We start from the raw sequence: 121,896 nt of genomic DNA, 5'->3' as shown, positions 1-121,896 counted from the left end.
AAACCCTTGGATATCTGCACGAACCCTAGGTTCCATAATGAATCAGCAATATACAAATTGGCTTAATTATTTATTTACTAACTAAATAATCACAGAAATGCATATTGGTTACTAACGATGATAGAAAAGTCCCTAGTGGGCTAAGCCGATATGACGGCTTGGTAGACAAAGGAAAGGGGTGGGGACTGAGAGAGAGCGGGAAAGACAAAATGGATTCACTACATACAGTGGATAATTATAATAATTGAAATGCTAATCCTTTGCACATGAACGGCCGCTCATTCGAGAATAATTGCAATGTATATATTTATGTCCGTATGTCATTGTTGTCTTCTCTGTGGGAATCTGGTCCGTCTGCTGGAGAGTCAATCACAAAGTCTCTGGTTGTGTTCATAATGGATACGTCAAGTGTACCCATGGTTGTCGCATAGAATAGATGTTTCGGCAGTTGTCGGTATTCTCATTCTAGACTTAGGTCATTTCTAACTGCTAGTAATTATATGTCTAACATTTGCTCTTATTCTGTAGTGATCGATAGTCTCAGTTTAACCATTTCCAGCCGTGTAGCCAAAACTACAGCTGTATTGTCTACGTGGCCTATAGATTTGTAGCCATTCCAACCCCGGCGTTCTCTGACTTAATGTAGATTTTGTAGGAAGTGGGTTTTATACTCTGTGGAAAAAGGGGCGATTCTATGACGCCTAATGTGATGTCTGGGCTCACGGGGTTGTGGCCACTGACTAGTTAATCTTTATATGAAAATCCATACTTTCATTTTGAAGGTTAACATCACACTACATCTTTTCACAAATAGTTTAATGTTTAATCACATACGTTTCACAATATTTAGATTACAGCCTGACATTTGGGAAATGTACACTTTAAGAGATACAGTTTGGTGTTTCCTGTCCTTCATGAGATCACCAAATGAAACATACTCGTCATGACGGTCCCTTAAGTGTTCACGGACCATTCCCACATTCTCAAATTTAGAAATATTGTTTAATTCTCCCATTTTGGGGATTAGGAGTTTGGCCAAGTCTCTGTGTCCCACCTTCACACATTCCAATCTCTATACTACATACCCAGAAGCAGAGTATTTACGACTGTCATAAACTGTGGAGAGAGAGAGGGGGACTATGATCCTCCCCCAGGGCACGTCATGACACCACCCAACCAAACTGAGCAATCGGGGAGAAGTGCTTTGGTCAGGGAGGTGACCAAGAATCCGATGGTCTCTCTGACAAAGCTCCTCTGTGGAGATGGGAGAACCTTCCAGAAGGACAACCATCTCTGCAGCACTCCACCAAACAGGCCTTTATGGTAGTGTAGCCAGACGGAAGCTACCCCTCAGCATTTAACCCAACTCCCTCTGAATCAGAGAGGTGCGAGGGGCTGCCTTAATCGACGTCCATGTCATCAGCGCCCAGGGAGCAGTTGTTGTTGTGGGTTAACTACTTAGCTCAAGGGCAGAATGGCAGATTTTTCTATTTTGCCAGCTCAGGGATTTGAACCAGCGACCTTTCGGTTACTGGCCCAATGCTCTTAACCGCTAGGACCAAAGAGAGGGGTGGGCTCAAGGAAGGGAAAAAGAGTGTGATGTATCAGTGTATGGGGAGGGTAGGGTTTGGGTTAGGATACGAACCCAGTTTAGGGTTAGGAGTAGGGTAAGGGATTGGGTTAGGTGGTGCTCTGTATGTTGAAGAGAGTAGTGTCTGGTGGAAGGGCTTTGTCGGTCAGAAGGAAGATTTTGTAATCAACAAATTGGAAGATAGGGAGCCAGTGGAGTTCAAGGAAGACAGTGGTGATGTGCTTCGAGAACTTCATGTCGGTGAAGAGTCGTGCTGCAGAGTTTTGAGCCATACAGGAGCTTATGAAGGGAGCTTGAGTTGATGCCGGAGAGTAGTTGCAGTAGTCAAGATGGGAGGAGATGAATGCATGTATGAGGATTTCAGCAGAAGGTTGGGAGAGGGAGGACCTGACTTTGGCAATGTTACAGAGGTGGAAGAACAAGGTTTGACAGTCTGTCTTATGTGATGGTCAAAGGAGAGGGTGGAGTCCAGGATGACGCCAAGGTTACGAGCATGGAGGGAGGAAGAAACAGTGGTGTCGTCAATGGTGATGTTGACAGTTATGGTGAAGGTAGATTTGGTGCAAATGAGGAGTTTTATTTTATCACATTTGAGCTTGAGGAAATTTTGCTGCATCGATGTTGTTATTCCAGAGAGGCAGGATTCGATGTGGGTTGAGGAGGGATTTGGTGCTGAGGTAGATCTGGGTGTCATCGGCATAGCAGTGGAAGTCGAGGTTGAAGTGACGGAGGATCTGACCAACGGAGAGGATGTAGATGATGAAGAGTAAGGGACCCAGAAAAGAGCCCTGGGGGACACCCTGTCCAACTGCAGCTGAGTCTGATGTGTGGCCATTTAGGGAGATGTAGTGAGTCCGGTTTGTGAGGTATGATTGTAGCCAGGAGTGTGGTACCCTCACCACCCAGAACCTCAAGCCTGGTGAGGCGGATCTGATGGCTCACTGTGTCAAAGTGGCACTGAGGTCAATGAGAATCAGGATGAGGAGGTCAATGACAACTTTGAGGAGTGCAGATTCAGTACTGTGAAGGAGGCGGAAACCAGACTGAAGGTGCTCGAACAGGTTGTTGATTAGCAGGTGGGTTTGTTATTGGGAGGCAACAGTATGTTCCAGAGTCTTGGCAAGGAAGGTTGTAGATGGGGTGGTAGTTGAGGATGGCGGTATCCAGTCCGGGCTTCTTTAAGATGGGGGTGACTGCAGCTGTTTTGTAGTTGGAGGTGACAGTTTCGTGAGGAAGGGAGAGGTTGATGATGCGTGTCATATATGGACAGAGAGCAGGCAGGCACGCTTTGACGAGAACAGTGGGGAGAGGATCCACAGAGCAAGTCTTGAATGAGTTTTGAGATATAGGGAGAGTCAGTGGGGGCGATTTTTGGAGAGCCGGGTTTCAGGGGTGACGGTTGGGAGGTTGACAGGGCTAGGGGGATTAATCAGTCAGTGATGAGTTAATTTTGTTGGTCTTGTCCTTGAAAAACCGAGTTCAGTGGAGGGAGTAAAGAAGTTGTCACGGGGCTAAAGCAGTTTTCTGACAGTGAAGAACATAGTCCAGGAGTTCTTATTGGAGCTGTTAATGATGTTGGAGAAGTAGGTGGACCTGGCAGCACTGAGGCCATCTCTGTAGGTAAGGTGGACTTTGTAGGCCTCCACATGGACAGTGAGCCCAGACTTCCTGCTCAGGCGCTCCAGGTGGTGGTCAGTTTGCTTCGGGGCACGGAGCTCAGGGGTAAACCAGGGGAGGTGGAGGTGTAGACAGGTTCCATTTGGAAGGGGTTCAGCGAGTTGAGGGAGACAGAGCAGTATTGAATTGGGCAGCTAGATCATCAGGTGAGTTGGGGGCGTGGTCAAGGGACAGGGCAGAGCAGATGGTATCGGAGAGTTGGAGGGAGTCAACAGCTTTGATGTTGTGGAAAGAGATGAGGCGTTTGTCCGTGTTGTGGGGAGTATGAGGGAAGAGAGAAATCTCTTCCCTCATACAGGATCTTGTGGTCAGACAGTGGGAACAGGGAATGGGAAATATGAGTTAGGTAGACGCCAACAGAGCAGACGAGATCATATATATTTTTCCCTTGACGTGAGTGGGAAAATGGACATGTTGGGTAATATTGAAACAGTCCAGAACAGGAAAGAAATCTGAGGCAAGTTTTGAGTTTAATCCATCTACGTGAATATTCATATCGCCAAGCAAAAGTAAGTTAGAGTTAATGCTGCTACCAGCAGTATAGTTGACAGACCAGTTTCGACATGAGCCACCATGCCCGATGAGCAGCCAGGGGTAAGGACATCAGAGGAGAGACGATTATTTATTATTCAGGTGGCCAAGATCAAGTTGGGAGTATTTGGTAGGAGGAAAAACAGGGAGGGACAAACCATAGTAATCCAGGACAGAGCGCTAACAGGAGGAACGGAGAGGAGGCAGTGGGCAGGTGCCTGACAGCGATTTAGATCCAATAAAATGTCAGATAAATTCACACAAACGGTTAAAAAAAGCAGCATGCCAGAGCTCAACTAGCCACCTCTAACCCCGCTAGCAATAGAACCCACAGTCAAAAACACATGTGAAACACAACCCTCACCAGCTGAGCAAAAGCAAAGAATACCCATTCCATTCCATTTCTTTAGTAGACCTTTCCGCCACATTGTATCATATGCTTTTTCAATGTCAAAATATACTATTAACATCACTTCCATCATTGTCAAAGCTTTGGTCACCTCAGTACTAACTTTAACTAATTAATCAAGGGTAGTCCTTCCTTTTCTGAATCCACTCTGGTATGGACTTAATAGAACCCTAGGTTCCAGATAATACATCAATCTGCCTACAAACAACTTTCCATTAGTTTACAGAGATTTGATGTAAGTGCAATAGGTCTACAACTAGTAGGAATGGATGGATCTTTCTAGAAGAAAAAGAAACGCACACCTATTTAGGCTAGGTGCTGGCTAGAGGTGCTGGCTAGAGGTGCTGGCTAGAGGTGCTGGCTGGCGGTGCTGGCTAGAGGTGCTGGCTAGAGGTGCTGGCTAGAGGTGCTGACTAGAGGTGCTGGCTAGAGGTGCTGACTAGAGGTGCTGGCTAGAGGTGCTGGCTAGAGGTGCTGGCTAGAGGTGCTGGCTAGAGGTGCTGGCTGGAGGTGCTGGCTAGAGGTGCTGACTAGAGGTGCTGGCTAGAGGTGCTGGCTAGAGGTGCTGACTAGAGGTGCTGGCTAGAGGTGCTGACTAGAGGTGCTGGCTAGAGGTGCTGGCTAGAGGTGCTGGCTAGAGGTGTTGGCTGGCGGTGCTGGCTAGAGGTGCTGGCTAGCGGAGTAGAAAACTTGAAAATATAAGAGAGCCGCACACTCTAGGCGCTCAGATGCAAAAATGTAATTACCAACGTTTCGACAGCCAAGCTGTCTTCATCAGGGTATAATCACAAACACTGCGGAATGACTTGTTTACATAGTGTCAAAAGACACACAGGTGTCCTAATATCATTGTAATATCATGATCATCCCATAGAAGAACAGCATTTTATGTCCTACACCTTCTTTGATAAATGTAGCGCACCCACCACCCAAACCCTCCATTCTATCACTTCTCACAGAGATAAACCCAGGTATAATATAATCCAACTGAGGTTTAAGCCATGTCTCTTGTATACACACCACATCCGGTAAAACAACAAAATCATGTATAAACTTCTTATTCTTGTCCTTGGCTATCAAACTCCTAGTGTTCCATTGAACAAGGAACACCATAATACTATTTATTATCCTGATCATCATTTCAATTTTGATTCAGCATCTGATTTATAATATTTATCGTAACTTCAGAAATACCCAGAAATCTTTGGCTGCCTTCACTACTTATTTTATTTGTGCAGTCCTGCTCGTATGTGGAGCAGTCATATTGATTGCCCTACAGATGAAGGCCAAGAAGTCTATTACCACAATCTACCGCCATGGTTTTATCTATAATCAAGTATTTATGCTCACATATCACATTAACAATTGGAGAGGTTCTACCTGCCTCCTTGGAGCGGCCACTATCTGCCGATATGTTGCATCTGGAGTATTTTCAATGCTAGGTTTGTTATTCATTTTCCGAACAGCCTTAGCATTGGATACATTGTTTGTAATTTTGTACCTCTGCGCTTCCATGGTTTTCTGTTGTACTTCACATTCTCACTATGTTCTCTGTCACAGTTACAAGAGCAACTTTAGCATCAGGCCCACATTTCCCATGCTCGTGATCCCCGCTATACTTTGCACATCTCATTTTACCTTTGCACACATTAGCAACATGCCCCATCCATGCACACTTAAAGCACCGAAGTGTAGGTGACACATACTCTCTAACATGATAACTGAGTTATCCTAGCTGCACCCTACCCTACTTTTTGCTTTTCATCCTTTTTGCTCAATAACTTTTCCTCTTTTCAGGGAAGCCTTAACTTAAGGGCCTCCCGAGTGGTGCAGCGGTCTAAAGCACTGCATCTCAGTGCTAGAGGCGTCACTACAGACCCGGATCTATCCCGGGCTGTATCACAACCGGCTGTGCTCGGGAGTCCCATAGGGCAGCACACAATTGGTCCAGCATCGTCCGGGTTAGGAGAGTGTTTAGCCTAGACCGTCATTGTAAATAACAATTTGTTCTTAAATGACTTGCCTAGTTAAATAAAGGTTAAATAAAAAATAAAAAACTTATTCCATAGTAATTTCCAATGGCATCCCAGCAATTACTCCTTTCAGTTTAGACATAGCACCTGGAATGTGCCATTTCACCCAACCCCCATTTAGTGAGTCACATTTCAAAACGTTCTGCTGCTCAATTTGACCATTTAAATTACCAGGACCTTCCCATAACCCAGCGTTTTGGCATCATTAATCACCCCACTCTCTTTCCTAATTGCTTTTGTCAAACGCAAAGGATGGAAGTATTTACTAGCTGGTTCTGGGCACACTACCATAACTTTCTAACGTTCTACTCCAACCTCTTTCTCTAGAGTGGTCCTGCACTTTACAGGTCTACTCGCCGGTATTCATCCCTCCATCACCCTAATTATGATTTCTCTTACTCCTGTTCCTCATATTTATAACATGTGTAATTAGCTGATCATCACTGGTTTTATCACCGTTATCAATTGCCCTAACGCTACCATCTGAACTATCCACTTGTACAGCTGTGCCAAAAAACAAAAATCTTGTCCCATAACCAAAAATGAGTTGCGCCTGTTGTCATAGAGGACTCATCATGGATGTAACCTATATTAGCATGGACATTGTCAATGAGGGCTTCCACCATTTTAAAATAGTAAACTGGGTGGGGATTCCTATGAGTTGGGAGCAATCAGCCAATGAAAAATAAAAATTGACTACTTTAAAAAGGAGATGGAAAGATGAGCCCTCTATTTATCTCAATGGCCTGTTGTTCACACGCGTATCTATCCTCTCATTGGCTAGAATGGTCGACTCCCACCTGATCTCGCCTGCCTTCCATCTTTGAGGACATGTATTACCATTGTTAGAGTGGTCACTTGAATATCTTGTCAACATAAAGGACAATCTTCGTTGTGAATTAAATGTACAAATATGGCGGAGGTGAGTAAGAAAACCGGGCAGAAGCATTTTAGCTATTTGAAAGATGTATTTTTCAGATAGATTGTGTTAAGTCAACGGTGTCACTATCGACAGTGGTCTTTAAGGTTTTAATCTGAATTGCCGATTTTCAGTATTGTCATTTAGCATTAAAAAAAAAATCAGATGTATTTATAACTAACCCTCCTATCTGTGGTTGTAGCCTAGCTAGCTAACAGTTCGCTAACGTTAGGTCCATGGCAGGGGTTCGCATCGGGCATACTTTGCAAGCTAGCTACGTTACCTGGACAGCTAGAATGTTTCGTACCGATAAATCCAGAGAAATTCGATTTTTCTACAATATCAACTGAGATTATTCAAACGTTTTTTCGGTAACTGTGCTCAGTGGCATTGCATTTCGTTACATTAAGTGGCTACATTAAGTGGCTTTAACGTTAACGCGTTAGCTCTCGAGAATCCAGCGTTGGGCCATAGTTTTCCTTAACACACAAGCTATCGATATCTGGGAGCATAACACGAGCTAACTAGCTACAAGATTGTGGTTACTGCTGAAGGCACATAGATTAAGATTTCATGCAATTTACTGGGGGGGAATCTATTATTTTTTGCTCTGGAGAGGGTTGTGTTATTTTTATTTATTTATTAGGCACAGGGGAGGGTAGTGCCCCCCTCACGGTTTACATTCGGTATTCGAAGGTCTTACTTTATAATTTCTTCCATGCTAGTCACATTTCCTTATCAAATTTTTGAAGGTGTTTTGGTACATCCCTTATGCACGGTTAACTTTCGCTATATCACAGGTCACTATGGTCTGACGGTCGATCCTGCACTCTGTCCACCGTTAAGTGACAATAGTGGTAGGGGGATAATTTGTCCAGATCCGCAATAGGCTAACTCGCGATCATACCACACACAATAAAAACATTCAAAGCTGCATCAATTGTAATAGAAATCCACAACAACAAAAAATAGGAATAGCTGATAGGCAGCGGAAAGGCCAGGTGCATCATTGAGCATGACAGAACAGTGAAGACATGACACACAGCTCACAAAGTTCCCCTATTGATCTTTAGGGGCAATGCAATTATCCTACCTAGACTAGCCTACAACAATGCAACGAAAAATTGCATTGTTTTTTTCAAGCGAGTACAAAATTTTACTCAAGGTTGCAGTGAAAATGTAATTTGAGTAACTGCACAAAAGCCCTGTGATTTGAATGTTTCAATCGATTTGGCTCAGTTGTGGGTCTACTCTCGACAGTTTATAAGGTCTAGAAAGAGTAGCAGGCCAGTCTGGCTATATTTTTGCTTCTGATACTGTATACGCTCTGTTGCAGATCATCATTCTCCCATATCATCCTATAATAATGTGGCCACACATGCTCCTGGCAGGCCCAGTTATTCAGGAAAGCTTAGTAGTACACACTCTGCATCCTCTCCGAGAGGCTGTTCTTTGCACACCTAGGACCTACACTTCAATATAACCTAAATATTTTACTTTTAATATGTATTACCTTTTTATGTGGCCAGGGCCTAAAATTGAACACTTGCCAAATGCGGATAGATTTTGGCATTGGCGGGTAAAATGTGTATTTCACCAGCCACTTTGGTGGGTGGTCAGTGCTCCACAGTGAGCAGGTAACTCAGATTTGTGAACATACTTTCTATTCACTTTTATAGTAAAATAAATGCTGCAGTAGTTTTCAAACTATTTTTGCCATTTTGTTTCATAGTTGGTAAATGAATTGCACAAAGTCCACTATGAATCCATTACAGCCTATTCCACCTGGTGCTGCAACACTGCCTGGCTGGGGACTGCGCATGTGAAGTGCTGAGTGATAGATACATTTTTAGAAGTGCTGCACACAGGCTTAAAAGTTGGTCTAATTTCCTTGAAACAAAAGTCTACTGAAGTGAGACATTGTCATTGTTCCTTGTCAATTTACATTGTTTTGTTCACACACTAGGTTGTTTTTCTATGTCAAATCAAATTTATTTATATAGCCCTTCGTACATCAGCTGATATCTCAAAGTGCTGTACAGAAACCCAGCCTAAAACTCCAAACAGCAAGCAATGCAGGTGTAGAAGCACGGTGGCTAGGAAAAACTCCCTAGAAAGGCCAAAACCTAGGAAGAAACCTAGAGAGGAACCAGGCTATGTGGGGTGGCCAGTCCTCTTCTGGCTGTGCCGGGTGGAGATTATAACAGAACACGGCCAAGATGTTCAAATGTTCATAAATGATCAGCATGTTCGAATAATAAGAAGGCAGAACAGTTGAAACTGGAGCAGCAGCACGGCCAAGTGGACTGGGGACCCATCCGAGGACACCCCCGGACAGGGCCAAACAGGAAGGAAATAACCCCACCCACTTTGCCAAAGCACAGCCCCCACACCACTAGAGGGATATCTTCTACCACCAACTTACCATCCTGAGACAGGGCCGAGTATAGCCCACAAAGATCTCCGCCATGGCACAACCCAAGGGGGGCGCCAACCCAGACAGGATGACCACATCAGTGAATCAACCCACTCAGGTGACGCACTCAGGTGACGCACCCCTTCCAGTGACGGCATGAGAGAGCCCCAGTAAGCCAGTGACTCAGCCCCTGTAATAGGGTTAGAGGCAGAGAATCCCAGTGGAAAGAGGGGAACCGGCCAGGCAGAGACAGCAAGGGCGGTTCGTTGCTCCAGAGCCTTTCCGTTCACCTTCCCACTCCTGGGCCAGACTACACTCAATCATATGACCCACTGAAGAGATGAGTCTTCAGTAAAGACTTAAAGGTTGAGACCGAGTTTGCGTCTCTGACATGGGTAGGCAGACCGTTCCATAAAAATGGAGCTCTATAGGAGAAAGCCCTGCCTCCAGCTGTTTGCTTAGAAATTCTAGGGACAATTAGGAGGCCTGCGTCTTGTGACCGTAGCGTACGTGTGGGTATGTACGGCAGGACCAAATCAGAGAGATAGGTAGGAGCAAGCCCATGTAATGCTTTGTAGGTTAGCAGTAAAACCTTGAAATCAGCCCTTGCTTTGACAGGAAGCCAGTGTAGAGGCTAGCACTGGAGTAATATGATCAAATTTTTTGGTTCTAGTCAGGATTCTAGCAGCCGTATTTAGCACTAACTGAAGTTTATTTAGTGCATTACCTGGAAAGTAGAGCATTGCAGTAGTCTAACCTAGAAGTGACAAAAGCATGGATTAATTTTTCTGCATCATTTTTGGACAGAAAGTTTCTGATTTTTGCAATGTTACGTAGAGGGAAAAAAGCTGTCCTTGAAATGGTCTTGATATGTTCTTCAAAAGAGATCAGGGTCCAGAGTAATGCCGAGGTCCTTCACAGTTTTATTTGAGATGACTGTACAACCATTAAGATTAATTGTCAGATTCAACAGAAGATCTCTTTGTTTCTTGGGACCTAGAACAAGCATCTCTGTTTTGTCCGAGTTTAAAAGTAGAAAGTTTGCAGCCATCCACTTCCTTATGTCTGAAACACATGCTTCTAAGCAAGGGCAATATGTTTGTGTTTCAACTGCTAGAGAAGAGAAGACAATGCGTCTACTAGTCAGTCTCAATCTCACAGGCACTAACATGACTTGTGTTAACAATAAATGTGAACAATTTACTACATTACTTCTTACTAGTAATACATTTGTTTTTAGGAACATTACAAAGCATGCTCATATATTTTTTTTGTGTTTTGTTGGTGAAAAAAATATTTTGTCTGGTAAAAAATCTGAGTGGATGGTAGATTTTTAAATCTATCTGCCACATTGGCTGGTGGACCAAAAAGTACATTTTTATATTTACCCTGTATGTGGCATCAACACAACCAGTCACAATGTTTTAATCTGATTAGGCTACTTCAAAAATCTCTTGAAGGCCTGCTCACATTCATAGGAAATATAATTTCAGCATCCTCAAAGTGACTTGACATTAAACAGGTTTCCATCCAACCTTTTTATACAACCAAACTATTAAAAGGTAACGACATTGTCACTGGTTGTGGGCTCCCCAGTGGCGCAGCGGTCTAAAGCACTGCATCTCAGTGCAAGAGGCGACACTACAGTCCCTGGTTCGAATCCATCTGGCTGTGATTCGGAGTCCAATAGTGTTGTCTGGGTTTGTAAATAAGAGTTTGTTCTTAACTGACTTGCCAAGTTCAATAAAGGTAAAACATACATTTATATATATAACACATCCTAGATCTGAATGAATGAAATATTCTTATTAAATACTTTTTTCTTTACATAGTTGAATGTGCTGACAACAAAATCACATAAATTATCAATGGAAATCAAATGTATCAACCCATGGAGGTCTGGATTTGGAGTGACACTCAAAATTAAAGTGGAAAACCACACTACAGGCTGATCCAACTTTGACGTAATGTCCTTAAAACAAGTCAAAATGAGGCTCAGTAGTGTGTGTGGCCTCCACGTGCCTGTATGACCTCCCTACAACGCCTGGGCATGCTCCTGATGAGGTGGCGGATGGTCTCCTGAGGGATCTCCTCCCATACCTGGACTAAAGCATCCGCCAACTCCTGGACAGTCTGTGGTGCAACATGGCGTTGGTGGATGGAGCGAGACATGATATCCCAGATGTGCTCAATTGGATTCAGGTCTAGGGAACTGGCGGGCCAGTCCATAGCATCAATGCCTTCTTCTTGGAGGAACTGCTGACACACTCCAGCCACATGAGGTCTAGCATCGTCTTGCATTAGGAGGAACCCAGGGCCAACCGCACCAGCATATGGTCTCACAAGGGGTCTGAGGATCTCATCTCATTACCTAATGGCAGTCAGGCTACCTCTGGCGAGCACATGGAGGGCTGTGCGGCTCCCCAAAGAAATGCCACCCCACACCATGACTGACCCACCGCCAAACCAGTCATGCTGGAGGATGTTGCAGGCAGCAGAACGTTCTCCACGGCGTCTCCAGACTGTCACGTCTGTCACGTGTTCAGTGTGAAACTGCTTTCATCTGTGAAGAGCACAGGGCACCAGTGGCGAATTTGCCAATCTTGGTGTTCTCTGGCGAATGCCAAACATCCTGCACGGTGTTGGGCTGTAAGCACAACCCCCACCTGTGGACGTCGGGCCCTCATACCACCCTCATGGAGTCTGTTTCTGACCGTTTGAGCAGACACATGCACATTTGTGGCCTGCTGGAGGTCATTTTGCAGGCTCTGGCAGTGCTCCTCCTGCTCCTCCTTGCACAAAGGCGGAGGTTGCGGTCCTGCTGATGGGTTGTTGCCCTCCTACGGCCTCCTCCACGTCTGATGTACTGGCCTGTCTCCTGGTAGCGCCTCCATGCTCTGGACACTACGCTGACAGACACAGCAAACCTTCTTGCCACAGCTCGCATTGTTGTGCCATCCTGGATGAGCTGCACTACCTGAGCCACTTGTGTGAGTTGTAAGACTCCGTCTCATGCTACCACTAGAGTGAAAGCACCGCCAGCATTCAAAAGTGACCAAAACATCAGCCAGGAAGCATAGGAACTGAAGTGGTCTGTGTTCACCACCTGCAGTACCACTCCTTTATTGGGGGAGTCTTGCTAATTGCCTATAATTTCCACCTGTTGTCTACTCCATTTGCACAACAGCATGTGAAATGTATTGTCAATCAGTGTTGCTTCCTAAGTGGACAGTTTGATTTCACAGAAGTGTGATTGACTTGGAGTTACATTGTGTTGTTTAAGTGTTTCCTTTTTTTTGAGCAGTGTGTGTGTGTGTGTGTGTGTGTGTGTGTGTGTGTGTGTGTGTTTTATATATATATACACACACAGTTGGGGTTGGAAGTTTACATACACTTAGGTTGGAGTCATTTAAAACTCATTTTTCAACCACTCCACAAATTTCTTGTTGGTCTTCTGTAGATTAGGACATCTACATTGTGCATGACACAAGTCATTTCCAATAATTGTTTACAGGAAGATTATTAAACTTAACTCACTGTATCACAATTCCAAATGGTCAGAACTTTACATACACTAAGTTGACTGTGCCTTTAAACAGCTTGCAAAATTCCAGAAAATGATGTCATGGCTTTAGAAGCTTCTGATAGGCTAATTGACATAATTTTAGTCAATTGGAGGTGTACCTCTGGATGTATTTCAAGGCCTACCTTCAAACTTAGTGCCTCTTTGCTTGACATTATGTGAAAATCAAAAGAAATTAGCCAAGACCTCGGAAAAATAATTGTAGACCTCCACAAGTCTGGTTAATCTTGGGAGCAATTTCCAAACGCGTGAAGGTACCACATTCATCTGTACAAACAATAGTATGCAAGTAATAACACTGTGGGACCATGCATCTCATCCCGCTCAGGAAGAAAACGCGTTCGGTCTCCTAGAGATGAACGAACTTTGGTGCGAAAAGTGCAAATCAATCCCAGAACAACAGAAAAGGACCTTGTGAAGATGCTGGAGGAAACGGGTACAGAAGTATCTTTATCCACAGTAAAATGAGTCCTATATCGACAACCTGAAAGGCCGCTCCGCAAGGAAGAAGCCACTGCTTCGGCATATGGGGACAAAGATCATACTTTTTGGAGAAATGTCCTCTGGTCTGATGAAACAAAAATAGAACTGTTTGGCCATAATGACCATCGTTATGTTTGGAGTAAAAAGGGGGAGGCTTGCAAGCTGAAGAACACCATCCCAACCGTGAAGCACGGGGGTGGCAGCATCATATTGTGGGAGGGACTGGTGCACTTCACAACTAGATGGCGTCATGAGGGTGGAAAATTCTGTGGATTTATTGAAGCAACATCTCAAGACATCAGTCAGGAAGTTAAAGCTTGTTCGCAAATGGGTCTTCCAAATGGACAATGACCCCAAGCATACTTCCAAAGTTGTGGCAAAATGGCTTAAGGACAACAAAGTCAAGGTATTGGAGTGGCCATCACAAAGCCCTGACCTCAATCCTATAGCAATTGTGTGGGCAGAACTGAAAAAGCGTGTGCGAGCAAGGAGGCCTATAATCCTGACTCAGTTACACCAGCTCTGTCAGTAGGAATGGGCTAAAATTCGGCCAATTTATTGTTGGAAGCTTGTGGAAGGCTACCCGACACGCTTGACTCAAGTTAAACCATTTAAAGGCAATGCTACCAAATACTAATTGAGTGTATGTAAACTTCTGACCCACTGGGAATGTGATGAAAGAGATACAAGCTGAAAGATCATTCTCCCTACTATTATTCTGACATTTCACATTCTTAAAATAAAGCAGTGATCCTAACTGACCTAAGACAGGGAATTTTTATTAGGATTAAATGTCAGGAATTGTGAAACAGAGTTTAAATCTATTTGGTTAAGGTGTATGTAAACTTCCGAAACAACTGTGTGTGTGTGTGTGTGTGTGTGTGTGTACATACATACATGAATGAATAGTTTAAGTTAGGCTGTTGATTACAAACTTAAGTTGGGGTTTTGTTTTCTCGCATTTCTTAGCCAATTAAGGCAAGCACTGTTTTCTATTCTCACTCTGCTGCTGCCTTCGCCACATTGTTCTCAACACCAATATGCTGGTTAACTTTGCTGTTTTGCACATCAACATGGTCGAGGAAAAGGTGCCATTTCAGAATTGCAGACAGCGACTGCTATCCAACGCGGGTGAAATCGCATTGGTCATAAAATATAATTTTTATTAGTGTTGCACCTGGTTGGAGGATTCTGGATTTCCTGTTTTATTCTATAATGATTCCAGCACACCTCCAACTGGAATTTCTGGAAAACCAGGGAATTTATAGGAAGTTGCAGGGATTTTGCAACTAGGGTTGCATTTGCTACCATTGTTCTTACATAATATAATCATATACATTTCAGTAGCACATGTCTTAGTGATGGACTGTACCATCCCCACAGCCTCCGCAATGGATTAGTCCACTGAGACTGGCGCAAATCAGATATTTGCGGTGACTCATCTGTCTACCAAGATGGGGCTAGCTCTAATAGGGGGGATGTCTTTTCTGTTTGTCGAGATTGACATGGTCTACTATTGCGGTGTTGAACACGCAAACCATGTTATTGAAGTGCCTGAAGTCTGTATGCTTTGTTAATTGATTATGCGGTGCATTGTTACAGCACTGATGAATGCATAAGGCTGACATGTATGCTTTGTTAATTGATTATGCGGTGCATTGTTACAGCACTGATGAATGCATAAGGCTGACATGTATGCTTTGTTAATTGATTATGCGGTGCATTGTTACAGCACTGATGAATGCATAAGGCTGACATGTATGCTTTGTTCCTTTTTTTAAAAACTTTTTTTTTTTTGCATTGCAGCACTGATGAATGCATAAGGCACATTTCTTTGTTAATTGATTAAAAAATAATTATTCTTTCAAGTATGGATTACTTTGTTTTGAACTCATTGTTACAGCACTGAGATATCTTGTCTTTGTTAATTGATTTCCATGCAGCACTGATGAATGCATAAGGCTGACATGTATGCTTTGTTAATTGATTATGCGGTGCATTGTTACAGCACATTCTAGCCTGATTACGGTGCATTGTTAAACCCTCATACTTTGGCTTTTTTTTAAAAACTTTTTTTTAGCACCTTGCACTTTCAAAAAAAATAATTATTCTTTCAGAAGCCTGTTGCCTTTCATTCTAGTGGAAAATTGACACAGAAGCCTGTTGGTGGAAAATTCGTTGCATATATTTTATTTAATTATAAATATTGCATCAAAATGTAGAAAATCTGATTTCCCCCTAGCCGATCATAGTGTAATGAAACAGGCAGGAAGAGTTCGGTGGTCGGTGAACCCTCAGCCTTCTAGCCTGTAGCCCTGCTTGATAGACTGACACACAAGCATGCTGAAGTGACAAAGTTGATATCAGTATTTAATAAACAGTTATTTGTGCCTCCCCCCCAGTACATTTTGATCTGTCCCTTAACGAACAACGCCTGAATTGACTCAACTAAGTACCTTGCTATCAGTACCTTGCTATTTAAGAGCTCAGCAAATGGTGTAATGGTAATACCAATGACTGTATATGGTGATGTAAACTAGACGGGGGATTATCTTTTATGTTAACTCAATTGGGTTATAGTTTCATATATAACTTACTGTCATTGCGTTGATTTTGCCTGTTTACTAGATGTAGCCTAGCTAGCTAACATTATTCCAAATCTCACCCCCTACTATCTCTTATTTTTAATTTGTTTAGGCTTCCTTTGGAAGTACAAGCCCAGGTAAGTTTTCTACATGTTTTACTTTTTGTTGTATTAATGCAGGTGGAACCATGAATTTGTTGTGCAGTACCTGTCAAAAGTTTGGACACACCTACTCATTCCAGGGTTTGTCTGTATTTTTACTATTTTCTACATTGTAGTATAATAGTGATGACATCAAAACTATGGAATCATGTAGTAACCAAAAAAGTGTTAAACAAATCTAAATATATTTGAGATTCTTCAAAGTTGCCACCTTTTTCCTTGATGACAGCTTTGCACACTCTTGGCATACTCTCAACCAGCTTCATGAGATAGTCACCTGGACTGCATTTCAATTAACAGGTGTGCCTTGTTAAAGGTTCATTTGTGGATGTTTGAACCAATGAGTTGTGTTGTGTGAAGGTAGGGGTGGTATACAGAAGATAGCCCTATTTTGTAAAATACAAAGTCCATATTATGGCAAGTACAGCTCAAATAAGCAAAGACAAACGACAGTCTCATTACTTTAAGACAAGAACGTCAGTCGATGCAGAAAATTTCAAGAACTTTGAAAGTTTCTTCAAGCGCAGGCGCAAAAACCATCAAGTGCTATGAAGAAACTGGTTCTCATGAGGACCGTCCGTATCTTACGGCAAAAAAAGAGCTTCTGGACATTAAAAAAGAGCAGTTTTTTCTGGACATTAGGACAAGCGATCATTCACCTTGGACTTTAGAAACTTAAATCAGTTTTTTACCATGTTAAACCACAGACAGATGCTGGTATTTGGTAAATCCGACCACCACTCGTTCCTCCTGATTCCTGCTTACAAGCAAAAATTAAAGCAGGAAGCATCATTGACTTGATCTGACCACTTTTCTTTTTATAGATGAAGCAGATACTAAGCTAAAGAACTGTTTTGCTAGCACATACTGGAACATGTTCCGGGATTCTTCCAATGACATTGAGGAGTATACCAAATCAGTCACTTCCTTTATCAATAAATGTGTTGAGGATGTTGTCCCCACAGTGACTGTACGTACACACCCCAACCAGAAGCCATGGATTACAGGTAACATTCGCACTGACCTAAAGGACAGAGCTGCCGCTTTCAATGTGCGGGACTCTAACCCGGAAGCTTACAAGAAATCCTGCTTTGCCCTGCATCGAACCATCAAACAGGCAAAGCATCAATACAGGGCTAAGATTGAATCGTACTACACCGGGTCCGACACTCATCTTAATTAAGTGGCAGGGCTTGCCAACTATTACAGACTACAAAGGGAAGCACAGCCGCAAGCCACCCAGTGACGCGAGCCCACCGGACGAGCTAAATCACTTCTATGCTCGCTTCGAGGCAAGCGACACTGAGGCATGCATGAGGGCATCAGCTGTTCCGGACGACTATGATAACCCTCTCCGTAGCCGACATGAGTAACACTTAAAAAATAGGTCAACTTTCACAAGGCTGTGGGGCCAGACAAATTACCAGGACGTGTGCTCTGGGCATCTGCTGACCAACTGGCAGGTGTCTTCACTGACATTTTCAACATGTCCCTTTATTGAGTCTGTAATACCAACATGTTTCAAGCAGACCACCATAGTCCCTGTGCCCAAGAACACAAAGGCAACCTGCCTAAATGGCTACAGACCTGTAGCACTCACGTCCGTAGCCATGAAGTGCTTTGAAAGGCTGGCAATGGCTCACATCAACACCATTATCCCAGAAACCCTAGACCCACTCCAATTTGCATACTGCCCAAACAGATCCACAGATGATGCAATCTCTATTGCACTCCACACTGCCCTTTCCCACCTGGACATAAGGAACACTTATGCTATTCATTGACTACAGCTCAGCGTTCAACACCATAGTACCCTCAAAGCTCATCCCTCTGCAACTGGACCCTAGACTTCCTGACGGGCCCCCACCAGGTGGTGAGGGTAGGTAGCGATACATCTGCCACGCTGATCCTCAACACCGGAGCATCCCAGGGGTGCGTGCTCAGTCCCCTCCTGTACTCCCTGTTCACCCACGACTGCATGGCAAGGCATGACTCCAACACCATTAAGTTTTCAGACGACACAACAGTGTCTGATCACCGACAATGACGAGACAGCCTATAGGGAGGTCAGAGACCTGGCCGGGTGGTGCCAGAATAACAACCTATTCCTCAACGTGACCAAGACTAAGGAGATTGTGGACTACAGGAAAAGGAGGACCGAGCACGCCCCCATTCTCATTGAGGCTGTAGTGGAGCAGGTTGAGAGCTTCAAGTTCCTTGGTGTCCACATCACCGACCAAACTAGAATAGTCCAAACACACCAAGACCGTCGTGAAGAGGGCACGACAAAGCCTATTCCCCCTCAGGAAACTATAAAAATATTTGGCAATGGTCCTCAGATCCTCAAGGTTCTACAGCTGCAACATCGAGAGCATCCTGACTTGCTGCGTCACCGCCTGGTACGGCAATTTCTCGGCCTCCGACCGCAAGACACTACAGAGGGGAGTGCGTACGGCCCAGTACATCACTGGTGCTAAGCTGCCTGCCATCCAGGACCTCTACACCAGGCGGTGTCAGAGGAAGGCCCTAAAAATTGTCAAAGATCCCAGCCACCCCAGTCATAGACTGTTCTCTCTACCACCGCATGGCAAGCAGTACCGGAGCGCCAAGTCTAGGACAAAAAGGCTTCTTAACAGTTTTTCCCCTAAGCCATTAAGACCCCTGAACAGGTCATCAAATGGCTACCCGGACTATTTTCATTGTGCCCCCCAACCCCTCTTTTACGCTGCTGCTACTCTGTTTGTCATATGCACAGTCACTTTAACTATACATTCATGTACATACTACCTCAATTGGCCTGACCAACCAGTGCTCCCACACATTGGCTAACCAGGCTATCTGCATTGTGTCCCACCACCCGTCAACCCCTCTTCACGCTACTGCTACTCTCTGTTCATCATATTTGCATAGTTACTTTAACCATATCTACATACAGACACTGGTTAGTCAGGCTGATTGAGGTAGTATGTAGCCTTGCTACTTTTATAGCCTCGCTACTGTTTTTCACTGTCTTTTTAGTGTTGTTTTTATTTCTTTACTTACCTGTTGTTCACCTAATAGCTTTTTTGCACTATTGGTTAGAGCCTGTAAGTAAGCATTTCTCTGTAAGGTCTACATCTGTTGTATTCGGCGCATGTGACCAATACACTTTGAATTGAAAGACCGAGTTACCTCTGCTGCAGAGGCTAAGTTCATTAGCGTTAACTGCTCCTCAGCTTGCAGCCCAAATAAATGCTTCAGACTTCAAGTAACAGACACATCTCAACATCAACTGTTCAGAGGATACTGTGTGAATCAGGCCTTCATGGTCAAATTGCTGCATTGAAACCACTACTAAAGCATGTCAATAAGAAGACTTGCTTGGGCCAAGAAACACGCACAATGGACATTAGACCGGTGGATATCTGTCCTTTTGGTGTGACGAATCCAAATTTTGAGATTTTTTGGGGGTTCTGACTGCCATGTCTTTGTGAGATGCAGAGTAGGTGAACGGATGATCTCTGCATGTGTGGTTCCCACCGTGAAGCATGGAGGAGGTGTGATGGTGCTTTGCTGGTGCCACTGTCAGTGATATTTTAGAATTCAAGGCACACTTAAAACAGCATGGCTACCACAGCATTTTGCAGCAATATGCCATCCCACCTGGTTTGGGCTTAGTGGCACTATCATTTTGTTTTTCAACAGGCCAATGACCCAAAACATACCTCCATGCTGTATATGGGCTATTTGACCAAGAAGGAGAGTAGTGGAGTGCTTCATCAGATTACCTGGCCTCCACTCTCACCCAATTGAGATGGTTTGGGATGACTTGGACCGCAGAGTAAAGGAAAAGCAACCAAGTGCTCAGCGTATGTTGGAAAAGCAGTCTTCATGAAGCTGGTTGAGAGAATGCCAAGAGTGTGCAAAGCTGGCTTCAAGGCACAGGATGGCTACTTAGAAGAATATAAAATGCCAAGAGTGTGCAAAGCTGGCTTCAAGGCACAGGATGGCTACTTAGAAGAATATAAAATGCCAAGAGTGTGCAAAGCTGGCTTCAAGGCACAGGATGGCTACTTAGAAGAATATAAAATGTATTGATTTAACACCTTTTTTGGTTACTACATGATTCCATATGTGTGTGTGTGTGTTGATTTGTAGAAGATAGTAAAAATAAAGAAACCCTTTAATGAGTAGATCTGTCCAAACTTTTGACTGGTACTTTACCTCATTCACCGTATTAACTAGCAAAGTCTAATGCTACTGTGTTGTTATTATCCAGTTGGCTCTCTGTCTTCAGAAGATCATGACTTTGATCCGACAGCAGAGATGTTGGTCCATGACTATGATGATGAGCAAACTTTGGAGGACGAGGAGATGCAGGAGGAAGGGACAAGCGTCAGCGCTGAAATAGCAGATTTGGAGAAGGTACAATTTGATGTTCCACAGATGTCATTGTTACAAGATGCAAAATTAGACAGGCTAGAAATCTAAAATAATGCATCACATGCATGCACCCATATTGGTTTACATGTCATTCATTGAACACTTGAGCTCTGTTTGTAATTAAGGGATCGTTCACTATTTGTTGGACCAGATTTTTCTAAATTGAACTTGTGCATTTTTTAAAAACAAACCATTCACATTTGGGATATTTTGTTTCTTTCAGCTGTTGCTGGCAAAAGAGTAGCTCCCGCTAATGTAATCCAATGGGGCCAATATTCTGAATCGCAAATGTTTTTCCATGACACTCCAAAGCAACGTGTGTGTGCGTGTGTGTGTGTGTGTGTGTGTGTGTAAGGGGTTCTCAACTACTGTAGTAGTTACAAACTCCCAAGTCGCGACCACCAAACAGTTCACACACATCTTGTTGGCGGAAAGAACACTTTGCAGCAGTGTTTCCGCTGCACTAATATAGCTGTGGCGCTGCGCCACGGCAAATTATTGCCGTCACGACCCAAAAATATGAGACATTGAAAAATATTTGTCAATGGGCACTTTGAAGATGTTAGAACAGTCCACATTTTACTTTTCCTCTACAAACAAAATTAGTAATGAATAGAACAATCTGACAAACCCATAGAATCATTTATCTATGCTGAACAAAAATATAAATGCAACATGAAACAATTTCCAAAGTTTTACTGAGTTTAATAGAAGGAAATCAGTCAGTTGAAATAAATTCATTACACCATAATCTATGGATTTCACATGGCAGGGGCGCAACCATGGGTGGGCCTGGGAGGGCGTAGGCCCACCCACTTGGGAGCCAGGTCCTGCCACTGGGGAGCCAGGCCAAGCCAATCAGAATTAGTTTTTCCCCACAAGGGCTTTATTAGACAGAAATACTATTGAGCAACTCCCTTTCCCTCCCTCCTTCCTAAGACGATCCTGCAGGTGAAGAAGCCGGATGGTGGACATTCCGCCAGTCAGCATGCCAATTGCACCCTCAACTTGAGACTTCTGTGGCTTTGTTGTGACACAACTGCACATTTTAGTGGCCTTTTATTGTCCCCAGCACATTGTGCTCCTGTGTAATGATCATGCTGTTTTAATCCGCTTCTTGATAATCCATCCACCCAACAGGTGTGGCATATCTTGGCAAACGAGACGCTCACTAACAGAGATGTAACACTTCTGGGGTCTTTTATTTCCGCTCATGAAACATGGGACCAACACTTTACATGTTGCATTTTTATATTTATGTTCAGTATATTTACCTAGTCTGCTTGTTCTGTGAGAAATGTTCCTCTCCAGGTGCATTCAAGTTACTAGTGCCATAGGGAGGGAGAACTGCATTCTGACCTAAGTTTTAATGGTGTTCGTTCCCAGCGTTCCTTTCTGAATTTATTTCTCAACTCCTAAATAAGTATAAACTGCACCATTTAAAAAAATGTTAGACTAAGTGGTTTCTGTGAGAACTATAGGCAGGGGGCGTGTTACCCTAACAGGCATGTCTATGTTATATTCCGTGAGTTTATGCAAGTTTTTTGGGGGACAGAGTGCATTCGGAAAGTTTTCAGACCCCTTGACTTTTTCCACATTTTGTTACGTTACAGCCTTAGTCTAAAATGGTTTAAATAAATGTTCCTTATCAATCTACACACAATACCCCATAATGACAAAGTGAAAACAGGTTTTTAGAAATGTTTGCAAATGTATATAAAAATAAAACGCCTTATTCCAGACCCTTTTGCTACGAGACTCCTGTTTCCATTGATCATCCTTGATGTTTCTACAACTTGATTGGAGTCCACCTGGAAGACCCCCATGAAATGTACAAAAAATGACTGGCAACATGTTGCCGTTTGGCAAAGCATATACACGATCGCAAATACCACTCAAATCGACAGCAGTTAATTCAAAGCAAATGCGAAGTGTCACACAGCAAAAATCCCAAAGATGGCGAGCGTGCTCCACCGTAAATGTTCATATTGCAAATGGACATAAAGTCAAGACCCAAGGGTCAATTTTTTTTTTTTTTTTTTTTTTTTTTTTTTTTAAATGATAAAATTCAACTCCCTCAAGTGCTTTCTGGACAGTTTATTTTTTATGATTTACTTTTTATTTTTAAATAAATATATTTGTCAATAATACATATATAACAACCATATGAACATACCTTAGCCCTTATGGACAAACTCAATAAAATAGGTTTTGTCCGTTTGCAATATATGACCTTAGGAAATCAAAATCCCAGTGAACCATGGCCAAATGGCATACATAGGTATTGAATGTACCAAATCAGGGGGGCGGAGCTAGCATGTTGAAGTGAACTGCTGTGTGTGAGGCTCCTGCAACTTTTTTGCAAAATAATCTAATTTAACCTACTTTATGGCACTTTTTACAAAATTTTCTTTCTAATACAAGATTGTAACTTTTTATATGAAAATGCCGAGTAATAAGCGACCAAAGGACAATAAATCCACAGCGGAGGCCTACTCCCCACTAAACAATGAGACAGACATGGCGGAAGGCACATGCAACAACGTGACACTTACAGAACTTACCCGGGCTTTGGGGGAGCTACATGTTGCTATAGCTGAGGATCTTAAGGCCACTATTGCTGAACTGGACACCAAAATCGAGAGCATAATTTGAACGGTCGCTTCGCATGCCCAGAGTATTGTGGGCCTTGAGAAAGCTTCTGAATTCAATGCTGGTAGGATCGACGAGTTAGAGAAGCTATGCACGTCATTGCAAGATAGTGTGCAGAGGCTTTCTGTGAAAGTGGTGGACCTGGAGGGCCGATTCAGACGTAATAACCTTTGCGTTGTTGGTCTGGCAGAGGGGGTAGAGGCGGGTTCTCGCCCCACCGACTTCTTCGCCAAGCTATTGAAGGATGCAATGGGTTCAGATGTTTTGGCTTCGGATCCCCAGCTGGACCGTGCACATCGCTCCCTTGTCCCAGTGCCTGGACCGGGTCAACGTCCTCGCCCAGTAATCATCTGTTGTCACAGTTTCAAGACCAAGGATCTTATCCTGCGTGAAGCTCGAATGAGGGGCAACCTGTCACATAAAGGGCACCCATTCCGTGTCTATGAGGATTATGCGCCCGATGTGGCAACGCACCGCACCGACTACAGAGATGCCATGACCAAACTCTACAAACTCCATCTTCGCCCAGCCTTGCTCTTCCCTGCAAGACTAAGAATTACCCCGCCTTCTGGTGAGAAGATTTGTCTCTCCTCGGTTTTGGACGCAGAGAAGTTTATCCAGGGATATACGCCAATCCCTCGTACAGATTAGAATGCCTTGTCATTGTGTGTTAGGGTCTGCTCATGGACTCTAATCCATACTATACCATAATGGGTGAAACCGTATCAAATGGGCTCAACAAGGGCTAGCGAACATGTAAGATGCTGAGCCGACCAATGGATGGGGGTCAGCTCTCATTTAATGTTCAATTCACTTTCATCCCGGCTGTGCTCAGAGTGATGCATATTTTTACTTCCAGGTTTGATCACTGACACCTTCGGATGGATATACTGCCCCATTTTTGTTTTGTTTATTTTACAATCCTTACATTATTCTTATTAACATTTATTTATTGCTTGCAGGGGACTGGGGGTGATGGTTGGGAAGGGGCAGACGCAGACACCTGGTTAGCAAGTTGATGTTTTGTGCCGTTCTGCCTTTGTCTAGCCATGGGCCGCTCTCCCAACTAGAAAACGAGACGCACAGCGATTCTGGTATGGAAAGGAATTCCCTTTCTACATAAAACCACTATTGCGGATAAAGAGGGTCGGTACGTGATCGTAATAGGAGAAATCCACTCTACCTCAGTAACTCTACTAAATCTCTATGGGCCAAACATTGATAACCCCTCTTTTTTTCAAAAGAGCTGGAATCAGGGCAAGGACTATCTCCCATACTAACCTGGTCATTGGAGGGGACCTTAACTGTGTGCTAGAGCAATATTTGGATAGATCCTCTACCCGGCGAACCCCTACCTCCTATTCAAGCGAATTCTTGAATACCTACGTAAATAATTCTAACTTATTTGATATATGGAGGATCGCTAACCCTACGGGTAGGGAGTACTCCTTTTACTCTCATGTTCACAATGTTTACACTCGAATTGACTAATTTTGGTGGATGCTAGACTACTCCCCTATACCTGTAATGTGAGGTATCATGATATTATGATCTCGGACCACAGTCCACTCACCTTCTCCCTGAGATTGGGTGACATTGTACCAAACGAGAGGGTCTGGAGGTTGAATCCTCAGCTCCTCACAGAACCAACATTCTGTGAGGCCAAATTACATTTTTCTTTGATACCAACGACAACACAGACTTCCCCAGCATTATTGTGGGAAACACTGAAGGCTTATCTGAGAGGCTGTATCATCTCCTTTCAGGCTGCCAGGAGTAGGCAAAACGGAGGAAAACTGGAGTGACAAATTCACTTACTGGATAGGGAGAATGCTAGCCATCCATCTATGGAGAAACATAAAAATGACCTCTTTAAAATTGGAATATAATCAGATTCTCTCAGCTAAAATTGCAAAATCTTTTCTCTATGCCAAGCAAAAATATTTTGAGTTTGGTGACAAACCACACAAATTACTCGCCAGACTACTACAAAAAAATGAATGACTGAATAATTCACTAAGTTAAATCTGCATCTGGGGAATTACTTATTATTTCCCCCAAAGACATCAATGACAGATTCTGTCAGTTTTATGAGACTATATACATCTAAAGCGGATCCTAACCCTTTAATTATGCAAACTTTTTTGGAGGACTGTAATTCTAACTTCCTGAATAAGGAAATATCTCTTGATGAAATTCGAGAAACAATTAAATCTCTAAATAGTGGCAAGACCCCGGGCCCAGATGGATACCCTGGTGAATTCTATGAAACATTCAGCAACATGCTCTCTCCCTACCTGCACAAAATTTTGGTTTCAGGCCAATGAGGATGTTGCTCTCCCGTCTACTTTGGATGAAGCGTTCATTACAGTTATACATAAGAACCAAAAGATTTTTGCAAAAACTCTGGCTAACAGGCTTAGCACTTTAATTGGCAAATTGGTCCATTCGGATCAGACCGGCTTTATCCCTAACAGAAACTCATTCTTCAATCTCAGGCGCCTCTTCAACATGATGTATTCTGAGGTTACCCAACGTGGACCTTGCCGTCATATCTCTTGACGCCTTAGGCCCACTCAACTTGGTCAATCTATTCAAGGTCCTACAGAAATGTAATATTGGAGATGGGTTCATAAATTGGATCCAGCTTTTATATAGGAACCCCTGTGCCAGAATACTCACTAACCAATCATTGTCGCCCCGATTTAACCTTTACAGAGGGACAAGGCAGGTTTGTGCACTGTCGCCTATTCTCTTCGCCCTAATTATCGAACCGCTCGCTCAGACGATTAGATCTCATGCAGCAATACACGGCTATAATACTAAAGATACTCTAAATAAGATTTCCCTATACGCAGATGACATCCTCCTCTATGTAACAGAACCCCAGGCTGGTATCCCAGCTATACTTGATGTGATCAATTTGTTTAGTACCTTCTCGGGATACAGAATAAATTGGAACGAGTGAATTAATGCCCATACGGTCGCAAAACACGTCCTGGCTAGAACATCTTCAGAAAAATTTACCTACCTGGGAATTGTAGTTACCAAACAATACTCCTTACTACTTAAAGAGAATTTCCCCTCTCTGATACAAAAACTCAAGGCAAACATACTATTTTGGAGAACTCTCCCAATTTCTCTGCTCGGAAGAATTAATGCCATTAAAATGGTCTTCCTCCCACAACTGCTCTACCTATATCAGAACATCCCAGTATTCATACCTAAATCCTTTCAGAAACAACTGGACTCAATTATCAATCCTTTCATCTGGGATTATAAAACACCTCTGTAAATCCAAGATGGAAGGAGGATTGTCTCTCCCAAATTTTATATTTTATTACTGGGCCGCTAACCTCCGCGTTGTTATGTTTCTGCTGGATGACTCACTTCTGTCATCCAGCTGGCTTAGTATGGAGCGTGAGGAGTGTCACCCCTTCTCTATCGGCGCTGTGATTTTGTCGCCTGTCAATCTGGAGATGTCACTTTATTGTAACAATCCTATTATACATAGCACAGTCCGAATCTGGAAGCAAATTAAAGTCCACTTTGAGCTTAGACCAATGTCATTCATGCTCCCTGTCGCCAGGAATCCCTCCTTTGCCCCCTCTAACCTTGATAACACCTTTGAGCGATGGGGAGAGTTGGGGATAAGTACCATAGGGGATTTATACATAGAAGGGACCTTTGCTTCCTTTGAGTTGCTGAGGGAAACTTCTAATCTTCCCAGAAGTAATTTTTTCAGATACCTACAAATTAGATACTACTTTAGAAAACATCTCCCAACATTTGGGAATGCTAAACCTTCCATGTTTGACGGATGCATAAAAATATGCCCCACCTCAAACTGATATTGCGTCTATTGCGTATATGATGCTTTTCAATCTGTTAGCACACCTTCTACAGATGCCATTAAGGCAAAATGGGAGGAAGAACTAGGGACTGACATCTTGGTGGCAGACTGGGAAGAGAGCTTGGAGTATATCCACACATGCTCCATTAATTCCAGACATCGTCTCATACAATTCAAGGTATTACACAGATGACACTATTCCAAAACTAAACTGCACAGGATATTTCCTGATACATCCCCTACGTGTGATAAATGTCAGGCTGCGCAGGGTACACTACTCCACTGCTTTGCCCTATGCTCTAACTTGCATGGTTATTGGTGTGGAATTTTTGGGATCCTCTCTGAAGTTCTGGAGACTTCAATAGATCCAGACCCGCTTCTGATAATCCTGGGAGTATCTGAGTCCCTAAACGGATTAACCAACCCCCCCAAAACAACTAATCTGTTACGGTCTCATTTCAGCAAAAAAACTAATCTTGTTGTTTTGGAAAAGGAGGGAAGCGCCCTCTACCAAATTATGGCTCAGCGAATTGGCAAACACTGTACACTTAGAAATAATTTAGATATATTCTGAACAATAAATTATCAACATTTGATCAAATCTGGCAGCCTTTCCTCTCCTACTTAGACGAGTCGGCGCTGTGAATTTGTACTTATTAACGCACTCTCAATTGTAATATTTTAATCTACCTTTGGGCAGCATGTGCTGGCCCTGCCACCCGAGCAGTTGGGTAGGGGGGAATAAGTGGACGGACGGACGGACGGACATCTACCCTCTTTCTTTCTACATGTCCTTGTTTTGTATGGCGTGTTTTGTATTATTTGTTTTGCACCCAGAACTCTGGGTCTTGTTGTTACTGTATGCTCTTTTATGTTTAGATAATAATTGTATACCTGTCTTGTATACCTATACACCATTCTTGTGTGTGTTTAATAAAAATATTTGAAAGGAAAGTACCAAATCAGGATGTTATGTCCATTTGCCATATATGATCATAGGAAGTCGGTTTCCGAACCCAAAAGTCAGTGAACCATGTCCAAATGGCATTTATACTGACCAAATGATATATCACTATGTTAAGCCCTCAATCAACCTAGGTCTATTTGTCATGTTTGATGAGAGAGAAGTGGGACTCTGTCGTTTAAAAAAACCCACATCAAACTATTGATGTGCACGGGTGGGGGGTGCGCCCTACCTACCTAGCATTAAACACCATTTCAAAAAATCAGTTCCGATCACCAGGTGCATGGCTGTCCATTTGCAATGTCTTACAATGGTCATTTACCATCACGAATTTGATATGCCCAATTGCAGAAATGCCCAATTGACCTGCCCGTTGAACTCGGGATGGCCGGGCAGTGATGGTGGTTCCTCTCCATCGATCGTTGGTGTTGATTTCAGTCTGTCATTTTGGTGATGGTTCATCACTTTTTAAACGTATTGCAAATAGACAAAAGTCAGCCTTCATCAGTCAATAAGATCTCATTTTGACACCAAACCCACTTTGTCCAACACGTTTAGAAGCCAACTATCACATGTCAGAGCAGGCCCAAAATTCACAGCGCCTTCTGTTTAAACTATAATAAAAACGTAAAGCACGTAGTTACATTCTAGCTGCGGGTCCAGTTATGATATTGTGTAGGCCTAGCTGAGGCGACCCCAAATCCCGAGTTTCGGCTCAATAGGCCATTCGGAGCCCAAGCAGCGACCTTAATTAGTGCTGAAAATGCACTTTGTCCGGGCATTGCTACGGGATCCCTGAAAGAGCTATCGGACAAACTTTAGGGTCCGTCTCTAGGGGCCGAGGCGGTTTCAATGCACCTAGTCTTGTAACTCTGGGACTTTTCTAAATGTCATCATTTTCGCGATGGTCAAAATGAATTGAAGTCATTGCAAATGTATGAGGCTGTTTCTCGGCCTGAGAACCTTCTAGAGCCACATAACTCACAGTGCACTATCGACTTAAGCTCTAGAACATGTATATACAGTTTCAGAGCTCTAGGTCTGATGGTTCTTTGATAGTTCAAACGCAGGTAACTTGCAGGCACTGTTTCTATTAGCCTCACACTGTGGCACTCCCGTGTGTATGATTTCAGAAAATCACAGAAATCACGTAGAGCTCCGAAATGCCGCAACTGGATCTGTCATTTTTTTTAAATACTTAACTATCACCAATTGTACGATTTCTTATAAATTACGGTAGATAAATGGCTGGTTCTTTTTTCCTGACACCATAGGTTCATGTAATTTGACGAGAAGCTTATTACAGTTTTTGACCTTTTAATCCCAGAAAATGGACCTTAACTCAGTGTTGAGGCTTCAACGCCATCTTGTTTCTGGGCTACAAAGCCCATTTGGCCAAACCTGCGCTCACCGAGTTTCGTCTCCGTTTACGAGAAATGGCCATGTCACTTTGGTGTTTTGTCCATTTGCAATAAGCAGCCAGTCGCCATCTGGTGGCATTTTCCAGAAGAGTGGAAAAATTACCGAAATGTAATAAAACAGAAACCAAATGTCCGAGAGGCTTCATTTGATGACTTCCCGGAAGATCTGACCCTGGGGCATGGCCTGAGGCTGTTGGCCTATTTTCAGATGTCTAGTAAGGGACTATACATTTGCAATATGGAGATCCTCATCAATCATACGGGAAATGCCATTGGCATCCCTTATGTAGGGAAATATATTAATTGGACATGCTTGGGTAAGGCACACCTGTCTAAATAAGGTTCCACAGTTGACAGTGCATGTCAGAGCAAAACCCAAGCCATGAGGTTGAAGGAATTGTCCATAGAGCTCCGAGACAGGATTGTGTTGAGGCACAGATCAGGGGAAGGGTACCAAAAACACTGCAGCACTGAAGGTCCCCAAGAACACAGTGACCGCCATCATTCTTAATTGGAAAAAGTTTGGAACCACCAACACTCTTCCTAGAGCTGAGCAATCTGAGAAGGGCCAGGGAGGTGACCAAGAATCCGACGGTCACTCAGACAGAGCTCCAGAGTCTGGAGATGGGAAAATTTCCAGAAGGCCAACTGTCTCTGGTGGAGTGCTGCAATCAGGGCTTTATGGTAGAGTGGCCAAACGGAAGCCACTCTTCAGTAAAAGGCACACAACAGCCCGCTTGGAGTTTGCCAAAAGGCACCTAAAGGACTCCTAGACCATGAGAACAAGATTCTCTGATCTGACGAAACCAAGATTGAACTCTTTGGCCTGAATGCCAAGCGTCACATCTAGAGGAAACCTGGCATCATCCCTACGGTGAAGTATGGTGGTGGCAGCATCATGCTGTGAGGATGTTTTCCAGCGGCAGGGAATGGGAGGCTAGTCAGGATCAAGGGAAAGATGAACGGAGCAAAGTACAGAGAGATCCTTGATGAAAGGACCTGAGCGCTCTGCAGCAGGTTGAGACTGAGATGAAGGTTCACCTTCTAATAAGACAACTACCCTAAGCTAAGACAACGCAGGAGTGCCTTCGGGACAAGTATCTGAATGTCCTTGAGCGGCCCAGCCAGAGCCTGAACTTGAACCCGATCGAGCATCGCTGAAGAAACCTGAAAATAGCTGTGCAGCGATAATCCCCCATCCAACTTGACAGAGCTTGAGAGGATTTGCAGAGAAGAATGGGAGACCCCCCCCCCAAATACAGGTGTGCCAAGCTTGTAGAATCATACCCAAGAAGACTCGAGGCTGTAATCGCTGCCAAAGGGGCTTCACAACAAAGTATTGAGTAAAGGGTCTGAATACTAATCTAAATGTGATATTTATGTTTTAGCCCAATAGGGTAACTGCAGATAGGCAACACCATGCTTCAGCCTATTTATTTATAGCCACTATGCTGCATCAGTTAGGCTACAGGTGATAATGCTTATTGCTAATAGCATACCTGATCATATGGACCATGCATAGGCTATATGTGTGGTCCAATATGAAAAAAATCTATTTTAACAAATAATTTTACCAGTATGTTATTTCAGGAGGTGGAACTTTTAAACTAGATCGTGTCTGCATAATTTATTAATTTTGGAGTAGAATTTGGGGGGACCCCGGCAGTGGAGGCTGCTGAGGGGAGGATGGCTCATAGTAATAGCTGGAATGGAGTCCATGGAATGCTATCGACCACATGTTTTCTACCATTTCAATTGACTCTATTCTAGCCATTATTATGAGCTCCCCCCTGTGACTTTTTCCTTCCACTGCTCTACAGTTTTTCCAGAGCAAACACTGTTTTGCTGTTTTAAAGCCAATTTCCTGGAATTCTACACATTTTGCCCTGTCTCGTGTTCATATGATACTTTAGTGACTCCACAAAATTGATTGGGCCCCCCCTGGTGGTTGAGGCCTCATGGGAACATAATCTGGTCATGATAACTGCAATATTTAAATAACTGGTTAACCTAACTTACCTTGCTAACATGGGATAGTTGATCAACTGGAAGTTTTGAACAGGCTATAATTAATGGCCGACGCAACTCCCCTCAATACAATACTAGCCTCGCTCTGTACAAGAAAATGCTAGAAAGGCTGACTCAGTGGATTGACAGCAGCCAAGGTGTGGGAAACCAGATGAATTTGTATTGAGTGAACTGTCCATTTTATTATGTTAACATTCTGTCATAAATCTTCCTAACTGTTATGCATGAACTTTTGTTTGTTATGATTTGTAAAACAAAATCAAGTCATCTTTAATCATTCAGGAGGGCAACATGCCACTGGAGGAGCTGCTGGCTATGTATAGATACGAAGCATCAATTGGCACCGCTGGAGGGTCCAGTGTGGGCGGCTCTTCTGTTGAACTTACGGACGAGCTACCTGATATGACATTAGATAAAGTAAGTAAGCACCGTGTCAATTTTGTACGTTGGACTTCGTCTTCTGTAATATTTCCATTCACTTGGAAAAGTTATCCCGCCTGCAGTGAAAACATATTTGTAAACAAATTGTTAGTAGGTTGTGAGAGGGCTTTCCTTTTAAAATAATTTGCCTTGGATTCACTGTTGGATGCTGGGGGTGTCATTGTGATGACATCCTGAACATTGTGTTCCTACTTCACTCTTTTTCCAAAGGTTTCAGCGAAACTATTGTTTTAATGTATTATATACACTACCGGTCAAAAGTTTTAGAACACCTACTCATTCAAGGGTGTTTTTTTATTTTTACTATTTTATACATTGTAGAATAATAGTGAAAATATCAAAACAATGAAAAAACAAATATGGAATCATGTAGTAACCAAAAAAAGTGTTAAACGAATCCAAATATATTTGAGATTCTTCAAATATCCACCCTTTGCCTTGATGACAGCTTTGCACACTCTTGGCATTCTCTCAACCAGCATCACCTGGAATGCTTTCCCAACAGTCTTGAAGGAGTTCTCACATATGCTGAGAACTTGTTGGCTGCCTTTCCTTCACTCTTCGGTCCAACTCATCAAATCAAATCAAATTTTATTTGTCACATACACATGGTTAGCAGATGTTAATGCGAGTGTAGCGAAATGCTTGTGCTTCTAGTTCCGACAATGCAGTAATAACCAACAAGTAATCTAACTAACAATTCCAAAACTACTGTCTTATACACAGTGTAAGGGGATAAAGAATATGTACATAAGGATATATGAATGAGTGATGGTACAGAGCAGCATAGGCAAGATACAGTAGATGGTATCGAGTACAGTATATACATATGAGATGAGTATGTAAACAAAATGGCATAGTTAAAGTGGCTAGTGATACATGTATTACATAAGGATGCAGTCGATGATATAGAGTACAGTATCTACGTATGCATATGAGATGAATAATGTAGGGTAAGTAACATTATATAAGGTAGCATTGTTTAAAGTGGCTAGTGATATATTTACATTTCCCATCAATTCCCATTATTAAAGTGGCTGGAGTTGAGTCAGTGTGTTGGCAGCAGCCACTCAATGTTAGTGGTGGCTGTTTAACAGTCTGATGGCCTTGAGATTGAAGCTGTTTTTCAGTCTCTCGGTCCCAGCTTTGATGCACCTGTACTGACCTCGCCTTCTGGATGATAGCGGGGTGAACAGGCAGTGGCTCGGGTGGTTGATGTCCTTGATGATCTTTATGGCCTTCCTGTAACATCGGGTGGTGTAGGTGTCCTGGAGTTTGCCCCGGTGATGCGTTGTGCAGACCTCACTACCCTCTGGAGAGCCTTACGGTTGAGGGCGGAGCAGTTGCCGTACCAGGCGGTGATACAGCCGCCAGGATGCTCTCGATTGTGCATCTGTAGAAGTTTGTGAGTGCTTTTGGTGACAAGCCGAATTTCTTCAGCCTCCTGAGGTTGAAGAGGCGCTGCTGCGCCTTCTTCACGATGCTGTCTGTGTGAGTGGACCAATTCAGTTTGTCTGTGATGTGTATGCCGAGGAACTTAAAACTTGCTACCCTCTCCACTACTGTTCCATAGGGGGGTGTTCCCTCTGCTGTTTCCTGAAGTCCACAATCATCTCCTTTAGTTTTGTTGACGTTGAGTGTGAGGTTATTTTCCTGACACCACACTCCGAAGGCCCTCACCTCCTCCCTGTAGGCCGTCTCATCGTTGTTGGTAATCAAGCCTACCACTGTTGTGTCGTCCGCAAACTTGATGATTGAGTTGGAGGCGTGCGTGGCCACGCAGTCGTGGGTGAACAGGGAGTACAGGAGAGGGCTCAGAACGCACCCTTGTGGGGCCCCAGTGTTGAGGATCAGCGGGGAGGAGATGTTGTTGCTTACCCTCACCACCTGGGGGCGGCCCGTCAGGAAGTCCAGTACCCAGTTGCACAGGGCGGGGTCGAGACCCAGGGTCTCGAGCTTGATGACGAGCTTGGAGGGTACTATGGTGTTGAATGCCGAGCTGTAGTCAATGAACAGCATTCTCACATAGGTATTCCTCTTGTCCAGATGGGTTAGGGCAGTGTGCAGTGTGGTTGAGATTGCATCGTCTGTGGACCTATTTGGGCGGTAAGCAAATTGGAGTGGGTCTAGGGTGTCAGGTAGGGTGGAGGTGATATGGTCCTTGACTAGTCTCTCAAAGCACTTCATGATGACGGAAGTGAGTGCTACGGGGCGGTAGTCGTTTAGCTCCGTTACCTTAGCTTTCTTGGGAACAGGAACAATGGTGGCCCTCTTGAAGCATGTGGGAACAGCAGACTGGTATAGGGATTGATTGAATATGTCCGTAAACACACCGGCCAGCTGGTCTGCGCATGCTCTGAGGGCGCGGCTGGGGATGCCGTCTGGGCCTGCAGCCTTGCGAGGGTTAACACATTTAAATGTCTTACTCACCTCGGCTGCAGTGAAGGAGAGGCCGCATGTTTTCGTTGCAGGCCGTGTCAGTGGCACTGTATTGTCCTCAAAGCGGGCATCCCAAACCATCTCAATTTGGTTGAAGTCAGGGGATTGTGGAGACCAGGTCATTTGATGCAGCACTCCACTACTCTCCTTCTTGGTCAAATAGCCCTTACACAGCCTGGATGTGTGTTGGGTTGTTGTCCTGTGGAAAAACAAATAATAGTCCCACTAAGTCCAAACCAGATGGGATGGCGTATCGCTGCAGAATGCTGTGGTAGCCATGCTGGTTAAGTGTGCCTTGAATTCTAAAGAAATCTCTGACAGTGTCAACAGTAAAGCACCCCCACAGCATAACTCCACCTCCATGCTTTATGGTGGGAAATACACATGCAGAGATCATTCGTTCACCCACATTGCGTCTCACGAAAACACGGCGGTTGGAACCAGAAATCTCCAATTTGGACTCCAGACCGAAGGACAGATTTCTTTCCAACAAGGAATTTCTTTCCAACAAGGCACACCTGTTAATTGAAATGGATTCCAGGTGACTACCTCATGAACCTGGTTGAGAGAATGCCAAGAGTGTGCGAAGGGTGACTTTTTTTTTGAAGAATCTCAAATATAAAGTATGTTTTGATTTGTCTTTTTTTTTTGCTACTACATGATTCCATATGTGTTATTTCGTAGTTTTGATGTCTACACTATTATTCTACAATGTAGAAAATAGTACAAATGAACTCTTGAATGAGTAGGTGTTCTAAAATGTTTGACTTGTAGTGCATGTATTGACTTATTGGTGTATTTTAATCAGGAAGAAATAGCAAAAGATCTTCTGTCAGGTGACGATGAAGAAACGCAGTCCTCAGCTGATGACCTCACACCCTCGGTGACATCCCATGAAACCAGTGATTTCTTCCCCAGAACACTACGTTGTAAGTTTAACATTGGCATCATTCACTTCCTTGAACTGTGGAATATCTTCCTTTTTGTTTCCCTATAATGCTACCACTGACATGCATCATCTGACATCAGTGCATTTAGCAACCTGAAATATATTGTGAGATTTAAGTCCTAATGTAAAAGGTTTGTGGTAAAGTGTAATGGTAGTGTCCGCGATAAAAATTTCGGGAAGTAGCATATCGAGCCGACTTTGGCAACAACGAGAAGTGAGAGGCTAATCTCCTCCACTGTTGTTTCCATGCAGCTATCACTTCGTAGCAGAGTGAAGCAAACTCCCATGTGTGTGCAGATGCTCTGTGTGGGTGCTAACAAGTGTGATCTCCTGTATCATGTTTCTGCAATATTTTTTGTTTCATACTGCTGCTCGTATCACTGTTTCACAGTTTAAGTTGACACCCGCTATGCACTGCAGTCCCATTTACTTCCCTCACCTTCCACTATCTGCTTCTCTAGCTAATGCTATTTACGATGGAGACAAGGAATCGGAGGGTGAGGAAGATGGTGTGTGTCCTGAGGACACCAGGAAGGTGTGTATTTCAGTGCTTCTCATGATCAATCATTCCTCCACCAACTCCTAGTAGATGAAGCTCATGACACGTGGATGGCTTGTTACACTGCAAATGTCAACATAATGGTATTTAAATTAACTCATTTAAAAAAATCTGATTTCAAAGGAAATCATGGTCGGGTCCCAGTATCAAGCTGAAATCCCTGCCCTTGTCTGTTACTTCGATGCCAATGAAAAAGGTCAGTGTATGTGAGATACCAAATATACATTTAGAATTTCTCTCACACACTCCACTCACTCTAGCTCTCTTGAAGATCAACTCTGAATTTAAATAGATTTTTTTTTTTGTCCTTTCCAAGGCATTGTATTAGCTTGTGAAGTGGTGAAATTCAATGTTAAGATGTTGAACAGATATCAGTTTACTTGATTTGATATCTGTTCAATATACTGTATGTAACGTCATATTCAACAGATATGATGTAAAGGTAGGAAACTTCCTTCAAAGCTTCCAAGTGTTGCCCTCGTCTAAAAATGTATCCTCCTAGTGTATGAGAATGAAGACCAGTTGCTATGGCAACCTGATGCCCTGCCGGAGCAGACGGTGAAAGACTTCCTGCATGACACTTCCGCCCTAGTAGTTAATGGGAAGGTGGGGCCTGCGCTGGAGAATGGTCTCGTTCAAGACAACGAGCAGGTACATTTTTCTTTCTTGCTCTCTTGCTCTCTAGCTCTCTTAACTGATTAGTGTTATTTGTCCCTCCCAAGGCCTTGTATGAGCTTGTGAAGTGTAACTACACCGTCCATGATGCACTGGAGCGTTATCGCCGGAGTGAAAAGTCCTCTGAGGGTAAGTTGACATTTTTACACACATTCATATTGTATTAAAACAGTGGAGTAAAAAATAAATGTTCCACCTTTTGATTTCAGGTGAAATGCCTCCCTGGTCAGAAGAAGAATGCAGAAACTTTGAACTTGCGCTCCTCCTTTATGAGAAGAACTTTCACCTCATCCAGAAACATAAGGTAAGACCAGTCTTATCAATACAGTAGGACTTCAAAGATACAATGATGTCGGGAATGGAGGTCGTTCGGGAACACTGAAATATCTATAACTTTGAAATTAATTTAAAAACAAACAAACCATTCCATATTTACATGTTTACTTATCAATTGTCCAGAATTTGTAAATCTGTGTTTCATAGCTTCTTTCTTTGCATTTATATTGCCTGTTCAGTTGACCTGTCAGTTGGTAACTGAGGACTAGTTTCCCATACACATTACGCCTGTTTCTGAACCAAAAATCATGCTCAATGGATGATCTCCATGGGAACTGTCCCCCCCCCAAAGACTAGGCTTAGTCTGGAAAACCAGCCCTGAGTTTTGTAGCTTTTGAGGTTCTTCTCTAGATGAAATGGGGATATTGTTGTTCAATTCCAGTCATGTTCTTGATACAGGACTTGATACATCTCTCCATTTAACCCTTCACCTACTCTTTCTCCTTCAGGTGAATACAAGGACAGTCGCTGAATGTGTCGCCTTCTACTACATGTGGAAAAAGTCGGAACGATTTGACTTCTTTGTCCAACAGAACCGGTTTGGGAAAAAGAAGTATAGCAGCTACCCTGGTGTAACGTGAGTGCCCCTTTGTCATGGATTGACCTCGCATTTTGTCTGATGTTAACCCAGAAAGTGTCTTTCCCTCTCTTCTGTCAAAGTACAGTGGGATCATTCCCAATGTTCCCTCTAAGCTGCGCACAGGCACGCAGCTCCCCTTGGACCGCTGCGCAGAAGCAATACAAGCCCACGCCGAGAAGCACAAGATTAAATTTCGCTCAACTTTCTAGAGTTTTCCCCTTTAGTTAACACTATCAACGTTTCGCTCTGCTGTGGGAGTTGTGCTCGAATCAATGCAATATTAGGCACTTTCAATGTAACATACCGAAACAAAATGAGCTATGCAAGACTTGGTATGGTATGCAAAACTAACTGTGCAAGAGATTTTATTGTAGGCAGAGGGCATTGGTTTAGGGTTCTATTGCATTGACAAGCACGACTCAGGCCCGTACTCGACACAGACCGGTGTTTCATAACCAATCAGAGCTGCAGTAGGCACAATATGCAAATAGCCATTGCACACAATGTGCTCTTGTCTGAAGGACAAGTGGATAATCAGGTTAATGTTAAGACCTGCATGTTTTTTTTTTCAAAAGTACATTGAACACCACACATTTGCTGCTACTGTATTGTGTCAATTGTTTTTGATGGTAGGCCACTGTTAGGCCTACATCATGATCAAATAGTCACAGTAGCCTACTTGGCCACTGTTCAAACTAACTAAAGCGGGTACAGCTTCAGTATTCACAGTAAACAATCACAGGAAGTTGCACAGCATTTTCAAATCAAATTTTATTTGTCACATGTGCCATGAAGTGCTTACTTACAAGCCCTTAACCATCAATGCAGTTCAAGAAATGGAGTTAATAAAATATTTACTAAATAAACAAAAGTAAAATTAAAAAATCTAATCAATCAAAAAGCAACACAAGAAATGTGTTACCGAGTCAATGTGCGGGGGTACTTGGGTCAAACATTTCGGGTAGCCTTCCACAAGCTTCCCACAATAAGTGAATTTTGGCCCATTCCTCATGACAGAGCTGGTGTAACTGCGTCAGGTTTGTAGGCCTCCTTGCTCGCACACACTTTTTCAGTTCTGCTCACAACTTTTCTTTAGGCTTGAGGTCAGGGCTTTGTGATGGGCACTCCAATACCTTGACATTGTTGTCCTTACGCCATTTTGCCACAACTTTGGAAGCATGCTTGGGGTCATGTCCATTTGGAAGACCCATTTGCAACCAAGCTTTAACTTCCTGACTGATGTCTTGATGTTGCTTCAATATATCCACATAATTTTCCACCCTCATGTTGCCATCTATTTTGTCTATTTCTATTTTGCTGCAGTCTCTCCTGCATCAAAGCACCCCCACAATATGATGCTGCCACCCCCGTGCTTCTCGGTTGGGATGGTGTTCTTTGGCTTGCAAGCCTCTCCTTTCTCCTCCCAACATAACCATAGTCATTATGTCCAAACAGTTCTAAATGACCAGATTACATTTCTCCAAAAAGTATGATCTTTGTCCCCATGTACAGTTGCAAACTGTAGTCTGGCTTTTTTATGGTGGTTTTGGAGCAGTGGCTTCTTCCTTGCTGAGCGGCCTTTCAGATTGTGTCGATATAGGACTCATTTTACTGTGGATATAGATACTTTTGTACCCGTTTCCTCCAGCGTCTTCACAAGGTCCTTTGCTGTTGTTCTGGGATTGATTTGCACTTTTCGCACCAAAGTACGTTTATCTATAGGAGACAGAACGCATATCCTTCCTGAGCGGTATGACATCTGCGTGGTCCCATGGTGTTTATACTTGCTTACTATTGTTTGTACAGATGAACGTGGTACCTTCAGGCGTTTGGAAATTGCTCCCAAGGATGAACCAGACTTGTGGAGGTCTACAGTTTTTTGGCTGATTTTCTTTAGATTTTCCCATGATGTCAAGCAAAGAGGCACTGAGTTTGAAGGTAGGCCTTGAAATACATCCACAGTTACACCTCCAATAGGCTAATTGATGTCATTTGAGTCAATCAGAAGCTTCTAAAGCCATGACATAATTTTCTGGAATTTTACAAGCTGTTTAAAGGCAGTTAACTTAGTGTATGTAAACTTCTGACCCATTGGAATTGTGATACATTGAATTGTAAGGGAAATTCTGTCTGTTGTTGGAAAAATGACTTGCCATGCACAAAGTAGATGTCCTAACCGACTTGCCAAAACTATAGTTTGTTAACAAGACATTTGTGGAGTGGTTGAAAAACGAGTTTTGATGACTCCAATCTAAGTGTATGTAAGCTTCCGACTTCAACTGTAGCTCGTTGAGTGTGGTCTTAGTGCCAGCATCGGTTTGTGGTGGTAAATAGATGGCTACGAGTAATATAGATGGTGTGGTCTACAGCTTATCATGAGGTGTTTTACTTCAGGCGTGCAATACTTCGAGACGTCTTTAATATTAGACATTGCGCAACAGCAGTTACACACACACACACACCCCCACCCCTCGTCTTACCAGACGTAGCTGCTCTGTCCTGCCGAAACACTGAGAAGCCAGCCAGCTCTATTATCCGTGTCGTCGTTCAGCCAAGTCTGTGAAACAGAAAAATAAGAAGTTTTTAGTGTTCCGTTGGTAGTATAGTCTTAATCGTAGATCATCCCGTTTGTTTTCCAATGGTTGCACATTGGCCTATAATACCGAGGGTAGTGGTGGTTTACTCACTCACCGGCAAGTTCACACACGGCACCCAGACCTCTGCCCCCTGTATTTACGTCTTTTCCTCACACGAATGACGGGGATTTGGGCTTGGTCTCGGGGAAGCAGTAGATCCTTCGGACTCCTTAAGGAAAAAAACTTACTCCAGTTCGAGGTGCTTAATCGCTGTCCAGGAGCTCTTTTCGGTCATAAGAGATGGTAGCAGTAACATTATGTACAAAATGAGTGGTGAAAAAAACGAACAAAATAGCAGTTGGTTAGGAGCCATCCCCTCCGGCGCCATTATCACAGCGTTAATTTACACTCACCAGACCTGAAATTTGCTCAGTGCCCCGAAAACAGTGAGAACATCGGTCATTCCACCATTTTGGTGCCTTTTGAGAAGTGTAACTTGGTAACACCAGTAACAGGGTTGAACAATAGGGTTCAACATTTCTTCTTAAATCAACCATAAGTCCCCTTGTGACACAAGGAATGGAAGGTTGTTTTGTGGAGTGGCAATTGAGTGCAAGATTCACAAAGTTATTAAGACATTTCTAGCCTGTCTATCTATGGGTAACAGGGTTGGTGTGTTTATGTTCAGTTTTCCACACCAGGAAATTGTCAAAAACAGTAGAACCAACTCACCTGCTTTTACCCTGATTTTATTATTAGATGGTCAATGTTTCTTTTTGAAATAAAAGGAATAGTTTCACCATATTAAAATGAGAGTTCAGTTTCCTTAACATGGTTGACCTTTTTAAAATGAGGGACAGACATAAATGAATGAAACTTCAGAAATGACTGTCAAAGCAACAAAATAACTAGGGCTTTACAATGATGGTGAAATTTTGGGATTAGGTGGGTTAAAATCTTCCAAGAAGTGACGTTAGCCTTTATTCATAAAAAAATCTGATTTTGAGTTCTCCATCTGGTAAATATTAAAGGGCACTTAATTTAATATAACAGGCTTTTAAAATTCTATATTGGTTTATATTCTCTACTTAAAATATCAAAAGGATGCAAAAGGCACTAATTTTGTGGAACAACCCAATGAAGTATTGTTGCAATATCTTTGGAGGAACAATATGGGTTGTGTCGTAACTAGCTTTTGTAGTTAAAACCTCTCCAGGGTATATGGGACGTGTCCCACCTGGCCAACATCTGGTGAAATTGCAGTGTGCCAAATTCAAAAACAGAAATGCTCATTATAAAAATTCATAAAACATACAAGTGTTCTACATCATCTTAAAGATTAACTTCGTGTTAATCCAACCGTTGTCAGATTTCAAAAAGGCTTTACGGTGAAAGTTGTTTGCCTAATTTCAGTTTGACAAAACAAGCATAGTGTAAGAAATACTTTTCACATATAAACTGCTGTTAATCTTTTCAATAACCCAAATTATAATTTTCTGCTGTTTTTGAAGATGGTGTAAAAAAGTCAAAGATGCACAAACTAAACTTCTGCAGGTCAAACAAGGCAACCAACCTGGCACCTTTTTGGATAAACCTCTTAGGGATGGGCCTAGAGAAATGTAACCACTCTTAAATTCATAGACTGACTTATGGGATGCAAGGACTGACCAACCATGAGATCAAATTAATGATAGTTCTAATCATGTTTTGAAGCTATAGTGTTTGTTTACATTGACATTGTTTAGCTTATTTTTGGTTCTGATGGGTTAAACAGTTGAACCACAGATGCGCCAGATATTTCACCGAATTTATAAATGTGAAGCATCCAATTGGCTTTTCCACTCACTACAAAATATGGTGATGAGAGGAAGCCCAGTGGCCGGCAGTGGGAGAAGATGGAACGATATGGATTTTGGCCGACATTCTGCAAATGTTCTCATCAATGAAACATTTCCATTCAATTTTCTGTTTCCAAAACTAGAATCTGTAACATGGTGGACTGCGTTTTGTAGACTTTGCCAAAGTAAAAAGGGCGAATTGCGTTATTGCACACCCACACTTCATAGTAGGTATTCCCTAACAGAAATATTCAAATAAATGCTGAAACACACCAATAGGATCTCACTAACTCATTCTTGGCTCTGCCCACCTCCTAGCTTGTTCTGCCCACTTTGATAAATGTTTTCCCATTGGAAACCTGGTCTAGGGTTGTCCCCAATTTTTTTTTTTTATTGAAAAAATAAATATTGGTCGAATAAATTCTGTTCTTCGACCAATCGATTGCTCAATTTTAAATGTGTATTTTTCAATATATAGACACAGTTGATTTTATTAAAACACACAGGCTATGTGTTTTAATCAAATCAACTACAGTGCATTCGGAAAGTATTCAGACCACTTCACTTTTTCCACATTTTGATACGTTACAGCCTTATTCTAAAATTGATTAAAAATTGTTACCTATCTACACAAAATACCCCATAGTGGCAAAGCAAAAACAGAATTGTACAAATTTTGGGAAATGTATTATAAATACATTTTATCACATTTACGTAAGTGTTCAGACCCTTTACTCAGTACTTTGTAGAAGCACCTTTGGCAGCTATTACAGCTTCAAGTCTTCTTGGGTATGACGCTACAAGCTTGGCACACCTGTATTTGGGGAGTTTTTCCCCATTCTTCTCTGCAGATCCTTTCAAACTCTGTCAGGTTGGATGGGGTGTGTCGCTGCACAGCTATTTTCAGTTCTCTCCAGAGATGTTCGGGCTCTGGCTGGGCCGCTCAAGGACATTCAGAGACTTGTCCCAAAGCCACTCCTGCATTGCCTTGGCTGTGTGCTTAGGGTTGTTGTCCTATTGGAAGGTGAACCTTTGCCCCAGTCTTAGGTCCTGAGGAATCTGGAGCAGGTTTTCATCAAGGATCCCTCTGTACTTTGCTCTGTTCATCTTCCCCTTGATCCTGACTAGTCTCCCATGCCCTGCCACTGAAAAACATCCCCACAGCATGATGCTGCCACCACCATGCTTAACCGTAGGAATGTTATTGGCCAGGTGATGAGCAGTGCCTGGTTTCCTCCAGATGATGTCTTATCCATATTTTTTGAAACTGCACTGTCTGTTAGGGGCTCGTAAGTAAGCATTTCACTGTAGGGTCTACTACACCTGTTGTATTCGGCGCATGTGACTAATCAAATTTGATTTAATGTGACGCTTGGCATTCAGGTCAAAGAGTTCAATCTTGGTTTCATTAGACCAGAGAATCTTGTTTCTCATGGTCTGAGGCCCTTAGGTGCCTCAGACCAAACTCTAAGCGGCCTGTCGTACCTTTTACTGAGGAGTGGCTTCCATCTGGCCACTCTACAATAAAAGCCTAATTGGTGCAGAGATGGTTGTCCTTCTGGAAGGTTCTCCCATCTCCACAGAGGAGCTCTGGGTTCTCGGGTTCTCTTCCCCGGTTTGGTCGGGCTGTCAGCTCTTGGAAGAGTCTTGGTGGTTCAAACCTCTTCCATTTTAAAGGGCAATGGAAACACTATGATTTAGAAAGCAAGCTAACTGTAAATCGCCATATTGGCATTGTGTCACTGGCAGGAGACAATTTTGGAACTCCCAAAAATGGCTGAATTTACAGAGTAGCTCCGAGTCTGATAATGAGTTTATTACAGAGAATGAAATAATGTTAGCTAGGGAGCAAATAAAACTACTGAAGCCGTTCATGTTTGAGCCGGTCGTTGTCCCTGATCAGAGTTCGTTCTCGTAACAGTAACGTCAGCTAGAGGGTCGGCGTAGGCAAACAAACTGGTGTGAGTGGGAATGCTGCCAGATAATTGTGTGTGTTGTAGAGGGATGGTGGCGATACAGCACAAAATCCCAGCGGATGGTGGCTGTGTTACATCCAGTCAATCTGTCTGGATGGCGATGTATTTATTGGCTGTGTCACTAATCCTTAAGAAGGACTTCCTGGCAGAGAGGTTACTCGACCAGTCGGCAGCCAATATGCCAGTTTAAATAATTGGTGAAATTTTGCTTGACTATAAATTAAGGTTTATATCAGTAGTGGATAGGTGCTTATATACTCAGAAAAGAAAGAAACGTCCCTTTTTCAGGACCCTGTCTTTCAAAGATAATTAGTAAAAATCCAAATAACTTCACAGATCTTCATTGTAAAGGGTTTAAACACTGTTTCCCATGCTTGTTTAATGAACATGCATCTGTGGAACAGTCATTAAGATCCTAACAGCTTACAGACAGACGGTAGGCAATTAAGGTCAGTTACGAAAACTTAGGACACAGAGGCCTTTCTACTCACTCTGAAAAACACCAAAAGAAAGATGCCCAAGGTCCGTGCTCATCTGTGTGAACGTGCCTTAGGCATGCTGCAAGGAAGCATGAGGACTGCAGATGTGGCCAGGGCAATCAATTGCAATGTGGTAGACCACGTGTAACAACACCTGCATAGGATCGGTACATCCGAATATCACACCTGCAGGTCAGGTACAGGAAGGCAACAACTGCCCAAGTTACACCAGGAACGCACAATCCCGCCATCAGTGCTCAGACTGTCTGTAATAGGCTGAGAGAGGCTGGACTGGGGGCTTGTAGGCCTAATTCAAGGCAGGTCCTCACCAGATATCACCGGAAACAATGTCGCCTATGGGCACAAACCCACCGTTGCTGGACCAGACAGGACTGGCTAAAAGTGATCTCCACTGACAAGTCACGGTTTTCTCTCACAAGGGGTGATGGTCGGATTCACGTTTATCGTCGAAGGAATGAGTGTTCTATGGAGCGGGATCGATGTGGAGGATCTGTCATGGTCTGGGGCGGTGTGTCACCGCATCATCGGACTGAGCGTGTTGTCATTGCAGGCAATCTTAAAGCTGTGTGTGACAGGGAAGACATCCTCCTCCCTCATGTGGTACCCTTTCTGCAGGCTCATCCTGACGTGACCCGTCAGCATGACAATGCACCACTCACAGAACGAGCAGTATGGCTGATTTCCTGCAAGACAGGAATGTCAGTGTTCTGCCATGGCCAGCGAAGAGCCTGGATCTCAATCCCATTGAGCACGTCTAGGACCTGTTGGATCGGAGGGTGAAGGCTAGGGCCATTCCCCCCAGAAACATCTGGGAACCTGCAGGTGCCTTTATGGAAGAGTGGGGTAACATCTCACAAATCTGGTACAGTCCATGAGGAGTACTTACTGCAGCTGGTGGCCACCAGATACTGACTGTTGCTTTTATTTTTGACCCCCCCCCCCTTTGTTCAGGGACATGTTATTCTATGTCTGTGGAACTTGTTCAGTTTTTCTCAGTTGTTGAATCTTGTTATGTTACTGACATGTCGCGGTTTTGTCTCACCAGGGGTTATGGTCGGATTTGCATTTATTGTTGAAGGAATGAGCGTTACACTGAGGCCTGTACTCTGGAGCGGGAGCGATTTGGAGGTGGAGGACCGTCATGGTCTGGGGCGGTGTGTCACAGCATCATCGGACTGAGCTTGTTGTCATTGCAGGCAGTCTCAACGCTGGGTGAAACAGGGAAGATATCCCTCTTGTGGTACCATTCCTGCAGGCTCGTTCTGTGCGTGATTTCCTGCAAGACAGTAATGTCAGTGTTCTGCCATGGCCAGCGAAGAGCCCGGATCTCAATCCCATTGAGCACGTCTGGGACCTGTTGGATTGGAGTGGAGTGTAAGGGCTAGAGCCATTCCCCCCAGAAATGTCCGGGAACTTGCATGTGCCTTGGTGGAAGAGTGGGGTAACATCTCACAGCAAGAACTGGCAAATCTGGTGCAGTCCATGAGGAGGAGATGCACTGCAGTACTTAATGCAGCTGGTGGCCACACCAGATACTGACTGCTACTTTTGATTTTGACCTCTCCTTTGTTCAAGGACACATTATTATATTTCTGTCAGTCACATGTCTGTAGAACTTGTTCAGTTTATGTCTCGGTTGTTGAATCTTGTTATGTTCATACTAATATTTACACATGTTACGTTTGCTGAAAATAAACTCAGTTTTGAGTTAGTTTTGTGAATGAAGAATTTGTTTTTCATATATTTATTGCAACAAGATTTCTCAAGTAAGCCCAATCCAATCTGAGTTCTGGATAAACTTCATTAGTGTAGTTAGACCACTGGGAACGGCTTTGATCATAGAAATAAACTCTCTGAAAGGTATTGGAAAACTCTTTCAATGTTTTAAATTGTTCATATGTGAGAATATTACCCTAGTTGTTGAAAACATCAAGAACAAAGTCTATATTCCTCACGCCAACTGGGGTAGAACAATGACTTATTCCTTAGTTATGTCTGAATTATTCCACAAAAGAGCTTTATGTGGGGAAAAATTGTGCAGAAAACATATTTTCCAGGCCATTAAAGCTTGTTGGTGAAACCTAGCCAATTTAGTGGCTAATCTTTCAGGAATCTTTCAAGAATCCTGCCCAGGGACTGCAGTTGAAAATTAGCCGGCTGGCTAAAACCGGCACTTTTACTGAAACGTTGATTAATGTGCACTGTCCCTGTAAAAATAAAAATAAACTCAAACTCAATATAGTTACATTTCTGAATTACCTCCCAATTTATGAAACACATTATTTGGAATGAAATACCATATTGAATCAGTATTTATCAAACATCTTTTTCAACCAGTTGATCTTGAAAGTGTTATTTATGTCAACAAAATCCAACACTTGCAGACCGCCTTCAGCTCTTTTATTAGAAAGGACTTTTTTTAGTTTGAGACTTATTTTTCCAGATGAAGTCAAGAAAGGTCTTATTAATCTCTTTACAAGTAGCAGGATTTACAAATATAGATAATGAGGGGTACACACAACAAGACAGTCCCTCTGCCTTGGACAGAAGTACTCTCTCAAGTATAGAAAGATCTCTTTATAGCCAATTATTAAATATATTTTTGTTTTTCTTAATTTTAGGAGAGAATGTTGTTGTTTTGACAGATGTACTCCTAAATATTTAACGCAGTCCTTTACAGGAATATTTTCTATTTCTTTATCTTTATATTTAGAAACATTCAGTTTTAATCCTGATGCAATAGAAAATGCAGTTATAGCATTAAGGGCGTGGGTGACCTGTCTCTTAAGAAAAGAGTAGTATCATCAGCCAGTTGGGAAATGTTGATTTATTTGTTAAAAATGGTTAAGCCATATACATTTGCATTATTCAGAATATCTAGAGATAGAAGTTCACAACCAAAATTAATAAAAATGGCGTACTTGGGCATCCCTGTCGTACACTTCTGTTGATACTGAATCTTTTGGAAGTATTAAGATTTAGTAACACAAATCTATTTATATCTTTGTAAAACATGCGAATGATGATTGATAAACCTTTTGGATTTGGTGAAAATTCTAAGTGACCCAAAGAGAGATTCGTGTTCAATTGTGTCAAAGGCTTCAATTGCATCTGAATAATCTATAAGGTATAAGACTAAACAAATGTTAGAGCTTATGTGACGACCCTTCATAAATCTTGTTTGAGTCTCATTTATAATGGTATATATTCCTTTCTTTAACCTGTTGAGTGTAGGGGACAGTATTTTGAAATTTGGAAGAAAAACGTACCCAAATGAAACTGCCTATTTCTCAGGCCCAGAAGCTAGAATATGCATATTTTAATTGGCAGATTAGGATAGAAAACATTCTAAAGTTTCCAAAACTGTCAAAATATTGTCTGTGAGTATAACAGAACTGATATTGCAGGCGAAAACCTGGGGAAAATCCAACCCGGAAGTGCTGTTATTCCTGAAAGCACTCTGTTCCATTGCCTGCCTTCGCTCCATTTTAAAGGGATATCAACCAGATTCCTTTTCCTATGGATCCCACATGTTGTGAACAGTCTTTAGACATAGTTTCAGGCTTTTATTTTGAAAAATGAGCGAGAAAGATCACATCGTGTCATTGTATAGCTGGGTGCCAGCAGTGTTTTGCATGCGCAACAGCTTGGAGCAGACATTTTCTCTCTCTCTCCTATTGAAGAAGCTACAGTCCGGGTTGAAATATTATCGATTTATATATTGTAAAAACAACCTGACGATTGATTATTAAAAAAAAAAAACGTTTCTACCTATAAACAGGATTTATTTGTAAATTATGGTGGAAAATAAGTATTTGGTCAATAACAAAAGTTTATCTCAATACTTTGTTATATACCCTTTGTTGGCAATGACAGGTCAAATGTTTTCTGTAAGTCTTCACAAGGTTTTCACACACTGCTGCTGGTATTTTGGCCCATTCCTCCATGCAGATCTCCTCTAGAGCAGTGATGTTTTGGGGCTGTTGCTGGGCAACACAGACTTTCAACTCCCTCCAAAGATTTTCTATGGGGTTGAGATCTGGGAGATTGGCTAGGCCACTCCAGGACCTTGAAATGCTTCTCACGAAGCCACTCCTTCGTTGCCCGGGCGGTGTATTTGGGATCATTGTCATGCTGAAAGACCCAGCCACATTTCATCTTCAATGCCCTTGCTGATGGAAGGAGGTTTTCACTCAAAATCTCACGATACATGGCCCCATTCATTCTTTCCTTTACACGGATCAGTCGTCCTGATCCCTTTGCAGAAAAACAGCCCCAAAGCATGATGATTCCACCACCATTCTTCACAGTAGGTATGGTGTTCTTTTGGATGCAACTCAGCATTCTTTGTCCTCCAAACACGACGAGTTGAGTTTTACCAAAAATTTATATTTTCATCTGACCATATGACATTCTCCCAATCTTCTTCTGGATCATCCAAATGCTCTCTAGCAAACTTCAGACGGGCCTGGACATGTACTGGCTTAAGCAGGGGGACACGTCTGGCACTGCAGGATTTGAGTCTCTGGCGGCGTAGTGCTACTGATGGTAGGCTTTGTTACTTTGGTCCCAGCTCTCTGCAGGTCATTCACTAGGTCCCCCCCGTGTGGTTCTGGGATTTTTGCTCACCGTTCTTGTGATCATTTTGACCCCACGGGGTGAGATCTTGCGTGGAGCCCCAGATCGAGGGAGATTATCGGTGATCTTGTATGTCTTCCATTTCCTAATAATTGCTCCCACAGTTGATTTCTTCAAACCAAGCTGCAGATTCAGTCTTCCCAGCCTGGTGCAGGTCTACAATTTTTGTTTCTGGTGTCCTTTGACAGCTCTTTGGTCTTGGCCATAGTGGAGTTTGGAGTGTGACTGTTTGAGGTTGTGGACAGGTGTCTTTTATACTGATAACAAGTTCAAACATGTGCCATTAATACAGGTAACGAGTGGTGGACAGAGTAGCCTCTTATAGAAGAAGTTACAGGTCTGTGAGAGCCAGAAATCTTGTTTGTAGGTGACCAAATACTTATTTTCCACCATAATTTGCAAATAAATTCATAAAAAAATCCTACAATGTGATTTTCTGGATTTTTTTTCTCATTTTGTCTGTCATAGTTGAAGTGTACCTATGATGATAAATTACAGGCCTCATCTTTTTAAGTGGGAGAACTTGCACAATTGGTGGCTGGTAAATACTTTTTTTTGCCCCACTGATACATTACAAAAGATGAAAATAGAATTGTCAAGTTTAACAGTTACTTTGACCCATCTCCCATCTTGTGAAGATGTGGATTCTAGAATGTTACCTTCAAACTTGTGAATAAGTGTCAAAACACCAGCAGAATGGTTTGATCCATGACTGAAAGGCTATGTCTCCCCATTGTGATTTCCAAAATTTCAAATCACTTTCACCCGACAATCTGCGTTACTGCGTTTACAATATAAAAATAAGGTTTTCCTTTTTGTAAGATCTCTCAAACCCCTAGCATTCAGAATAACGATACTGAGTGAGTTAAACGAACTCCTGCATTAAAAAGAGAGAAATTAGATAACAGAAGTAGTAATGTGAACAATAAAACAAACCAGTAAACCAGTGAACCTTGAGAGGATTACTCTGATGGAAAACTACGCTCAGCTGAGGTAGGTGGTTAACAGTATAAAAAATCTATTTACTTCCTTTTCTTTTTTTTTAGTTGGCAAGTGTTCATCAGTTGTAGTTCAAACTGTACATTTACTCGTGGCAGTACATTAACTGTTAACTACATACATTAACTACATCAACAGTTGACAGTACTTATAGTTCCAGTTTGGTTAATGTCAACAGAGTTACCAAGTAATCATTCTTCCTTCGATAAACGCGTGTTGGCCCTTGAACCCAGCTTTCTTTCCCTCTTGTCGTGTCTTCTGTATAAGCGGCCACAGTTTCTCCCTGGCAATCTGATCCTGCGGTATCAGAGCTTCTTTGATGAGGAGCTTCTTCTCGTCCAGAAACTTGTTACCCTTTGCCATTTTCCAGATGATGTCTCTGTAGTGACGCGTAGTTAAGCACAAGATGACATTGCGAGGGGGTCCATCAGATCTTCGTTTCCCAAGTCGATGTACCACGTCGATCACGTCTCTTAGCTTATCTTTTATGCACGGAGCCACCATTCCCAGGATATTAATGACTGCTTCACTAATATCCTCTCCCTCTGTTACCCCTTGGATTTTCATGTTTCCATCCTTCTCCCCTGATTTCTCGGTTTAGCTGTCCACCCAGCCAAACTGAGCAATCGGGGAAGAGGGGCCTTGGTCAGGAAGGTGACCAAGAACCCGATGGTCACACTGACAGAGCTCCAGAGTTCCTCTGTGGAGATGGTTGTCTTCTGAAAGGTTCTCCAATCTCTGCAGCGCTCCACCAATCAGGTCTTAATGGTAGTGGCCAGACGGAATCCACTTCTCAGTAAAAGGCACATGACAGTCCACTTGGAGTTTGCCAAAAGGCACCTAAAGGACTCTCAGACCACGAGAAACAAGATTCTGATTAAACCAAAATTGAACTCTTTGGCCTGAATGACAAGCATCATGTCTGGAGGAAACTAGGCACCGCTCATCACCTGGCCAATACCATCCCTACGGTGAAGCGTGGTGGCAGCATGATGCTGCGGGGATGTTTTCGAGCGGTAGGGACTGGGAGATTAGTCAGGCTCAAGGAAAAGATGAACAGAGCAAAGTACAGAGATCCTTGATGACAACCTGCTCCAGAGCGCTCAGCACCTGAGACTGGGCGAAGGTTCACCTTCCAACAGGAAAACGACACTAAGCACACAGCCAAGACAATGCAGGAGTGGCCTTGGGACAAGTCTCTGCATATGCTTGAGTGGCCTAGCCAGATCTCAGACTTGAACCCGTTCAAACATCTGAGTGATGGCCTCTATTAAAAATAGGAAGATCCCATCAGCTTTCTATAGGCTAGACCTACTATATTTATTTCTCAACCTTCCTAATATTAAGCACATTGGTTATTTTTTAAACAGGCTGGCATGAAAATGTGTCCACCATTTGCTATTTTAGTGCTTAGATTGAGACCGTTGTCTCGGTCCATTCTAAATCAAAATAAATTTCACACGTATATGTAAAGACTAGATTAAATCAGGAATAGTGTGATGGGTGACAATATTAGCCTATCACTTGTGGATTATATATCACTTGTGAATGATGCCCAGTTTAAGGCTAACGGCATACTTTTTTAGCGACTTTTTCGAATCAGTCACACATCACATGTCGTCTAGCACATAGTCCTATAATGTTTTGATAAGGTTTGTATCACAGCTAACCGATCGCTGCAGCTGTACATAGTCTATCGGTAAATAGCCCACCCATTTTTACCTACCTCATCCCCATACTGTTTTTATTTATTTACTTTTCTGCTCTTTTGCACACCAATATCTCTACCTGTACATGACCATCTGATCATTTATCACTCCAGTGTTAATCTGCAAAATTATAATTATTCTCCTACCTCCTCATGCCTTTTGCACACAATGTATATAGACTCCCCTTTTTTTCTACTGTGTTATTGACTTGTTAATTGTTTACTCCATGTGTAACTCTGTGTTGTCTGTTCACACTGCTATGCTTTATCTTGGCCAGGTCGCAGTTGCAAATGAGAACTTGTTCTCAACTAGCCTACCTGGTTAAATAAAGGTGAAATTAAATAAATAAAAATCACAACTAAAGTGGCCAAATAACTTCTTAAAATTAAGAACATTAAGCTCTACACCCGTTGTAAAGCTGATTTTAAATGGCATACATTTGCAGCGAGTGAGTTTCAAGTTTGGGGAAGAATTTTCACCAGACAAATGCACCTTTTTATAAGAAAAGCATTACATGCATAATTGCATTTGTGGTCACTTTTGAGAATGGGGTTTTTCCTGCTAATGGAATATTTGCACTTATAGCCTACTGCCATGTGTATTGCTGCGCTTATGTGAAATAAAAAATTAGATTAGAACATTTATCTTAATATGTTGATAATCTGTTGCTTCAAGCTCATAGCTTTAAAACACATTTTTTTATGCTAGTGGTTGTATTAATTTGGGCTCTATTGCATCCCACAACTGTCCCAGACTATGTTTGGAATATTTATTTAGGGCATAGAATAGGTCAACTTTTGTACTATTGGAGATGGTAGATTGACATGTGCTAATGCTTTTGCTGTTCGATAGGCTACTCATCTTGTTGGCTGACGAAAAGTAAATGTGGACAGTTCTTCCAATATATGCGCTTCGGAAACGTTAAGGACGAGCGCAGTTGCTTCCCCGATGTCTGTCTTCAATTGTAGCCTGTGGGAAAGACCCGATCATGTGACGGAGCCATGTGAGTGAGAGGAGCAGCGTGGAGAAGGGAATTATAATTATTATATTCAGCCCATTGCACAACTGCCACTAAAGGGGGGGGTTATGGTAACACAAAGGGGATTCAGATGGGAAATGCAAGGAATTATCAAGTGCTTGTCAAATTGTGAATGAGAGACGTGTGTACAGCCTGCGGAAAAACAAACAAAACAAATCATCATTAGTCGCATCATGCAGCCTTAGAATGTATTAAAAATCTAAACATATAGCCCAACATTTGTATCATAACTAAAGTTACAACTCTAAATTAAGCATATAGGAGTACCTGTTTTCTTTGTTAACTTCTTGGCGCACCCGTTTAGCGGGATCGTTTTCGTCAACATCCGCTGAATTGCAGAGCGCCAAATTCAAATTACTAAAAATATTACATTTTCATGAAATCACAAGTGCAATATAGCAAAACACAGTTTAGCTCGCTTTACAGCGAAAGCAAACCAAGCGTTTTATGTGAGGACATCTCTCAGCAGACAAAACATTTAAACAGCTAGCAGCAAAGTAGATTGGTCAAAAAAGCAATAAAATTAATTTTATTATTTATATCCGAAAACCTCCATTTGGTTGGCGCATTTTGTTTAGTAATCCACAGGCTCGTGTAGGTCATGACAGGCAGACGAAAATTCCAAATAGTATCCTTCAAGTTCGTAGAAACATGTCAAACCTTTTTTTATAATCAATCCTCAGGTTGTTTTTACAATAAATAATTGATCATATTTCAACCGGGCGGTAGCTTTCTCAATAACAGAGAGAGAAAATGTCTGCTCCAAGCTGTTGGCGCATGCAAAACTCTAGGGACACCCAGCCATCCACTGACGAGATGTGATTGTTCTCGCTCATTTTTCAGAATAAAAGGCTGAAACTATGTCTAAAGACTGTTCACACCATGTGGAAGCCATAGGGAATGGAATCTGGTTGATATCCCTTTTAAATGGAGGGAAGGCATGCAATGGAACAGGGAGTTTTCAAAATAAGAGGCACTTCCTGGTTGGATTTTCCTCAGGTTTTCACCTGCAATATCAGTTCTGTTATACTCACAGACATTATTTTGACAGTTTTGGAAACTTTAGAATGTTTTCTATCCTAATCTGCCAATTAAAATATGCATATTCTAGCTTCTGGGCCTGAGAAATAGGCAGTTTCATTTGGGTACGTTTTTCCAACCAAACATCAAAATACTACCCCCTGCACTCAACAGTTTAACCTCTCAACACAATAGCTGCATGTGTGCACTCCTTCAAATCATTTAGAGCAAATAGCTGAATAAAATACAAAGGATATGTTCAATTGTATTCTTCATAATATAATATAGTTCTGCTAAATGAACTAGTGTAGCCCACAGCCATATTTATTTATTTATTTTTTATTTTACCTTTATTTAACCAGGTAGGCAAGTTGAGAACAAGTTCTCATTTACAATTGTGACCTGGCCAAGATAAAGCAAAGCAGTTCGACAGATACAACGACACAGAGCTACACATGGAGTAAAACAAACATACAGTCAATAATACAGTATAAACAAGTCTACATACAATGTGAGCAAATGAGGTGAGAAGGGAGGTAAAGGCAAAAAAGGCCATGGTGGCAAAGTAAATACAATATAGCAAGTAAAACACTGGAATGGTAGTTTTGCAATGGAAGAATGTGCAAAGTAGAAATAAAAATAATGGGGTGCAAAGGAGCAAAATAAATAAATAAATTAAAATGAAATACAGTTGGGAAAGAGGTAGTTGTTTGGGCTAAATTATAGGTGGGCTATGTACAGGTGCAGTAATCTGTGAGCTGCTCTGACAGTTGGTGCTTAAAGCTAGTGAGGGAGATAAGTGTTTCCAGTTTCAGAGATTTTTGTAGTTCGTTCCAGTCATTGGCAGCAGAGAACTGGAAGGAGAGGCGGCCAAAGAAAGAATTGGTTTTGGGGGTGACTAGAGAGATATACCTGCTGGAGCGTGTGCTACAGGTGGGAGATGCTATGGTGACCAGCGAGCTGAGATAAGGGGGACTTTACCTAGCAGGGTCTTGTAGATGACATGGAGCCAGTGGGTTTGGCGACGAGTATGAAGCGAGGGCCAGCCAACGAGAGCATACAGGTCGCAGTGGTTGCTAGTATATGGGGCTTTGGTGACAAAACGGATTGCACTGTGACAGACTGCATCCAATTTGTTGAGTAGGGTATTGGAGGCTATTTTGTAAATGACATCGCCAAAGTCGAGGATTGGTAGGATGGTCAGTTTTACAAGGGTATGTTTGGCAGCATGAGTGAAGGATGCTTTGTTGCGAAATAGGAAGCCAATTCTAGATTTAACTTTGGATTGGAGATGTTTGATATGGGTCTGGAAGGAGAGTTTACAGTCTAACCAGACACCTAAGTATTTGTAGTTGTCCACGTATTCTAAGTCAGAGCCGTCGAGAGTAGTGATGTTGGACAGGCGGGTAGGTGCAGGTAGCGATATGGCATAGCCAGATCATATTCTGTTTTTCTGAAGTAGACTTAATTTTCTTCATGTCATATGTTTCTTTAGACCTGATGGTGTAGGCTATATTACATGGATTTATTCAACTTTTTCCAAATGTAGTTGTTCCAAAGTACAGCATCAGTGGTTTGTAGGCTGTGTGTGGAATCCAGGAGATGCTAAATGTTTAATTGTCAATTACTGTGAGACCAGCAGTTATTTGCTTGACAATCACTGGCTGACACAATTTCATGACCGCCACAGCCCTAGTGTAGATTGAGGGGGGGGGATTTTTAAAACATTTTTAGAATAAGGCTGTAACGTGAAAAGGTCAAGGGGTCTAAATACTTTCCAAATGCACTGTATCTATCTACTTTGAATGCTAGACGGTGAACAACATTATTGAATGTATATTATAGATCAATAAACACAGGCTATTAAAAATATATATATATTTTTTTACAAGTATAATGAATCCCTCAATTTTGTCATTGGTGTTTCTGCCTTAAATCACTGACTACAAATATAATATGCATATGCATTCCCTCCAGTGGAAAACTGTTATTGGGGGAGAGGTCTATTTAAGAAAAAGATTAACTAATCACACCTTTTTTTTTAATGTCATAAATGTGAGGATTCCATTGATAATTAGGTGTCCCTCCTTATTTTACTCACATTTCAAAAATTTGGTGAACACGATACTGTTTTATTCACATAAATCCCCTATTTGTTTGTTCCTACCCTCCCTGTAGGGATCTAATGGACAGGCTGGTGGATGAGGCTGAAGGCTTGGTGGTAGACGGGTCGGCCTCTGTGTGCTCCAGTAGCAGTGGAGGAGGTCGGATGGAGTACTCGGCAGAGCACCAGCTCAACCTCCTTAACTCTATCACGGCCAGCGACCTCTCTGGTGAGCAGGGCCACGGGCCAGGACCGAGAAATCAGAGCAGACGAGAGAGAAAGCTTGTGAACTCCACAAATGTTGATGGATAGAGTGAAGAATGCGATTAGCAGTGGTAGCCGCTTGGAGCATGATGCTGTAACATTTTAAGCAGTGATTTTCTTTTCTTCTCTGTATGCTTCTGGGGTCATACATAGTACGCCTCTCAGAGTAGGAGTTCTAATCGAGGATCAGGTCCGTCCTGTCCATGTAATGTTATTCATTCATGATATAAAAGTGAAACTAATGTTAGATCTGCCCTTCTACTCTAAGATGCTTGATACATATGGCTCCTGATCTTGAAGCTCATCTGCTATGAGAAGGGTCCTGACCATGTTACTTGAACAAGGAAAACCTAGGTCCCTATAGCATGTTTTCCTAGTAGGTCACATTGACACCAAAAACTCCTGTCTGTAGCGACGATGCAGTGTTTCTGATGAAGGACGTTGTCTGTTTGGACAGTCAAGGTTAATTCCAATTCTCTAAATTTTCTTCTCCCCCTCACTCCAGCGTTGACCAGCAGTGTGGTGTCTGTATGTAACCCGTCTGACGTGGGCTGCCTGGAGTCCTACAACTTTCCTACGTTAGAGGGCCTCCACCGGGGCTCCCTGAGCCATGACGAGTCCCTGGGATTCATCCCCAATGGCGCAGGAGACCCCGACTGCATCAACCTGCTGGACGCCGGCTTCTACCACTCCGACCTGGGCCAGTTGGCCTCCTGCACGGACGACTACGACAGACCCACCTCCAAGCGCCTCAAAATGAGCTTGCCCGAGGCCACTGTAGAAAATCTGGGCCTGGATTCTGAGGCACGCCCGCATCCTATCACGAGCAGCAAGATGGCAGTGTCGGTGACAGACTTTGGCAGCCTAGTGACCGACGAGGCCAACGGCTACATTGGAACACGACCATGCACACACAAGACACCGGTACCAACCGCACACAGCCCTACAGTCGAAGTGAATGGTTGCTAGGTAACCGTATGAGAACGGCTGCGCCACGTCACACCACTTCTCCCTCCCTACTTTGATGGAGCCCACCATCATCTGTGTACATATTTGTTCATTGGAGATTATATTTATTGTGTGTGTGTGTGTGTGTGTGTGTGTACATATGTATATATACATTTTTGTGTGTGCGTGTATATATACATATATATGTATGTATGAGTGTACAAAACATTAAGAATGCTTCCTAATATTGAGTTGCACCCCCTTTTGCCCTCAGAACAGACTCAATTCTTCAGGGCATGGACTCTACAAGGTGTCGAACGCATTCCACAGGGATCCTGACAGTTGTGTCAAGTTGGCTGGATGTCCTTTGGGTGGTGGACCATTCTTGATACACACTGGAAACTGTTGAGCTTGAAAAACGTAGCAGTGTTGCAGTTCTTGACACACTCAAACCGGTGCACATGGCAGCTACTACCATACCCCGTTCAAAGGCACTTAAATATTTTGTCTTGCACATTCACTGTCTGAATGGCACACATGCACAATCCGTGTCTCGAGGCTCTCCTCCCTTTAATCTACACTGATTTTGAAGTGGATTTAACAGGTGACATCAATAAGGGAATCATAGCTTTCACTTGTATTTACCTGTTCAGTCTGTCATGGAAAGCGCACGTTCCGTACGCTCAGTTTATATGATATACATATGATGTTTTTTTATGACATCAGTGATGTCTTCTTGTACAGCAAAAAAAAATATTGAATATAGCCATTTATTTTTCCGTCCGGAATTTTGGGAAATGCCAATTTGTGTCCGAATACTGTGTGAACGGAACTACTGGTGGGAGATTTGTGCTTTTGGGGGTCTGTTCCACATCAGTGGATCCCATAAGCGTTATCCTTCAAGTGTTGGCAAAACTCACCACGACATCTGACTAGTTCTCTTCCTCGCTGGTGTATGAGCAGCATTCTCTCACCATTGCTACTTTCCCAGTGTTTACAGGTACCAACGACCTGGCCCTAAATGTAGCATTTTGTAAGAGGGTCCCCAGGTTTTGTATATTTTGTACAGATGTACTACTTGTCATCCATGTGCATAACACTTTTGTGTAAATGTTTGCCTCTGTATGTGTATCCTTTTATTTAACTAGGCACGTCCGTTAAGAACACATTGTTATTTACAATGCCTGCCTACCCTGGCCAAACCCAGACGACGCTGGGCCGATTGTGCGCCGCCAAATATACTGTAAATAAAGAGATGTATATTCTGTTTTATTGGCTTGTTTTTAAAATATTTTCTCTCCTTCCCAGAATTTCATTAGATGAAAATATCAATTAAGTTTTGGTTTTATTTACATTTGATAAATGTTTTCCCAATTTCAGTTGGCTAGCTTGGGTGGCCTGGGTATTTCTAAAAATTGGACTGCAACATGGTCCTCAACATAAGATTCTTTGTTCATCTGAAAATGCTTTGTAAGCAGACGTGGGCACATTCAGCTGTTTAGTTTTAAATGCGCTATAGTACAGTTATGTTCGACATTGTTATTTTTAAGTTAAAACAATGCATGTATCTTATATCCAGCAAGCTATACTTTTCATAAGTAGTGAAAAGACTTGTTTGGGAGTTGAATCCCCCCCACTCTTAAACATCAATTATGCAAATCCTGGGGGTTTACAATGCTGCTGTGAATGTCACTACTCCTCTGCCCCATCTGTACCTGTGTGTCAAGATGTGCTGTTGGCCAGCGTTCAGTCAACTTCATTTATCTATGCATAATTTGAACTCACTTGGAATGGACGTGATAGAATGTCGGTGGTTTTGAGTACTTGAAGTGCATTAAGGGTATCTGAAAATGATGAGCAACTTGGTGTGAGTGTTTGAGGTTATTAGCAAAGGTTTGACTTGTTTTCAATTGAAATGATAGAGGCTGGTTGGGAAGTTATGGTTGGCTGAAGTGCCAACATATCTAGGGCTCCCAAGGTTTCCTGATTTACCACACACGCAATTTATTAACCAGCCCATAATGCGTGAAAACAGATTTAGTTTCATCCTCTTTTCCTTTGACTTAATCACTATGGGCTTTGTCTGCGCTCACCCTTGAACCATATAGAGTCCCACAGTGGAGGTGTCATAATACCCATAAAACCTAGAGGTCAAACAGGGAAATTGTTCAAATTGTTTCCCACCATTTCATTTTTCAAATAAGGTCCGTTTCATGTAGGCTAACCCTGGTCATTTTGATAGCCATGTAAATCACTCTGACAAGGTGACATCAATATATTCAGCTCTATTTACTGATTTGAATGCTAATTAGCATCAAAGTAGACATGCAAAACTACATCCATGCAAGCTCCTTCACATCATCTCTAGCAGACACCTTTGCTAACAGGTATTGTGTCAATTTAAATCTTGCACAAGACAATTCACATAATTGTCCAGTTTTAAAGAAATGCAGCCAATTAATGAATTACTACATTTAGCCAACATTGGATAGTTAATCCAGAGATTCTTACCTTTACCTCGATTCTGCAGTCTTGTCAAGATCATGGCATTTGTAGTTCTTTAACAGCTAATTAGCATTTCATTTTGGGGATTGAAAAAAAAGAGGCTAATATACTGATGTCACCTTGTCCTAGAGAATTACACGTTTATCAAAATGTCAGGCGATGGTAAGCCTACATGAAACACAGCACTTATTTTAAGTGTTTCTAAAAAATCCCCTATGGGGAAAAATGAATGGTGGAAAACAATTGAAACCATTTCCCTGTTTGACCTCTAGGTTTTATGGGCATTATGACTCCTAATGTGGTACTCTATTGGAAGTCAAATGTACTGTGTTGCTTCCCTCTTTACAAGGCAATAATTTCTAAATGTGTTAAGATGTATGTAAACCTTCCTCTCCGTGGAATTGTAACCCTCAGTCTACTGTCGTGGAAATTCTACTCAATACACTCAGTCCCACAGACACAGATGAGTACTTATCAAAGCTATTCGATGCATAAACCGTATTAAACCACTGTCATTTTTCTATTATTTATGTATTTTGAAGAGCATCTGATAGACCTGCGCTGTACAGTGCCCAGACTGTACTTGGGGTCATTTCACTGTCTCATAAATATAACTAGCAGTGTATGTGATAAGTCCTTAGGGAGCTAGCTATGGAACTATGGCAGTAGTGGTGTATGCAGTATTAAAATGTACTAGACAGCCTTTAGTCTTTGCTTGTCTATTTAACGTGTTGAGGGAAGCGAATGTCATTGAAGTAAGTGCTTAGTATCACAACCTGCAGGAAAAAACAGTTTGTTCGAGCTGAATGTTTAGCCTGTCTAGGATTACGACTTGTTGCTGTGTTGGTTGACATCCAGTTGTGTGAATACAGGCATGTTTAATGATTTGAGTGAGGATGAGGGTGGACTTTGCAGGAAAGTAACTTTTGAGTGTTTGTTTTTGTACCTCCCCATGGAGTCGTCTTTCCATTAATTTGTAACTGATTGTTTTTCCCTGATGTTCTTACTTGAAGGATGTATACACGGAGTATACCAAACATTAGGAATACAGTCCTAATATTCAGTTGCACCCCCCACTCCTTGCCCTCAGAAATCAAAAGCGTTCCACAGGGATGCTGGCCGATGTTGACTCCAATGCTTCCCACAGTTGTGTCAAGTTGGATGGATGTCCTTTGGGTGGTGGACCATTCTTGTTACACACAGGAAACTGTGTGGAAAACCCCAGCAGTGTTGCAGTTCTTGCCACAAACCGGTGCGCCTGGCACCTACTACCATACAGGCACTTAAATATTTTGTCTTGCCCATTCGTGGCACACACACAGTCGTGGCTAAAAGTTGAGAATGACATTAATTTTAATTAATTAATTAATAAAGTCTGCCTCAGTGTCTTTAGATATTTTTGTCAGAGGTTACTATGGAATACTGAAGTATAATTACTGTGTCAAAGGCTTTTAATGACAATTACATGAAGTTGATGCAAAGAGTCAATATTTACAGTGTTGACCCTTCTTTTTCAAGACCTCTGCAATCCGCCATGGCATGCTGTCAATTAACTTCTGGGCCTCATCCTGACTGATGGCAGCCCATTCTTGCATAATCAATGCTTGGAGTTTGTCAAAAATGTGTGGTTTTTGTTTGTACGCCCGCCTCTTGAGGATTAACCACAAATTCTTAATGGGATTAAAAGGTCTGGGGAGTTTCCTGGCCATGGACCTAAAATATTGATGTTTTGTTCCCAGAGCCACTTTGGCCTTATGGCAAGGTGCTCCATCATGCTGGAAAAGGCATTGTTCGTCACCAAACTGTTCCTGGATGGTTGGGTGAAGTTGCTCTCGGAGGATGTGTTGGTACCATTCTTTACTCATGGCTTTGTTCTTAGGCAAAATTGTGAGTGAGCCCACTCCCTTGGCTGAGAAGCAACCCCACACATGAATGGTCTCAGGATGCTTTACTGTTGGCATGACACAGGACTGATGGTAGCGCTCACCTTGTCTTCTTAGGACAAGCTTTTTTCCGGATGCCCCAAACAATCGGAAAGGGGATTCATCAGAGAAAATGACTTTACCCCAGTCCTCAGAAATCCAATCCCTGTACCTTTTGCAGAATATCAGTCTGTCCCTGATGTTTTTCCTGGAGAGAAGTGGCTTCTTTGCTGCCCTTCTTGACACCAGGCCATCCTCCAAAAGTCTTTGCCTCACTGTGCGTCCAGATGCACTCACACCTGCCTGCTGCCATTCCTGAGCAAGCTCTGTACTGGTGGTGCCCTGATCCCGCAGCTGAAACAACTTTAGTTGACGGTCCTGGCGCTTGCTGGACATTCTTGGGCGCCCTGAAGCCTTCTTTACAACAATTGAACCGCTCTCCTTGAAGTTCTTGGTGATCCGATAAATAGTTGATTTAGGTGCAATCTTACTGGCAGCAATATCCTTGCCTGTGAAGCCCTTTTTGTGCAAAGCAATGATGAAGGCACGTGTTTCCTTGCAGGCAACCATGGATGACAGAGGAAGAACAATGATTCCAAGCACCACCCTCCTTTTGAAGCTTCCAGTCTGTTATTCAAACTCAATCAGCATGACAGAGTGATCTCCAGCCTTGTCCTCGTCAACACTCACACCTGTGTTAACGAGAGAATCACTGACATGATGTCAGCTGGTCCTTTTGTGGCTGGGCTTTGGCATTCAGTTCATTTGCATGGCAAAGAGGGACTTTGCAATTCATCTGATCACTCTTCATAACATTCTGGAGTGTATGCAAATTGCCGTCATACAAACTGAGGCAGCAGAATTTTAAAATGTATATTTGTGTCATTCTCAAAACCTTTGGCCACGACTGTACATACACAATCCATGTCTCAATTGTCTCGGCTTAAAATGTATTCTTTAACCTGTCTCCTCCCCTTCATCTACACTGATTGAAGTGTATTTAAAAAGAGACATCAATAAAATAAAATAGCATTTTATTTGTCACATGCGCTGAATACACCTTACAGTGAAATGCTTACAAAGGATCATAGCTTTCACCTGGTCAGTCTGTCATGGAAAGAGCAGGTTTCCTTAATGTTTTGTACACTCAGTGCATCTATACCATTGATTTTGACATACAAAAACATGCTCAATTGGGTAACAGGTTGTGCAGTTATTTTCTCCCTACTCTGGAGGAGGAAACACTTTTTTTGCAGAGCTTTAGAAAAACAAAATGTAGGGTTGTATTTAAAGTAAAAGCTTAAAGAGTATTTAGTGGTAACCATTTTTCTTCGATGTGTATATTTGACCTCTCCCTCAGTCTGTACAGAAAAATGTGAGTCCTTTGTAATACACTACATGACCAAAAGTATGTGGACACCTGCTTGTCGAACATCTCATGGTGTTAATAACCATGGTGTTAATAACCAAAATCATGGTTATTAATATGGAGTTGGTCCCTTTGCTGCTATAATAGCCTCCACTCTTCTGGGAAGGCTTTCCACTAGATGTTAGGACATTGCTGTGGGGACTTGCTACCAAACTTTACAGTTGGCACTATGCATTGTGTCAGGTGGCGTTTCCACTGCTCCTGAGAGTCCAATGGCAGCAAGCTTTACACCACTCCAGCCGACGCTTGGCATTGCGCATGGTGATCTTAGGCTTGTCAGCGGCTGCTCGGCCATGAAAACCCCTTTCATGAAGCTCCCAACTAACAGTTATTGTGTTGAAGTTGCTTCCAGAACTCGGTAGGGAGTGTTACAACCGAGGACAGACAATCTTTTTACGCGCTTCAGCAGTGCAGTTCTGTGAGCTTGCGTGACCTACTACTTCGCTGCTGAGCAGTTATTGCTCCTAGACGTTTCCACTTCATAATAACAGCACTTATAGTTGACCGTGGCAGAAAATTTACGCACTGCCTTGTTGGAAAGGTAGCATCCTATGACGGTGCCACGTTGAAAGTCACTGAGCTCTTCAGTAAGGCCATTCTACTGCCAATGTTTGTCTATGGAGAGTGGATGGCTTGTGTGCTCAATTTTATACACCTTTCAGCAACGGGTGTGGCTGAAAAAGCTGAATCCACAAATTTGTCCACATACTTTTTGTAAATATAGTGTATTTGACTTACCAGAGTAAAGTTGTGAAGGTTGACCGTTCAATTGGGGTTAAGACTATAGTGTAAAGTAGACTAGACAGGATTTAATCTCATCATTCAAAAGTAAAGTTTATTGTTCATAAAACTGTACATACTCTTTCGTTGAATATTTTATATTTTGTTCCAGACAAATCATGTGTACAGATGCAGAAATAAAGGAAAATGTTCTTATGAATATGGTCTTCTCAGTTTCATGTTCTCCATTCTTGCTTCAGTCTCTTTCATTGTCCTTCCCTCATAGGCTACACAGAATCATCTGGCCACAGTTCTTCAGAGGGGCTTTCACTTGACTAGTTGAATAAGTACTTTTCATAATCTTACGTGTTCAAAAATCTTAGACCTGGGTTGTGTGCACTAAGGCACACTGTAGCCAAGTGTTTCTTCTTGAACAAGTTCGAGTAGTACCGGTTTTAAAATGTGACCTAATGCACGATAGTGAAGTAGTTAGAAAAGAGTTCCTCCCCTGGACAGATGTCTCTTAATGCTACAAGGACTACACATCGTAAAGGCCTGGAGGAGAAGAGAGAAGCTGTTGTCACTCTAGTTAAGGCTTGCTTTGCAAGTTGAGCCAGTGCTTGTCCAGATGTGGCTATGTAAAGAGTCGCAGCCGATTCAAACGTGGATCGGGCGTGAGATAGACCATGTGACCAAGATTAAACATTGCGTGAGCAAATACGAGTCGAGAAAGAAGAAAAGTGGTAGAGCGAGAGGAGGACAGGTCCCATAGGCCAGCGTGGTGAATGCAAATTAAACTTGAGAGTTTGCAAGTGTGACTGAGTGAGCAGAACTGAATTGCTGCATGAATGCTGTGTGTGCTGATTCAGCTCTAAACAACCATCAGAGTCCATCCTCACCTCCTGAATCACTGCAACAGATTGGCCGGTCTGCTGAGATGGTCATTGGCTAACACCTGCACGACTCCAGGGCAAAGAAGCATGCAGGGTGGAAATTCTGCATCTATATATTTTGTCTGTTTATTGTTACAGTACCATTTCACAGAGTCAAATTCCTGTACATGCAAATGTACTGGGAAAATAAAGCAGATTCTGACATGTTTAGCTGGTTTATCATATTCATGTCAGTTTCTATTATTTTGGACATATAATTCAAAATCCCCATTTGTGCTGTGTCCTTGGGCTTAATACGCAAAATATTGGATCCTGCTTTCAATTACTGGACTCATTTTATGGTGTTTGCTAGAGCTGACTGTCTGCTTTTTGTTTTACAGAAGAATGTTGCTGGCTAAGAAGTAATTAGCTAACTTACTCTAGCGTGTAGATTCCACTCAACTCAAGGTATAGTATGCCTATTTGAATTTATTTGGAGGTTACTGCTCAAGCAGGCTACCAAGCTAAACCTTAGTCTGAGCTAAACAGACGGCTCTGCAGTGCATCTGTTTGAAGGCACACAAACAAGAAGGCTCAACCAATCACACAATGGGTTGCAGGCCAAATAATAGCCAGTCACAACACTGGATTGGCCAAGGGAAGGAATTTGTTAGTTTGGCCACTTTCACTGGAATGTGACGGACAATCTAAGGTTTCTAGACACTCGCCTCGCCCCCCCCATCAGCCTGAAATCGATAGTTACTGGGTATGTAATTCCAGTTCTATATCATAGAGCTAGATGTCTGTACTACTTGCCGGTCCCAACAATTCCCTTGAAAAAAAGGCAAGGCCCAGCTGTGGCTGCCACCAAGTACTAGAATGTAGTCCAATAGACTAACAACTACTGTGACCTAACTCAACTCGCCGTACCTAGTCAAAGTGATGGCTCTCCACAGCCGACTGGCCGGTTCTCTGCAGGAATCCCTCCCCGGAGGAGTCTCTGCCTTCTCTGGAGAATGGATCTAGGAGGATGTGTCTGGTGACTTAGTCAACATTCCTGTTCACGATCCTACCTCCCAGCCGTGGAGATATGTCACTCACCATGGAAGTCTACCTCGGGTTCAGATCTTCAGAGCTTTCCCCCCTCATGGGACAGTGAGACTAAGAGTCTGGCCCATTCATCATCCACAATGGATACTACAGCTGTCTCAGGTCCATCGGGTCCCACCACCCTTTGGTCCTTGAGGGGTTTGTGAAATCAAAAAAAGAAAAGAAATGCTAATGGGGGCATGTTGAAGTCTATATTCAGAGCCGCATTCTGTGAAGCTTAGAGCAGATCTCATGTTAAATACTTTTGAAATAGTATGGCTACAGGTTCACCTGCCTCACCTAAAGCCCAATCTTGTGGGAAGCTGCTATAGACCAAGTGCTAACAGTCAGTATCTGGATAATATGTTTGAAATTCTTGATAATGTATGTGATATCAACAGAGAGGTATATTTTCTGGGTGACCTTAATATTGACTGGCTTTCATCAAGCTGCCCAATCAAGAGAAAGCTTCAAACTAAACAGTGCCTGCAACCTGGTTTAGGTTATCAGTCAACCTACCAGGGTAGTTACAAACAGCACAGGAATGAAATCATGTATTGGTCACATCTTTACTAATGCTGCAGAAATTTGCTTTACAAATCCATTGGATGTAGTGATCACAATATAGTAGCCATATCTAGAAAAGTACCAAAGGCTGGGCCTAATATAGTGTATATGAGGTCATACAATTAGTTTCGTGATGATGTAAGGAATATTTGCTGGTCTGTGGTGTGTAATGAGGAGCAACCAGACGCTGCACTTGACACATTTATGAAATTGACTATTCCAGTCACTAATAAGCATCAACACATTAAGTAAATTACTGTAAAAACGTAAATCCCCGCAGATTGAAGAGGAATTGAAAAATAGTATGGTTGAGAGGGATGAGGCAAAATGAATGGCAAATAAGTCTGGCTGCACAACCAATTGGCAAATGTACTGCAAATTGAGAAATCATGTGACTAAACTGAACAAAGAAGAAGAAAGAGAAGAAACTATACTATGAAACAAAGAAATTGTATAAAGAATGATAGTAACACGTTTTCGAGCACCTTAAATTCTATTTTGGCCAAAAAGTCAAACTCAGCTCCATCATTTATTGAATCAGATGGCTCATTCATCACAAACCCAGTGATATTGCCTACTTCTTTAATGATTTTTTTCCCCATCGAACAAGATTAGCAAACTTAGGCATGACATGCCAGCAACAAACGCCGACACTACACATCCAAGTATAACTGACCAAATTATAAAAGAAAAGCATTGTAATTTTGAATTCTGAAAAGTGAGTGTAGATAACTGAGGTTAATAGTGGACGATATTGCCACTCCTATTTGCCATATCTTCAATCTAAGCCCACAAAAAAAGTGTGTGTTCTCAGGCCTGGAGGGAAGCAAAAGTCAATCTGCTACCCAAGAATGGTAAATCCCTCTTTACTGGCTCAAATAGTCAACCCTTTGTAAACTTTTGGAAAAAAATGTGTTTGACCAGATACAATGCTATTTAACAGTAAACAAACTGGCAAGACTTTCAGTATGCTTATAGGGAAGGACATTCAACAAGCACGGCAAGCAACAAACAGGGCCTTCCTCTGACACTGCCTGGTATAGAGGTCCTGGCTGGCAGGAAGTTCGGCCCCGGTGATGTACTGGGCCATACGCAGTACCCTCAGCAGTGCCTTGCGGTCGGAGTCAGAGCAGTTGCCATACCAGGCAGTATGTCTAACAGACCAGTGGGTGTTCTTTAATGGAAGCCTCTCCAACATAATCCAGGTAGAATCAGGAATTCCCCAGGGCAGCTGTCTAGGTCCCTTACTTTTTTAAAAGTCTTTACTGATGACATGCCACTGGCTTTGAGTAAAGCTACTACAGCAAGTGAAATTACTGCAACACTTAGAGCTGCAGTCAGTTTTAGAATGGGTGGCAAGAAATAAGTTGGTCCTAAATATTTCAAAAACTAAAAGCATTGTATTTGGGACAAATCATCCACTAAACCCTAAACCTCAACTAAATCTTGTAATAAATAATGTTGAAATTGAGCAAGTTGAGGAGACTAAACTGCTTGGAGTAACCCTGGATTGTAAACTGTCATGATCAAAACATGTTGATGCAACAGTAACTAAGATGAGGAGAAGTCTGTCCATAATAAAGTGCTACTTTGCCTTAACAACCCTATGATCTGCTGTCCAGTCGTGTGGTCAGGTGCCACAAATTACAATTGGCTCAGAACAGGGCAGGACGGCTGGCCCTTAAATGTACATTAAGAGCTAACATGAACACAATGCATGTTAATCTCTCAGGGCTCAAAGTAGAGGAGATAGAAAAACAAGTAGTGATGAAGTCTAAGAAGTTGACATGCTGAATGCACCAAGCTGTCTATATAAACTACGAGCACACAGCTCGGACACACATGCATACCCCACAAGATATTCCACCAGAGGTCTCTTCACAATCCAGAACAGTCCAGAACAGACTATGGGAGGTGCACAGTGACTACATGGAACTCTATTCCATATCAGGTAACTGATGCAAGCAGTAGAATCATGAAAATAAATACACCCCTATGCAACAGCGGAGACAGGCACAGATACTCACACGCATACACACGCACTCTACACACGTACAAATGGATTTTGTATTGTAGATATTTGGTAGAGTAGTGGCCTAAGGGCACACAATGTGTTGTGAAATGTAATATTTCTAATTGTATATAACTGCCTTAATGTTGCTGGACCCCAGAAAGAGTTAATAAATAAAAATATAAATAGACTGGTGGGCAAGAGAATCATGGATTGAACTAAACATGTGGACCAGTGGTACTCAGCTTTTACACTACGAGGTCCTGAGCCTGCTGGTTTTCTTTTCTACCGGATAATTAATTGAATCTACCTGGTGTCCCAGGTCTAAATCAGTTTCTGGTTAGTGGGGGGGGGGGAACAGTGGAACTGGCTTCGAGGTCTAGAGTTGAGAATGAGGGATGTAGACAGCCAATCAAATGTATTTATAAAGACCTTTTTACATCAGCAGAGGTCACAAAGTGCATATACAGAAACCCAGCCTAATGCCCTAAACCCACCCAGCCCTAAGGCACTGGGTGCCCCTTAGTCTCATAGGCCAAGGCAATGACATCGCAGAGCCAGTGAGACAACCTCTGTTTTGAGAGTGGCCGACCAAGCGCTCCAGCACCATAGCACACAAACCCCTAACCATTGCTGTGCCCTTCACATAAGGTGGGGACAGGACACAGATGGAGTTGTTCCTCTCTCCAGCATGAAGAGGAGGAAAAAATGCCTATAGCTCTAAGGTCTGCGATATGTAAGAGCTCTTAATAATCACAGGCATGACCACCGGATTAGGAAACAACACCGCCCTGCTCAGATCACCATTGATGGCGAGACATTCAGGTCGCGTTGACAAGAGCGCGAGGTGCTTGGGCGAACCGAAAAGGCACTCATGTACGGACTTCTTTCAAACCCGCATATCCAGAATCTGCCTCATCTTCGGCATGAGGAAATATTTAAGAGTAAAGCCCGTTGTTTCTCTGCTCTGGGGGAACTACTGTTAGCGCTTCCTTCACCAGAAGCTCTGCAATTTCCTTGTTCAGAGCTGTAACCTTCTCGGGTGACGCCATCAGCATTTACACGACTCCTGTAAAGGGTGGAGGGGCAGCGAAATTGAATGGCGTAACCCCACTGGATCAACGGCGGCAGGATCATCTAGAGACTTATCTTGCCATGCAAGTCTTCAGAATAATCTTCAGTAGGGAGACTGTAGGGGAGCGCTCCTATATACAGGGAGAGATGTACTCCAATTGGCTGGAGCACATGCATAATTCTTTTGTCAGGCTATTGGCTGCCTAAGCAGTGGGGTAAACCACTAGGAGCAAAGCCCACTATAGGGCGGAGCGCCACAATATAGAACCAAACCCAAGGTGGCAAGACTTAAAAGTGAACAACTTGAGAAATTGACAGTGAAAACTTGACCATGACAAGTGAGTATTGCTGGTGGACAATTTAATGATTTCAAATGTATTTGTTACACATTTCTTTGATTACAATTCTATATTTATTGTTTAAGAAATTTTTATTTTTTATCTGTGGCTCTGATGTTCTGCTCACTCAAAGTCACACTTGCAAGCTCTCAAGTTTAATTTGTGCTCTGAGCTGGCCTGTGGACTCGTGGGACCCGTCCTCTGCTTGTTCGACAACATTTCTTCTGTTTGCACACGCAATGAGGTTTCATCTGGCACCCCTTCAATGTTTGAACCGGATTTGACTCCATAGCGATGCTTTCCATTGCCTGTCTAGCGTAGCCACGCATTATTACATTTAAGAAAACTTAAAACGTCCCAAATGACATTTGGATTTACTCTGCTGATTGTCCGTGGTGTTGATTCTTATTGGTTTGAAATTTGAGACAAAATATTCAATTATTATTTATTGGACTTTGAGATCTGCCGTTGAGATTATTATAACTTTTTAACTGCTTAGATGTTAAGTCCTCTATTTAAGGGAATTGAAGCGGTTCTGGACCAGTTCTGACTGACATTTGTGTACAATGCGCTCTGTGAATGTCGCAGGGTTCAGTGCCTTATAATGCCAGAAAGCCCCCCACCTGTCTGCTCCCCCCTCCATCTGAGCGACAGAGCCCCCAGCCTGAGAGATGGCATATTAAAGGGGAAAGTCTAGCGATTTCAGCAATTGTAATTTCATCTCGCTGTGATATTCTCAGCCGGATTTAGAACTCAACATGAAAAAAATACTAAATCATTTTGTAGAATTGAAGCACGACTACATTCTCTTGGTCAATGAGGGACGTAATCACTGCAGACATACGAATGGTGTCTTTACATCACTCAGAGGGGCTTGTCAGAAAATGCTCTCATCAGTTATATGAAAATTTGTACTGTCACTAAATATGATCAAAATATGATATTTATTTTACAGTTATAAAGGTGAAATCTTAAAGTAAGTTGTTTGTAACTTGTTTGTTACTATATTTTTAAAAACTTTTCAGTCATTGCAAGCCCTATTCCCCCACTTTTGTTGAATAGGAAAAAATGTGTTTTATATTTTCTGAATATTTGTATAGACTTGAGTACACCTTAGGAATTTCCAACTACTTTTCCCAGAAAGGTGAGTTAGACTTGTGTAGATATATGCAGCATTACTAGTTATTGTTCATGGCCATCTCATGAATATAAATTATATTTGGGTATTTCTATTTTGGAGGAAATCTACATTTTGCCATACCATTCCTTAAAAAGTTACTTTTAAGGAGTGGGGCAGTCCCACTTCATTAAAGAGATAGTAAAGTGTTGGAAAAACAGGGGAGATCGGGGAGTCAAATGGCAGTGGGTCAGATTCGAACCCATGCTGACTCTGGCATACATGTGGGTCAGCGGCTGGATTACACAGGCCACAACATCGAGATTTCTATAACCTGGCACATAAGCACAACCATGTAAACATGAGCAAGACTTTGGTTAGTATGCATTGCATGCATGTTCTTCAGTCTTGTGCACGTGCCTTAGGGGGATGAGCAAAAAAAATCTTGATTGCCACACAGAGACCTGCGTTTTGAAGTTGGTTTAATAATAATTTCCTGTGGATATTTTGTCTCAAATTTCAACCCGAATAATAACCAACCCCACGGACAATCGGCAGAGTAAGTTCAAACATAATTTTATGAAAACATTCTTGACAGATAAGGGACATTTAGGTTTTATTCTATGTAATAAGGCGTGGCTATGCTGGACAGGCAATGGAAAGCGTTGCCACATGCCATATCGAGACTAAGCCAGTTCAAGACCGTCTGACTCAGAAGACTACTCACTAGTTAACAACAGCAAAAGCTGCTGTTTGGAAATGGAGCCAAAACAGAAAGTCAATAACATTTGTATTAATACATTTATAGCTGTGAATACAAACAAACACTAGGTTTGGTATCCCTGGTAGAAAACGGTTAAATTAACACCCCAGTAGCCTAGACCAGAGCCGTATCCATATTAATAGCTCTGGCCTACACTTACTGTTAATTACTCTAAATGACTTATGAGTGAATCAATCCACACAGCTGCTGAATTAATAAATTAACTTTTGAGATTGCAATGGGAGCAGTCAACAGTAACACAATCAAACAAATACTGTAGGAAGTAGGGACCAACATTATTTCATGCATCCTTTAAATTCTTGCCTTTGCGTGTCATGTCTGTAGTCCACATTGGGAAGGTACTGGCGAAGTTCTAGAGGAAACGCTTCAGGCACATCATACTCCTGATAGCACACATTTGCAGCCCTCTCTGAAAGACAACAGTATAATTAAACACAAAAAGGAAAAGGAATATTTAGATAGTCAGTGGTCACAGCATTCGCAACATTGCAGACAGACAATAATTATGTAAAATAAAATATATAAATATTTAATATAATTATAGCTAGCCCCATTTCTCCTATGGGTGAGCAGAGATGTGATGGTACCATTTGAGCAGTTGTTCACATATTGACCCACTGCTAGCGGGTTTTTTGTATTGGCTGTCAACCAAGTGATGTCACTCAAACTGAAAGGACCAAGCCTGTCTCTTCCACTGCACGACCTGGAAAACATCAATACTGTTAAATATGAATGCTGTCCATCTACATGTGAAAAATTGTCGTAGGACAGTCATCAAGCCCTAGGACATTTTACAGTAACACTTTACTTGACACCTTTACTTAACACGGTCATAACCATGTCATACCAATTGACATAACATGGTCATAACCCTTTCATGACATATTTAGACCTGTTGTGACATATATTGCGTTATTTTATGGCTGGTTATGACACCCACATAAGAGTGTCAAAACCCACAAAACCTACCACACAAGGCAAAACATTCCATTACACCATATCCTACATGACAACAGTATGTTTGTTATAGATTTTTTTTTAAATAAATTGACCATATTAAACTATCATTGTAATTGCGGACACATTGATGTCAGACATGCACCTACCCCAATGCTCAGTTGCTGATGACTGGGATGAATGCAGGAGCAGATTTCAGGTGCAGGAAAAGATAACCTCTATTTGACTGATATAAGGGCATGTATGATTATGATGGTCACAATGCTTCTTGACAGTGTCATGAAGTGTATTTTCTTAGTCCAAGTAAAGTGACAGGATGGTCATAACACTTCTTGACAGTGTCATAAAGTTATAATAACAAAAAAATGCTACATGTTGAAAAAAACATGACTAGAGAATTAATTACAACAAAGGATTTAAGAAACAAACTTTCAAATGAAAGGAAACTTCTTGGCAGTGAAAAAAATGTGGGTTTTGACATTTATAGAGGTGTCATAACCAGCCATAAAATAACGTAATATGTGTGTTATGACAGTGTTATGATCATATGACAAGTTATGTCACCTGTTATGACATTATGCAATGGTTATAACCGTGTCCTGACACTGGGTGTCAGGTAAAATTGTTACCCATTTTTCTATGCCACATTTCTCACCTGTACACTATTTTAGAGATGCCTTTGTCATTGCCGTCAATCAAAACATGATCTATGCATCTGAATACAAAAGGGTTCCGAATGGACTGGAAGAGAATGGGCTCATATGCCTGATAGATGGTACCTGCATAGATAACACAGAAATTAGTCACTCATTCACACAATGGTAAATCACAACATTTGTCCAAGTGATATGCATTTCCTTAATTACTTTCAAAATAGCTATGCTATGTATTAAAAGGGGTACTTTTTAATCCATGTTCTTGCTTATACTAAAGAGATACGAGTATAAATACGTATCCCTCTTCTTAGATTGGCGTTATGATAAATTATGGTTTGTACGGTTGTGGTTATCAGTACAGCTCCATCTAGTTGTCGTGTTGGGGATAACAGTTGTGGACAATAGCATTTTAGCTCAGCCTAACCCAGTTTTTTTTCACTCCAGATACAAATGTATACATAGGAACAACTTACAGACACACACAAACAATGACTACATCTCATCTGCCCAGACCCATATGCTCACACCCCCATCCATGCCCAGACCCGCATGCTCACAGCCCCATCCCTAGTGCCTGCATTATTGTTTGCCACTTGGTCTTAAATTGTGCCAATTTGTTTTTCCTCATTCGCCCATGCTATTTCAATAAATCATTTGATTTTTCCATTGTGTTAATGATGGTGGATTGATTTATTTCCACATTTTTAGTATGTGTTTTTTCAGGATGAGTGATAAAAGAATCGGCCAGCTCATTGGGACATATGCCTCGTCTTGAAATATGACACAGATTAAAAGGAAGTTTACATTGTAATAGTTCTGACAGCCAACTTTCTAGCTCCGCCCACAACTTCTGGACTGTTTAGGATTCCGAGAAAGCATGGTTTATTGAGTCATTATTCATTTTACACTTATTAAGACATAACTCTGCAGTTGTGCTGTAGAATTTGTGAATTTTGTTTCTTGTATAATAAATTAGTTTATACCAGATTAAGCGTACATTTTAGTTAACTATAATGTCATTATTTATGCTCCAACTTTCCTTCCGTCTTGTGCCAACATCAGTCTTGGTTCAAAAAGATTGTCAGTTGGATATACTCTCTGCAAGGTTTTGTATATCTTATGAATGTCCTTTTCTGGTTCAAAAAAGATTCCCTCAAGGTTGCTCTGATGTCCAAAAGATTTCAAATTGAATTGTGTAATGTAACTGAAGTTGCATGTATTTGAAACCATCTACATTGGTCAGACAAAATTGCTTTTTAATTCCGTCATGTAAATCAATGTATTTCCTGTTACCAAGTAATTTATGGTTTCTATGCATTTAGTTTTCCATGTGGACCAATAAAAAAATATATATTTAAAAAATAAATAAAATAAAAAATCTGAATTCTGAAAAGCTATGTAAGGATTGTTCCATAAGGCTGTGTTTTTAGGGAATTATATTGGTTCTTGTAGAAGAAGTTTCATTTTCCTCCACATTGTTATAAACTATGAAGTTATTAACATTCTTAGCTTTATACTACTTTGAAAATAGACAAGTAAAACGATTCTGGGGGTGAGCATTTTAAATATGTACCCATTGTTCCTCTTTAGTGCATTTAACTATGTCACAAGTAAAAGCCTTGAGATCATCATCATCATCATCATCATCCCCTAACGTATGCCTTAAAGGCATCCCACATTATATTGGGGTTTGGTTTTTCTGTCCTCGGTCTACATTTGTAATTGTAAAATGTTATTTGTTTGTTTATGTATTTAATACAATTTGGGTCCAGAAGATGCACTCTATTCATTCTCCTAATGGTTGCTAAGTGTAGAGCCCCTAGCCAAAAGTGCAGTTTCAAAAAATATGGATAAGAATAAGAGATAAAAGTATCAAGTAATTAAAGAGCAGCAGTAAAAAAATAACAATATATAGGAGGGGGTGCCGGTACAGTGTCAATGTGCGGGGACACCGGTTAGTTGAGGTAGTATGTACATGTAGGTAGAGTTAATTAAAGTGACAATGCATAGATGACAACAGAGTGTGGCAGTGGTGTGGAGAGGGGGGTGGGCAATGCGAAAAGTCTGGGTAGCCATTTGACTAGATGTTCAGGAGTCTTATGGCTTGGGGTAGAAGCTGTTTAGAAGCCTCTTGGACCTAGACTTGGCGCTCCGGTACTGCTTGCCATGTGGTAGCAGAGAGAACAGTCTATGACTGGGTGGCTGGAGTCTTTGACAATTGTTAGGGCCTTCCTCTGACACTGCCTGGTATAGAGGTCCTGGATGGCAGGAAGCTTGGCCGCAGTGATGTCCTGGGCTGTTCGCACTACCCTCTGTAGTGCCTTGCGGTTGGAGGCTGAGCAGTTGCCATATCAGGCAGTGATGCAACCAGTCAAGATACTTTCGATGGTGCAACAACTTCTCACAAACTTTGATGCCTATAAATCCAGGCTATTTTGCTATATCAGTCAAACTATCAAATACAACTCGTACACGATTGATCATAATCAAATAAGTTTGTTGCTGTAGAACCTTTTGAAGATCTGAGGACCCATTTTAAGTCACATCTGGAGGAAACCTGGCACCATCCCAACAGTGAAGCATGGTGGTGGCAGCATCATCATGCTGTATGGAAGTTTTTCAGCAGCAGGGACTGGGAGACTAGTCAGGATTGAGGCAAATATGAATGGAGCAGAGTACAGAGAGAACCTTGATGAAAACTTGCTCCAGAGCGCTCAGGACCTCAGACTGGGGTGAAGGTTCACCTTCCAAAAGGACAACAATCCTAAGCACATGGCCAAGACAACACAGGAGTGGCTTCGGGCAGGTCTTTGAATGTCCTTGAGTGGCCCAGCCAGAGCCCGGACTTGAACCTGATCAGACATCTCTGGGGAGACCTGAAAATAGCTGTGCACACTCCATCCAGCCTGACAGAGCTTGAGGGGGTCTGCAGAGAAGAATGGAAGAAGAAGAGAAGTATCTGATCCCTGTCACCCCATCACAATCCCCCGGATATAGCCCCTCTCTATTTTCACAAATAACCACCACCAACAACCACTGCCGGGATTCTGAGTTGAGACTTGATTTCTTTCTCCTCCAAGTGACTATCTGATCGCAAGGGTATTTAGCGTTCTTCTGCTTCACGCCGATCTGATGGCATCGCACCAGATGCTCCGGTGATAAATACACACCTAGCTCCTCCGACATCAGCTTGATCACGTAGCTGGAAAGGTCCCCTTTTTCCTCATCTTCCAATAGGGACGATATTCTCATTATTTTGTCTCTGTTTTCTAGCTAATTCAGATCAACTTTTAAAGTTTGCACCTTTGTTTCCAGAAGGCCAATTTTGTCTTGTTCATCCACGAGCCAGCCCTGTATATACATATGACACGATGAAGTAGATTTCCTCAAAGGGAAAGTAATGTAACAGATTGTAACAGTTTGTTGTGGTAAGCATAGAGAGCATTTTAGCTATGTTTTCCTGGATATCCTTCAGCTGTTCATTGCTCTCATTTGCATCGCCAAGTTGTTCTTTGTCTTTTCCTTTAAGGGATGCCATTGCTTGTTAGGTTCGAGTCTGTCGCTTTACCCAGATTGGTTTGCAGTTGTGCATAACTGACAGCTCACTTTCTCCTGGTTGCTTGGGGATATATTGATCTATCGACTTGTAATGCTTAATTTAAACTGTTGTCTGGCTTCTACATATAATCCCAGTTTCTACATACGTTTTCCTAACCTGTTTCGTTAAATTCTCATAACCTGCTACATAAATGTCACTTCTGTCCGTAGCTGGGTTGGCTTAGCTAAAATGCTACAATTGTCAACAAACCATCAGTCCTCACAAACCATCAGTATCACCCCACTGGAATTCAATACGACCACAGGCTGTCGACAATGCAGCTTTTAAAGGCAATATTCATTCATGATAACAGTGGATTTCCACTGTTACGGAAGCCATGCATTTTCAATGAAAGACAAGCAAGGTGGTGGGGGACCGTTAGGCGAGGCAAGCATCAGTGAGGGAGCATGAACAGGGCGGGACCTAAATTGGGGAAAGCTGAACTTGATCCAAATGGTATTCCAATACATTTTTGAAAGTTGAAGCTCATTTACTGCATTTCTATGCAATTGAAAAACAAAAATGACACCAGCCATTATCACCTTGGCTTCTGTAGCTTCATTCACCTCAGTTGATCTACGAACTAGAGGTCGACCGATTAATCAGAATGGCCGATTAATTAGGAACGATTTCGGGTTTTCGTAACAATCGGTAATCGGCATTTTTGGACACCAATTATTGCAGTCCACGAGGAGGCTGCTGCAGGCTGACTACCTGTTACACGAGTGCAGCAAGGAGCCAAGGTAAGTTGCTAGCTAGCATTAAACTTATCTTATAAAAAACAAGCAATTTTAACATAATCACTAGTTAACTACACATTGTTGATGATATTACTAGTTTATCTAGCGTGTCCTGCGTTGCATATAATTGATGCGGTGCCTGTTAATTTATCATCAAATAACAGCCTACTTCACCAAACCGGGTCATGATCTAACAAGGACATTCGCAAAAAAAGCACTGACGTTGCACCAATGTGTACATAACCATAACCTTCTTAAAATCAATACAAAAGTATATTTTTAAACCTGCATATTTAGTTAATATTGCCTGCTAACATGAATTTATTTTATTAACTAGGGAAATTGTGTCATTTCTCTTGCATTCTGTGCAAGCAGAGTCAGGGTATATGCAGCAGTTTGGGCTACCTGGCTCGTTGCGGACTGTGTGAAGACCAATACTATAGTGCCTATAAGAACATCCAATAGTCAAAAGGTATATGAAATAGAGAAATAGTCCTATAATAACTACAACCTAAATATTGAAGACTCATGTTAAAAGGAACCACCAGCTTTCATATGTTCTCATGTTCTGACCAAGGAACTTTTACTTTCTTCTCCAACACTATGTTTTTGCATTATTGAAACCAAATTGAACATGTTTCATTATATATTTGAGACTAAATTGATTTTATTGATGTATTATATTAAGTTAAAAATAAGTGTTCATTCAGTATTGTTGTTAATCGGTATCGGCTTTTTTTGGTCCTCCAATAATAGGTATCGGTGTTGAAAAATCATAATCGGTCGACCTCTACTATGAACACATAGCCTGCTAGCTATAGAGGAGAGTGGGGTAAGTTGAGCCAAAGGGGTAAGTTAACCCACCCTTGTTTCCAGGAAACCATAAACAAAATATATAATTTGACAAAATATTGGGGAAGAGGTCATTTCATGGAGTCTGTGGAGGAAGAAACCACATTGAAACAATTCAAATAAAAAAAAGTGGTAAGGAAGTTCATATCCCAGCGATAAAAAGTACAAAATGTTTGTTAGGCATTAAGCCTGTGTTAAAAGATGCTTAAAATTAATAAAATACAAAAAAAGCTATTGTGATTGTGTTCGAGTAATAAAGCTAGACATGGTTTTAAAAAGGTAGTGGTAATATTTCATTCAGTACAGAAATTTGTAGGTGGGTTAACTGAGCCTGTCCGGTGGTTCAACTTACCCCATACCCGGGTAAATTGCACCAAGAGACTACTTTTTTTTTGAAAATATGTTTTCAAAACTGTCATGTTAATATGAATTCTGATTATTTCCAAGGATACACAACATCTTGAAATATATGTAGATATATTTGTTGGAAATAATGCTATACATCTCCCTTGATGGAGTGATGCTGAATATTTAAAAAAAAGTATACTCAGCTTACCCCACTCTCCCCTACAATTTGCCTCTATGTTGCTCATACAGTATCAGACTGACAGACTGAGTATGCTTCTAGGTTCACACATAGTCAGATCATGTATTTGAAACCCATCTCAATAATAGTAACATCATAATGTTATACCCCTGAAAGGGGGGGGGGGGAATAGGAGAAAAACACATATCGTATGTGGGCTCAATTGGAATTACCTTTAAAATGGTGCATTGTCGACAAGCGCGATCAGATTAAATCCCGGCCATAGTCATCATCAGTGGTGAGAATTACCTGGGTACATGGCCACTGTAGTTCCTTTATGCACAAAGCCCCTGGTAACAAAGACTCCTGTTCCAGCGAACGGCAAGGAACTAGGCTTTCGCTCAATACAGAACCCAACCGTGAGTAACATCGTCTCGATGGGCCTATGCTCTCCTTTTGGTTCTCCTGTGTCATATTATAATAATTAGTCATGCATTTTAGGAAAACATGTTCCATATGGTTGGCCCTAGCCAGATATTTGAAAGACAGGTATAGAAAGGAAGACATGCACAATTAATAGGGCTGAGAAAGGAACGGTACAGATTGTTATTTTTTGCATGTATAGATAGGGTGTATAGGATGTGTGCTCTTGAGTTGGCTCATCATTATTTTGAATAACAAATAGTTTACATTTTTTATATCTGAACATGGTATAGTTACACATATAACATCAATACAGACTGAGTGTACAAAACATTAGGAACACCTGCGATTTCCATGATAGACTGACCAGGTGAAAGCTATGATCCCTTATTGATGTCACTTGTTAAATCCACTCCAATCAGTGTAGACAAAGAGAAGGTGATAGATTGAGACATTGTGTATATGTGCCAATCACAGGGTTAATGGGCAAGACAAAAGTTAAGTGCCTTTGAAAGGGGTATGGTAGTAGGTTCCAGGCGACCGGTGGCCCTTGTAGAGTCCATGCCCCGACGAATTGAGGCTGTTCTGAAGGTGTTCCTAATGTTTGGTATACTCAGTGTATAAGTGTTATTATTATCATCATCAGACCTGAGTCAAACACTTAAAATACATTCAAAGTGACATTTTGGCTTTACCCAGGACTTCTTTGACTCCCTAATGATTCATCTCTAGGTTCTTCAAAGCAAAAAAAGTGTCATATGAAGCTCTTGATATGTAATATAACTAGTATTTTGATTTCAATAAAGAATTACATTAATTTTTGGAAACTGTATAAACATGAATATTGAAAATACTGTATACCATTTTTGGTTTGGCAAATGTTTCTACATATTATTGAACATAGTTTCCTCCACGGGCATATCAAAGTTCCAGAGTGGATGTCTGCTACTTTTAGAGTTCTTAACAGATTGACTGTGAAAATGGATTCAAAGGGCTCGCCCTCTCCTGGTGATTTGACAGATTGACTGTGAAAATGGATTCAAAGGGCTCGCCCTCTCCTGGTGATTTGACAGATTGACTGTGAAAATGGATTCAAAGGGCCCGCCCTCTCCTGGTGATTTGCAGGGAGTGCGATACATAAGTAAAAGGATTGTGATTGGTTACATTGCCTACTACACCAATTTCTCTGTATAACATGGGCCATAACTTGCAGAGATGCTACTCTGGAACTAATATGCCCGTTGAGTATATTATGTTCTACAATATATACAAAAAAATTGCCAAATCTAAATTTGTATATTTCCAATATTCATGTTTATATTTTGCTATATTTCAGAAGAAAAAAAAAATTGGTGGGGGGGGTCAAAATACTACAGAACAAGCGGTAAAGCTTCAAATGACACCAATGTTTGCTTTGTAGCAGCTACCAATGAAACATTATGTTGTCTTAAAGGAGGAGAAGGCCAAAATGTCATAAATATGCAAACTTTGATCAATTATTTCTCAATAATGCTTTTACATACAGTGCATTCAGAAGTATTCAGACCCCTTGATTATTTACACATTTTATTATGTTACAGTCTTATTCTAAAATGTATTAAATAGTTTCCCCCCTCAATCTACACACACTACCCCATAAGGGTATCATCAAGGGAAAGATGAACGGAGCAAATTACAGAGAGAAACTTGATGAAAACCTGCTCCAGAGCTCTCAGGACCTCACACTGGGGCAAAGGTTCACCTTCCAATAGGACAATGATCCTACGCACACAGCCAACTTGAACCCAATCTAACTTCTCTGGATAGACCTGAAAATAGCTGTATAGCGACACTCCCCATCCAGTCTGACAGAGCTTGAGAGGATCTGCAGAGAATGGGAGAAACTCCCAAAATACAGGTGTGCCAAGCGTGTAGCCTCATACCCAATAAGACTCAAGGCTGTAATCGCTGCCAAAGGTGCTTCAACAAAGTACTGAGTAAAGGGATTGAATACTTACGTAAATGTGATTGCGTTTTTTTTTATTTTTAATAAGTGTACAAAAAATTCTAAAAACCTGTTTTTGCTTTGTCATTATGGGGTATTGTGTGTAGGTTGATGAGGGGGGAAATGATTGAATCCATTTTAGAATAAGGCTGTAATGTAACAAAATATGGAAAAAGTCAAGGGGTCTGAATATTTTCAGAATGCACTGTATGTCAACAATCCTTCCTCCAAAGGATCATTCTACGGATTACATTTCATGAAAATCCCCCAAATCATGGTCAATATTTGTCTAGGTTTAGTGAAGAATCACTCCAAATAGTTGAGCTGTGCTTGATTTAGTTTCCTCTGTTTACTGGAACAGTTTAAATCAAGCACACGTCAGTAAGTATTTAAAAGTATATGATATTGTATACATTTGAACTAGGTCTGATTCTTATCTCTGGTAAATAGAACACTAACACGATTAATTCAACTAATCGACAACTCATCAAGCCCCTAAGTCATTGAATAAGCTGCGTTAGTGCTGGGCTGAAACAAAAGCCTGCACACCCTGTGCCTAGGAGCCAGTTTTAACGAATGCTGTGCTTCTATGTCTTTCCCACCCATGATTCCATTCCCTAACAAAAGGCAGAAACAAAAACACAACCTTTGTCTGGTCCCTCAGTGGTCTCTGGGCTGAGGTAGCGGGTTTGAGTCGAGGCGGGAAGCAGACGTAACACCTCTCCCTGGTGTGCAACGTCATTTCTGAGCAGTGCCCTAAAAAGGCGTAGTAGTGTTTCTGACACCACCTCATCCGAGACCAGCCTGTCTTTTGAGCGCTCTGTGACCTGGCGAATAGTTCTGTGGGGAAAAAAGTACAGAATAGGCAATTGCAAATCAGCTCTTCACTTACTTTGAGGCTAAAGAAAATATGCTGCCACTAAATGTCTGGATGCTACAGAGGTGCTTGCCTGCTTGAGGACAAGAATGCAAGCCCTAATAATCAAGGGGATAGCCAACATAAATCAGCAGATTATGCAAAATATAGACAATGAAACTAGAAAAGTACATTTCCTAAAGAAAATATATGCTTGTTAGCTTGTCTTAAAGTGTCTATTGTTGTGAAATAAGTAGTGACTGCAGTAGTGGTAGTGACTGATTATAGTTGGAAAAAGTAGGTAGATGGAAAGATTGATTGATTGGATAGGACAGCCTGAATATGTTGGTTTGGTGTCTAGCTTGAACGGTCAAGAGTTATTGTCCGTGGGTTATTTTATGCATATTTTTAGAGTTAATAAAGGTTTTAAAAGAACAGAAAGTTAGGATAGCTTGAACATTTGAAAGTTGGTCTTATACATAGGGTCCTCTATCATTCTCTAGATGGATAAAACTTGTTTTTGCAGGGACATTTTGAAGCAGTCAACTAGGTGGGACTTCCTATGGATTGGAGGAAGATATGACACAGATACACAGAAGAGTCCTCTATTATATCTCTATGGTCTTGTAGCTTAAAAATACAATATGTAACTTTTTGGGCGACCTGACCAAATTCACAAAGAACTATAGATCGGTTATTGTAATTGAACGCAAGTCTAAGAAGCGCTAGATCTGTTCTATGTCTGCCATTTCTATGCTTCCCGTTTATAAGTTTTGTTTTTGAGTTTTTTGGTTTTGTACACGAGCTTCAAACAGCTGAACATACAATATTTTTGGTTCTGTAAAATATATTTCACAGCGGTTTAGATGGTACAATGGGGTCAGAAGTTTACAAACACTCAATTAGTATTTGGTAGCATTGCCTTTAAATCGTTTCGGGTAGCCTTCCACACCCACAATAAGTTGGGTGAATTTTGGCCCATTCCTCTTGACAGAGCTGGTGTAACTGAGTGAGGTTTGTAAGGCCTCCTTGCTCTCATACACTTTTTCAGATCTGCCCACACATTTTCCGTAGGATTGAGGTCAGGGCTTTGTGATGGCCACTCCAATACCTTGACTTTGTTGTCCTTAAGCCATTTTGCTACAACTTTGGAAGTATGCTTGGGGTCATTGTCCATTTAGAAGGACCATTTGCGACCAAGCTTTTACTTCCTGACTGATGTCTTGAGACGTTGCTTCAATATATACACAATTTTCCTATCTCATGCCATCTATTTTGTGAAATGCACCAGTCCCTCCTGCAGCAAAGCAACCCCACAACATGATGCTTCCACCCCCGTGCTTCACAGTTGAGATGGTGTTCTTCGGCTTGCAAGCATCCCCCTTTTTCCTCCAAACATAACGATGGTCATTATGGCCAAACAGTTCTATTTTTGTTGCATCAGACCAGAGGACATTTCTTCAAAGATCTTTGTCCCCATGTGCAGTTGCAAACCATAGTCTGGCTTTTTTTTATGGCGGTTTTGGAGCAGTGACTTCTCTCTTGCTAAGTGGCCTTTCAGATTATGTCAATATAGGGCTTGTTATACTGTGGATATAGATACTTCTGTACCCGTTTCCTCCAGCATCTTCACAAGGTTCTTTGCTGTTGTTCTGGGATTGATTTGCACTTTTCGTAACACAATATGTTTATCTCTAGGAGACAGAATGCGTCTCCTTCCTGAGCGGTATGACGGTTGCGTGGTCCCATAGTTTATACTTGCGTACTATTGTTTGTACAGATGAACATGATGCCTTCAGGCGTTTGGAAATTGCTCCCAAGGATGAACCAGACTTGTGGAGGTCTACAATTTTTTTTCTGAAGTCTTGGCTGATTTCTTTTGATTTTCCCATGATGTCAAGCAAAGAGGCATGGAGTTCAGGCCTTGAAATACATCCACAAGTACACCTCCAATTGACTCAAATTATGTCAATTAGCCTATCAGAAGCTTCTAAAGCCATGATGGAATTTTCTGGAATTTTCCAAGCTGTTTAAAGGAACAGTCAACTTAGTGCGTGTAAACTTCTGACCCACTGCAATTGTGATACAGTGAATTAATCTGTCTGTAAACAATTGTTGGAAAAATGACTTGTCATGCATGAAGATGCCCTAACTGACTTGCCAAAACTATAGTTTGTTAACAATGCATTTTTGGAGTGGTTTAAAAATGAGTTTTAATGACTCCAACCTAAGTGTATGTAAACTTCCGACTTCAACTGTACTTGCTTATTTTGTCACAAACTAAAATTAGGCAAAATATTCCAATTTTAGCAACCAGGAAATGGCATAGTGATTTCTGCATATAGAACCTTTAATTGGCCAAGGAGCAGGACCATTTTGAATAGCTACCTCTGTAGAACTATGGTTCTCATTCAAATCCATGTTAAGTTATACACATTCAAAATTGGTTAGAGTTCAAAAACGATACATAATAATCAAAAAAGCTATTAAGTACAGTCAGTCTTAACATTTCAATGTTGGTTTGGAGTTGATAGCTTAAACGGTGAAAGAGATATAGATGTATACGTTTTGTTTTTCTGGCCCTTTTAATTTCAATTGAAATGCATTGGGAGCTCATTTAAATATTTTTGCAGTTCAAAAAGTATATATGCTATCATTAAGATTCTCAATCAATCTATATTGGCTCAGTCTGCCCATTTAGAAGTTTCCTGTTAATAGCTTAAATCGTTTAAGCACCAGAGCGAGGGGAATAAATGGAATATTACGAGTATTTCAGAAATCTAGAGTGTTCTTGCCTTTAGCAAGTACTTTAATTACATGAATTACATTGCTGTAGTTAATATAATGGTAACAATTTAGTTAACATAGGCCAACACAATTGCACTGAATTGTGCACCTTTCTCGATCAATTTCTTCATACATAAAACCCTTGACATTGTACACGTAATTCAGAAGCTTCAGAATTACCTCTCATTTTTACGAAGATTCAATGCAATCCACGGAACGAATCTGTGTCTGTAGGACTTCCAATTGTCTAGAATTCTTTTCATTACAATTCTGAACATAATCTGGACATGGAGGCTGACATGTTGGGTTCTCCCCGTAAATCAAGTAGCTGGTGGAAAAAACCGCTACCGCCATCTGCTGAAAGAAGGGAGAAACAGGCCTTAAGCAGTAAAATAACAATAACACAATCGTGCCAATAGTTTATAGACCTACACGAAGAAGTTGAATTTACTCTAGCCTAGTTTTAAAAAATATATTAATTTGTAGCCCAAAAACATTGAAAACACATAGCGTTTTGAAATGGAAGGTATTTTCATTATAGACAATGAATACCAGTAGCCATGAATGTATGCAACAATAGCATATACACTGATACATATACACTGTATACGTACATTTATGAAGACCCTCACTACCAAATTGTTATGCAATCTTTTCTAACTGTCCAATATTAACCTTGGACTTGTTCAAATCGTGCGCAAGGTGGAAACATCTGCTGGTCAGCCCGTGAACAAGTTATGCTGCGTTAAAACGAGTGACGCAAAAACAGTCATACCAGTAGGCATGGCAGGGCAAGAAAGAGGGTGACGGCGGAGTTTGTAGCGTTATGAAGGAGGTCAACATGGCGGCTTGAACAGACGCTTTTTTTACCGAGCTCCGCACTAAACTTCGGAAAGATTGTGGGAAAAAACAAGTTTACAGTCATTACTATTTTTAGTTATTCAAGATATAACAACTTTCCTGTTTGCATGTGGTGAAAGGATGTGAAAATGAGAGTGGCAAAAGTTTTTAAAAAACGTGGAAAATAATAACAATGTCTACTATAGATGTCTCACTGATCTGGAACAATACACAAGATGGAACCTGAGACTCTACGGCGTGCCAGAGGTGGATGGTGTACGAGGAGAGGCTATCCCCATCTGCCAAGAAGTTATACCTGCAGAGAAGAACAAAAGTTGGTGATACCATCGACGTTGTGCATCGCCTCGGCAAGAAGCGACAGCAAAACGATTCAAGACCAAGGGGTCATCCTCTTCACTGTCAGATTCTACAGGGATGCAGTCTGAAAAGCTGCTAGGAAGAACGCCTTCCTTCCGAGCCATGGTTATGCGTTTCGCCGAGCATCTCAGCCCGGGGGACATAGAAAGAAGGAACAAGTTGTGGCCAATGATCAAGATAGCACAAAATGAGGGAAAAGCTGCTTACTTCGTAGGAGGACGAAGCTTCATCACCGGTTCAGAAATCCATATTTCTCCCTAAAATCTCACCAGAAGGAACAGATTGATGGTTTCGGCCATGGTATTCTCATTTTCCTGGTATTGTTTAACTTTACCTAACAAGCATCAGGTGACTATTTTTCGGAATAGTCAGGTACTTCAATTTATGGGGCGAAAATTTAAAAAAAATGTTTGTTCTTGAAGACCTATTTTGTTTACAAACTTACGAAGAAGACAAAGTTAAAAATATATATATTTTTTTATGTATACAGTAAATAAGATACTGTTTTAAAGGGCATACAGGTCTGCTCTAACTTTACAATGTAATTGTTCCATTTAGTTATTAATACTTATTTCCAAGTGAAAAGGTCTTAGGAACGTGTATATGTAAAACATTTCTTATTAATTTTTTATGATCAGTTTTCATATGCACTTAAAATAGTAGGTAACCCTTATTTAAATGATTATTTTGTATTTTATTTCTCAGAATAGTTCCTGATTCCACTAAAGAGGGTTTTTAGTCTCTCTTACTACAGAGAACCCTTGGTTTGGTCTTGAACATAATTTTCAGTTGAGTTGAATTTCAAAGCCGGATAACGTCTAGCTCAGAGTTGATGGAATAAGCTATTTTCACTTTAAGTTGACTAAAATGGTGCAGATCTCGGTTCCTTATCGCTTACGTTCACTGCTCCTACGTTTTTGACTCATCCTACTACAGTTTATACCTTTATATAATCTTTGTTATTTTGTCTTTGTCTATAGTTTCTATTAATGCTAGGGGGTTACGAAATAATGTGAAGCGCAAGACCTAATAATTTCAAACAAGATTTTTGCTTTTTTCAAGAGTGACTCAATTTCGGCTGATGCCAACTTCTGGAGGTCCCAGTGAGGCAACGATATTTGGCTTTCCCATGGATCTGAACGCTCCGCTGGTGTCACTACAATGAAAAATACCTTTGGTGGTAATATTCTACACTCGGAATGTGACCCCTTTGGTCACTTTATTTGTCTTGTGATCAGTTACAATGACATTACGCTCATTACTGTATACTTCTATGTGTACAACACCAAACATGAGAATGATGAGTTGCTTGAATCTATAGAGAAACATACTTCATTGGTTATCTAAATTTCCAAATTCGTTATTATTGATAGGAGGGGACTTTAACATTACTATAGATAATTCAACTGATAGATGGCCCCCAGGGAGGCCAACCAATCAGAATTTGGGTTTAATACTTTTTATGGAAAAGTTTGATCTTACTGATATATGGAGGGAGAGGTTTCCGGCTGACAGATCATTCACTTGGAGTAACAAAACAGGTTCCAGACAATCCAGAATAGATGTTTGGCTTATATCCAAATGTATTGATAGTGAGTGTTACTACTGATATTTGTACTACTCCCCTCACAGACCATAGGGCCATTTACATTAATATCAACATATTTACCCCTGATACTAACCTTGGTAGAGCATCCTACTGGAAGCTAAATAGCTCATTATTAAATAATGATATAGTTAAGTTTGAGGTTAAAGATCTGCTTTCATACTTTTGGGAAAGGGCTTGTGAAGAAAAATCTTATTGCAAGAACTGGGAGCGCTTTAAATTTGAGGCGTCCAAATACCTTAGAAAATATGGTAGTAATCTTGCTAAGACCAGGAGAGCTGAGGAGGAAAAAACTTCCCTTTCTCAGAGGTCCCCAGCCGGCCTCTCGGAGGAGGAGAAAATGGAACTGATTGAGTTACAAAATAAACTGGATAATATGTATAGATTCAAAGCAGAAGGAGCCTTTATTAGATCTAGGAAAAAATGGATTGAGGAGGGAGAACAGAATTCATCCTTTTTCTTTAGCCTTGAGAAATTTCACTCTACAAATAACACTATCCATAAGTTAAACATTGATGGTGTTATTACAGATAAGCAGAAATGAATCGCTAAATACTGGAGCAATTTTTACAGAAAATTGTATAGCTCTACCTACTATCAGGAATCCACAGATATGTTTTTTGACTCACTGAATAATGTTCATTCTATCAGTGATATAGAATCTAAACAGTTTGATGAACCCATCAAATTTGAAGAGATTATAGTCTATCAAACATTTAAAGAACAATAAATCACCAGGTGTTGATGGAATTACATCAGAATTTTACAAATTATTTTCTAAACAAGTAGCTCCCTTCCTATTTGATGTCTTTTTAGAGAGTATTAAAAACAATGTTCTCCCTCCTACAATGAGTCAGGGGTTAATAACACTGATACCTAAGCCTAAAAAAGAAGTGCTGCTCGTTGATAACTGCCGTCCAATTTGTCTTCTTAATAATGATTATAAGATATTAGCCTTACTACTTGCAAAAATAATGAAAGAAGTCCTGGATGCAATCATTGATGTAACACAGTCTGGCTTCATGAGGAACAGACATATTTCTAACAATATCAGACTAGTATTAGACATACTTGACTGCTCAGACCTAATAACCGAGGATAGCTTCATATTATTTTTAGAGTTTTATAAAGCATTTGACACAGTAGAGGATCAGTTCCTCTTCCACTCCCTTGGGAGACTTGGCATTGGGGATTTTTTCTGTAAGGCTATTAAGACTATACAAATGGTAACAGCTCTATCAAATTGAAATATGCTAAATCAATGGCTACAGAGCGACTTATCTTTAAAAGGAAGAGTCCTAATAACCAAGGCTGAAGGTATCTCTAGACTAACATATGGTGCTCTATCTTTATATCTTGACAGTAAAATAAGCAAGGAGATAGACCAGATGCTTTTCAACTTTCTGTGGAGAAACCGTACCCATTACATTAGGAAAACTGTTGTAATGATCACTTATGTGAATGGTGGGCTGAATTTTCTGGACTTTACTATCTTAAATAATACCTAAGATCAATTGGATAAAACAATTCCTGAGAAGACACACTTCTATGTGGAATTGTATTCCTCATCAAGTCTTCTCTACTTTTGGTGGCCTTAACTTCATGTTGGTATGCAATTATAATATTGACAAAGTTCCAGTGAAACTGTCTGATTTTCATCGGCAGGTTTTCTTGTTATGGTCCTAAATTTATAAGCATAATTTTCCTCCACACAGATATTGTATATGGAATAATTGGGATATATTGTATAAAAATACTTCTTTGTTTTTAGAATATTGGTTCTGAAATAATATCCTATTGGTGAGCCAACTGGTAAATGCAGAGGGTCTTTTACTCAGTTATAAGGAATTCTTATCACTTTACAAGATCCCTGTAACACCTAAAGATTTTGCAATTGTTTTAGATGCCATTCCCTCAGGTGTTGTTTTATTATTCAGGAACATGTCAAGACCTGGCCCTCAGAGTCTACCTTCCGTTGACCCTGTTGACTCATCAGTAGAAAATATTTGTTTCTCTTTTGATCCATTCAACAACAGAGCGATATGAACCTTGTTTCAGCAGGATGTTGTATGTATATCTTGTCATGCTTTATTGGAATGGATTTATTGATAAAATCTGTTGGAAAAACGTTTGGATGTTGCCACACACATACCTACTTGTTAACAAAATTAAGGAAGTTTCCTTTAAAATTGTTCATAAATATTATCCTGCCAACCACTATATGAAGAAGTTGAAGGAAAACATCAACTCAAAATGCTCATTTTGTAATGACCACCCAGAAACAGTGTTGCATCTTTTTTGGCATTGTATTCATGTAAGAAAACTGGCAAGACATCAGTAGATTTATAATTGAACACATTTAGGATCTTACACTATTGTGGATGGATCTACTGCTTGGATTCTTTACCTATGATAGAAATAAGCTGAAACATTTTTATGTAATTAATTTCATTATTCTTTTGGCCAAATTTCATAAATTCACAAATTTAAATTTACAAACAAAACACCACATTTTCTTACCTCACAAAAATAAATTAAACTGTATTTTAAGGCGATTAAATAAATACAAAAAAGCTGTTAGAATAATAGGTGTATGTATGTCCCTTAATAAGGTCCTTGTGTAATGTGATATTGTACTCCCTAGCCCAATTGTCCTTTGTATATTATTTATATATACTTGTGTTCCCACATGTACTTCTTGTATTGATTTGTTGTCAATAAAAATAGAGGGTCACGGCAAAACCAAGCCAGTACGACGTTGCTATGGTGATTTCAGTAAACAAACAGTCCAAATCAACATCCGGTAGAATACCAATGGCAAAAATGTAAATATCTCATCTCTGGCGGCCAGTCTCAACCAAGTGTAGGTAGCTGCAATGGACGCGTCTCGAGAATTGGGATGATAGGTAGCACTAATGGGAGGAAGGAGGAAATCATCATACCATTCAAATGGTGAATGTGGTATCCCACACGCCACATGTGTGGTACGCGTTACATTTGAATAGCGATTCAGAACAGCACATTGTACTGTGTGATACACGACCAGTTCAATTGTGATTTTAGATCATTTCAACTAAGACTAAGTGCACATGTTCGTCGTAGAAGGCCAAAGTTCAAATTCATGGGTTTTTGGAAAATTGTCCTTTCTCACCAGTAGCAGCATGGAGCAAAGGTGTGTTAGCTGTCCACCCAACTGACATTGCTAGGTTTCCATTTGCTGTCTTTGCGACATGGGGTATAAGGGGTTGGGATGTATTTATTATAGTGTTTTTTTGCAGCGAAAACGAGAGTTTCTATTGGACAGATTCACGTACTGGTAAATTCCCTTTGCTTTCGCTTGGTCTTCTTCGGTGGGTTTTTGTGGCGGAATACAACCAAAAAGGTGTGTTGCTGCCACCTACTGGATGCGGTGATTCTAAGCGAATACGCCCTAAATCAGGCTTCTTCAACTGTTGCCCCCCCCCAAGTTTTCTGAGAAGAAAATATAGAATTATAATACCAACTAAAAATATATATATATATTTTTTGTGTGTGATTATGTACAAATAATAATTGATTGGATTTATATAGTACATTTCTACCAACAGAGGTACTCAAAGCACATTACATAGTAGGGGAAAACTCACCTCATCCACCATGAATGTGTAGTACCTGACCATTTTTGTGCCAGAACGCTCACCACACATCAGCTATCAGGTGGAGAGGTGAGGAGTGATATATGCCAATTAGGAATGAGGTGGATGATTAGGTGGCCATGATTGAATGTGGCCAGGTTGGCAATTTAGCCATGACACTGGGGTGAACCCTCCTACTCTTACAATAAGTGCAATGGGATTTTGAATGAGACACCCATTTTAACGTCCCATCTGAAAGACGACACCCTACACAGGGCAATGTCCCCAAATGTAATCAAGGTTTGAAATGATTATGTTTTAGTCAAATATTTTATCTGTTCAGGCTTCTTGAAGTCAATTTGCAATCTACAAATATTTTTTTATGTTCCGGCCCCCCAACTATCCGCTCAAGAAAAAATTGGCCCACGGCTGAATCTAGTTGATGTTCCCTGCCCTAAATGTTGCATAATCCTTGTCAAATTATTTTTGAAACATCAGAGACCTTTTGAAAGTGGACAAGAATTTGCTGGCTTCTGGCCTTCCTTGAGTTTGTGATCAACTTTATGTATTTTATCTGATTCTTCATAACGGTCTTTGTTTCAGAATTGTGCAACAATGCCCAAATTTGGGAAAACAAAAATCTTTATCCTGGGAAAGGAAATTCAATTGAGAGGCAAAAGAGGCACATTGTCCCTCAGGGCTGCAACTCCGTGTGTGGGATCGAGCTAGAGATAATATGGAGGTGCACTGACTGTGGGGCTGAGACAAAATTTTGCTCTGACTGTGTGGTGGCCACCCGTAAAGACCAAAATATTTGTGCACTACCTGGAGATCTGACAGGTAATTATCATCGACAATGTTTCATCGTGTACCCAATTGACAAAGAAACAAATTTCTCAAACGTAAGTTAAGTGAAATGGTCAGTTTCTGAGGCCTTCGCAGAGGTTTATCCCACGAAGGATTACAGTCACCTTAAAACCAAGCACTTGTACTATTTGCAGTTGTACTTAAACTGATCAACTAAATGTATTTGCTCTCGGCCTATTTTTGTCTATCTGATACATATTCCCAACACCTGGAGGCAGAGAGGTGGCCATACGTGCTCATTCTACAACAGTAGACTTCTGAGGATATTTGATGACTTTGGGAAGTAATAAAGCATTTGTTTGTAATATCTTACCCTAAAACAAAAAATGTTCAACTCCATCTGTACATAAACCTTTTAGTTTAAAAAAAATTATATAAGAAGTTCAAGGCATTAAGAATACCTGCTCTTTCCATGACATAGACTGACCAGGTGAACATATGATCCCTGATCCCTTCAATCAGTGTAGGTGATACTAGCTATATTAGCTAGCTCAGAGAGTATGAAATGATGATAATCAGGGTCAAAACAGCTCTCAAAAGTTATAATTAAAGCATGATTTTATGAGAACCATACTTGCCAATGACATAATTAAGTTGTAGAAGGGGTGGCAGGTATATCGCCTAGTGGTTAGAGTGTTGAGCCAGTAACCAAAAGATTGCCGGATCAAATCCTTGAGCTGAGAAGGTAAAAACCCACTCATTGTAAATAAGAAATTGTTCTTAACTGACTTGCCTAGTTAAATAATAACTTTCCTTACTTGTAAATATTACACATTCAAAAGCTCAAGACAATTTCCCCTGAAACCCTGGAATTTGACACTAAAAACTCCCTGGAAATATTTTGGGTTTGGCTTCTTAGTCTCAGTTAAAATCACGATTGAAAGGGTCGCGCGTATCACAGAGTACAATGTGGGGTTCTGAATCACCATTCAAAGGTAATGCGTACCACACATGTGGCATGTGGAGTACCACATTGGTAAGAAAGCCACAATCTAATTTTGATAGAATCACACTGTGTCAGTTGAGTGTTAATGAAACACAAATAGCAAACATCTATCTTATAGCCTAAATTAAAATAAAATTACTTTTTATGTCACTTTTTACCAATACATGTTAGGTCTATAACTCATTATGACGTCTGTTTGGCTATCATATGATGACAATAAAATTGTGTTTTGTTAATAAGGCTCATTATAATTACTGTTGTAAGCTTATTTTTAGACACAAAAACAGACTATAGCGTTTTTTTTTTATTTACCAGTAAATCTATATTTCCTTATTATAACTCATGGCTATCATCATAGGATGAGAATAAAATAGTTTTTGGCTCAATAATCTACTTGTAGAATCTGGAAACAAACCAGTTTAGAATGGGAACAGCTGGGCTCTGTATTGTATTGTAATTCTATTTAATGACAAGTTCAACAATAAAATCCATCAATATGACTCCTACCAGAAATCCACTGTTATGTAGCCTTTTATGAAAAGATTGTCAAATGAACCTAGTGACTTCTACATAAAGTTGTACTAAAACTGTAAAGTGTGTTGACATGCTCAAAATCAAACTCTGTCATCTCTAAGACTTTAAACATCTTGAAGAAAAATATAGCCTTAATTCTTAAATCATAACCAGGAACAGCCAGAAGAGGAATGGCCACACTCCTAGGTTTTCCCCTAGGGCCTAGGTTCCTGCCTTTCTAGGCAGTTTAAGCACTTAATGACAACCCCAGATGTAAAAAGGGTTTCATAAATAACCTCCCCTGTTATTGTAATGTTCTTGGGGGCATGATATTTGTGCGTCTGTAACTTTGTCATTCATCATTATTCACGATTAATTCAGAAGTATCTGTAATCACGGTAGCATCCACATTAATATAGAAGCTTTTAGAAACATATTCTATTGTTATTTACAATAAAAGTGACTCAAAATGACACAATACATTATTTACCATTAATTTCTATTGGGCGCAAAATAATCTGAAACAAAACCAAAACAAACATCAAATGCATCCAACAAATTTGTAGTCACAAGCTTGATGTAGTCATTGCGTGCTATGATTGTTGGCCCAAATACCTAACTTTTTACTACTTTAATACACATACAAGTGAATTTATCCGAATACTTTTACTTCCCTAAAATAGGGGGACTATGTACAACAAGTAATTGTTTGACTTCAAATCCCAACAAAGAATTAAAAATGCTTCGCTGTCCCAATAGTTATGGAGGGAACTGTACTTTTATTATTGGTTTCAGATGTGTTAGGCCAAGGCCAGAGTGACAACCAACAGTACGGCAGACCCCCAGGGCCAGGACTGAGCAGTCCAGCTTTCCTAAATAGGTATCTCTCCTGACATGGGCATGTTTTCAATGTCGTACAGTATTCTATATAAGGCATCCAGACCTTATGAAAGTTGCACAGTATACCTTTAATCTTGTAATAAATCAAATCTAGTGATACATAACTTGATATTTCTGCCATCCTTTCTGACATTGTGGGAGGATAACCAGCCTTCCAATTAATGACAATGCATTTCATAACCTCTATAAATGCTAGGTTACACAGTTTCTTCTTATAACAGTCTCCAGTATCAATATTTCCAAGCAAACAAAAACGGAGAAGGGTGAATCTGTAGACATGCAGAGATAAAAGAACATACTCTTTTAAGAACAACTACTCGTTCAAGGGTTTTTGTTATTTTTTACTATTTTCTACATTTGCAGAATAGTGAAGACATCAAAACTGTGAAATACCACATATGGAATCATGTAGTAACCAAAAGAGTGTTAAACAAATCCAAATGTATTTTAGATTCTTCAAAGTAGCTACCCTTTGCCTTGATGAAAGCTTTGCACACTCTTGGCTGTCACACCCTGACCATAGTTTACTTTGTATATTTCTATGTTTTGGTTGGTCAGGGTGTGAGCTGAGTGGGCATTCTATGTTTCATGTCTAGTTTGTCTATTTCTATGTCTGGCCTGATATGGTTCTCAATCAGAGGCAGGTGTTAGTCATTGTCTCTGATTGGGAACCATATTTAGGTAGCCTGGGTTTCACTGTGTGTTTGTGGGTGATTGTTCATGTCTCTGTGTTTTCACCAGATAGGGCTGTTTCGGTTTTTGTTACGTTTCCACATTTGTTTTTTTTTGTAGTTTTTTGTATTGATTCGTGTTTTTCGTGTTGATTAAACATGGATTGCAATCTACACGCCGCATTTTGGTCCGACTCTCCTTCACCAAAAGAGAACCGTTACATTGGCATTCTCTCAACTAGCTTCATGAGGTACTCACCTGGAATGCATTTCAATTAACAGGTGTGTCTTGTTCATTTGTGGAATTTCTTTCCTTAATGCATTTGAGCCAATCAGTTGTGTTGTAGGTAGGGGAGGTATACAGAAGATAGCCCTATTTGGTTACTACATGATTCCACATGTGTTATTTCACAGTTTTGATGTCTTCACTATTCTACAATGTAGAAAATTGTAAAAAATAAAAATCATTGAAAGAGTAGGTGTGTCCAAACTTTTGACTGGTACTGTATGTGTGTGTATATATATACAGTTGAAGTCAGAAGTTTACATACACCTTTGCCAAATACATTTAAACTCAGTTTTTCACAATTCCTGACATTTAATCCAGGTAAAAATTCCCTGTCTTGGGTCAGCTAGGATCACACTTTATTTTAAGAATGTGAAATGTCAGAATAATGGTAGAGAATTATTTCTTTCATCACATTCCCAGTGGGTCATAAGTTTACAAACACTTAATTAGTATTTGGTAGCATTGCCTTTAAATTGTTTAACTTGGGTCAAACGTTTCGGATAGCCTTCCACAAGCTTCCCACTATAAGTTGGGTGAATTTTGGCCCATTCCTCCTGACAGAGCTGGTGTAACTGAGTGAGGTTTGTAAGGCCTCCTTGCTCTCATACACTTTTTCAGATCTGCCCACACATTTTCTATAGGATTGAGGTCAGGGCTTTGTGATGGCCACTCCAATACCTTGACTTTGTTGTCCTTAAGCCATTTTGCCACAACTTTGGAAGTATGCTTGGGGTCATTGTTCATTTAAAGACCCATTTGCGACCAAGCTTTTACTTCCTGACTGATGTCTTGAGATGTTGCTTCAATATATCCACATAATTTTCCTCCCTCATGCCATCTATTTTGTGAAATGCACCAGTCCCTCCTGCAGCAAAGCAACCCCACAACATGATGCTTCCACCCCCGTGCTTCACGGTTGAGATGGTGTTCTTCGGCTTGCAAGCCTCCCCCTTTTTCCTCCAAACATAACGATGGTCATTATGGCCAAACAGTTCTATTTTGTTTCATCAGATCCAAAAATTACGATCTTTGTCCCCATGTGCAGTTACAAACCATAGTCTGGCTTTTTTGTGGCGGTTTTGGAGCAGTGGCTTCTTCCTTGCTGAGCGGCCTTTCAGGTTATGTCAATATAGGACTTGTTATACTGTGGACATATATATATATATATATATATATATATACACACACTTCTGTACCCGTTTCCTCCACTATCTTCACAAGGTCCTTTGCTGTTCTGGGATTGATTTGCACTTTTCGCACCAAAGTACGTTTATCTCTAGGAGACAGAATGCGTCTCCTTCCTGAGCGGTATGACGGTTGCGTGGTCCCATGGTGTTTATTCTTGTGTACTATTGTTTGTACAGATGAATGTGGTACCTTCAGGCGTTTGAATATTTCTGCCACCCACATACAGGCAAATGTTTCCAAATAAATGACATTATTACGTGTTCCACCACCCATGTTATTTACATTATTAAATGTCCATGTGGGCTGTGCTCTGTCGGTAAGTCCTCTCAAGCAGAGAACTAGTGAACATACAAGTTCAATCAGGAGAAACGACAGGGATTATCTAGTCGCGGTACATTTCAATGACTCATGACATTTATCTTTAGATTTTGTGGCATAGAGAAAGTTAAGATATCCGACAGGTGAGGTGATATTAATAATACTCTGAGTAAAAGATAATGTTTTGGAATTTTCACCCTCCAGACATTATTTCCCAAAGGACTTCATGATGAAATGCCTATGTATGTTATGTTGTGAATTTGAACATGAATCATGTAATTTAAGATTACTCTGTTTGTTACATGTACCCAATGATTAATGAGAACTTGCTATGTCCTCATTGTGGTTTTATAGACATGTCTAATGTTTTATTTACACACTTTATTTGAATATTTATGAAATGCATATTGTTATATTTGGTAGCTCTTATTCGTTTTTCCTTCGCCTCCAACCCCTTTCGATGTGTGGAACGGATGTGGGTGGGGCTAGGCTCACAAAAGCTCTGAGGAAGCCGTGAGGCCGATACCTAAGCTTATTAAAGATCAGTGATACTATCAAGAGCAGTGTGTGGTGGTCTTTTTCCTATACCTCTAATTGACTCAAATGATGTCTAATTGACTCAAATGATGTCAATTAGCCTATCAGAAGCTTCTAAAGCCATGACATAATTTTCTGGAATATACCAAGCTGTTTAAAGGCACAGTCAACTTAGTGTATGTAAACTTCTGACCCACTGGAATTGTGATATAAGTGAAATAATCTACCTGTAAACAATTGTTGAAAAAATGACTTGTGTCATGTACAAAATAGATGTCCTAACCAACTTGCCAAAACTATAGTTTGTTAACAAGAAATGTGTAGTGGTTGAAACACTTAGTTTGGAGTGATTAAAACTAGTTTATGTAAACTTCCGACTTCAACTGTATATGTTTTTATCTCAGAGTATGAGGCCTTTGGAGAGAATTGTAGGCGTGACATGAAGTTGGACTAAAGGCTCATGATTCTACCCTTACAATCACCAAACCTTCTCCCACAGTTGCTGATATCACCAACCTCCAGTTTTGAAAGTAGTGCTTACATCAGAAAAATGCTCCAAAGCGATAAGAAAAAAATACAGTAAACATAACGTATCTTGAAACTGTTTTCCAATAAGCTATTTACTGTATGTACTGAACCAAAGGACTTTTTAAATGTTGCTTCTGTAATGTACCTTATAGTATAGGAGACCTCCTTCGCTGGTGTAGATGGCCGTCACAAGGATGGGCTCCTACATGTGCTCATAGATGTTGCCCTTCAGTAGGTACACCCCCACCTGGAACTCCTAGGACACACACACAAATGTGTGTGTGAAGAAGGTTAAGAGAATGGGGTTAGTGTCCAGGGCCCAAAGACTCTCAGAGTAGGAGGGCAGATCTAGGATCAGATCCCCTCTGTCCTTATAATATTGTTCATTATGGTCTTACCTTTTGCTAATTCCTAGTCTTAATTGTTCTCTTGGGTCAAAGTGAATTGTTATATTGGGATCTAGGCAACTTTTATCAGCTGGTATAGATGAACTTCATGGCGATGAGCTTCTACATATGCTCAGTGAAGTTGCTTGGCCACCACCACTCTCCAGCCTGGTAGGTGGACAGGCAGACAGAAAGATGTACTGGTAGACTGGGCAACATAATCAAATGCACATGTTGTAGCTAATGGTGTAATTACCTTGATATGCTTTTCAGATAGTGGCTAGACAGAAGCCACCGAGTCTGCTTTATTCTAAATGGAAAAGTAAAGTGAATAGAACCTTATCAAGCTCATTTATACAGTTAAAAGGGTTGCTGGACAGTTTTTCTAATTGGGAATTTGGAAAACAATTAGCTCTGACTGGGAAAAATCTATTTGAACGGTCATCCAACTAGGAATTTCAACTTTTGACAACCCAGTCTCTCATTAATTATGTACCATATGTACAAATAAGCACAATGTTTTTATGTGCTAATAGCACAAACTCATGGCGCATCGAACTCTGTCAATGCCACACCCCTTCTAAACCACTTTACTCAATGTTCTCCGAGTTTGTGCTATTAGTACAAATAAAAATAACAGCTTATTTGGATGTGGCTAGCTATTTTACAGTGAAAGCGAGGTAAGTTAAGAAATGACCAATAAATCTAGTATTTTCTGTATTTCGGCCCACATAATTCTAGACTTTTATTTTATTTTAGTCAGTTGTGTATTGCTTTATCTTGTGTACTGGAAGTGATCTTTAATTGCTCTGGACATCATTGTTGTATTTATTTAACTAGGCAAGTCAGTTAAGAACAAATTCTTATTTATAATGATGGCTTACCCCGGCCAAGCTGGGCCAATTATGCCCAGCTTATTATTATTATATAGCTTATTATTATTGGGTGGCCCAATCACAGCTGGTTCTGATACAGCCTGGAATCGAACCAGGTCTGTAGTGACACATCTAGCACTGAGATGCAGTCCCTTAGACCGCTGTGCCACTCGTTAACATTAGCTGGTTGGTTCCCGGAAGCGTGTAGGCCTTTTAGCTGTTTAAAAATCTGTTGTTACTGTTATCATTTATGTAAAAAGACAATCAATAATATCAATCGTGCAAACACATGGATATACTTTTTTGCAAACGATTTATTTATTTCAGACTTATGACTTAAATGGCAGGCTGTGAGTGACAGACTGGGAAACTCAATCTCCCATGATTCCGTAGTACCGGAACTGACAGTGTTGTCATTTGTAATATAATTAATCAACTTAATAATGTTGAACTCCGCATCCAAACTTAAGAAAAAGACAATTACTCTTTATATAGTACTTTGCATACAATGTATAATAGAAGAAACAATTGTATTTTACGTTTTAATTTGATCTGTGATAATGTAGCTAGTTTATTTATTGGCCTGTAAGTGTCCAATAGAAAAAATATTGGTATGTCCCGCCTGCACAACCATTAAAATGATCAGAGAGAAAAAAAAAGAATCAATTGGGCCTTTGTAGTTGCTCAGTGAAACATTGACAGCATATTGAGATTTTTCACAGTACACTCAGAGTGCACAAATGCCTGTAGGGGAACCCTCATAAAAAAGGTTCCAGATCGAACCATTTTAAGATCAGATAAAATCCTTATTTTTGAGTGTGTAGATTATTCATTGCCCCACAGCTCACTGTTTTCGACGACTAGGTCAAACAGGCTACAACAGTCGTTCTAAGTTTGCTCTGGGACAGCATCAGTGGCAGCATCAGTGGACTAGACTGGGAAGGTTTACTGTCCAAGTCTATAGGGCAACAGGGATGTGACCTGGCAGGCAATAGTGGAACCAATAACACTATATGACTATTGCAAGACTGCCCTACAAAGGCAAAACGCAGTAACTATGAATTTGGTAAAACATCTTTGATCTGTTGTAATGGTTTCCTGACAAGAACAAGCCAGTTGATCAGAATATATCATGGATTATCAGAAATTACAGTATAGACAAATAAAGTCCAAAAAATGCCTTTTGTTTTGCCTTTGAAGGGCAGAAGTCGGAGCCTAATAATAATATCTTACTATCAATATATAGCAACTATACAATCAAATATAGGCCTTCAACATTTTACAATCATGGAGGGACTGTAACGGTTCTCTTTTGGTGAAGGATAGTCGGACCAAAATGCAGCGTGGTGGTTATTCATGTTTTTAATAAAGACGACTATACATGAACAGACTATACAAAACAAGAAAAGTGAAAACCTAAACAGTCCTATCTGGTGCAAACACAGAGACAGGAACAATCCCCCACCAAACCCAACACAAAACAGGCTACCTAAATATGGTTCCCAATCAGAGACAATGACTAACACCTGCCTCTGATTGAGAACCATATCAGGCCAAACATAGAAATAGACAAACCAGACACACAACAGAATGCCCACCCAGCTCACGTCCTGACCAACACTAAAACAAGGAAAACACATACGAACGATGGACAGAACGTGACAGAACACATTAATGTGATTAGCATGATTTTGTAATTAACAAGAACATTTCCCAGGACATAGACATATCTGATATGGGCAGAAAGCTGAAATTCTTGTTAATCTAACTGCACTGTCCAATTTACAGTAGCTATTACAGTGAAAGAACACAATGCTATTGTTTGAGGAGAGTGCACAGTTATGAACTTGAAAATGTATTAATAAACCAACTAGGCACATTTGGGCAGTCTTGATACAACATTTTGAACATAAATGCAATAGTTCATTGGATCAGTTAAACTTTGCACACACATTGCTGCCATCTAGTGGCCAAATCTAAATTGTGCCTGGGCTGGAATAATACATTATGGTCTTTCTCTTGCATTTCAATGATGATGGTACAAAAAAAAAATGTTTTTTTCTTTGTATTATCTTTTACCAGGTCTAATGTGTTATATTCTGCTACATTAATTTAACATTTCCACAAACTTCAAAGTGTTTTCTTTCAAATGGTATTAAGAATATGCATATCATTTCTTCAGGTCCTGAGCTACAGGCAGTTAGATTTGGGTATGTCATTTTAGGCAAAAATCCTTATTAAGCAGATCCTTATTAAGCCTTGACATAATTGTGACATGTATGTATGACATTCAGAGGGTGAATGGGCAAGTAAAAATATTTAAGTGCCTTTGAACAGGGTATGGTAGTACACTGTAAACTCTTATGCTTTACTAGCACAAATATATTGAGTAGACTGAAATGAAATATTTCCAACTTTTTCACACACTCAAACATTTTAAGTGGTACTGACACAAAACTTGATGAGAAGTCATGTGAACTTTACATTTTTTAGTTGACCTAAACAATTACACACTTTTAACTACTTGTAACATATTATTTTTAAGTGACAGTAGCTTAGTTGTGTAAGTGCATATAACAAAAGACAGCTTGTACATTGAACATTCATTTGCTTGTAGATGCAATTTAAAAGCAATTGTAACATTAAAAAAACTGATTTTTATGAGTATAACATTTGTTTTCTTTAAGTACCTTGAACTCAATTGATTTCACTTCCTCACAAATTAAACAAAATATCTTTCAAACAACACTTATTTAAGTAATTTTGCTCACAAATGTATTTAGTGCAATTAACATAAAAACATATTTTTTATTTTGTTACATGTTCATTTTCTATTTTTTTTTATTTATTTACCTTTATTTAACCAGGTAGGTTAGTTGAGAACAAGTTCTCATTTATAACTGCGACCTGGCCAAGATAAAGCAAAGCAGTTCAACACATACAACAACACAGAGTTAAACATGGAATAAACAAACATACAAGCAATAATACAGTAGAAAAATCTATATACAGCATGTGCAAATGAGGTAGGATAAGAGAGGTAAGGCAATACATAGGCCATGGTGGCGAAGTAATCACAATATAGCAATTAAACACTGGAATGGTAGAATGTGCAGAAGATAAATGTGCAAGTAGAGATACTGGGGTGCAAAGGAGCAAGATAAATAAATAAATACAGTATGGGGATGAGGTAGATTGGATGGGCTATTTACAGATGAGCTATGTATAGGTGCAGTGATCTGTGAGCTGCTCTGACAGCTGGTGCTTAAAGCTAGTGAGGGAGGTAAGAGTCTCCAGCTTCAGTGATTTTTGCAGTTCGTTCCAGTCATTGGCAGCAGAGAACTGGAAGGAGAGGCGGCCAAAGGAAGAATTTGCTTTGGGGGTGACCAGTGAGCTATACCTGCTGGAGCGCGTGCTATGGGTGGGTTTCTATGCTGCTATGGTGACCAGTGAGCTGAGATAAGGCAGTGCTTTACCTAGCAGAGACTTGTAGATGACCTGGAGCCAGTGGGTTTGGCGACGAGTATGAAGCGAGGGCCAGCCAACGAGTGCGTACAGGTCGCAGTGGTGGGTTGTATATGGGGCTTTGGTGACAAAACGGATGGCACTGTGATAGACTGCATCCAATTTGTTGAGTAGAGTGTTGGAGGCTATTTTGTAAATGACATAGCCGAAGTTGAGGATCGGTAGGATGGTCAGTTTTACGAGGGTATGTTTTGCAGCATGAGTGAAGGATGCTTTGTTGAGAAATAGACAGCCGATTCTAGATTTAAGTTTGGATTGGAGATGTTTGATGTGAGTCTGTAAGGAGAGTTTACAGTCTAACCAGACACCTAGGTATTTGTAGTTGTCCACATATTCTAATCAGAACCATCCAGAGTAGGGATGCTGGACGGGCGGGTAGGTACAGGCAGCGATCGGTTGAAGAGCATGCATTTCGTTTTACTTGCATTTAAGAGCAGTTGGAGGCCATGGAAGGAGAGTTGTGTGGCATTGAAGCTCATCTGGAGGTTAGTTAACAAGGTGTCCAAAGAAGGGCCAGAGGTATACAGAATGGTGTTGTCTGCGTAGAGGTGGATCAAAGAATCACCAGCAGCAAGCGCGACATCATTGATGTATACAAAGAAGAGAGTCGGTCCGAGAATTGAACTCTGTGGCACCTCCATTGAGACTGCCAGAGGTCCGGACAACAGGCCCTCCGATTTGACATACTGAACTCTATCAGAGAAGTAGTTGGTGAACCTGGCGAGGCAATCATTTGAGAAACCAAACCACACGTGATATTTAGTTGGCATTTGTAACATTGTAATTTTGTGTTTAAATCAAGTTAACATTGGCGTCACAGCAGTCCCTGGTATTGAATCCAGGCTGTATCACATCCGGCTGTGATTGGGAGTCTCATAGGGTGGTGCACAATTGGCCTAGCGTTGTCTGGGTTAGGACGTCATTGTAAATAAGAATTTGTTCTTAACTAACTTGCCTATTTAAATTATAAAAGTAATTAGACATTTACAAAGCAATGCATAATGAACTGCTAAATGGGTTAGCATGGCTTTGAACTTTTCTCCCTGGTTTGCTCTACTTCCACTACTAAAACTGAGCAAATTCATATAGCAGTCTATACAGTAATATACTCAGTCATCTGTCTGTGTTATAATATTGTGGTCTTGAGGGAGCTCACGGTTTCCAGGTACTCCTTCAGGCAGTGTTAACAGCAGTGCTCCAATGACAATTGATTTTGGCATGTTCGGTGGCATCTGCCTGTTCGTTGCACAGCATAAAATTGTTTGCCACAGCAGGGTTAACTGGTGCATCAGAACATCACAGTTAGTAGGCCCAACTTCTAAGACACACCATACACATCATTTTGAAACTAGGAAATGGAACGGTTAGGAAAGGGGTGGCTAGTGAGGTCTAAGTCAGTCTCTCTTCTTGTCTATCGTTCTTTCTCCTCTTATATGCCTTGTCATTTTACTGTCTCCTCTCACAACACACACCAGCCACATCATGTGGATAAAGCCAGATAAGAAATGAAAGGGTGTGGAAATGGCTGGTGAGGTCAATTTTTTATGCCTTACACAATTTGTACTCCCTGTAGTCTCCCATCAGACAGAGTAAATTATGCCGATGTACTGTCCTCTGCAATGACTTGTGTGCTGACCCTAATCTGGTCCTCTATAACATTGTACTCTGTCAGTGTGTGTGGTGTATAGGTGGTAGACATGCATCTCTGGCATGATGTAGGCAGAATTATGTAGGTAGCTCAAAGCCTAACAGTGGCATTAATACATATTGCTAAGTGTAGTAATGCCCCAATTGTTTAATGCCCCTATTGGAACAGTGACAGGGTGAGGCTAGAGGCCAACTCAAAATGTTGTCAGGAGGCCTAGATTCCCAAAATTATGGTGCAATTACATTACACGTTCAACATGTCCAGGACATGGTCCTTGAGTGCCTGGTGTCCAATTCCTGGGGCTCCTGATGTCCAATTCAATTTAGGTTAAGGTTTTAAAACTGTTTTGCATCTGATCAAGGAAGTGGTCTAGTGTTGATTAAATGTAGCTTGCACCTGGGCCTAAAAGTGATCAACATGGTGTTAATTGGTCATTGGTAATTATTAGATTAGTTGTGTGTAAAGTGCCACTGTGGATGTCTGTCTGTCTCAAAGAGAATGTGGCTTATGAAGCCTTGAATTAAGAGTAATGCTTATGTTCAAGTGACCTCTAACCTCTAAAGAGTTAACTGCATGTCATAAAAAAGCTGGTTAATTTGACATTTTGGGCGGGCATCTGGAAAGATGTATTCTTTTAAACTGAAGCCCGCTCATCGGCCAAAGGCAACGTCTTCTCTGTGATCATACCACATTTTCTCCAAGTGCATGTGCAGTAGTCTACCTCACACACTGGTGGCTGACTTCCCACCAGCGTCACACCCTGATCTGTTTCACCTGTCTTTGTGCTTGTCTCCACCCCACTCCAGTTGTCACCCATCTTCCCCATTATCCCCTGTGTATTTATACCTGTGTTCTCTGTTTGTCTGTTGACAGTTTGTTTTGTTTTGTGAAACCTACCAGTGTTTGTTCCCCTGCTCCTGTCTGTTCTTGCTCCTGTTTTCTAGTCCTTTCCAGTTTTGACCATTCTGCCTGCCCTCCCTGAGCCTGCCTGCCGTTCTATACCTTGCCCCACCTCTCTGGATTACTGACCACTGCCTGCCCTGACTCTGAGACTGCCTGCCGTTCTGGACCTTTTGCACCCTCTCTGGATTACTGACCACTGCCTGTCCTGACCCTGAACCTGCCTGCCGTTCTGGACCTTTTACATCCTCTCTGGATTACTGACCTCTGCCTGCCTTAACCTGTCGTTTGCCTGCCCCTGTACTAGAAATACATTTTGTTTCTTTGATACTGTCTGCACCTGGGTCATACCTGAAACCTGATACCAAGGTTTGTACGATTAAGTATATAACATTAAAATCTACATTGCATTAGGGAGCCAATTGAGAGCACGGAAATTTAATGTAGTCTCATTATTTAACTTAGACATTTCCGGATTCTGATGACGTAGGTAACGTTGACGTTAGATGAAGTCGGTTAACTTTTCAGCAGTTCGTGTCAGCCAATTAATTTAAAGAGAAGTGCTGCTGGCTTTCATGACATAGCTAAATACAGAATTACCTGAATGGTAAATTATTTTTCTTAAAGGAAAGCTATACTAAGCGTAATATATTACATGATAATTATAATGTTAGTTGCGGAACATTATGAAAACTCTGTGGCTAGCTTTAGCAACCATGACTAACGGGTAGCTAGCTAGCCAACTCTGAAGGATCAATGCATGTGTAACGTTAACATTGACAATTTTATGTTAAAATCCATCTTCCATGCAGCCTCCTGAGGGGTGCAGCGGTCTAAGGCACTGCACCGTAGTGCTATCTGTGCCACTAGAGATTCTGGGTTCGAGTCCAGGCTCTGTCGTAGCTGGCCGTGACCGGCAGACCAGATTCTGTCCCTCAACAAACTACTTTGCTGCATGAAAATTGTGAAATTCCATACAGTGTCCTGATTTTGGTGGCCAGCTATGCAATCTGAGCAGTATTCATGAACTACAAAACATGGAAACTGTCAAATTAATCAGAGTAATACACTTGGACTGTAGCTCAACTTCCAGCTCTGCATGGACAAGTGACAGTGGAGAGACCTACAGCTGTCTAACACCCCGAAGGGAAAGTGCATGGCCAGACGTGTTTGTGGTGCCCAACTTTCCACATGACTTAGAATTTGCTCTCAGGGAAGGCAATGAAGCTAAATAGCTGCATGGGAAATGCCTTACTTTAAACAAAGAGCAAAAACTTAAGATTTTTGAGGGCATGGCTGGAGCAATATCTGAATACAAGGCGTACCCTTGCAGCAATGAGATTAAAAGTGTTGCTTAAGCGTTAGTTCAGAAACATTGATGCCTGAAATAGTCTGGCTCCAAAAGTGGCTGTGATGGAAGGAGAGACAGCTTGATGTTCAAACAGATGCAAACTCAGCAAGTCAGTGTGTGCAGAAGTGAAAGTTAACAGTGGCAAGAGAAGTAAAAGTAGCCCAGATGGTGACTCGCCACATTCAAAGATAAAGCGGTGAAACTGAAGAAAGTCTAGCGAGGTTGAAGATGGTCCTTGTGGAGGAGTTGGAGGAAACGGTCCAAGACAAGTTTGACTTATCAGTGGTCAACAGCAGCATGTGTAGGACCTTTGCATTGAGACATAAAGAGATTGTTACCTTAACCCCCAACATAGAGTGTATCCAAGACAGATGGCCGGCACTTTTCCTGAAGGAACAAGTATGTGGGTGGGGGATGGGGGATGTAACAGTTTTCAATTGCCTTTGTACTTTGTTTTAGGTATGTGCAGAGTGCCATCGCATCACAAACCAACAACTCCAGGATTCGTTTTATTCCATGTTGGACCAACACACAGAACGCTTGCTAGCCCTATCCAGAGAGAAGCAGGGAAAGACTGGAAGAAATGGACAGAAGATAGCTGCCATTCTGAATTTGTACAGCCAGGCATATAAATGAAATCAGTAAGCAAAATGTAAAGCTAATTAATTGATTGAAATGTTACATTTTAATATCAGTGATACCCTTACACAGATATATAGTTCATGTTGTAATGTTTCTCTGTAGCAACCATGTGATGTGAACACCAATTGAGCTGTTGTCCTCAGATGTCTTCCAGCAACACTCCAAGAGGATGACTCTGGAGTGTTCATAACATGCACGGTGGGTTGTGTTTGTGTTGTTCAAATATTCTTTAACCCAAAATAAAGGAGGGGAGAAACTACTTGTGTGTCTTCATAAGAGTTTATTGTGACATGATAATTATATTTTCATGTTCTTTCTCAGGAGGGAACATCCCAAGACCCTGCAGCCATTAGAGACCAGCAGCTATCATCTCAGTCATTGATTACAATGGAGATGTAGCTGCTGTGCCATTCCATCTAGGAAGAGTCTACGTGGTCCTTCAGGAAAAGGTGGTTATGAAGGATTTCCGGTGCTGGCCTGATGCACTTGTATGTTTATATGGGCTAATGTACAGTACTCACTCCAACATGGATACACAAATTGCATGAAGAACATGTTTGGGTTCATACAAAAAGTGTTGTTAAACTTGGATGGAGACAGAATGAAGCCAGGTCCTTGCTTTGAAAAACCAACGCAAAATTGTATGGCGCTAAACAATTGTAAATAGTTATGTTCTCCTATAAGGAAAAGAGATTAGGGATTAAAAAAAAACAACTAAAGACGACTAAATGTTTTGTAGGCAAATACCAACTAAAATGTCTCCATGCATTTGATTTGATCTGTGCCTTTAGTCAAACCAGTCACAAAAATGAGAAAGTCATGCAAAACTATTAGCCTTTAATCTATTGAGTCTTAACATGTACAGAGATACAAGAGTAACTTGACTTCAGTTTGTGTAAGGTTTAATTAAAAGTGTTAATATTTGGGATAACTGAACATTGGCATTGTGAAGTTACCTTACAAATCAGCGATGAAGTTGTTGGCCTCAGCCTAAATCCTAAATATAGGAAGCTTTAGAGGCATTGGCCACAAATCTCACATTGCTGACTTCATCATCAAAATGTCTGAGGTCCCAGAGGATGAAAATAGATAGGGAATCTTCATGGAGTTGTAAGGAGAGGTCTTTTGCATACCTGGGTAGTGTTTTGGACCGGTACATATAAGAAAGTTGGAGAAACAACGTTCGCACACACTTTATACTTGCATTTAGAACGTTTATTTGTCTGTTTAATGATTCGGCCCTACACCTTAGACAGGAATTGAGCTTTAGGACCGAAGCATTGCGTGCATAAGTACATTTTATAATCTGCAAGTTTAACTTTGTTTTGTAAACATAATGGAGTGAAAATTGTCGTGGGCGAACATTAATCTTCATCTTAAACAGTTAAATGTAGTCAAGTTGTTAGACTGTGAAATGGATGTCGGCACATCACTACCTCATTATTTTGATTTTATATCCTTCAGCACAGCTTTTGATTGAATGGAAGCTACCACATCAGTTGAAAGTGTTAATTGGGGAAGGGTCATTATACTGTGCTTATGTTTTAATAGTTCAATTGTTAATGGGGAATGTTGCAATGTTACACAGTATTGAATTGATTGAAAGTTGGGGTTTTGTTATCTGGGCCTTTTAAGAGTTATAGCATATGTTCAAATGAGTCAAATGTTCAAATGTACAGAATTGTCATTCATCTATTGATGGAGGCGAAAATAGATTAATCATGTTTTGTGCATTCATGTAATTAGAGATTTGTGGTTCTGAAGATGCAGTGTTTTAAATAAAATGTCCTTTTATTTTTAAGAAAAAACGGTTGCAATTGCTAACTTGCTTTAGAATAGTTGACTGACAGAAAGAACTTGAATTTTAAGAGTAGTTTTTTACTTAAAATGTTGATGTGCAGCTGGTTTCCACAAATTATTTGAGTTACGTAACAAAATATGTCAAGTTACACAGGACTGAAATGTGATAATTTTTAAAAAACTAATTTATGTTTAATTTACTCAATAAAAGTTGTATGCAAACTTGAACATTGATTTGGTAATTGTTGAATGCCCTCCAAAGAAGAGAGTAACTGCCACGCCCTGACCTTAGAGAGACGTTTTATGTCTCTTTTTGGTTTGGTCAGGGTGTGATTTGGGCATTCTATGTTTTGTTTTCTGTTTCTTTATTTTTCTGTTTCTATGTTTTGGCCGGGTATGGTTCTCAATCAGCGACAGCTGTCTATCGTTGTCTCCGATTGGGAATCATACTAAGGTAGCCCTTTTTCCCTCCTTCAGTGTGGGTAGTTGATGTGTGTTTGTGGCACTTAGCCCTCGTAAGCTTCATGGTGGTTTTGTATTGTTTCGTCTCATTCCAAAATAAAGGATAATGTACTCTCACCACTCTGCGCTTTGGTCTTCCTTCAATGACGGCTGTGACACCCACCCCACTTGCTTCAGTAGATGGCTAGCAGAAATTATTAACACCATTAACTTGGAAAATATTTTTTTAGGACCAACGCCTCCAGCAGATTTCTCAAGGTTTGGGGTCCGTTTCTGGACCATCTGGACAAAGATTGACTGTGAAAACTGACTAGGAACACTTACTGTTGTTGTACCTCATTCTTGCTCTATTCTTCTCCCATGTCTTGCCTAAGCAATACTTAATTTTATCTCTGGCAGCTGTGTTTTTCCCCCTTTGTTTTCTTGTGTGCTTTAGTTTTGTACTAAATTACAAAACAAAATCTTTAAAAAGAAAATATATAAAACATTTAAAAAGACTATCCTACCAATGGGACATTAAAAACGGTAATATCTTATGTTTCACTGAGACTTAACTGAACGACGACATGGATCATTTTTTATTTATGAGGGTGCCTGTGTTTATGGATTTGGGATTGTACCTGGTGGGTTCATTGATAATTTGTGTGAGATTGAGGGCATCAAGCTTAGATCGTGCATCGGCAGGACAGAGCAGCTATGTCTGGTAAGACGAGGGGCGGGTGTGTGTGTCTATTTGTCAATAACTGCTGGTGCACAATGTCTAGTATTAAGGAAGTCTTGAGGTATTGCTCGCCTGAGGTAGAATACCTCATGATAAGCGTTAGACCACACTATCTACCAAGAGATTCGTAGCTGTCTATTTACCACCACAAACTGATGCTGGCACTAAGACCGCACTCAACAAGCTGTATAAGGCCATAAGCAAACAAGAAAACGCTCATCCAGATGCGGCACTCCTAGCGGCCGGGGACTTTAATGCAGGCAAACTTAAATCTGTTTTAGGTCATTTTTACCAGCATGTAACATGTGCAACCAGAGGGAAAAAAACTAGACCACCTTTACTCCACACACAGAGACGCATACAAAGCTCTCCCTTACCCTCCATTTGGCAAATCTGACCATAATTCTATCCTCCTGATTCCTGCTTAAAAGCAAAAACTGAAGCAGAAAGTAGCAGTGACTCACTCAATACGGAAGTGGTCAGAAGACGGATGCTACGCTACAAGACTGTTTTTCTAGCACAGACTGGAATATGTTCCGGGATTCATCCAAAGGCATTGAGGAGTATAACGGCTTCATCAATAACTGCATCGAAGACGTAATCCCCACAGGGACCGTATGTACATTTCCCAACCAGAAGCCATGGATTACAGGCAACATCCGCACTGAGCTGAAGACTAGAGCTGCCGCTTTTAATGAGCGGGACACTAATCTGGACGCTTATAAGAAATCCCTTTATACTACACCGGCTCTGACACTCGTCGGATGTGGCAGGGTTTTTAAAATATTGGAGACTACAAAAGGAAACCCAGCTGCGAGCTGCCCGGTGACGCGAGCCTATCAGACGAGCTAAATGCCTTTTATGCTCGTTTTGAGGCAAGCAACATTGAAGCATGCATGAGAGCACCAGCTGTTCCGGACGACTGTTTGATCACGCTCTCCCTAGCCAATGTGAGAAAGACCTTTAAACAGGACAACATTCACAAGGCCACAGGCCAGACGGACTACCAAGACGTGTACTCAAAGCATGCGCAAACCAACTGGCAAGTGTCTGCACTGACATTTTCAACCTCTCCCTGACTGAGTCTGTAATACCTACATGTTTCAAACCACCATAGTCCCTGTGCCCAAGAAAATGAAGGTAACCTGCCTAAATGATCACCGACCTGTAGCACTCACGTCGGTAGCCATGAAGTGCTTTGAAAGGCTGGTCATGGCTCACATCAACACCATCATGCCGGAAACACTAGACCCACTCCAATTCACATACCGCCCCAACAGATCCACAGTTGACGCAATCTCAATCACACTCCACACTGCCCTTTCCCATCTGGACAAAAGTAACACCTATGTTAGAATGCTGTTCATTGATTACTGCTCAGAGTTCAACACCATGGAAGCCTTGTGGTTAGAGTGTTGTGCCAGTAACCGAAAGGTTGCTAGATCGAATCCCTGAGCTGACAAGGTAAAAATCTGTTGTTCTACCCCTGAACAAGGCAGTTAACCCACTGTTCCTAGGCCGTCATTAACATCGACGGGGATGAAGTGGAGCAGGTCGAGAGTTTCAAGTTCCTTGGTGTCCACATTGCCAACAAACTATCATGGTCCAAACACAGCAAGACAGTTATGAAGAGGGCACAACAACACCATTTCCCCCTCAGGAGACATGGCATGGGTCCCCAGATCCTCAAAAAGAGCTTCAGCTGCACCTTTGAGAGCATGGTTGCATCACTGCCTGGTATGGCAACTGCTCAGCATCTGACCGTAAGGCGCTACAGAGGGTAGTGCGTACGGCCCAGTACATCACTGGGTCCAAGCTTCCTGACATCCAGGATCTATATTCTAGGTGGTGTCAGTGGAAAGGACCAAATCATTGTCAAAGACTCCAGTCACCCGAGTCATAGACTGTTTTCTCTGTTACCGCACGGCAAGCGGTATGAGCGCCAAGTCTAGTCTTCTACCCCCAAGCCATAAGACTGCTCAACAATTAATCAAATGGCCACCCGGACTATTTACATTAACCCCCTCCCCTGTTTTTACACTGCTGCTACTCGCTGTTTATTATCGATGCATAGTCACTTTACAAATTACCTCGACTAACCTGTACACCGCACATTGACTCTTACCTGTACCCCCTATATTTAGCCTTGTTATTGTTATGTCATTTTCTTGTGCTACTTTTTGATTTTATATGTTTTTTTAAATAAAAAATACAAAAAGTTAATTTAGTAAATATTTTCTTAACTCTATTTCTTGAACTGCATCCTTGGTTAAGGGCTTGTAAGTAAGCATTTCACGATAATGTCTACACCTGTGGCATGTGACAAATACGATTTGATTTGTCCGGTTTTGCGCCCCCTCGGGTTCGTTTATATTTATTTTTATTTCACATTTATTTAACCAGATAGGCTAGTTGAGAACAAGTTCTCATTGACAACGGCGACCTGGCCAAGATAAAGCAAAGCAGTGTGACACAAACAACAACACAGAGTTACACATGGAATAAACAAACATACAGTAAATAACACAATAGGGGGAAAAAGTATATCTACATTGTGTGCAAATGAGGTAAGATAAGGGAGGTAAGGCAATAAATAGGCCATAGTGGCAAAATAATTACAATTTAGCAATTAAACACTGGAGTGATAGGTGTGCAGAAGATGAATGTGCAAGTGTAGTTACTGGAGTGCAAATAAGAAAAGAAAAATAAATAACATAACTCTAGTTGGATGGGCAATTTACAGATGGGCTATGTACAGGTGCAGTGATCTGTGAGCTTCTCTGACAGCTGGTGCTTAAAGCTAGTGAGGGAGATATGAGTCTCCAGCTTCAGTAATTTTTGCAATTCTTTCCAGTAATTGGCAGCAGAGAACTGGAAGGAAAGGCAGCCAAAGGAGGAATTGGCTTTAGGGGTGACCAGTGAAATATACCTCCTGGAGTGCGTGCTACAGGTGGGTGCACCTATGGTGACCAGTGAGCTGAGATAAGGCGGGGCTTTACCTAGCAAAGACTTATAGATGACCTGGAGCCAGTGGATTTGGCGACGAATATGAAGCGATGGTGGAGCAGATCTTCATGAGCTATACTCAGCCTTGTCTCAGGTTAGTAAGTTGGTGGTCTGTTGATATTACCCTCTAGTGGTGTGGGGGCTGTGCTTTGGCAAAGTGGGTGGGGTTATATCCTGCCTGGTTGGCCCTGTCCGGGGGTATCGTCGGACGGGGACACAGTGTCCCCGACCCACCCCTGTCTCTGCCTCTAGTATCTATGCTGCAATAGTCTATGTGCCGGGGGGATAGGATCAGTCTGTTATCTGGTGTAATTCTCCTATCTTATCTGGTGTCCTGTGTGAATTTAAGTATGCTCCCTCTAATTCTCTCTCTCTCCCGCTCCCTCCCCTCCCGGAGGACTTGAGCCCTAGGATCGTGCCTAAGGGCTACCTGGCCTGATGACTCCTGGCTGCCCCCATTCCACCTGGTCGTTCTGCTGCTCCAGTTTCAACTGTTCTGCCTGCGGCTATGGAACCCTGACCTGTTTCACCGTGCTACCTTGTCCCGGACCTGCTGTTTTCGACTCTCCTACTCTCTCTCTCTACCGCACCGGCTGTCTCGACCTCTGAATGCTCGGCTATGAAAAGCCAACTGACATTTACTCCTGAGGTACTGACCTGTTGCACCCTCTACAACCACTGTGATTATTATTTGACCCTGTTGGTCATCTATGAACGTTTGAACATCTTGAAGAACAATCTGGCCTTAATGGCAATGCACTCTTAGAATCTCCACCCGGCCCAGTCAGAAGAGGACTGGTTCCTCTCTAGGTTTCTTCCTAGGTTCCTGCCTTTTTTAAGGAGTTTTTAGGGTGCCACCTTTCTTCTATGTCTGCATTGCTTGCTGTTTGGGGTTTTAGGCTGGGTTTCTGTATTGCACTTCGTGACATCTGCTCATGTAAAAAAGGCTTTTTATATACATTTGATTGATTAATTGGTTAGCAGACTAGGCCTACTTATTATTGGCAGGGTTGGATGATGACCACTTAGTACCCGCAGGGCAAGTCAGAAGTTACCTTGGCTTTAAAGTAAAGTAGCTTTGCACGAACCTTGGCTTGTATGAGATTTGATACAGGCAGATCATTTTTTATATTTTTTTTGTTGGAATATGGTTCAGTATGCAGCTTTTTAACCTTTATATAACTAGGCAAGTCAGTTAAGAACAACATCTTATTTACAATGACGGCCTTCCGGGGAACATAACTGCCATGTTCAGGGGTAGAACAACAGATTTATTTTACCTTGTAGGCTCGGGGATTTGATTCAGCAACCTTTCGGTTACTGGCCCAACGCTCTAACCACTAGTCTACCTTCCACCCCAAACTTGAGGGTTTAGAGGCCATGACTATTTTCATGAATGTGTCAAGAGATACATACAGGATTAAACAACTTGACTATCTCCATTGATCCTAGGTCCTGGCAGTTCTGTGCAGACTCAGGATAACTGAGCTTTGGAGAAATACGCAGGTTCAAAGAGGAGTCTGTAATTTGCTTTCTAATGATCAAGATTTTTCATGAATTAATCACTGCTGAAGTGAAAGCCATCCTCTTTTGTTGAATGCTGCTTTTTAGTTATATTGCAACAATATCAATTTTGGGGGGGGATTGTACTTGTTCTCCTCAATTAGGTTGAAAAAAATAGGATGATCTAGCAGCAGTTAGTGCTCTTCGATATTGCATGGTACTGTCTTTCCAAGCTAGTTGGAAGAAATTCAGTTTGGTGGAGCACCATTTCCATTACAATTTTCTAGAAGCTTGCTTCAGGGCTCGGGTATTTCTGTATATAAGGGAGCAAATTTCTTGTAACAAATGTTTTCGACTGCATCTAGGGTATTACGCAAGGTTAAATTTAGATGCTGTTCCTGGGTGAGTCCCAGAAAGAGGGCAAATTATCTACAAATTCTATCTTTTGGGAGGGGCAGAAAACCGTTTTCAACCAGGAATTGAGTTGTGAGACTGCCGTAGAGCTCATCACTCCCCCTAACTGGGAGGGACCCAGAGACAATTACTCGATGCCGACACATCTTTCTAGCTAATTTACACACTGAAGCTATGTTGCTCTTGGTGACCTCTGTTGCTCTTGGTGACCTTCATCCTAACATCTTTGGTGCCGAAGTGGATAACAGTATCCCTATACTCTCTACACTCGCCAGTTTTAGCCTTAGCCAGCACCATCTTCAGATTAGCCTTTACTTTGGTAGCCTTGTCCCCTTTTAAACCGTGTATGATCGCTGGATGATTATTTTCAAGTCTAACATGCGGGTAATGGAGTCGCCAATGACTAGGGTTTTCAATTTGTCAAAGCTAATGGTGGGAGGCTTTGGTGGCTCAAACCCCGTAATGGGTGGAGTAGAGACCTGAAAAGGCTTGGCCTCTGACTCCGACTCGTTGCTTAATGGGGAGAACCGATTTAAAGTTTCTGTCGGCTGAATGAGCGACACCGGTTGAGCATGCCGACAGTATTTCTTTCCAGAAGCCTTGAGAAAATTGTCTGGCTGCGGGGACTGTGCGGAGGGATTTATACTACTACCTGTACTTACTGGTAGCACAGACGCTGTTTCATCCTTTCCAACACTTAAATTGCCCTTGCCTAACGATTGCATCTGAAGCTGTGCTTGCAACACGGCTATTCTCACCATAAAGCGATAGTTCTCCTGTACATTATGAGTATATCGACTGCAATTGGATGGCATACCTGATCTTATACCCGTAGCTATGTTGTAGAGTAATTATATAGCATGCCTACCTGCAACAGGACATTAGACACAATCTGGGGCTGTGCGGTAAGCAGTGGGGGTCAAGCCCAACACTTACAAACCCTCCAGTGAATTAGCCCTCATAGTGTTGGCTGGGACATATTCCTGCACACCCCGTGACAGGTCAGGAAAGCCTGATCCCTACTAACCCTAGTATAGGCAGGCCTACTATACTTAACAGCACAGATAGTCTCTTGTTATTGTAGTGTTGGCCGTTAGACCACATAAATGCCAGTGTTGATCTGGGCCTGGACTGAGAGTCCAGGGTCTTGGTCCATTGGCACTAATCTCAGAAACACAAATAAACCAGTAGCCCTTAGAAACATATTGTGTAGATCTGGAAATATTGGAAAGATGTAAGCAATATGCTTGTAGCTCCATCTTGGTCTCTGATAGACCAGGTGGGATTAAGGAAATGTCTGGTTGTGGTGTGTTGTTTTTGTTTTTTAAATTGGTATTGGTACACACTGTTTTTTTTTGCTAGTGTAACAGGGTTGGTTATGTTTCCACTTGCCTCCAAAGAAAGGTGTATTTAGTGTTCAAGCATTCTTATTGGTTGGTTCAACTCTGATGACAATAAGACGTGTTGTGATTGGCCCCGCTTGCAGATAGGGGGAGATCGCGAACGTCAGGTCTTCCCAGTATGAAAATGTGATGCAAGGGATTTTGTCATCGACAGCCATCAATACAGTTAAACCCTGCACCACTATTTCCTTGTTTTCAATAAGTTGCAAATTGTACATTGCTCTTGGAAAATTCAATATTTAATACAATGTCTTTAAAAAAAAGCCCTGCACAACTAACGTGCTGTTTCCTATTTAACAACAGCAATAGAAATAAATGATGCTCAACTGGGACCACTGGCTGATGTGATTTATTTGGACAAAACACAACGCAAGGAGAGTACGATTTACATGTTACACTAGCTACCTAGCTAGGTCTCAAAACAAATTTGCTGTAGCTCTGATCTTGACTTGCAAGACACTGCTTATCTCTGCATTATAGGTACAGGCATGTACCTAGGAATATGTGCAGATCAATGTAATATAAAACCACTTCTAACCCTCTTTCCCCTAAACATGCATCACCCATCTAACTATTTGTAGCTAGCTAATAAACTAAACTATCGCCAGCTGATCGTTTTGTGAATAGAACTCCTGTGCATGGCATTCAGATTTGTTTTTTTATTAAACAAATATATTTTGTTTTGTTGTTGTTGCAAACTAACTAGCTATATATCTAGCCATCTATCTGTACCCATTGCTGATGATCCTTTGATCTCATCCATGATGCCTTGACGTCTGTGTTGCAAGCTACATGCAAAACACTTAAACAAATCTTTAGGACCAATGAGAGTAGAGCTACTGAGTTCTGACATCACATACACATGTCCATATATGGCATTGCGTTGGCAGCTATATTGGATTTTCTATGCGGTGACGTCCCTGGAACCGGGACACATTATACCTCTACCAATGTGGTTTAGCCGCTCATTAACTGTAACGGGCAAGTTTCACTGTTTTGACTGTCTCCGCAAGTTGTCAGGAGAGTTACATGTAACTCAATGTTGTAAACGGTAATCGCCGGTCAATAGGCCAAATGGTTAAAGAGGAAGCGCCGTGTTATTGCAAAATATGCTTGGTGGGTGGGTCTTAAATGCCAGCGCCAATGAAACGAATAGAATGAGCTGTATAAAAGACGGGGACGTTTCAGTTTCATGTAATATAATAGCCATTTATCACCGTTGTGCAAAAGTGTGGTGGAACTAGAATTACAGGGAACTGTCGTAGTTCGTTCTATTTGAGTGGCGTAATCATATATTTCTGTAGACAACTACGCGCGAGGTTGTTCCTCAACGCATCGTTCAGAATGGCTGGGCTGGTGAGTAGCAGAGGGTGTCACAAAATCAGGGGTTCCCAAATAAGAGAGCTCCTCGACTCCAAGCTCAACGTCCTTTTTGATTGCGACGGAGTCATCTGGAATGGCGAAACGGTAGTGGCAGGCGCGCCAGAAGTGGTGACGCTACTGAAACAGCAAGGCAAAAAGGTATTTTTCATCACCAACAACTGTACTAGGCCCAGAGCGAGCTACGTGACGAAGTTTATCCGGTTGGGCTTCACTGATGTCGCAGAGGAGGAGATCTTCAGCTCGGCATACTGCTCTGCGGCTTATCTGCGAGACGTGGCGAAGTTGCAGGGTAAGGTGTATGTCATAGGGTGCCAGGGCGTTGTGATGGAGCTACGGGAGGCTGGGGTTCCCATAGTGGAGGAGGACACTAACGCACCCACTGGGACCATTTACGACTACCCGTTGGACCCAGAAGTAAAGGCAGTGCTTGTGGGATATGACGAGAAATTTGATTTCATAAAACTGGCCAAAGCCTGCTGCTACTTACAGAATACTGAGTGCCTGTTTCTGGCCACTGACCCTGACCCTTGGCACCCACTGCGAGGAGGCAGAATAACACCAGGTAGGTGTGTCACTAGTGAGGGTCCTGCTGGCTTTTGTTCCTCCCCAGCACTAGTACAGCTGATTTTTAAAGCGATTATCCAGTACTGTTTTGTACTTATTAGACAGTAGTTCTGGAAGTAGCACTCACGAGCCAAAGTGGTCCCCGAAAATGGTGTACTGTGTGCGAGGGGGCTGAAGCTCATTGGCTAGAACTCGAATTGTTAAGGGGCTGGCCCAAATGGGGGGGGAGGGGGCTGTGCTCTGCACAGCTTCCAGAAAACAGTCACTTTCAAACTAGGGATTTTGTGGCTAATTGAGGTAAAACCGTAATAATGCTCATAGACTATGCATGTAGGAACTAGCGATGGGAAACATACTTTCTGAAGGCTGTGCCGCTTTCACCAAATGGTGCCAAAAACGGTTAATTACTCAGAGCTTCATTATCCCTTACCAATGTCCATTAGTGACTGCTGGTCAGCAATAAATAGCTGCATTTGATTATCGGATGTTTTTTCTCTCTCGTTTTCATCAAAACTCTGTGGCACAGCGGTAAATTGTTGGCTTTAGTAGCTTATCAGTTGGAATTCCATTTTGCCTTCTAGTTTACTTTTTTTTATCGTGAATTTCAAATTTTATTGGTCACATATTTAGCAGATGTTATTGATGGTGTAGGGAAATGCTTGTGTTCCTATCTATGGCATTATTTAGGATGCTTAAGACAGAAGTTTATACTATATTAAATAAAACATTATTTGAATAACAGTGCAGAAAGTCTGGTTCCACATATAATTTTATCAAAATAGTATGTCTTTAATGGGATTTGACCTCATACCCTCACATCCCTTAATGTCCCATAGTTCCCTACTCTACCAGCTAAGCTACCTATATTTGTAAGTATGGTGTCCAGTAGAAGTCAGTGTTTGAAAGCAGCTTGGAGTCAAAGAAAGCACCAGAACCACTGTGAAATCAATGGGCTCTCACATTTTGCAACAACCTGTTTGAAAAAACAAATGATCAAACGAAGCTTTGGACATCATTGATGACGTACTTCTGATAAAGTGATGCACGCAATGGCACACTGCTTCGAAGTTAGCTGCTAAGCGATTTCTATGCATGCCTCTGAGCTCCGGTATCAAACGTAATATCTCTAGTATGAACTACGCATTGACACAAAGCGTTAGATTTGATAGATGTAGATATGTATAGGGATAAGTTGACTAGGCATCAGGATATGATAAACAGAGTAGCAGCAGCGTATATGATTGTGTGTGTAGAGTCAGTATAAATGTATATTATGTGTGAGCAAATTATGGTGTGTGTGTTGGAGTGTCAGTGTGCATAGATACGGTGCAACTCAGGGTCAACTCAGTCCATGTAGCCATTTTGTTAGCTTTTTAGCAGTTTTATGGCTTGGGGATAGAAGCTGTTCATTAGCCTGTTGGTGTCAGACTTGATGCACTGGTACCACTTGCCGGGTGGAAGCAGAGAGAACAGTTTATTGCTTGGGTGGCTGGATACCGATTTTTCCAGGCCTTCCTTTCACACCGCCTGATATGGAGGTCCTGGATGGCAGGGAGCTTGGACCCAGTGATATACTGGGCTGTCCGCACCACCCTCTGTAGCACCATGCGTTCCAGGGCAGTGCTATTGCCATACCAAGCAGTGATGCAGCCAGTCAAGATGCTCTCAATGGTACAGCTGTATAACCTTTTGAGGATTTGATGGCCCATGCCAAACCTTTTCAACATCCTGAGGGAGAAGAGGCGCTTCTATAAAGACTGTGTGTGGATCATTTTAAGTCCTTAATGGTTTGGACACCTACTAATCATGATTAGTTGAATCAGTGTGTAAGTGCTGGGCTGGAACGAAAGCTTGCACATCCTGTAGTTGCCCAGGGGACCTGTGCAAGGTGAACATGATCTACTTTAATTTCACCTCAATGTAACAGGGTAAATAGGGATACCACGTAGAAAGGGTTTACTACATTTTAGACCTGTGGGGCCTGGACATACAGAATCCACATTCATTGTTACCTGTCATGCAAACTTTTCACAGCGCACTAGGTTGGTTGAGCACACTTGTTGGTTAAACAATTACAGTTTTTATCAGAGATGTTGTCAGTATTTGGTAGACATGAGCAGTTGTGTAGAATGGCTTTGAATGCTGTGCAACTCAACCTGTTTTTGCTCCCAGCAACACACACGTGCTGCTCTGTTCATGAAATGAAGGATACTGCTCATAATGTTGTTTATAAATTGAACCCTGACAAAGGTTGTTTCGGGCATTTCCTCACTGTCTGGCTAAGTGGTCACCTGTACTGGTCCTGGAGAGCTACTGGTGTCTAGTTGGATATTAGGTTTTGAGTGCAGGCATTTTCTTCCAGCACAAACATCTTATCAAGGTACAGTCAACTCCTAATGAGAGCACATCAAATAAGTGTAAGCTTATAAGTGCAGTTCACCAATTGGTTTTATTTTACTTGACAATACAAATATCAAGCAGCTCCAGTTGACAACAGGCATTACAAATACATTTTTTGTTTAGGATTATTTTATTTCAGCTCCAAGTCATTGCATTGCAGAATTGTATGGCTGAATCAGGAATATTTGTGCTAGGCTGGAACAAAAGCTTGGAAACCTTAAGAATGAAGGTTTCTGACCACTGCTGTACGTCAGTATGCCGTTTACAAGTTAAACATTGAAAAGGTAGTAACTGGTAATCTTCCCTGACTCTCTGGTGCCCGCTTCCTCCTCTCCCTCAGGTTCAGGAAGCCTCACGGCCGCTGTGGAGACAGCCAGCAGCAGGAAAGCCACGGTGATCGGGAAGCCCAGCTGCTTCATGTTCGAGTGCATCGCCAGCCAGTTCAACCTGGACCCCGGCCAGTCCCTCATGGTGGGTGACCGCCTGGAGACTGACATCCTGTTTGGGGCTAACTGTGGCCTGGACACCATGCTCACCCTGACCGGAGTGTCCACTCTAGAGGAGGCGCACGGCTACAAGGACAGTGACGACCC

At 41.4% G+C, this 121,896-nt stretch overlaps 3 protein-coding genes across 11 annotated transcripts in view; 2 read left to right on the top strand and 1 right to left on the bottom strand.

Annotated features, from left to right (window-relative positions):
• Nucleotides 1-7,069: 7,069 nt before the first annotated feature.
• On the top strand, nt 7,070-57,531 carry mier3a (mesoderm induction early response 1, family member 3 a). Its single transcript, XM_042302051.1, is given in 14 exon segments — nt 7,070-7,163; nt 16,340-16,364; nt 20,647-20,792; nt 32,011-32,145; nt 35,417-35,537; nt 36,019-36,092; nt 36,240-36,312; nt 36,619-36,767; nt 36,839-36,920; nt 37,001-37,095; nt 37,577-37,704; nt 56,181-56,335; nt 56,876-57,276; nt 57,278-57,531. Coding segments are annotated over 14 exon segments (1,644 nt in total). The 5' UTR covers nt 7,070-7,154; the 3' UTR covers nt 57,329-57,531.
• A 6,458-nt stretch (nt 57,532-63,989) lies between these two features.
• setd9 (SET domain containing 9) lies at nt 63,990-86,857 on the bottom strand. 9 transcript variants are annotated; one of them, XM_024381202.2, is made up of 9 exons: nt 86,282-86,857; nt 85,901-86,006; nt 85,306-85,482; nt 82,129-82,322; nt 79,385-79,540; nt 73,359-73,482; nt 72,334-72,449; nt 72,050-72,155; nt 63,990-64,449 (listed from the first exon to the last, which is right to left on the bottom strand). In XM_024381202.2, exons 3-9 carry the CDS (start codon nt 85,401-85,403, stop codon nt 64,362-64,364), a joined length of 882 nt encoding a protein of 293 aa, XP_024236970.1. In that variant the 5' UTR covers nt 85,404-85,482; nt 85,901-86,006; nt 86,282-86,857; the 3' UTR covers nt 63,990-64,361. The 9 variants fall into 9 exon arrangements, with proteins under 9 accessions (XP_024236970.1, XP_042157984.1, XP_024236973.1 ...); XM_042302050.1 differs by having other exon boundaries at nt 85,901-86,281; nt 86,551-86,857; XM_024381205.2 differs by having other exon boundaries at nt 85,306-85,479; nt 85,901-86,857.
• Nucleotides 86,858-117,864: 31,007 nt separating this feature from the next.
• Nucleotides 117,865-121,896, top strand: part of pdxp (pyridoxal (pyridoxine, vitamin B6) phosphatase) — a 5,975-nt gene continuing 1,943 nt past the window's right edge. Inside the window, exons 1-2 of the mRNA XM_024381200.2 lie at nt 117,865-118,901; nt 121,644-121,896. The exon at nt 121,644-121,896 is cut by the window's right edge and continues 1,943 nt beyond it. Of these exons, the coding sequence (XP_024236968.1) occupies nt 118,301-118,901; nt 121,644-121,896 (854 nt within the window). The 5' untranslated portion in view covers nt 117,865-118,300. The remainder of the gene's footprint in view (nt 118,902-121,643) is intronic.

This window comes from Oncorhynchus tshawytscha, linkage group LG20 (assembly GCF_018296145.1).
Source record: "Oncorhynchus tshawytscha isolate Ot180627B linkage group LG20, Otsh_v2.0, whole genome shotgun sequence".
NCBI classification, from domain to species: domain Eukaryota; kingdom Metazoa; phylum Chordata; class Actinopteri; order Salmoniformes; family Salmonidae; genus Oncorhynchus; species Oncorhynchus tshawytscha.
This window is presented reverse-complemented; position numbering and strand designations above follow the sequence as displayed.

Excerpts from the sequence above, each read along its gene's own strand:
- setd9 (XM_024381205.2), bottom strand. The coding sequence starts at position 85,403 with ATGTTCAGAATTGTAATGAAAAGAATTCTAGACAATTGGAAGTCCTAC. Across the intron at positions 72,450-73,358 it reads ATCTCTAAAATAGTGTACAG|GTCGTGCAGTGGAAGAGACA; the intron begins GTGAGAAATGTG and ends GATGTTTTCCAG. Across the intron at positions 64,450-72,049 it reads TACAGACATGACACGCAAAG|GCCTTTACGATGTGTAGTCC; the intron begins GCAAGAATTTAA and ends CTTCTCCTCCAG.